General features: G+C 41.2%; 7 protein-coding genes across 16 annotated transcripts; 3 read left to right on the top strand and 4 right to left on the bottom strand.

Moving 5' to 3' along the window:
- Positions 1-251: 251 nt before the first annotated feature.
- On the bottom strand, positions 252-3,218 carry morn2 (MORN repeat containing 2). 4 transcript variants are annotated; one of them, XM_004560828.6, is made up of 7 exons: positions 3,098-3,218; positions 2,752-2,828; positions 2,620-2,652; positions 2,498-2,548; positions 2,218-2,324; positions 1,999-2,135; positions 559-752 (listed from the first exon to the last, which is right to left on the bottom strand). In XM_004560828.6, the coding sequence occupies exons 2-7, from the start codon at positions 2,756-2,758 to the stop codon at positions 650-652; spliced, it is 438 nt and encodes a 145-aa protein (XP_004560885.1). In that variant the 5' UTR covers positions 2,759-2,828; positions 3,098-3,218; the 3' UTR covers positions 559-649. The 4 variants fall into 4 exon arrangements, with proteins under 4 accessions (XP_004560886.1, XP_004560885.1, XP_076732018.1 ...); XM_076875903.1 differs by lacking the exon at positions 3,098-3,218 and adding an exon at positions 2,917-3,057; XM_004560829.6 differs by lacking the exon at positions 3,098-3,218 and having other exon boundaries at positions 252-752; positions 2,290-2,324; positions 2,752-2,891.
- Positions 3,169-14,364, top strand: dhx57 (DEAH (Asp-Glu-Ala-Asp/His) box polypeptide 57). Its single transcript, XM_004560826.5, has 25 exons — positions 3,169-3,274; positions 3,888-3,921; positions 4,027-4,185; positions 4,278-4,556; positions 4,638-4,844; positions 4,975-5,867; positions 5,960-6,141; positions 6,262-6,383; positions 7,499-7,694; positions 7,801-7,925; positions 8,045-8,178; positions 8,267-8,321; positions 8,417-8,628; positions 8,717-8,833; positions 9,192-9,288; positions 9,434-9,607; positions 11,109-11,309; positions 11,418-11,694; positions 11,933-12,028; positions 12,119-12,202; positions 12,422-12,559; positions 12,645-12,719; positions 12,806-12,940; positions 13,030-13,230; positions 13,453-14,364. Exons 3-25 carry the CDS (start codon positions 4,031-4,033, stop codon positions 13,594-13,596), a joined length of 4,299 nt encoding a protein of 1,432 aa, XP_004560883.2. The 5' UTR covers positions 3,169-3,274; positions 3,888-3,921; positions 4,027-4,030; the 3' UTR covers positions 13,597-14,364.
- Positions 14,365-14,458: 94 nt separating this feature from the next.
- smkr1 (small lysine rich protein 1) lies at positions 14,459-15,468 on the top strand. Its single transcript, XM_012921748.5, has 2 exons — positions 14,459-14,594; positions 14,809-15,468. The coding sequence occupies exons 1-2, from the start codon at positions 14,487-14,489 to the stop codon at positions 15,052-15,054; spliced, it is 354 nt and encodes a 117-aa protein (XP_012777202.1). The 5' UTR covers positions 14,459-14,486; the 3' UTR covers positions 15,055-15,468.
- On the bottom strand, positions 15,176-17,772 carry stmp1 (short transmembrane mitochondrial protein 1). The gene is made up of 3 exons (XM_004560833.5): positions 17,614-17,772; positions 16,697-16,750; positions 15,176-15,689 (listed from the first exon to the last, which is right to left on the bottom strand). The coding sequence occupies exons 1-3, from the start codon at positions 17,626-17,628 to the stop codon at positions 15,618-15,620; spliced, it is 141 nt and encodes a 46-aa protein (XP_004560890.1). The 5' UTR covers positions 17,629-17,772; the 3' UTR covers positions 15,176-15,617.
- Positions 17,773-17,845: 73 nt separating this feature from the next.
- On the top strand, positions 17,846-29,084 carry LOC101471206 (dynamin-1-like protein). 3 transcript variants are annotated; one of them, XM_076875898.1, is made up of 19 exons: positions 17,846-18,105; positions 18,996-19,134; positions 19,636-19,682; positions 19,767-19,838; positions 20,983-21,069; positions 21,460-21,622; positions 21,740-21,860; positions 22,196-22,327; positions 23,499-23,705; positions 23,926-24,046; positions 24,219-24,374; positions 24,455-24,544; positions 24,647-24,739; positions 25,276-25,329; positions 25,637-25,717; positions 26,561-26,692; positions 26,791-26,900; positions 27,979-28,138; positions 28,221-29,084. In XM_076875898.1, the coding sequence occupies exons 1-19, from the start codon at positions 18,004-18,006 to the stop codon at positions 28,275-28,277; spliced, it is 2,124 nt and encodes a 707-aa protein (XP_076732013.1). In that variant the 5' UTR covers positions 17,846-18,003; the 3' UTR covers positions 28,278-29,084. The 3 variants fall into 3 exon arrangements, with proteins under 3 accessions (XP_076732013.1, XP_076732012.1, XP_076732014.1); XM_076875897.1 differs by having other exon boundaries at positions 17,847-18,105; positions 18,996-19,137; XM_076875899.1 differs by lacking the exon at positions 25,637-25,717 and having other exon boundaries at positions 17,847-18,105; positions 18,996-19,137.
- Positions 29,085-29,167: 83 nt separating this feature from the next.
- tnnt2e (troponin T2e, cardiac) lies at positions 29,168-43,655 on the bottom strand. Its single transcript, XM_004560834.4, has 14 exons — positions 43,636-43,655; positions 41,302-41,325; positions 40,715-40,738; positions 40,473-40,487; positions 40,012-40,035; positions 39,747-39,777; positions 39,573-39,633; positions 37,894-38,010; positions 37,697-37,774; positions 36,655-36,768; positions 36,410-36,522; positions 36,152-36,242; positions 33,169-33,206; positions 29,168-29,354 (listed from the first exon to the last, which is right to left on the bottom strand). Exons 6-14 carry the CDS (start codon positions 39,773-39,775, stop codon positions 29,315-29,317), a joined length of 681 nt encoding a protein of 226 aa, XP_004560891.3. The 5' UTR covers positions 39,776-39,777; positions 40,012-40,035; positions 40,473-40,487; positions 40,715-40,738; positions 41,302-41,325; positions 43,636-43,655; the 3' UTR covers positions 29,168-29,314.
- Positions 43,656-48,547: 4,892 nt separating this feature from the next.
- On the bottom strand, positions 48,548-113,519 carry cald1a (caldesmon 1a). 5 transcript variants are annotated; one of them, XR_001167768.4, is made up of 17 exons: positions 113,315-113,518; positions 81,080-81,165; positions 72,850-72,987; positions 69,482-69,917; positions 69,354-69,386; positions 69,154-69,264; positions 67,355-67,458; positions 65,042-65,309; positions 62,880-63,017; positions 58,123-58,166; positions 57,833-57,908; positions 56,241-56,381; positions 55,967-56,062; positions 54,442-54,510; positions 54,078-54,129; positions 52,904-52,940; positions 48,548-50,151 (listed from the first exon to the last, which is right to left on the bottom strand). XR_001167768.4 is itself a non-coding variant. In XM_012921750.4 (16 exons), exons 2-16 carry the CDS (start codon positions 81,154-81,156, stop codon positions 50,138-50,140), a joined length of 1,782 nt encoding a protein of 593 aa, XP_012777204.1. In that variant the 5' UTR covers positions 81,157-81,165; positions 113,315-113,519; the 3' UTR covers positions 48,548-50,137. The 5 variants fall into 5 exon arrangements, 4 of the variants coding, with proteins under 4 accessions (XP_012777204.1, XP_012777205.1, XP_012777206.1 ...); XM_012921750.4 differs by lacking the exon at positions 54,078-54,129 and having other exon boundaries at positions 113,315-113,519; XM_012921751.3 differs by lacking the exons at positions 54,078-54,129; positions 113,315-113,518 and adding an exon at positions 81,920-82,060.
- Positions 113,520-121,896: the final 8,377 nt, after the last annotated feature.

Raw genomic sequence — 121,896 nt, 5'->3', positions numbered from 1 at the left:
CCAGAAGTGTTTAGTATTGTATGGACGTTATTACCGTATATATGTGTTTTTTGTTACTCACACTTCCATATCTGCATATTCTAGATCCAGTAAATACTCGACACTGAAGATGTTCAGGGGTATGTGCAATTACACATCCATAGAGGCATTATACGATAGAGTGACAGATTACGATATCAGAGTTGCAGAGTTGCTTATTAAACAGTGTTGAACACTTGTGTTTGTTTGTCGACTCATTTTAATTTGTCGGAGGGGTTATGTGGGGCAGAAAGCCAGTTCACACACAAAGCTGTGTGTACACACACTGAAGGTCAAAATGACCACATACTCACTCTTCCCCAGGCCAATGTTCCAGCAGTTTGGGTACAGCTGTTATGGATGGGGACATGAGCCCCTCTGGGATTGGATGGTGGTGCAGTGATAATAAAATTACCCTGCACTTGTCCTTCACTCTCACAAAGAGTCAAGACACAGTATTGTAGATACTTGACTCACTTATGCCAGCGACTGTCACCCACTAATATATGAAGTGAAAGAAAATGTGCACAAGATCTTGTATGAAAAACAAAATACAGAAGAAGTTTGTTGTCTGATGCAGTTACATTTTAATGTTATAGATATATGTGCCAAAGTGTGGTATTTGTTTTGCCTAAAGATTGTGTTCCAATTTGAGTCCAAGCGCTGCTTTGCCGTGGAACTCCCCCGTCCAGAACAGTCCCTGTGCGCTAATGAAGGCCCCATCTCCCTCCAACCTGAAACACACCAGTAAAAACAGCTAAAATCTTCAATTTCATCTGCTTGAACCAAACGAAGCCAAAGAACCGAAGAAACAACAACTACTGGGTTACACAATATTGTAGCTAAACGCGTACAATAAATAAAAATAAGGAAAGATAAATTTCAGTCTGGTCTGGATACAGTTCATCCAAACAGTTGTTGTTACCATATATTCTTTCAATTTATTATGTCGGGGTCCTGGGGTTTGACCTATGAAGGAAGTTTAACATAGCCAGGTTTCCTTTGTGTTAGCTGGCTTAATCAAACCTAAGAACTCCAGCTGGGAAAAAAACGGGTACTTTCTGCCTCATGCTTGACTATTCTTAAGACTAAAAAAGATTAATTGAGCAGAAACCACTCCAATCACAGAAATTGTCACATGAACAGAATATAAAGAATGTGGAAATATGCAAATAAAGATGTAACTAATCAATGTTCTACTCTGTGTTCAAGAAGCTGCAGCGTAAAATTGATTTAGAGCAGGTTGATTTATGCTTTTTTTTATATCACCAGCTGAGATCATTTAAATTCCTCTTTTGGTTCCTGCTTTGATTTTACTGTTATTCAAGTCTTCCTAGTGTTTCCCTGACTTCCCCACTGTTTTGTCTATGTAGTAGCACCTTCTACTTATTATCATGTTTTAGTGTTAAGTCTTATTATTTCAGTGTTTATAATTTGTCCTTTAGCTATTTCCTGCTTTACTTTGATAGTTGGTTTCCTAATATGTCAGGTTTCACTCTTTCATTCGCGCCTGCTTCTCTGGTTGTGGTTGTCTTTGCTTGATTACTTTCACCTGTGCTTGGTTCCCCACCTGTTTCTCATCTTCAGTCGATCACTTGTGCATATATACTGACCTGTTTTTCAACCTTGTCATTGTCATATCTTTGCGTTGGCTATATTTTGGTTCCCAGGTTGGACTGTATAATCATAAGATTAGAAGAATCCAGTTTGAATTTAGGATTTTTTGTTTGTTCCCACATCCTGCATTTGAATCGTCCCCATACTAAGCAATGTAACTTTAAATCTCATCTGATCGTCAGGTGCTTTAAGAACTGTACTAGGTTTGTCTGGGATTTCTTGTTTGGTCAATTGCATCTCCTGTGCAAACTCCCAAATGACATGTTTGTGTCTTTTAAAATAAAAACTCTCATATAATAGTTGTCTTTAATATTTATCTGATTTTTTTTCCAGAAAATATTTTTAAAAAGGCATTTTTTTTACCTGTTATTATGAAAGTGACCTTTACACATAGAACCATCTGGGAAGGTGTATGTTCCTGTGCCGTTGTACATGTTGTCTTTGAATTCTCCTTCATATTGTGCTCCAGAGGGATACTGCATGGTCCCTCTACCATGCATCTGGGAGAGCGACAGAGAGGGAGATTATGTTTGTTTAACCACATGGTAAAAATAACTGATGTTTGAGGCAGTAATTGCATACTTTGTCCTCATGCCACTCTCCAGTGTATGTGATGCCACTTGCTGAGGTGTGTTTACCAGCACCGCTCCTCACCAGTGCTCCATATGCAGACCTGCTGCACTCTCCCTCTGTGGAGAACAGAGGTTCATACATAATTAGCATAGACTTAAATTTCATCTGAGTAGTCACATTGAGGCATTGTGTATTGCTTTAACCAAGAATTAGGTCTCTTCTTCCCAAGATTTTTACACGTGGAAATGTTTCACGTGTAAAGCTGGATCATCAGCCAGCTATAACTTACCATATCTGTCTCCGTTTGGAAAAATGTAGGAGACTTTTAGAGGTCCACCCCCTGTAAACAAATACACATTTATTCACGCTGTCACAAGAATGCGCAAACTGTGGCGCGAAGAGGATATTTACCATCAGTGTTCAAAGAATCGCTTCCTTTCTTATCTGAAAATGAAAATCACACCGAATCAGAACAGGGTTTGTGTGTGTGTGAGTGTGCGCAGACTAGGTGTTAGAACTCATATCTTCACAATCACACTCTACCAGACATCCGTGACAGCTTCCCCCAGCTGGCAGATGGTTGTCAGAGCCGAGAGCAAATGCTGTGTTCTGGCCAACTTCTTCAATGTGAAAAGTCAGACAGCTGATTAGAAAGTTGTGACTATGACACAAGTTACAACCGCACTGTAACTGTTCACTTTTACTTGCCCTTAAATGGAGCTAATGCTGCCAGTAAGCCGGGGGTCCTGTGTTTTAAAGGCAGCTAGAGGCTAGCCCTTGTTACCATAGTTACGGAATTGGTGCAAAGTAATATCTTTAATGGCTTGTGCGACGCTCTAAATGCGTTTTATTAAACTACCGTTTTTAAATAACAAGAAGAAAGGCTTACCGCCGCTAAAACCTTCGACTTTAACCTTGTCGAGTGACCGAGAGATACTGTTTGCTAACTTTTTATTGTGTTTTTTTTTTCTAAGCGCGAACGTAAACCGGAAAAGAAACGTTGAACTCAAGAGTTTGGGCCAATAGAAGAGATGCAGGCTACCGGTGGTCAGAGCAGCTGGTTCAGGTTTGTTCGCAATTGTTATTAAAGTTTCGTTTTTCAGTTTATTGCGCACTTTACCGATTATAACACGGCTCTATACTTTTTGACATTTTTAAAGCATTTAGATTCACTGACTTGCCTTGCCGGGAGGCTTTTTTCAGTTAGCTTACTGTTACATTAAAAGTGATGAGTGTGCTTGCTAGCTGTTAGCTCGTTAGCTAGCCGACTCCTTATACTTGAAGATGATTAACGTGCAGCACCTTACTTCCACATTATTCCTTATATGTTCTGGTCTTTTGTACTTTGCCTGTAGCCAGCCACCTAGCCGTGGGGTTAATCGGTCATCGCCCTGACTGGGTTGTTAGTCTGCATGTTAAGTTTGATTGCATAATTGTAGCCACCAGCGCTGTGTGTCAGCCACCATCTCATTGCTCGCACTTGAATTGAATTGAAGTGCCAGCCAGCCCACAGCGATGTGTGACTGTGCTCTGCAGAGGGTGGACAGTAGTAGCTGCCTGCTCTTCCCGGGTCCGCAACCAGTAGCTCTCTCTCCCTCATCTAGGTTTTTTTTGGGGGGTATACTCCCAGGGTTGGAAAAATTTATTCAGACCATGCTTTTTAATGTCTCTTTTCGCAGATTGTTTTCTGCTATGATTGGACACTGATTGAGTGTAAGTATATTCTGACAGCAGTGATTTTTTTTTTCTTTTTTAATAGTCAATTTTGTATTTGTACTGGTGTTTATGTAATGAAACTGTTCGTGTGTCCTTTGGTAGAGAAATGAACGCAAGGAGAAGAGGTGGGAAGCCCAACAGAGGAGGTGGAAGATTTAATAAACAAAGAGGAGGAGGAGGAGGAAATCGGAAAGGAGGAACCAGGCTCTGGGATGACGGGGATGATTTCAACCTTGATTTTGGACCCTCTTATTTCAGCAGGTGTTAATTTATATTGAAGAAATATTTAGGTTTGTGTGCTCGGCTTCAGTTGATTTCCTATCATTTTGCCTCGTGTCTCATTCTGTCTGCAGATCAAATAAAGGACGAGGTGGTGGCGCCCATGCTGGTGGCGGGGATGGTGGTCGAGGAGGAAAGAAAGCTAGAGATCGAGACCGAAATGGGAAAAGTAGTAGCAAGGCTCTGCCAAGGTCCTTGACGAGTACCAGGATGCACTCAAAGGTCAGTGAATGCATCAGACCAGAGGTGAGCAGTATGCCGTTGCAGAAGATCTTCATGACTAATGCGAACCAGGAACAACTCAAGGAGTTGCTGAGGATTTTACAGACACAGGACTCTGATGAACTGTATGAGTAAGTACATACGCACTTGTTTGAAAAGAACAATTAGAAAGCTAGGAAATAAACTCATGCAACCCTCTGTTTGTTCCTTAGTGATTCTGGTTCAGATTATTCCGGGCTAGATGAGGAGGAAGAAGAGGAATTTGATGAATTGGATTACCGTGAGGAAGGCCAGTTTTGGGCCACGAATGATGAGCCTGTACAGAAAGCAGAGAGCCCAACATTTGACCTAGAATATGAGGATGAACAGCCCAGCCCTGAACCTGTTATCTCCTTATTTGCCATAGGAAAGCTCTGCAGGTGATTTCAAATTTTGTTTTATTTCCAGAACCTTACCTATGAGCTAAATCAGATGTTCTGAATCGGTGCTTTTGTGTGTAAATATAATTAGCTTCTAACCCATTGCTTTCTCATAATTTCCTCTGTGTAGATATGGTTTTGACAGGGAGCGCAGCAAACAGGCGCTGGAAGCTGGTGGAGGAGAGTTTGGGGCAACTTTGGAACAGCTCCTCCAACAGATTTTCACTGAGCGCTATGGTCAGAAAGCAGTTTCCCCTGATGGACTTGATGAGGTGCCTTTGGATGAGTGTGTAAACCAAAAGCAGGAGGAGGCCTTGGCTCTAGCTGCTATTTATGGCGATCGCTTCAGTGAGCGCATTGCCAATGCTGTATGGACAGTAACCCTGGACCTGTCGTTCCTCTCACGATCTCCTGTTAAGAAAGGAGGAGTGGTAGGTGGAGGAGCTCCAAACATCGGTGACATCTGCAAATTCTACATGAAAGGTCAAGGCTGCCGCTATGGAAACAAATGTTGGTTCAAACATGAATTTCCCAAAAAAGACATGTCTGAGGCTGGTTCCTCGGACCTGAAAGGCCCAGGCCAGCCTGGTGTCAGCAGCTATTCTCCTCCTGAGTATGAGCTGGAAGTTCGTTTCCCCAAAGGGAACCGTTACCCTTTTCAAGCACCAATAGTTGCCTTCAGTACCAATGATGAGTCTCTCTGCGCTGCGGGGAGGCTCCATGTGACTGAGAGATTACTTGGAGAGGCATTGTCTGCAGCAGAAAGCAACCAGCCTGTTGTTTACACCCTGATAACCTTGTGTGAGGATGAAAATACCATGAAAGAACTATTGTCCATACGGCATCACAAATACAGCACCCCACCTCCTGTGATTGCTGTTCCTCCACCCTTTCTTGCCATAGCAAAGAGTAAAACTGTAAGGAGCAAAGCTTCTGAGGAGAGCATGAATGCCATCACCAGCAGTAGTAACCATGCAAACAGCGGGAGTGCTGCTGCATCTAGCAACCCAAGGACCACAGATAGTAAGTCGGATAGAAATGTACATTTTTGCTATATATTTTCTGTCGTTTCTTTATACAATAGAGAGCTGTATTTAATTCTGCTCACTTTTTAGTAAAACGGACAGTGGATGCAGAAGAGCTGGATGAGAAAGACGAGGATGAGAGGGACCACGCAGTTCCAGTTAAGAACGACAGTTACGTCAAGCTAAAGAGGAACATGGTGAAAAAGCACAATACGATGGGCAATCTGCTGCTAGAAAACAGCAAGCTGTGCAAAGAGTTCAGTAGGAAACAGGTGGGTCTTAGGAAAAAAATGTGTATATTTTTTTTGGTTTTTCTTCCTCCAAATCCTTCTCAGTATGATGCATCCTTTGTAATCTGTTTCCGATTTCCTTTGGTTCCTCTGTCAAACCAGTCCTCCAGACGCTACAGTTCTATGCTTGAACAGAGGAAGAATCTTCCAGCTTGGCAAGAGAAAGAGCACATCCTAGATGTACTGGACCAGTGTCAGGTGCTGGTGATCAGTGGCATGACTGGGTAGGTCCCAGAGTTTTACCGTGACTTATAAATTAAAGAAAAAATATATTTTAATGATACTGATCCACCCTTTCAGCCTTTTTTCCCCAACCAATAGCAAGTCAAATGTGATGTATGGATATATGAAGGGTTTTAGCTTGTATGGAATTAAAAACATTTACATCAGATATATTAAAATTGAAAGTTTATAAATGAGATCTACTATGGCTTTCCTTACTTTTTGTCATATCTGCTGTTATATTGTTATAATTATTTGAAGTTTTAAATAATGAGATCAGTGTATCGTCTCGAAAGATGTACCCTTAGGACAGAGAGGAACGCTGGTTTGAGCGCGGAGTCAAGGAGGCCATTTACGTGAAAAGGGAAAAACCATCTCTGAATCGAGGAGGGGGCCTAAGGGTACATCTTTCGCCATCTTACAATGCTGTGATTGCAGCCATTCCCCAACTCTCTGTGAATGGTACTCATGGCCATTGATCAGTGGGTTTTGGTCAGTGGTTGTTGAGAATTTGGTCATGAGAAATGGTCATGAGAATTTGCATAATTATGATTAAGGAACTGACCTCCCAGCCCATTGTTCCTTCAGTGGGCTGGTTTCAGTTATTATGCAAATTTACTGCTTATAAGATTTGGGAAAACCTGCAGTCAGCTGAGACTGAAGAAGTCACTTGGATGAGTGACGAAACGTTTCTCCCACAAAACGCTACGTCCAGATGAACAGAATCAACTTTTGGAGAGATCAGTGTATGTACATAGGTAATCTCAATGAACCAAAAGCTCAGGTTTCACATTGTTCTAAACTCTCATTCTTTTGTAGTCTGGGTTTTGTATGAAAATGGTTAAGGATAAATGGTTCAATTTGATCATCATATAATATAAAAATCATATATAAACTTAGACAGAAACCTGCTGTGGCTGAACAGATGGCCTATACCAAAGTCCAGTGTAAGCTTAATATAAAAGAGGACTCGAGTTTGAAAGAAGTATAAAAATTCACCTTCACAAAAAAGATGCTAAACATACCTGTGATTATTGCCTGTTCCTAAACATGACTGTGTTTCATGTGTTTTTTTTTTTTTTTTGTTTTTTTTTAAATTAATGTGACTTTTCTGCAGGTGTGGTAAGACCACTCAGGTTCCTCAGTTCATTCTAGATGCCTCTTTGAGTGGCCCCGCGGAGCAGGTGGCCAACATCATCTGCACGCAGCCTCGCCGCATTTCTGCCATGTCAGTGGCTCAGAGAGTGGCACAGGAGCGCGCAGAGTGTCTGGGGAACTCTGTGGGCTACCAGATCCGCCTGGAGAGTGTCAGGGTACAGATACAGATATAAAAACATCTACAATACAGCATTCTGGTTGTCTGTTTTTTTTTATATTAATACTATATACTCTTCCAACACTGACTGCTCCTTTTATCAGACTTCAGTCACCAGGCTGCTATACTGCACCACAGGGGTGTTGCTGAGGAGACTGGAGGGTGAGGCAGACCTCAGAGGAGTCACGCATGTCATCGTGGATGAGGTGCACGAGCGAACAGAGGAGAGGTGAGACAGAAATACTTCAGCTTAATGGCACTTGTATTGTAACATGTGGAAAAATGAACCTGGAAAAAAAAATTTTAAGCTGCTTCTTTGTTTCTTGTCTCTTAATTTGTTATTTTCAGTGACTTTCTGCTTCTGGTGCTCAAAGACTTGATGGTGCAAAGGCCTGACTTGAAGATTATCCTCATGAGTGCCACTCTTAATGCAAACCTCTTTTCTGACTATTTCTATAACTGTCCTACTATCCACATACCAGGTAATCTATTAGCAGAACTGACTAATTCTATTCTTACACCTCATTCTATGCATTCCCCTCTTCATTCTAATAATGTGTGTTGCTCCAGGGCGCACCTTTCCTGTTGACCAGTTTTTTCTTGAAGATGCCATTGCTAATACTCGGTAAATACATTTTAAAACATTTAAGTAAACCGTAGACTGTCTTTACAATTTGCGTAGTAACACAACGGTTTGTGTATTGTACTGTTTTTTTCCAGCTATGTCATTGAGGATGGTAGCCCTTACATGCGCTCAGGAAAACAGAATCAGTCAACCACGGGTGCCCGAAGCAGAGGGGACCTGAGTTGCGTGGTAGATGATTTGAGTGAAGATGTCTGGAACTTCATGTCTTTCTGTAATAAAGACTTTGTCAAAGACTCGGTCCCAGACCAACAGCTCAGCCTGCAGGATCTCACCATCAGATACAAAGGTGAAATGAAAATATATTTAGGTTTTAATCAGATAAGCTGCCAGTGCCAATCAGGGCATACATCTAAAATTTTGCGTTGCTGATGCAGATACTAAGAAGTCTGTGCTCAAAACCATCGCCACAATGGACCTGGACAAGATCAATATGGACCTGGTGGAAAGCCTGCTGGAGTGGATAGTAGAAGGAAAGCACAACTACCCACCTGGTAAGAAAACAACACTGACAGCAAAGCAATCTCAGGTGGTAGAGCAGGTCACATGCCAACTGGAAGGTTGGCGGTCCTGCTCCAGTCTGCATGCCGAATATCCTTGGGCAAGACTAACTCTATGTTGCTCTCCGATGAATGCATGTGTGAATGTTAGATATGCTTAGAAAAAGTACTTGTTTGAATGAACAAGTTGTGTAAAGCGCTTTGAGTGTTCATATAACGCTTTTCTGTTCTATCTAAGAGCCAGTCCAGTTAACATTGCCATATACAGGTGGCCAGTAAGTCTCTGATGTACTGATCTGGATTGGGGACAGCTGTGAAGCTGAACACTGGTTATGTTGCTTTGTGTCTGCAGGTGCAGTGCTGGTGTTTTTGCCAGGCCTCGCTGAGATCAAGATGCTCTATGAGCAGCTTCAGTCCAATAGAATGTTCAACAACAGGGGCGCGTCCAGGTCTGTGTGTGTTTTATGGCAACACTTGGTTTGCAATTGTATGTGTATAAAATGAAGCTAAAAGCTGAACCAGTTTTTTTTGTTTGTTTGTGTGAAAACTTTTGACTGAAACACATTAACTGTAACTTTTGGTCATGCCCATCAGGTGCGTGGTGTACCCCCTTCACTCAACATTGTCCAATGAGGAGCAGCAAGCAGTTTTTAGCCGGCCTCCAGATGGTGTCACAAAGATCATCATCTCCACCAACATTGCTGAGACCTCAGTAACCATCGACGACGTGGTTTATGTCATCGACTCCGGAAAAATGAAGGAGAAAAGGTAACCTTCTATTATGCTAGCCCTAAATTCTCATTTTTGACAGCTTCGGGTTGTGAATTCAGTGTTGGGAAGGTTACTTTTAAAATGTATTCCACTACAGATTACAGAATACATGCCCCAAAATGTATTTTGTAACGTATTCTGTTATGTTACTCAATGAGAGTAACGTCTTCTGAATACTTTGGATTACTTAATATATTATTATGCTTTTTTACAACTACATGAATGTGATTTATTACTATTACTGAAGGTTACTCGCCATACCAATACCGACCAGATTTTTAAATCTTAATATAAAATGAGTAACAGTAGGGTGGACATTAGGTCAGGCTGCAGTTTTTGCAGCGATCTCGTATAGTAAACTATTCCGCGCGTATATAAAACAGGTCCGCGGCTCTGAACCGTAGTAAAGGGACCTCTGGCAAATACATCAGGTTCATGTCGGGCTCGTAGCCGAAAACCATCTTTACTTTGTTGTCTGGGTCAACTTTGCTAGCGAGGGACAGAGAGAGGCGTTGAAAGGCTGCTCCAAAGGAACTTATTGTTTCGGAGGAAAACAGAACAGTGTACAGTCGAGTCTTAATAGTTAACTTACAGCTGGGCTCGTCAGGCACTCCTTTTGGCTGCAGTGGTTATTATTATATTTACATGCTTCCAGCTTTCGGCTCGGTGATAACTCGTACTTTTCCACTCTCCTTTTTCTCCGTCCCTCTCGCTCACAGACACATAACGGGTATGGCAGTCCATTTTCCCTGCAGCACGGACTACACTGCCCATGATGCTACATTGTTTAGGGCTATGCCTGTAACACTCTGCCTATTGCATTCATGTTAGAGAATTTAAAAAAATATTTCTTCACGTCATCTTAATGCGTGTTTTGTTTGCATTTCCACCGGTGTGGAATTACCAAAAATAGAGAGGGCATAGCCTAACATATGAAACAGGAAAAAACCACGGTGTAATCCATTTATTTCAACAAAGTAACTGTATTCTCAATACCACCTTTTTAAACGGTAACTGTAACGCAATACAGTTACTCATATTTTGTATTTTAAATACGTAACGGCGGTACATGTCTGTGACGGTTCTCAGTCATCCAGGTCATCGTAGTCTAAGGAGCTTGGAAAGAAAAGCTCATGTGATTAGGTAGAGGATCATCGGGGGTCCCTTGTCCCTCTTTGGGGGGAAACTCCCACTGGGTTTTAAATCTGGGACTCTCCACCCTTGACCCTTAGAACTGAAGAAGCTTCTCGGATGAGAGGTGAAACGTCTTCAAGCAACTCAAAGAAGTCCAGACGCTTTTCTTTCCAAGCTCCTTAGACAACGGCGGTACATGTATTCCGTTACTCCCAACACTGTGTGAATTATACTTCTTGTTTTTTTTAAAAGGCCCATGCAATCATATTAAAATGGTTTTGTGATACATAAAGATGCACTGATATATGCTCAAATCCACAAATCTCTAAGTCTCCCTTGATATATATATATTTTTTTCTTTCAGGTACGATTCATCTAAAAGCATGGAGAGCCTGGAGGACACGTGGATTTCTCAAGCTAACGCGCTGCAGAGAAGGGGTCGAGCAGGTCGTGTGGCCTCGGGGGTCTGCTTCCACCTCTTCACCAGCCACTGCTTTAAACACCAGCTGGCTGAGCAGCAGCTGCCTGAGATCCAGAGAGTGCCACTAGAGCAGCTCTGTCTCCGGTAGAGCCGTCTGTTTTTCCCACATAACTCTGACTATAAAATGCAAATGGCATTTGATTTGGAGAAATTCCAAAACGGTTGTTCACAACACTGACCTTTCTGTAACAGAATCAAGATCCTGGATGTGTTCGCGGAGCAGCCGCTGGAGTCAGTCTTCTCTCGGCTCATCGAGCCCCCGTCAGTGGGAAGCTTGGACGCTGCCAAGCAGCGCCTTCAGGACCTGGGAGCTCTGACCACAGATGAGAAGCTGACCCCGCTGGGCTACCACCTGGCCTGCCTGCCTGTCGACGTGCGCATCGGAAAGCTCATGCTGTTCGGCGCCATCTTCCGCTGCCTTGACCCAGCACTCACCATTGCTGCAAGTCTGGCCTTCAAATCCCCATTTGTAAGAAGGCGCTAGTTTCTGTTGAGAGACGCTATGTGCAGTTCATCTGCAGCATGCCCCTGATTTTAGGCTCATTAACAATTACAAGTATAGTACACAGCGCAGTAATGAGCTGCTTCATCTTTTCTGTTGGTTTTTAACAGATAGGAGGTTACATAATGACATTTATTTGTTTATTATGTATATTTGTAATGCAAGTGTCTAATTTTATGGAAATGAAAATCTGGTCTGCTTCCAGGTGTCTCCATGGGATAAGCGAGAGGAAGCAAATAAAAAGAAAGTGGAGTTTGCAGTGGCTAAAAGTGACCATCTAGCTTTGTTGCAGGCATACAAGGTCCCTACTGCGTTCGCTTATTGTGATAAGATAATTCAAAGATGTTGAAATACATACAGATAATATAAAAACTTTCTTTTTTTTATGCAGGGATGGTGCTCCGCAGCAAGGAATGGCCACCGTGCCAGCTTCCTCTACTGCAGGGAGAACTTCCTGTCATGGCGGGGTTTACAGGTGAGGCAGTGGTGTCCAGAAGCACTTAATCACTTGTCCAGAATCAATAAACTCACTTGCTCTACAGTATAATTCTGATCTTCTCTGTTTGAATATAAATCTAAAGCAGTGCTAAAGCTTATGAAGTTCTTCCAATGTATTCAGATTTAATTTCAAATGGCCCGAGCAGTGTGTTTTATATGAATAATATTTGAAATGGTGAATTGTGACCTTTGGCAGGAGATCGCCAGTCTGAAGAGGCAGTTTGCTGAGCTGTTGTCTGACATTGGCTTCATCAAGGAGGGACTGAAGGCCAGGATTATTGAGCAAATGTCTTACAAGGGTACAGACGGGGTCATGGAAGCTACTGGCCCTGAGGTGACACATACAAATCACTGAATCAGTGATTCAAGGGTTCATCTTGGAGAAAATAATTCAAAAATTCTAATATTTTGCATCTCAGGCAAACCTAAATTCCAGTAACATCCGGCTGATGTCCGCCATGCTGTGTGCTGCCCTCTATCCTAACGTGGTCCAGGTGGGCATAGTCCCCCTCTTTGTCATACAAGTAAAGAACAGAAAGCCAAACAGAAGTATGAAACATTCACACTTGATGTCCTGCAGGTACGAGCTCCTCAAGGGACTTATAAGAAGACGGGCACGGGAGTGATGAAGATGCAACCCAAAGCCAACGAGCTCCGCTTTGTGACCAAGAACGATGGTTACGTCCACGTGCATCCATCATCCGTCAACTACACGGTGAGGTTAGGGGGGGAAAAAAAGATACGCTCCAAACTAAACAACTTGTAGGAGAAATAAGCCTCACCTTTCTGTTCTTTATGCACCAGGTTCGCCACTACGACAGCCCGTACCTGGTTTACCATGAGAAGGTGAAAACGAGTCGCGTTTTCATCAGGGACTGCAGCATGGTGTCTGTTTACCCGCTGGTGCTGTTTGGATGCGGACAGGTCAACGTGGAGCTGCACAGAAGGGAGTTTGTCATCTCCCTGGATGATGGGTGGATCCGATTTGCTGCTGCTTCACACGAGGTCAGAGAATCAGATTTTTTTTTTTTTTTTTTTTTGATCACATGATCAAAGAGTTATAGCTGGCTCAGATCTTAGTATTGCAACGGGCGTACAAGCTGTGTAGAGTTTATATGCTTTAAAGGTTTAACAAGTTTTATGGAGAGTGCAAGCACGACAACTGAACAACTACAACATATAAGTTAACATATATGTTACTACATGTGCTTGTGTGACTATATCCAGGTGGCTGAGCTTTTGAAGGAGCTGCGCTGGGAGCTGGACCTGCTTCTGGAGGATAAAATCAAAAACCCGAGCATGGACCTGTGCAGCTGCCCCCGTGGCTCCAGCATCATACAAATGATCGTCCACCTCATCTCTACAGAGTAGCTCTGCTACTCAAAGCTTCCTTTATTATTTCTTTATTTAAAGGGCTCAGATGCATGGAGCCCCAGTGATAATGTTTTTGTGCTCCTGCATCACTCCCACAAAGTCTTTATTAAAAATTCTTTAAAAAGTCAATATTACTGCATTGATGGTGGATAGTCAGAGGAAGATTAGCTGGGCAAATATTTGACATGAGCTCAGTTTCAGTACACCAGTGTTGCCACCTTACACTTAAAAGTGTTGTTTTCCACTGAGTTGCTGTTGCACTCAAGGTTTTTAAAGCAAATTCTGCCTTTAAAGAAAAAAATGTCTCTATGCAGGTGATTATTAAGATTCCACTCTTATTCCTGCTGGACTAAAGCAGCTAATGCTTCGTTCAGTTTTTGATGTCATACTACCGCTGCATGGTATGTGCACATAAATTGGCACATGATTGGTTGTTAAGTGATGTCACAGAGTTTGTATACAGTGGTTTTTTATTTTGGGTTGTGTCTTGCTCACAACTGAGAAGTTTCTTGGGTCCATATTGGATTTTGTACTATGAGTTTATTTGTAATGCATGACTAAAAGATCCAAGAGCTTCTGCATGGTATACAGTTGGTGTACATTTACTGAATGTATTTAAATGTTAAAGTACAATTTCACAATGTGAATGCAAGGGCTTTTTACACCAGGATGATTTGGTGAGAGCTGCCAAAGAAACTGGAAAGCTACTGTCTTAACATGAATTCCACTGAACGCTGCACTACCATTAAATTATTGCGATGATAACCTGTTGTTCGCTGTTTTTCTTCCTTACTTAATGTAAGCGGTGTGTGCTGTTTGATGCCCAGCTGTGTCTCAGATACAGCAAAAGAATTTAAGCTCCGGTGGAAGGCCAACCCCCTTCATACATGAGCAAGTCCAGTCTGTTTCTACGACAACAGGATGTAAACAGATGGGGTATCACTGTCACCGCTGAAGCCATTCGAGTGCCACTTAAAGTGCCAAGGCGAGAGCTGGTATGAAATGATTGTATTTTATTATCATTTTAGGCACTTTGTCCTAAAAACTTTAAATCTTTTTTGGCAGAGAAAAACCTGATTTCTTGTTTTACAGATGAAAATCTGATCACTTACTGAAGCAAGATTGACATTCGCTATGGTAAAGTAAAAAGTAAAAAAAAAAAAAGACATATTTATAGATGAGTGATTAAACCACGTATTTTCTCCAAAGCCCACCAGGAAATCAAGATCCCACAGTTCCAAGTCAGCCAAGAAGACTATGAGCCCAAAGACACCTAAAAAGAGGTCCTCATGTAGTGCCAAAGTCACCACAACCGAGGTGGACATCCTCAGCCCAGCAGCCATGGAGAATATCTACTACATTGCTCACAATGCAGCAGACTGCCTGGAGTTCAGAGGATTTGGGTGGCCAAATTCAAAGAAGAAAAAGAAGGGGACAAAACGAAAGAAAAACTGAATCATAAATTTTGCCAAAGAGAATTTTAACTGCCTTCCAATGGTGACACCTACTGGATGGATTTGAGATGACAGTTTGAGGCAGTAAATAATTAATTCTAGTAAAACTTACTGCATGAGACTTCACTATATTCACCTTTATTGTATGGTTCAGAATGTTTGTACAACAACAATAAAAACTTTGGCAGTTATTGTGAGGTGTGTGAAGGAAAATCTTTATTAACTTTAACTCTAAAATCTGTGGACATATTGAATAGCTTGAGTGCATAACAAAAATGGTCAACCAGCAGTACCATGAAACTGGAATTAAAATGATCCCATTAGTTTTTTTGTAATATTCTTTAAATCCAGTCTTTGCACTATTTACCTTAGAAAACAGTTTACAAAGAGTATGCTTCTAAAACTAAAGGAAGAACACTGTTCCAGGCACGGCTTATTTTCATATACATGTAACATGGTCAACTCTTATCAAGTGTACAACCATGACATCAAAATAAGCCTTTAAAATAAATAGTTTCTCTGCAGAGGATGTCCATTCTTGCTTGCAACACGGTCCCACTTTGCTCACTCTGGGGGCTTCTTCTTGGCTTCCACATCTTTCTTAAAAGCTTCGATTTTCTTGGCTATGTTGGGCACCTAGAGGAGAAAGATACAAATTACAACTACCAGTAATAAAGTCTGAGAAATGTATAGGTTGTGGTTTGTTAGAGGCACCAAACTAAAACTAATGTAGTGTAAATTAACTGATCTAAAGTACATTTTTCATAAAAAAAAAAAAAAAATACAACATTCAGATTTTTGCTGTAAGCTTCAAACTTAAATATCTATTGTAGCCATCTTACAAAGGTGGGAAATAATAGATACAGCCAGGACTGCAGAAAGTGGCACTGAACATGCAGTTGCAAGAAAATATTTGAACCCTTTGGAACAACAAAGATTACTCAGAAAATGTGTTACGATCATCTCAAGTCATAACTTTTACAGCACCTTGGTCATTTTGATCAATTGAGGTCGTTTAAAATGTACTATAGAAATTGAACTTGACAGATTGTAGATGTAAATAAAGACATTCAAAGTCTGGTTACAGACAATTAAATACGGACCATTTACAACAAGGAATGGTAATGATGGAAATCTTTGAAATATTGCACAACTTGCACTGCACACCAACACACTGAAGGGAACAACATGGTTTAAAGCTGCTTTTAGGGAACAATAAATTTAAAATTGTATCAAGAAAAAGAAAAAAAAAAAAAAAAAAAAAGTGTAGAGACAATAACCCAAATCCCACAAGTAAACCAACCAGAGTCCAGATCATAATCCAACTGAGATGTTCTGGTTGTTCAAAAAAGACATTCAAGAAACACAAAGAATGCAAAAACTTGAAATGTGCACATATACCGTGTTTGTGTTTTAATAGCTCAGTCAGGATGCGTTTCTATACATAGATAAAGGCAACGACCTTACAAAACTGCAGTTTCACACATCAGTCACTGAAGGAATAAAAGGCTCCAGCCAGCATCTATTCACACCAGATACGTTTTGGTTTGGGGTTAGTGGAGCACATGGGTTAAAGTGACATTTTCACTAAATCATTGGAAAAAAAAAAAAAAAATTGTTTGCAAGTCACAAAACACACTTACTTCATAGTTCTGAGCGAGATACATCCCCACAACATTTCCCAAGGTGAAGCCAGCCTGGAAGAAAAACAAAGTTCATTAAAACCCTTTAAACTAGTGTGAAAAAAACAACAACAATTTCACAGGATTCCACAACGTTCTGTGAAAAACTAAGCACACCCCATTCAATAGCCTTGTATTCTGTATTACTTTATCAGTCTGTCACATCGTTGTAGAGGAATTTTAGCCCACTCCTCGTCACAGCGTTGCTTCACTTTATTGAGGTTTGCTGACAATCGTTTGTTCACAGCTCTCTTAAGGTACCATCACCGCATTTTAATCAGGCTAGACTTTAACTGGGCCATTTCATCACATTGAGTAATTCTGTTGTAGATTCGCTACTGTAATCGGGATCATTGCCTTGTTAAATAACACAATTTTGGCCGAGGATGAGATGTCGGAACGATGGCCTCACCCTTCACTATAGACTACTTTAGAGAGGAGTTCACGTACTCAATGACTTCACGCTTCCAGGTACTGTGGCTGCAAAACAAGCCCAGATCATCAGCCCTCCCCTGAGTAATTCCAGTTTCTCTAAGCACTGCACGGTCTGACCTTGGGTGATTTTGCTGGATGATTGTGGCATTGTGAATGCTCTAGAGCAGAAATCTGGCAAACTTCAAAGTTTACACTTCTTGATGATAAATTAATAAAGTGGATTTGACTTGCACTGACAACTACCATGGGATGGATGGATAGATGGATAGATTCTTTGTGGTGGTTGACAGTGACATTTATTCCTAATCATGAAACTCAGTTTCAATTTCAATCCAAACTAGCAGCACTAGCTGCACGGTTAGCATAATGCTAACATTTTTAACTCGGCTAGCTTCGCAACAGACGTCAACTTTTAAGGAAAATAATACAAATATAAAACTTACCAGGAACTGCAGCATGATGAAATACTGAAGACACTAGAGGTAAGCAAACTAACTCAATGGTACAAAAGCATGCAGGCAGGTCAAAGTTAGGAGGGGGGAAGTAGCCGAGTTTCTTGGCGAATGAAGCTAGCTTTTTATCAACAAAACGTCTACGCATGCGCAAGACAACTAATTGTGGCGTCATTTTCAGCGTCTATATGATGTAGTCTTTTCCTTATCCTGAGCCATACGTTTTCGAACATTGGAGAACTACAACTCCCAGCACCCCACAAAATCTCTCAGCCGTCTGGTGGGTGTTGTTGCAATGGTGGTGTCGGAGGGACATTGAATGACTTTGGCTCCATCACGGAAGAAATACGGGTTTATTAGGTTAATTCAGCATTCACGAGCATGGAGGCTCTTATACCCGTCATAAACAAGCTCCAGGATGTGTTCAACACAGTAGGGGCGGATATTATCCAGCTGCCGCAGATTGCAGTAGTGGGGACTCAGGTAAAAGGCTGACTGGGTGCATTTTGCTCAGCAGGCTGTCATGCTAGCCAGATAACCTTGTTTTAATGATATACATGTATGTAGGAGGACTAAGAGAGTAGCATTTACTGCACCGTGATACCGATTCGCATATCAAAATGACGCAAAGGCCGTGTCTGGGAGTTCTGCTAAATTGTCACTTCTTCTTTTTGACAGCTAATAAACAGATACGCAGAGTCTGACCTAACGAGAGCAATTAAGTCTATTTTGATCACCATTAATTATCTCCACATCCTCATCTAGCTTCTGTAGACTAAAACTAGGACATAGCCCGAGGAAGAGGTAGAGGTAGTTTGCTAAAAAAATATTTTAAACCCCTGGTTCCATATGTGTTTGAAATTCGTAAATCTTACCCATCACAAATAACTAAAAAAAGACACCTAAGCTATCAAAGAATGAACTAAAAGTAAACATTCTTACCGATTATAAGCTGCTACTACATACAAGCTTGTGCTAAAAGAGGAAGTTCCAAATAACAAGGTTGTATGTACAGGTAGACTGGATGAACCAAATTTCCTGGTTAAATGCTCCATTTCCTGCTGCCTCACTGACCTGATATTCAAATCTTTTGTTTGCAAGGTGCAGCCAGTCAGGAGATTGGCCTTAAAGAGAGGGGAGCTAAAACTGCTTGTTTCAGACAGTAGATGAACTGAAGAGCTACATTAAGGCCCTGTATAGGCTAAATAAGGATAAATTGTGAATGATATAAAGCTGTAAAGCTACCAAGAATTTAAAAATGGGGTTGGAAAAGGGCATAATAGGTCCCCTTTAAACAATAAAACTGAACTATAACAAGCCAACTCTCTGGTGCTTTAACTCATATCTTTTTTTTGATGCACTTCTGCCTGCAGAGTAGTGGAAAGAGCTCTGTGTTGGAGAGCCTGGTGGGCAGGGACTTGCTGCCCCGTGGGACTGGCATTGTAACCAGGAGACCTCTAATCCTCCAGCTAGTCCACGTGGATCCTGGAGACACAAGGAAACATGATGAAGGTGGTATGTACTATGAACTGTAATAACCCTTTTTGGTCTTTAAACACACACACACACACACACACACACACACACACACACACACACACACACACACACACACACACACACACACAAGGGGGAACGCAAACACATCCTTGTAATCTTTAGTATCCTGTGTGAAAGATTCCCTGCCCCAGTTTTAAAATCCTGTCTCTATCACTGTCTTTCAAACAACTTGCAGATGTCATGGTGTGAAAAGCACTGTACTTCAAGGAGGTGCATTGTACAGGTGTCTTAATGTTTAGTAACCTACATCACCTTCTTAGCTCTACCCCCTCCTCCTCCTCAAAAGCACTACCTGTGATTCCAGCTGCTTTTATTCACCACACCAGTAAATGTCACCAGGCATCAGTCCTCGCATTAACCGCCATCACGCTCAGGCTCCCGCGCAGAGTAGCTTCTTTAATAGCCAGCACCTGTGTCGACCTGCTTTAAGAATGTTTTTATTCTGGTTCACAGGCAGAGACACTGAAGAGTGGGGCAAATTTCTACACACTAAAAATAAGGTATGTGTTATTGTGATACTAAAAAGAATTCAGTCTGCTGAGCCATACTTGTTGTGATATTGTTGTTGTGGTTTTTCTTTACAGATCTACACCGATTTTGATGAAATCAGGCAAGAAATTGAGAATGAAACCGAGCGAATATCTGGGAATAATAAGGTGAGATGAGGGTTGAACATTTTCTAAAGCCCGTGGGGTCATTGAGGATAAAATCATTATAGGATATTTCTTCCTTATTTTGCTTGTCAGAAACCCAACTTTAAACTGTGGGCCACCTACAGTCAAACTAGGAGTTAGAATAGAACAGAATAGAATAAACCTTTGTTATCCCACAGATGAGAAATTTGGGTGTTACACAGCTCTTATAGCAGCGGGAAATATAAAAGGAAGACACAAAGTGATCCTATATACATAAGCAACTGAAGTTTGTATATACAGGTAACAATGTATAGAAAAAAATTGTACGGAGATATGAATAAAATGTACTGTACAAGATAACCAAAAGGATGTTAAACTGTGTTATAGAGTCTGACAGCTGCTGGTAAGAATGACCTGCGGTAGCGCTCCTTCCTACACTGTGGGTGTAAAAAGTCTACTGTTGAACGAGCTGCTCAGTGCTCGTACGGTCTCATGCAGGGGGTGGGAGGTGTTGTCCATGATGGATTATAGCTTAGACAAGATCCTCTACTCCCCAACCTGCTCGATGGACTCCAGCGGACAGTCCAGGACAGAGCTGGCCCTCCTGATCAGTTTGTTGAGTTTCCCCCTGTCCCTCTCTGCCATTCCATCACTCCAGCAGACCACAGGATAAAAGATAGCAGACGCTACCACAGTGTCGTAAAACATCCTTAGGAGTGTCCTGTTCACCCGAAGGATCTCAGCCACCGTAGCAGGTGGAGACGACTTAGACCCTACAATAAGGGTCTAAGTCGTCATTTGTGTTCGTGGACCAGTCCAGTTTGTTATTGAGGTGAACTTCCAGGTATTTGTACTCCTCCACCGTTTCAATGTCCAAACCCTGGATGTTCACTGGTGGCTTCTTGCTGAAGTCAATCTCCAGCTCCTTTGTCTTGCTGGCGTTGATGCAAAGATAGTTAGCAGGCCGTACATACAGTAATAAAAACAGAGAATTAAAATAATCCAGCTGCAGCACAACTTTTAAACTAAATGCTTTGAAAACGGCAAGTGAAAGTGTAACTCTGGTTTAGGTCAGTGACTCTAGAGGGTCAGTGACCCCCCCAGTTCTAAGTTACTAAGCTATTAAATCCACTCTCCACTTTCCTCTTTTCTTGTCCCTCTGCAGGGAATCAGCGATGAACCCATTCATCTGAAGATTTTCTCTCCTCATGTCGTTAACCTCACACTGGTTGATCTGCCAGGAATCACTAAGGTAACATTTGCTCCAGCTCCCCAAGACAAGTCTTTGATCATCGTGCACCCCAAGGGAAATTAATTGTACAACACCTCCTTTCTTAAAAGTTTTATTCATTAAAGAGCACTAAAATGCCTTAAAAAAAGCTTTACCTTATAAGCCTGGTCAGCAATGTTCATTTCTCCATCTGGTCAATGCTTTTGTGTATTTCATATTTGTAGATGGCTGGGAATTAATGTTTTTCAACCGTGTGCTATGAAAGCCTCAGGGTATCCAGGCTTTGATTCTAGCCTCATTAGTTGGTCCCCTCTGGTTGGACGTGTTAATTTGACAAAGTTCCTACTTTGTTGTCTGACTCAAAACAACGGGTGCTGTGTCTTTGCTTGTAATTGGAATTGCTCCTTTCAGGTGCCTGTGGGTGATCAGCCTAAGGACATCGAGATTCAGATAAGAGATTTAATCCTGAAGCACATCTCTAACCCCAACTGCATTATCCTGGCTGTCACGGCGGCTAACACAGACATGGCTACCTCGGAGGCCCTCAAGGTGGCCCGGGAAGTCGACCCAGATGGTAAGAAAAACCAAATGGGAGCCATGTTCTAAAACTAGTAAAATAAGGAGTATTTTAAAGGTGTAATCTAGTGGCAGTGGGTTATGGTGCCCTTTGCGAATGACTGTAATTCATCAGGCAGGAGGACATTGGCTGTGGTGACCAAGCTGGACCTGATGGACGCTGGTACCGACGCTATGGATGTACTGCTGGGCAGAGTGATCCCTGTCAAACTCGGCATAATCGGAGTAGTCAACAGGTCTCACAAACATCACACAAACCGCTACTCATAATGAGTATGATTTCATATCAGAGATGAATAGCTCAGTGGAGATGTCGAGAGAGGAGTGCCACATCAATTTTTAATGCTCCTAGTAAAGGCTAATGTCAGGATCTATTGTTTGTTTTCCTTTATCACTGTCGTGCCATCGAGGGGGAAGATTTAATAAAAACGTTTCAGTCTTTGTGCACATCAATCACCATTAGACTTCTGGGAAAAATACGAGAAAGTACCGTAAAACAGACATTTTCTCGTAAATGTCTGTTTTGTTTTGTTTTTTCCTTTTTCTTTTTTTGGTACGTTTGAACTTTTAGGAGCCAGCTGGACATCAACAATAAAAAGTCTGTGGCTGATGCAATTCGTGATGAACACGCTTTCCTGCAGAAGAAATATCCATCACTTGCCAACAGAAATGGAACCAAGTACCTGGCCAGAACCCTAAACAGGTAAAAGTAACGGCACCCTGATGATTTAGACTTTAATGTCTAAATCACACTGAGACGATGATAGAAAGTTGCATTTTCTTTATCGAGCACCATTCAAAAGCTAGTTGGTGAAGTAGAGCCCAGATGATGTATCTGTTGGCTGATATTGGCCTATTGGAGATGATTCTGTTCTCGGGCCTGTCCTGTATGTGGCCATATGAAAATTAGTTCTAAAAATAAAAACAAGAAGTGTAAATGATGCTTGGGGTAATTTAAAAGTAGCTTTATTACATAGACTGACAGAAGCAGTGGGCTGCTTATATATTACACATGTTACTTCACATGAATGTAGAAAGAAGTAAAGACCAAATTACAAAAGGAAACAGATTAAAATGCAAAGACAGTTAAAGTCATTGCAAATTAAAAATGTGTACCTCCAGCACAAAAGTTCCAGGGCTTCAGGTGATACTTAAAACACCCAGAAGACTCCCAGGCTCCAGGGGGAGAGTGTTCCACAGCGTCAGACCCAAAATGGCAAACACACAGTTCTTAGTGTTACATAAGATGCCTTGCAGACCTAAAATTAAACTACTAATATGCAGACAGAGCCTTGTCAGAATCATTTAGGTTATATTACTGGATAATAGTGATGTATTAATGTGTATATCACTTTAATATTGCAGATGGAGGTTGTTTTTATTTACCTGTGTATTGAAATGTGATTTTCAGATTTATAGAGGGTGAGAGCCTCCTCGTGTCTCTCCCTCTGAGTATGTCCCTGGATATGAGGCGGCATCTGTAGATTCACTACTGATGTACTCTGGAGTTAGACCATTGACTTGAATCCTCAATTAATGGCATCAGAACCAGGGTGATGTTTGGTCATAATGTGTAGAGACAAAAAAATGGTGGTTTGAAGGGCAGCGTTTAAGAGTATATAGTGTTGTTTACTTTGTGTTACTTAGGCTAGATGAGGCTTTTTGTTTGTTAACACCAGCGATTAGTTTGCGTTTGTTTGCAGAATGTGATCATTGTCATATATACTAGAAAATGCCCAAGTAGTGCTTCCTCTGTGAAGATGCTGTCTGCATAGATATGGAGCAGCCCTGGCATTAATTACAGGCATCAGCGCATGTTGCTATTGTCCGTCCTAGAAAAGGTAATGCTCTGCCCTTTGCTGTTGTAATATCAGGCTACTGATGCATCACATTCGAGACTGTCTCCCTGAGCTGAAGACACGGATCAACGTCCTGGCAGCACAGTACCAGTCCCTGCTCAGCAGCTACGGGGAACCTGTGGAGGACCAAAGTGCCACCTTGCTCCAGCTCATCACCAAGTTTGCCACAGAGTACTGCAACACCATCGAGGGCACGGCCAAATACATCGAGACGGCAGAGCTGTGAGTAGTAGTCTCTGTGCCACTCCTCCGACCTGCCACATGGTGACGCTGTTGATGCGGTGCAGGGAGAAATGAGCAAAACAGCTGCATTGGTTTCATCATTTAATATGATCCAAATTGTAAGTTGAGGCACGCACAGCCTCTGCGAGGGAAGAGCTGACAGGAGCGGAGGCCATGGGGTTCACATCACAGCTAATATCCCCCCGCTGCTATTTTTCAGGTGCGGTGGAGCCAGAATTTGTTACATATTCCACGAGACCTTCGGTAGGACGCTGGAGTCTGTGGATCCTCTGGGGGGACTGAGCACCATAGATATCCTAACGGCCATAAGGAACGCCACAGTGAGTCGTCAGCTGTCGCATGATGTCATTAGCATCACTGCAGCTTGTCCTCTCACACCTGCGTTCAGTAGTCTGTTGTAAAACATGATGAAAAACACTTTATCTGTCATACAACTTATCTGTTCAGCACACGTTGCTGACCTGCACTTCCTCCCCTGCCTCCCCGCAATAGGGCCCTCGACCTTCCCTGTTCGTGCCAGAGGTTTCCTTCGAGCTGCTGGTAAAGAAGCAGGTGAAACGCCTGGAGGAACCCAGTCTGCGCTGCGTGGAGCTGGTCCACGAGGAGATGCAGAGGATCATCCAGCACTGCAGCAACTACAGCACACAGGTAGCTAACAGGCCCGGCGTGCACTCAGCTCGCCTTTGCTCGCGTGCAATCATTAACGTTCGTGCCGCTTCACCCCGCAGGAGCTGCAGAGATTCCCTAAGCTGCACGAGGCCATCGTAGAAGTGGTCACCTCCCTCCTGAGAAAGAGACTGCCCATCACCAACGAGATGGTACCGGCGCCTTCACTTCTCTTTGCACGTGTGCATTTATCTCCTGCGGCTGGGTTTTAGCGGCAAGTACAACCACTTTAAGCTGTTTTATTCTCGCCGCAGGTTCACAACTTGGTTGCAATCGAGCTGGCCTATATCAACACCAAACACCCGGACTTTGCAGACGCATGTGGGGTCATGAATAACAACATAGAGGTTCGTACTCACGTGGAAACAATAAACACATTAGATATAGAAAATAAAGTGCATGGAAGCAAAATGATGGAGGCAGTATTTGGAAATTAAGAAGCAACTGATTACACTGAACCCCTGTTGGTGATATTTAATTGCATTTTAGTTCAAGTGATATAGAGCAGGATCGGGTGATCCAGCTCTGTTCAAAACTCACTTATTACCCAAATAATTTCATGCACAGGGTTTTGAATACTGGTCACTTGTGTTTTCAATATGACTCTTTGTGAACTTTGGTAAATATGTTTTTCTAATTTAGTCATTTGAGTTTTTCCTTCATGTCTATTAAATTATTTATATTATAAACAGAATAACTAACAGTGCTACATGATGAAATGTGTTTGAAATGAGCAAAGTGGTTGGTTTAAGACCGAACCCCCCTTTTTTTTTTTTTTTCTCTAATCTTCTTGCCAGTAAATTATTTTCCATATTTTTTTTTTCTTTCTAAGAAGTGTCAAAAACCATCAACTGTTCAGACGTGTGTTTTTGTATGTTTCTAGGAGCAAAGGAGAAACAGGATGAGGGAGATGCCCGCTGCAGTTCCCAGGGATAAGGTAAAAGAGAGCGACTGTGTTGTCAAATATAACCGTAGCTCATGTGTTGTAACATTTGGTCGCAGGCTGCAGAGTCCCAGTATAAAGGAGACTTGTGTGGCGTTAATCACTCGGAGCACTGCTGAATGATGATCCGTGAAGCAAATGCTTCGGATAGTTTCCATCAAGGAATTTTATCCCACATCTCTTCTCTCCTCTTGCCTCAGCTTACGACAGCCAGCCTCCTTTTCTTCTGTCTTTCCACATTTCTTCTCAGTGCTTTCTTTTTCCTTCCTCTCCTCCATTCCTGCTCTCGTATTCATGCTAGTCTGTTGGCAAAGGCCCGGCCGGCCCAACTGCGGTGTCTGGCGAGCCCCCTGCGTCTGGAGCAGAGATGGACGGTGCCAAGGTGGGCACACATGCAGCCTGCTGGCTCTGTGCCTGGCTGGCTGCGGGGCTGCTGGTAGCGATGGATGGATGATGGGCATGGTCTGCTGGCATGCACTCTGATCTTTGTCTGCTAATGGCGTGCTCTTATTTTGCTTTCCCTCAGCCTGTGTGGACTTGCACTGACAACTATTGTGTTCCCTGAAGTCTGTTGAACCCAAAGTTTGTCTAACAGAAAAAAAAAAAGATTTCTTTCTCTTTCCCTTTCTAACCTCTTAATACTGTATGTGCAGTCTTTTGTTTTTAGATTCCAGACATTTTGAGGTAGAGAATAATCCTACCTCTGCGTACCATCTAATTAATCCTCCTTTCTTTTCTTTTTCTTTTTCTGTAAGCTATGCTAACAGTTCATGTTCCTCAGGGAATAAAGCGTGCTGACTTTGGTGACCCCTTGACTTTTCCTCTTACTTAGTTTGTGACGTGGCTGGGTTCCCCCTTCATCTTAATTGTAGCAGTGTTGAAATTGCTTCACTTTTTCCAAGCATCCCCCTTAGGTGTGCTTTGTTTTTAATCTTAATAAGCATGCTAACCTGCTTTGATAGTGTTGCCATTGATGTCTGAAGTTAACATTTGGCATGGCTTTTGTCATGTTTTCTCTCTAACTTGTTCATTAACAGCACAAAGACATAAACTTTAATTTGATTAATCCGGTCTCTTTTTTTTTTAACATGCCTGTTTTGTGTTAGCAGTGCATATGAGTCCTACTTTAACCATCACTTTCTGCAAATGTCATACTGTAATGATATTAAGGGTTCTAGATAGTGGAAAAGCATTTTTATCATTCTTTTTTTTTTTTTTTTCCCAGGCCCCACCTGCAGGGATTCAGGGGGAGCAGGACGGCACAGGAAGCTGGAGGGGCATGCTGAAGAAAGGGGAGGAAGCCCCAGGCTCAGGACCCGGAAGCCCACTTAAAGGAGCGGTCAACCTACTAGATGTGGTAACTTAACACTGGCCTTCCAGCGTGGCTCGTATTAAACATGACAGTCTATTGAGGGATTAAAACACTAGCCTTCCCTTCTTTCTTCCCTTTTGCAGCCTGTGCCTGTTGCCAGGAAGCTGTCGTCACGCGAGCAGCGGGACTGTGAGGTCATCGAGCGCCTCATCAAGTCTTACTTCCTCATCGTCCGCAAGAACATCCAGGACAGGTAGGCCCTCCCACCTGCTCCTCTTTTGTTTATTGCCATCAAATCCTACATAAAGAGACCAAAAACCAACACTAAGATAGATCTGCTAACAGTGTGTGCAGCTGAAGCCTCATTTCTAGTATTCCCCTTGTCTGCTCGAGCGCCATTGTTGTCCAGAAATCAGAATTTAAAATGCATCAGCGAGCCGCTTTGTTGGATCATTTTTATTAGCAACCAGAGGCACTGTACCTTATTTTCACTAAATCTCTCACATATAATATCTCTGCCTCTTTAAATGCTCAGTAGTGCGCCAAATGAGCAGTAATCTGTTTGTGAATAGTCCAGTAAATGGATTTTAAAAAAGTCTTGTCTGAGTAAAATTTATACATTCACTTCTAGAAAACTAATGAGCCTTTTAAAAAAAAAAGAAATTATATACAGACATTGGTGATGGGAAATTGCGGTTCCCCCACTATACTGAGGTGATCCGGTGGTTCTGCTGATTTTGTGCATGCTTTGTCCCTAGGAGGGAAAGGTCGCTACAAATCAGTTGTTCTGAGTGATTACTGTCATCCTGTGATGAAACATTTCTAATCTCTGGGATCAGGCTGTAAACGCACCCCCGTCCACAGGGCACAAGGTGGGGGTCACTGAATGGTTTATGAGGATGAAAATTATGTAAATCATACGCCTTTGCACACCAAACTTGAGCAGCTGTGAGAATTTTAAGAAAGAAGTGTTTTGCTGTGACGTTTTATGTGACGTCTGTATTGGCGGCCTGTTTCTACACATTAATTTCAGTAGACACAGTGGAAATTTGGAAAGCACAGCGACCGACACTACAGGACATGTAAACACCGTCCTTTAAAATGCCTCCCTTTCCTCTTGGGAGCAGAAAGTGCCCTTTAAAGCTCAGGAAGATTAAATCCATCATATTTAGCTCCTGCTTAAACAGCTCAGTCCTCGGACAGGCATGGCCACCTGGCGGTTCAAAGTCGAGCCACCTCCGTCTGGGGAAACGACGCCATCGCCGGGCCATCTTGCCGCCTTGTTCTCAACCATCTGTTCGGTCTGTTTCCTCTTTCTCTCTCTGCGGCAGCGTGCCAAAGGCAGTGATGCACTTCCTGGTCAACCATGTGAAGGACAGCCTCCAGAGCGAGCTCGTTGGCCAGCTGTATAAATCTGGCCTCCTCAACGACCTGCTGACCGAGTCTGAAGACATGGCCCAGCGGCGTAAGGAAGCCGCTGACATGCTACAGGTAACAGGTTCCTACGTTTGAGCAGTGCTCAAGTTTTCTCCAGTGTACAGTCGCTTCAATACTTGTTCACATTTGTCCACAGGCGTTGCAGAGGGCCAGTCAGGTGATAGCAGAGATCAGGGAAACACATCTGTGGTGAAGGAGAGGGGGGGAAAAAAAACGCATCCCAGGCTGTTACCTCCTCGTCACACCCAAAGGACCGATGCTCCACGCATTCATCATGTCTGAACTTGAAGTTTTAGATTTGCTACCATGAAAATATTCTGATCTCTGCTTCGGTGTACAGAGCTACTTGAAAGGAGCGAAACTCGTGTTGTTCACTAAAAAAGTGTAGTGTTGTCTGGAGCATGTGAAAATGCACTGCCTCTGTTTGCTAACGGTAAAATGTCGCCACCCACGACTCCAGGAGGAACTGAGAGTGCCGCTAAAGGCAGTGCACTTTTCGTTTTCGCCAAAGTGTGGTTAACCAGTATGGAGATGGACATTTGTGCGATGCTGAAATCAAAGTTTTTGAATCCATTTTTTGGCAACTCAGCAAAGCATTTAATATTTTGGTTCCAAGTTATAAACTCAAAAAAAGAAAAGTAATGTATTTAAAATATTCAGCTCCTAATTCGCAGCCTTTTCATTTAAGAGTAGCTGTCACATGTCCGAAACCATCAAACCTCCATCTTAATCTTTGCACTATTATAACTGCACTGTACTGTAAAGCAAGTCCATTAACCTGACACTGTATTGCCATCAGAGTCTTTATTTATTACTGTGTTATTTAAATGTGTGGATAATTTCCAGAGCACCGTAGCAGGACGTCATTTAATTAAGTTTACATATCGCTGCCTATGTGTAAAGAAAATTCATGGTGCACTGTGGTTCTGTGTGTGGTTCCCAAAAGAAAAAAAATAAATAAAAAGTGGTATTTTACTGCCAGTTAATTGGTTTGAATTCATATGTGCAAAGAGTGAGGATTAGTGAAAAGAAAAGAGTGCTTCATTTCTGAGATAATTTAACATGAAAACACACAAATGGGCATAAAAGCACAAGTCTGTTTATTGTTTGTAAAGGCTAAGGGCTAAAAGGCACAAAACTGAGATTACTGAAGTGCAGATTGAGAACAAATTCCAACACGGGCACTCGTGGTGAGATGGCTCCTCTGAGAATATATGTCGACGTTTCCATCTATCTCACTCTGCCCTTGGCCTTTCCTCTCCCTTTGGCGCTGTGAAGTCAGACAAAAATATTCAACTGTTCAGCATGTGTGCATAGATGAATATTTTTAAGTTAAACTGCATAGTTTACACCTATTTGAACCTCCGTACGGCATTTTTCCTGCTATGGAAAGCATTAAAATTAAAACAAATAAGCTACTGAAGTTGTAATCATGAATAAATATGAACCAATTTACTGATCTTAAATCAAAAAAATAAGCAGTATTTAATAGAGGTGTGAATAGACACTAGATTTAAAAAAAAAAAAAAAGACTTGATAACGATAAGCCGGATTTGGAGAAAATAAACAATGTTTAACTATTTAATGCTTATCTTCCTTCACCTGCTTGCAGTTATGATTATTTCATAATGTCTTTTAATAGTACCCAGGGAGTAATTCTGTAGTTTGCTGGCATACATGGAAACATTATTTTCAAGAAGCAAAAAGCTAGCTAAAAAGCTAGCTAAAAAGATAGCTAATAGCTATTTTAACCTTTTAGCTAATGATGTAAAAAACACATTTAAAGTACATGTAGCAACATTAATGTATGGATAAAGTGGAATTGTTAGCTGACAATGCAAACTAGCTGGAAACATAGTCCAGTGAAAACGTTTTCAGAGCAGGGGCGGATCTAGAGAAATTTGGTTAGGGTGGCATGGAAATCAAACGGGGTGGCAAAATCAAAGCCATTTCTTTACACATTCAGGCGTTACATTCTGTAATATGTACTATATGTGGTTAAAACTGTGTTTTCCAACCTTTTGCAGCCATGTATTTCACATATTTTGCATCAGACAAATCACACAGCACACCACCGAACAAAAATGTCACAAAAAGCATATTGATAATTTTTCCCCGCGCACCAGGCATAGCGAAATTGGTTTGGTTTGTTTACCTTTTTTGCTTTCTTCTGACCACTACTCATCCTAGGGCCTTTTTCTGGGTGGGAATTTTCTCCAGGACCCAGGCCAGATTGACTACTTTTTTCCTTTTCAAATATTTATCTATTGCTATTACGCGCTGTGTCGTCTCACAGCATGACTATTATGGATTTTCTTCTTTGTTTTCTTCTGTTTTACTGGCAGTTGGCAACTCATTTAATTACAGCAGGTAGTTGTACTGCCCTATAGCGAAGGAGAATGTAATTGTTCTGATCGCTACTCATGCTGGTTGCTTAGAGTATTTATCAGGTGGAACCAGATAATCTTCCACGGCACACCTATGTGCCGAGGCACAGTGGCTGGGAAACAAGGTTAAATTACATCAAATGCAACACATTTACATATGTTACACATTTCATATAAACATTGTAACTTTCTTATTATCTTTAGCCCAAAATATTTACATATTTCAGTAACATAAAGAAATGTGAATTTTAATTTTATGTAGTGTATAGCCTTTATAATAAATAACCATGTAGCCCAATTGTAAGTATAAAATCCAGAAAGCTACACAACAAGAGGTGGATCAGTTAGAAATACAAGTCTAACTTTTTATGTTTCACAATCTTTTTGCTATTTATTTTTTAGTGGGGTGGGCACCTTATGCACATGCCACCACAGTTAATCCGCCCCTGTTTCACAGGACTTTACGCCCTTACTACCTTTACTGTGTTTACAGTTTTTAGAAGGCAAGTAGCATGACTTATTTATTCATTATTCATAACCATTTATTACTTCAATACCATTTATTACTTGCACAGCTGCTCTTATTGTTCTATATTTCTTCATATATTCTTTATATATTTTCTATATTGTGTATTTTGTTACAGTTATTTTATTTTTAACTTTAATTTTTATATTTTATTTTATTCTTTCCTAGTTAAATTTGCCCTTTATTTTAATTTTCATATTTATTTCCTATCCATAGTCTTTTAGTTTAGGTCACGAGTAGTTGTCTAAGCATTTCACTGCATATCGTACTGTGTATGACTGTGTATGTGACAAATAACATTTGCATTTGAATTTAGACAGGTTTCCAGGAGAAAGCTGCTTCTCTTTAAAAAAGAGCATAACAGCACAGCTTAGATTTGCAAAGGTGCATCGGAACAAACCACAAAACCTGTGGAAAAATGTCCTTTGGACAAACAGTGAAGAGTTTTGCCCATAATGCACAGCACAGAAAACGAAAAAGCAGAAAAATAGCACAAACACCTCATACCAGCTGTCAGATGTGAGGCCATTGTGTGAGGCAAGCTAAAGTTTGGCCCAAACTGAGTAACAGAACAGGACAGTGATCCCAAACACAGCAGCAAATCTACCACAGAATGGCTGAAAAATAAAAGAATCATGTCGCAATAGCCCACGCCAAGTCCAGACCTCAACCTGAGTGAAATGCTGTGGCAGGACCTTGAGAGAGCTATGCATAAATGAATGCCTGCAAACCTCCATGAACTGAAGCACACTGTGGGTGGGCAAAAGTTTCTCCAGAACGATGTGAGAGTCTGATAAAGCCAAACAGAAAAAGAAGGACTTCAAGTGGCTGCTACCAAAAGTGTTTCTACAAGCAAATGAATTATGGGATGTGCACAGTTTTTCACAGGACTGTAAAAGCTTTTTTCACATGATCGTACACAAGCATAAACATTAAAGTATAGAAACTTTCAAGTAGGGTTAAAATATTTGCCTTAAGGTATGACCACAACTTTGACAATTTGGATAAATAGTTGAAAATAAATATATGTCATATAAATTACAATATAATCAATATAATCAAAACAAGCTGCGGTTTCATTTTAACCAAATAAAAAGAGTGGAAATGACATTTAAAATATCTCGTGCCATGTTGGTACCTCAGTGTCTGGTACTTGAATGACAGTACATATCCTTGTCTGCATATAGATTGGTTTTGGGTTATGTTTCCTTAGTGTTTATACTAAGTGGGGCCCCATGTGCTATATGAAAATAAGAGGGACAGCAAGAAAGAGCTGTGATAGATGAAAGGAAAGGGCAAATGCCAAAGCATCATTCTATTAGACAGGGACAAAGGACAGAATTTTATGCTGAACACAGCTGGCAAACGATGACTGTGTCCTCACCTTTGATGTGCAGCCGCTGTCTGTTTTGCACCCTTGCCCATAAGATCTGATACAGTCATAAAAATACAGGCTGCTTCGACACACAACTCACACTGTCTGTCCTAATTTTTGACATACTTAAAATCAAAAACTGAAAAATGTAAAAGATGAAAGGGAAAGATGAAAAAGTGTTGTAACAGCATTTAAGAGAATATAAACCAGAAAAGATGATAAAAATAAATAAAGGAAACTGCATACAAGCCTAAAAAAGGTTGCAATACACAAGAACTACAAGAATTTCTATTAATGAGGTGATCCTTTTCATGTCTGTTTCAAACAAAAAGAAGTTTGGCTACGTTTTCACGTGCCTGTGATAATTTGTAGCCCAGCTAAGACATCACGCTCCCAATTAATATTATACAGCATTATGTGAATTTTGGAGGCTTTGAGCGTAAGAGATAAGTAACATGCCCGAGAAAAAATGTATAACCGACCAAATTCTTTCTGAATAATAGAAATCCAATTTTCCCAGTGGGCCAAATGAGCAACTGAGTTGTGTTGTTGGCTTCACCAATAAACTGAACACAGATGTGCTCAGTGTTAATGTCATGTCTTTATTTAAAAAAAAAGAAAAAAAGGGAGAATTAAATCAATTACCCATCCCTGGATTAGATTTCTCCGGGAGTGTTTAATCGAAAGGAAAAGCAAAATCACCTTGATACACAACAACATTTTTAAAGAAATTCTAATGATGCCCTTAGTGCAAATATGAGCCACACCTGAAGGGTGGTTCATAGATGTTACTTACCTCTGGCTGTTCTGAACACGAACCTGGAGCAGAGTGATCTGTAGAGGAAGAAACATGGAGGACATGCTGAGTCCAGGAAAAACAACAGACGCCAGCTGAGCCAGAAAAAGAGGATCTTCTGGTCCTATGGAGTAACTAGCTAACAGCATATTCTCCTTCATAATTTTATGTCCGCATGGCAACCTGTTCTGTGAACAGTCTATATTTAAGACATATTTTAAACAGACTGAAAGCTAATATTCGGATTACTGCTCATGTGTAACTTGGTGAATGTGTAAATCAAATAGTGCTTCCAGACACACAAAAGTAAACAAAGATTTTAGAAAGACTTTATTGCACCACACTGAATATGAAGCTACTTGCCTCTCCCCTATGTAATAAAACCTCAAATACAGCATCAATGGCTGATACTCAGTTGACAGTTCCAAGTAAAAGATTTGGAAAAACCACAGTTGCCATCTGCTTTAAATACACAACATTGCTAAAAATGCTAATGAAAAAGTCCCAACATAATGCAAAAACAAATCTGACATTCACATTCTGTCTTACAAATTTAAAGTGAACCTACTATACCTTTGTTATTTTCTGTCAATTATATAATGTTGGACATTCATTTCCAAAGTTTTAAATAATGAGGTCCATGTATGCACAAGTAAACCTTGTAAGGCTTCAAACTACTTTAAACGCTATATTTCAGACATTGTTTCCTAAACTTGGCTCTCTCTGATGTCACTGAAAGCGGATATGCCTAATACGTCCATCTCAGTCGCACAGCCTAGAGTATGAACACAGCAGCCCCACCCTCTTTTATTTGTGTGATTAGTTGACTCGATGTTTAAACCTTGCTGCCCTTGCTAATCAGCACCAGATTAGCTAGTACTAAACATATTCATGTACAAAGGCAGGTAAAGCCTCAGAGGTGTTACGTACAGTGGCACTGAGAGGCCAAACGGATTGCAACTTAAGAAAACACCAGCAATAAGAAAAACGCTGCAAAAGCACACAAAAAACAAAGGAAATAGGAAAAACGAAAACAGAAATAGGATAAACGAAAACAGAAACAGGAAAAAACAGATTTCCAAAAGCGCAAGGGAAGTGTTTCTGGGGAGACAATAACCCGACGGACCAGTTGCAGGAACCAAAATATGCTAAGAATTGCGCTGGGAGACACTTAAATGAAGTGGAGGATCTATCGGTTTTATGAGGAAAGAAAAAATGAGAGGTAAGTGTGTTAGCCTGCCATTAGCCTAAAAATCCATCATCAGTATTATATCAATCATGATAAAACACGCCTACCACGTTTTGGGTTCCTGCAACTGGTCCGTCGGGTTATTGTCTCCCCAGAAACACTTCCCTTGTGTTTTTTCCTATTTCTTTTTTCGTTTTTCTTGTTTCCGTTGTTGTTTTTCTTGTTTCTGTTTTGGTTTTTCCTATTTCCGTTGTGTTTTGTGCTTTTCTTATTGCTGGTGTTTTCTTAAGTTGCAGTCCGTTTGGCCTCTCAGGGCCACTGTAGAGTTAGGACACCACTGGCATCCCTGACAGCTAGCTTCACCTCCCTTTCTTACTGGACACTAGCATGAAAGTAACCAAGGCTACTGTTGCTAGCACTGCTAACATTAGCTCAGCTGTACAAACTAATCTGACACTGTGTGTATTTGCATCATCATACGTGGTGCGAAGTGCTATGCAATTTAGCAACATTTGAAACCCTATGTGCTGGGGTTTTCTTCCTGTTAAAACCGTGTTTTTCCTTCCCACAGTTACCAAGTTGTCTGACTGTTTGGGTTTTCTTTCTGATATTGTAAGGTTTTACCCTACAATGCAAAGCACCTTCAGGCAACTGCTGTTATGAATATAAATTAAATAGAATTAAACTGAATGAGATCAATAATGAGGCAATTAATGGTTTCATGTAGCTCCTAAAATGTACACAAAATATTTGTTTGGCCAATTTTGATCTTTGTACATTTAACATGTGTGCTTTAAAATGTTTTCTTTAGATTTTCTGTCTTTTAGACTAGTTGACTAGCCTATTTTTTCCACCAGCAAATTAGTCAGAAGGCGGCCTTAAAGAAAGAGAGAACATAAAACAGCTTTTATTTGACAGTGAGTTAAATGTGATGGTGTGCAAAAAGACCCGGTATCATGTAAATAAGAATTATTTTGAATTGTAAATCATAAAAAGCCCACAAATAAAAACATGGAAATCGCCATATCAGGGAACCACGGACTCTTTTCCCCTTGGACGCCTACTACTGTCATAATTCAGGCCTCCTTCTGGAACCGAATGACTTTCTCCCTGTACAGCTTAGTAGGGCTATTATTGGAAAAACCCGGAACCTATTTTACTGATTGTCAAAGCACGTCTTTATAAATATATACTGAGTTGCCAAATCTTGCCATTAAGGATACAGGAGAGGTCATCAGATGTTGTTTTTTTAGGTTAAAGAGTTAATGTGAACCTTGTAATATTAGATTTTTGTTCTGCTAAGGGAATTAGAATCTTAGAAACAAAGGAAATAATTAAAAAAAAAACCCTTTTTCCTTTGTCTTGTGTCTCTGCCTTCTTGTAAGTCAGACCTCAAGTACCGTCTCAACTCTGTACTGTCTCTTAAGGTCCAGGATTAAACGGCCACACGCTAGCTTCACCAGCACACACCACTGTTTTCACCTCCTGTTTATAACTTACTCACTCAGCGGTCAGTCAGCTCTGGTTCAGCCCTTTGAGACTCAGTTTTTGACCCTTTGACACACAGACCAAAAAACCAGAAGGCTCAGACTCGTCTTTAACAGTTACTCACAAATTCTGCTGCTCAGTGATGCAGATCTGGAGCCAGCTGATCATTTAAATAGAATGACTTTGCATTAAGTTTGATTACTGTTAGCTGATATTTTAACAGGTGCAAATAAAAGCTTGTAAATCAAAAACCGGTGTTCACTATGTCATTGCACGGCACGTAATATCCCGAGGCGAAATACTTACATCATATTTCTGTCTCATCAGTGTCTTGGTGAAGTCAAACTTCTCAGCCTCCAGCATCCACAGCCACTGATAGAGCTCATTGGCCTTCTCCCTTTTAATCAAAACCAGGAGGAATATAAAAAGTGAAAACCTAAAGGCCAAAAGGCTCAAACTGTAATGGGAGGTAGATGAGAGTTTATGCACCGCCAAATCACCTGCAGCAGACTTGAAATGTGGATTTAGGTGTTTGAGCAGAACTGTGAACAGTAGTGTCCTTACTTCAGTTTGTCCTCGTTGAGACGCTCGACGTTGAGAGGTTTCTTCCTCTCCGCCAGGATCTTTCTTTTCTTCTCTCTCTCCGTCTGCTTCTTCGCTCCCCGCTTTCCGTCTTGCTGTATGTGAGATTTAATGAACGTGTAAAATAAGGAAGAGACCGCATTTACATAATAAACAGGCAAACTGTGAAGCTGATCATATTTCCTATTGCTTTGAATGCAAATGTGTGCGCGTCTGTGATCACTCACCCTCTGCTGGAAGCCAGAGTACTGCTGAGTCATGTTTGTGAGAGCCTTCTTCTTCTTGGCGTCCTCGTCCTGCTTCCTGCGGGCCTCTTCCTGTTCCTTCCTCTCCTTTTCTTCCTGTGACACGGATTAAAGAACAGAAAAGAGAAAATGAAACCATCTGTCCACTTGTCTTTCCAGCCACTAAAACAGGACTGAAGATAGCATCCTCCAAACGTTCTGACATCCTCTGATGTCATAAAAAAGAATGTAGCGTCCATTGTCGTTCATTCTCAAAAAGTTCAGAATATTGTTTTTATGTGAGCAAGGCTATTCTATTGTGCAATCAAGGTTATTTTGCACATAAGATTAACGTCTATGTGCAAAATACATAAATAATATTTTTACTGCCACTTGGGGGCAGCAGAAACAAGCTGTGAATCCATCACTGACATACCGGTGGTCTCATGTTTTAAGATAAGTTAGAGCACTAAAATAAATTTTCCTACTTAAATTCCAAGCATTCACTTGGAGATGTGTTTGTGACCATAGCAAGTTTAACACTAGTCTAATACTTCTGTACAATTCTGGCTCCTCTTAAGAGAAATATTTGGCTCTACACTTGCTAACAACGCCTTTCTCCTGTGGCTGAAAATGAGGCTTTATAAAGAATCAGTGAGTCAAATATCATCATTTGACCCATTGTTATTATTAAAAATGTTGAGGGCAGGTTTAAAGTAAAAAAAGAAATTGTAAAATGGAAAGCAAATATCCGAGTGCAAAGACTTTGTGTTTATCCCAGTTTATGGAATCTGATTCAAACGTAAATTTTCACTAGCCATTAAAAAGCCAGTGCGTAACATTACATGAAAACAGAGGACAAACAGATCCAGGATGGTTCTTTTTTTTGTTGTTAATTAGGCTTTTGCAGACTGTACTCTAATTCTGTTCAGGAACGTGAGTAAAACCACAGCGTGTCAGCTCCTGGAGGCAGGACACTCTTCGTTTATTGCAAACATTATCACATTCTGAAAAAAGGCAGAGGCAACTGCATCTAGAAACTCACAGCAAGCCGATTCTGCCTCTCCTTCTCATGCTCGGTTCTGATCCTCTGTTGCTCAGCTCTCTCAGCACGACGCTTCTCCTAATCATCCATGCCCACACGCAAACACAACCACACACACGCACACATAAACAGAGTGTAATTGTTTGCTGGGTGGTGTATCACTGTAGCGATCTGGCACGCTTTCCTGGAATACTTACAATCCTGTTAACGAGAGCGATGAGCTCCTCCTCGTCCTTCTTTCTCTGAATGAAGTGGGCCTCGATCAGAGATTGCAGCTCAGTCAGATCCTTCTCCTGACGCTTCCTGTGGATATCCTGCAGTCACGTATAGATGTTTTTAGTTCTCTACTGAGCACGACTCGTATGCATATCATCTCCAGTACTGGCTTCACGCTAAGATCTACATTTTGGCAAGGAAAACAGGCAGACACCCACTAGTACAGTCCTCAAACATGCAGCACACATGAAACTTGATGATTATATACACTAACTGATCCCTTTATTACTGCATGTTAATACAAATCTCTAATCACCCAATAACTTAGCACATGGCAGCAACTCAGTGGTTTCAGGCATATAGGCATGATCGAGAAGTTCAAAGTTAGTGTCAAGTAAGGTGTTTAAAGTGACTTTGGATGTGGCATGGTTGTTATAGTATTTTGGAAATCTGCTGAGATATTCCCACACAAACATCTCTAAGGTTTAGAGAAAATACTCGGAAAATAGAAAACATCCAGTGAGCAGCGATTCTTTGGGTGAAAATGCCAGAGGTCAGAGGACAATGGACACGATCCTTCCTTCAGGAACTCAAATAATCCCTTGTTACAATAAAGGTATGCAAAAAAAGCATCTGTGAACACACAACAAATTTAACCTTGAAGGAAATGACAGCAATACAGCAGCAGAAGACCACACCTGGCGTCATTTAAGAACAGGAACCAGGCTATCATTCACAGAAGTTGAAGAATAGAAGATTGGAAAAAGGTTGCCTGGTCTGATGAGTCTTGATTTCTGCTGTGATGCTCAAATGGTCGAGTCTGAAATTGTTGCATAGGCAACATACCAATATGGATCCATTTTGTCTTGTTGTGCATCAGCGGTTCAGGCTCCCACAGTGTGGGGGCACACTTTAGGCATCTTAATAGCAACTGAGCATCATTTAAACACCACAGCCTACCTGAGTGTTGTTGCTGACTGTGTCCAACCCTCTATAACCACAGTGTACCCATCTTCTGATAACTGCACTATGTCACAAAGTTCATTTGCTAGTTTAGTCATCCTAAACTACTTTCTTGAACATGACAATGAGTTCACTGTATTCAAATAGTCTTCACAGTCACCAGATCTCAATCCATTAGAGCACCTCTGGGATGTGGCAGAACAGGAGATTGATATGATTGGCGAGTAGCCGAGAACTCTGCAGCATCTGTGTGATGCTGTCATGTCGATATGGACCAAAATCTCAGAGGAAGGATTCCAGCATCTTGTTGAATCTATGCCACCAAGATTAAAGGCAGTTTTGAAGGTAAAAGCGGGTCCAACATGGTACTAGTAAGGTCACCTAATAAAGTGGCTGCTGAGTGTATCTTTTTAACTGAAGAGGACCAGTACTTATAACCAAAGCTTTATCAAGAGCTGTGCTTCACACCCACTTGTAGATACATGCAAAAGTCAGATAAGCCTTTGATTATGTCTTTTTAAGTGTGAGTCCACCTACTCATTTTTTAATTAGAAATTAATAATTTTCTATGTTGCCAAAAAAAGAGATGTATTCTAAATTCATATTTAGAAATAGCGCTGCTCTCCCCATCTAACTCCAAGGCAAGCCATGTTGAAAAATGCCACACTGTTTCTTTAAATTGGCTTCAGTCACTCACATCAAAGTCGACTTTTTCTCCCTCAGGTATCTTTGGCACAGTCAGCGGTGGTGCAAACAGCCTGAAATATAACATCTCTGTGTTACAATGAGAGGAACTTTGAACAACCTTATTGCAAGTTGGATAAACTGATTAAAATTCAAATAACAAAAAAAAACCAAAACCCAGCCCTACTTTGGTTTAGGTTTGGATTCATCTGTCATATCTGCAACAGGGAAAATAATAATATATTATGGGTGTATATGTGTGTATCCAGTGTCCTAAAAATCTTTATTTTATTGGATTTTTCCATTATTTTAGCAGTGATGGAGAGCATCTGTGGATTTTTTATTTCCTTTTGTTTGGTTATCAAAGGCGGGTTGAAGACACCAGACATTTTTGGTAAACTAGAGCAGTGATCAAGCTATTTTCACAAGGCCTTATCAGCATGTAAAAGTACCTTCATCCACAGCTGGAGACTCGGCTGCAAAAGGACAAAGGAAAATGTTAGTGCATCAGCAGGTGGAATGCAAATGGATTTCCTTTTATTATTTCCAAACTCCATTTCACTCAGCTCTGATATTTACCCTGTGTCTATTGATATGAAAATCTTTCTTGCATGTCAGGGTCGGAAATGGAGTCTAAATCGTTTCTGTATAACGTGTCAAACTAGAGTTGCTCTAAGTACTCTCGGGGTTGCAAGCCATGAGCCTTAGTTTACCTTGAAACAGTGGAGGCATCTCTTTGATAAATGTGTATCAACCATAAGGGCCAAAATAAAATTGGACGATATTGAGATATTTACGCTGCAAATGAATGCCTCGGTACGGGAGAAAATCAAAACAATTGGATTTTATTACCTGACAAAGATGCGCACAAAAACAACTGATATAGTCTTGTATATGCACCCGTATACATTACCGTCTTCTGCAGGCTCTTGGCGAGGGCAAGGCGAGGAGACAGTAGATGAGGATTGCAGGAAATGGAAAACAACTTATCAGTTAAGACTGCTCGTAGATGGACAAGGCGCTGAACACATTTATTATGTTTATTAAATAATAGAACGCTAAAGTTAAGGAAAATAACAAGAACAGTTGGTGATGAAACCCTCGCAAGAAGGCCGTAATTTCCTATAAAGCTAAAAGGGAAAAAGAGGTCATTACCTTCAGCTGTTGAAACCGGGGGTTCTGAGGGGTGAGAGTAATGAAAATATGATTAGATGCTGTCACTCTTTAATCGATGCAATGCATTTTCCTTCTTAAAACAATCAAGACATGTTTGCCGTGGGATAAACACGACTAAATGAATGTCAAACATGTGTGATCTGAAATGAAAATTGAATTTCAACACCCAGAGCTCTTCTTGCATTGCACGCAGTCGCTTTTGTCTGAGTAGGTGTCTCTATTTTTTTTTCTTTTTTCAAAGATCCTGGCAAATAAATCTGCCAAACTCAGCAGGCAACTCCTTGGGAGCCAAACATATAATTAGCGAGTACTGAACATAGGAACGTTTATAATGATTTAGTTAAGGAGGTAATGATGAAGTGAATGAAGTATCGTTTCAATTTGATGTGGAAACGGGAGAGACGATGTTAAAAATCATTTTTTTTATATTTCAGTGATCTCATCTGATGTTTAGAATGGTGCAAGTTTATGAAATTAATCATAATTTTTCTCCATAAATATTGTTACAATCGAGGAAAAACATTTCTTCACAATGGAGGAGAAAAAAATGTACAAAGAAGAATTACCTTCGACTTCAGGAACAGCTTCTTCTGCAAAGCAAGAACAGTGAAGTAAACTTATTGAAGTAAACTTCTGTTGCTCTTGGGTGAATACAACAACAACACACAAAAAAGGGCATGATACAACAGAAACAACCACAATAATATCCCACAAGTGTGTAAGTAAAGAAACATGCTTTGTTTACAGACAAAAAAAGTCATACAAACCTTTTTCTTTCAGCGTCTCCATGACTGAGTGAACAAAATATGGATTAGTGGATCAATGAGACTCTTGCAGACAGCTTGCGGCTGGGTTTTGGTCACACTCTGAGCACTGTGATGTTGTCTCTTGGGGATGCACTGAGAAGCAGTGCTGGTGTTTGACATTCATTTTGAGCAAAGCCAAAAACTGAACCCGAGAGCGGTTTGCAACAGGCCAGATATCAAAGCAAAGCCTGAGCACATGTTTTATATATGACTGTTACCACACGCTTATCAGCGCTCCTCTCCTTTACAAAAGTAGCCTCTGAATGCTTCAGTGTAAAAGTTCTCCAAAATGAAAAGTTTGATAAGTAGGGTAGCAGCAATTTCTGTTGGGCATGTACTGTCACAGCTCAGGTACCTTTTGATAGAGCCAGGCTAGCTTTTCTGTTTCCTGTAATTGTGGTTAATGGGAGAAGTTTTGTTAGGGTAAAGAAACCAAGTTTACTTGGTTAAGTTTGAGAAAATATTGTGGTTTGGCTAGCCAGTCTGACATGTGCATATTTGTGCTAACCTGAGCTAGCAGATGCTCCCAAACTCATCAAGCTAGCCAATGCAACCAAATTGTAAACTGTACTATACTACACTCCACACTTTATTAGTTCCACTACTACTGGGTTGGACCTTTTTTGCTTTCCCAATTCTCTTAAGCCTCTGTGGCATAGATTCAGCAAGGTGATGGGGACTTTCCTCAGAATAAGGGTGGATTGTCATGTTATTATTGCCAAATTCCAACCCTATCTAATATCACAGCAGACACAGAGACTCATCAGAATAAGTTTTTACAGTCTTCTGTTTTCCAGTTTTGTAAACCCTTACGATTTATAGCCTGCTGCTGTGCAATTTAGAGATGCTCTTCTGCATACCTTGGTTGTAACGATGATTATTTGAGTTACTGTGATCTGACCATTCTCCTCTGACATCAGAAAGGGATTTTTCTCCCAGAGAACTGCTGCTCAATGGATATTTTCCCTTTTTGGGGCCATGGAGATAGCTTTGTGAGAAACTTTCAGCAGATCAGCAGTTTCTGAAATACTCAGAATCAACGACCATGCCATGTTTAAAGATTCTCAGTTTGAACTGCGTCAAACAGGTCATTTTGACCATCTCTGCATGCCGCAATAAGTTGCTGACACATGATTGGCTGCTTAGATATTTACATTAATGAGCAGATGAGTAGGTGTACCTCTTCAAATGACTGGTGAGTGCAGTTCTTAAAATGAGTCCTTTCCAAAAAAACAGATGTTATGCAACTCATAACTAAGACTAAAGGGGTCTGAAGAAGGGCATATCAAAGGTAGAGAGAAGTTTGCCTTTTTTTCTTCTTTTTAATTTTCTTTCACAGCTGAGCTGGGTTTAGGAGACAAAGTACTTGGTTATGTTTAGAAACAGACTGTGGTTTGGCATAAAACACACCCTTTCAATAACATAACCATGATTTAGAGAGGCTTACTGGAAGAAAACCTTCACTCACATTAACATTATTGCCTGGAAATATGTCACGTGACAAGAGACGCTTAAGCATGGACGTAGGGGTAAAATTACTGTACAAATACAATAAATATATGGGAATCCATCTTATCTGGAAAATAGCTGTTTTGGGGATAGGTGATTTAAAAATGCTGCTGCAGCCACTGAGAAATTAATATAATTAAATGTGAAGCTATTGCATAACATACCATCATTTAAAAAGAGTAAGCCTGGTGTATTTTAACAAAGGCCCATGTCGCTACAGGCACGGTGGAGTGAAAGTAGCATATTTAAGTAAACTTTTTCTCTAAAAGTCAAACTGATTAGAAAGAGTCAAATCGGCAACCTGGTTAGTAAACCTGTCAGAAGACTAAAACCCACAGTACACTGTATACATACTGAGATGAACTGTACAGTCCTGAAAATGTCACGGAGACATTTCCAATATAAACTGACGGCTAAACATGAGCTGACACATCGGTGTTGACAGAGAGGTTGTTAACATTCAAAAAGAAAACACACACAGCCAGCTTGCTATGGCTTTTTATCCCAGACAGCAGACACTGTAATGGCAACAGACACACCAGAAACAAGATGAAGCACACGCAAAGCCACTCAAGAAGCCTTTACCTTCCTCTTGCTGCGTCTCTGCCTCTGAGCAGACATAATCAGGTCAGCGTATAGAAGCGAGGAATGACATTTTGGTATATAAAGAGCAAATTCTCACAAAACCTTTACTTACCTTCCTCCCTGAAAATGCAGGAAGCAAAGACGTAAACTTTAAAATCAGCTGATTTTGTGTATTTATAGCTGTGTTTCGAGGGCGTAGTGAAGGTACTCACAGAATCTCCTCGATAACTTCTACTTCTAGCTCTTGATCACACATCTTGGATCACAGTTACCTGCATCGGAGAGCAAAACATCAAAAAGTCGCCACACAAATTTAATTTGATACATTTTTACATAAGAAAAGAAGCAGCTGTTGAGACAACACGAAATCATACCCACACGTATCCATCCGGGTCATTAGGGCGTTCACATTTATTTGTACATTTCACAAATTTTCGTGCTGTGATTGCTCTGATTGTTTTCTTGACATCTCATTGCCTGTAATGTTTTCGCAAGCCCTCGAGATTTTTTCCCCCTCGAACAGATGGATCAGATCTTTCTTCTTTTCTTCTCCTTTCGGTAGTTTTATCATTTGTGCAAACAACTAAACCAAAAATCCACAAAAAAATATTTAAATTAAAAAAAACAACTTGGCTACATGCTGTGAGATTGGAGCAGTTGTAGAATCCGAAACGATTCCACCATGGGCACTGCAGGCAGAGGCCCAGGGCTTTAAACAGCTCCAGGCCTAATCCTCAGCCATTTCCTTTTGGCGCTGATCAAGGCTGCAGTCAGCCGACTAGAGTCTGAAAAGCGCTGAAAATATCAGGCTTGCATGAGTTCTTCGGGGATGCACTGATGTATCTGCAGCCACACATATTGCATTGGCTTTGATACGTACACTCATAAACAGTTTCCCAGGTACTTAAAAGGCTTTGAAGTAGTGCAAGAAATCTCCATCATAACAGGTGCTATTTAGCGTGATGGCAATGCTTAACTTAATATATTTCTTTTAAAAGCAGTTGTATTTGATTTCAGTACAAGCTCGGTTTATTAAGCGGCCATTACCCTCTTTTTGTTTACTTAGAAATCAATTTTCTTGTCATGATCTGTACTACTCAGGCTGAGTGGCTGCTGTTCTGAATTTCGATTTCTAAAGTCTTAGAGGGCAACCTTGATACAGCCATGAGGATGTCATGAAGGTTAAGCTAGACTTGTAACAAAAAGATTGTGTTACAAAATTGTAGCGTGGGGTTTGAAAGAAGTGTGTGTTCACCTAACGCATGAGTGGACTACTGTTTTGAAGGCTGACGCTTGAGATTTCAGATGTAGCCATCTTGGCACATCTGTCATTCACTGTAATATTAAAAAAAATGTATTCAGAATAGAAACAAAAGCCAAAAGCTGGGCAAGGTAGAGGGGTGGATCTGATTCTAGTGATGAAGCCCATTAATTCACTAAGAAAACAGTGAATTAACTGACTTCTATTTGGAACCACAAAAGTTCCCCCTCAATGGCCATTAGAATAAATGCAAGTCTAAGGCACTTCTGCATTGTTTTTACATTTTATACCTGGAAATTATACATGGTTTAAAATCTAAATTCATATTTGAATTGTTTAAAAACTGATCATTAAATTGCCTCTTTTATTGTGTTACACCAAAGTTTTGAAGTATTTAATGTATTATGGCATTTTCATGGAAGCAGTAAGAATGAACATAATTTTTCACAGAACTGTATCCAGCCCCTGAAAACGTTCTTATTCACAACTTTATAGATAATCAGATCATAGGTCAAGACATCTCAAGCTCCTCTCTTTTAATTTTTCATCGTTTCTTTCACAGGAATAGGATATAGTTTTGTAAATACCTCCCTCTGTAAAAACACAACCTTTATTTTGATAAAGAGCACAAACAAATGTATTTCTGATGTCTTTATCTGTTTCTCGTGGAGGTCCTTCATGAAAGTAATCATTGGTGTATCCCTTTGAAATCAGAGAAAGCTACCTAACATTAAGAAAATGAAATCATACATAGAGTAAAATTCACATAGGAACACAGTCGATCCAGCTTCTGTAACAACACCATCAAAATGTCAGAGTCAAGGTCATGCTGCTCAGAGGAAGGGATTCAATAAGGTTCTTTATATGTAACAGTTACATGTCGGAAATATGGTTGCGCAGAGCACCTCCTGGGGCCGTGTTTTTTTTCCACATGCTTATAAATCACCAAACCGTAAACGCCAATGTCAGTGGGTCAGAATAGAAGGACCGAGGGCGAGGGTCTATTTATAAGAATAACAGAGCAAGCTTTTGAACAGGTGCTGAACAGCTCCTCCAGACAATGGGCTTGGCTCACCTCGCGCATACTCACAGTAAATCAATGAGCTGTGACTCAGGCTATTTTTGCCATTGCAGTTTGGTCAGCTGATTGTTTGGGGAAACATTTTCACAATACCTCTGGGTAGACTCTCTTGCTTTTTAAAGTCATATTTGGTAACAGATATTTGTTCTCATGCACACGTTGAATGGATGATGAAATAAAATTAGCTCCACATCCCCAGTTCCACCCTCGCTCCCACTGCCTGGATGCCGTCCTGACCAGCTGCACATTCAATCTCTGCACGCCATATTTACACCTTCTGTATATGGTTACTGCCCCAAATGTATGCTTCTGTTTAAATTCTGCTACATATGTGCTCAAATTCACACATCGCGGCGCCTGTGGAGGCCCCAGTGTGGTTACTTGTGGCACTAAACTCAGCAGCTGACGTCAAAGGGCCAATGCAAAGGAAGAAAAAGTGAGCGAGACCAAGAAAGGTAGAGAAAGCTGAAATGAAAGAAGGCCATCTGGTTGAAGAATAATACTAACTGGAAACCCAGAAAGAATTCACAATGTATGAGAGCTGTCATGGCCGGGTATTAAATGTGTATTTGCTTTAATGAATGCGGTCAGTCCCCGTCTGGCTGAAACTGTGGAACAACAGAGAGTCTGACAGCGGCAAGAATGTTGCGGGTGCTGGTTTCAGCATTAGGCAGCATTAAGTTAAAGCCAAAAGCATGCAACCAACTCCAAAGTCTCAGGAGCGAGCTTAGCACCTTCCACAGCGTGATATACACAGTTTGGATTAGAATACAGAAAAAAAAGAAGAAGTCATCATAAAAATGGCCAAGCCAGTTTGATCCATTACATCTCACTACGTATGAGTAACAGGTAATCGTTTGATCATGCTGATGGGTTTTACGTATCTAACTCAGGAGCGCTTTAATTGCAATTATTGGCCTTTTTGACATCATGCACCCTGAGATGATGGCCATGCTCAACTCTTACCTCCTATATATTCCTTGAAGAAAAAATGGGATTAGCCACAAGTACTGGTCTTATTCTTCAGCTGCCAGACAAAGACAAGTTCAATCATCTGCCTCCCAACCCACAGCGCACACTTAATACAGCCCTGTTTGTCATGTGACCACATATCTTTTCTATGACTGGTCAGGATGGTCAGTTCTATTGTTGGAGGCAGACAGATGAGTTATACCTGGACAGACATGCTGCCTTTGAGTGCTCACCGTAATCCGCTACACATGATGGGAGAAATTGGAAATACTTTTCACTTTAGAGTGATTTTAAAGAGGGCTGTCAGAACGTCATGGTTTTTGTTCCTTTAGAGAAATGACACCACAAAGCTGTGCTCTGCTGGAGTGGAAGTACAATTGCCTTCAAACTTGTACCTTCAATTACACCTCAGCCAAATAATTTCACACAGAAACATGTTTTTGCGATTTTGACCATCGTCAAACTCATTATATTCAACTTTTTCCAAGATTGCCTATTATATATTAATTTTAAGGACAGGATTTCTAGGCATAGCCAGGTGGAGGTGTGTTTCCACTTTGGTGGAGGCCTTATCCAGTGAGCGGCAGTTCTGCTGTAGAAAATGCCTTGAGCAGATACAGGAGATGAGAGGAGAATGACCAGACTTCCCCCAGCTGCTGGGAATTTGGCATAAATAACACAAATCCATGGACCTTTTATTAATACCCTTTCATTGTGAAAGCAAACAGGGTCCAACCTAGTACTAGCAAGGTACTAGATTAGGGGTGGGCAACTCCAGGCCTCGAGGGCCAGTGTCCTGCAGGTTTTAGATGTGTCCTTGATCCAACACAGCTGATTCAAATGGCTAAATTACTTCCTCAACATGTCTTGCAGTTCTCTAGAGACCTGGCAATGAACTAATCATCTGATTCAGGTGTATTGACCCAGGGTGATATCTAAAACCTGCAGGACACCGGCCCTCGAGGCCTGGAGTTGCCCACCCCTTTACCAGATCGATCCTTTTGTAGCGAGTACTAGCAAAGCATGGGTCCATCCAGTGGTGGTGGTGTCATGGTGTGAGGGTATTTTCTTGGGCTGTTTCATGCCAATTTAATTCAATTACATTTTATTTATGTAGTGCCAAATCACAACAGTTGAGGCTGTTTATATTGTAAAGACCCTAAAATAATAGAGATAAAAACCCCAACAATCAGATTACCTCCTGTGAGGAAGTACTTGGCAAGAGTGGGGAGGAAGAAATTATATTATATATGGTTATAACACCAGATATTGTTGCTGACCATATCTGTGCCTTTATGACCAATTTAGTACCAATTCTCTGATGGCTGCTTCCAGCAGGACATTGCACCATGTCACAAAGCTCACATCATCTCAAACTGGTTTCTTGAACATAATAATGAGTTCACTGTACTCAAATGTCCTCCACTGTGTTCAGTTCTCAACCCAGTGGAGCACCTTTAGGATGTGGTGGAACAAGAGATTCAGAATACAAGAAACAAAGGCAGTTGTGAAGGCAAATGGCAGTCCAGCCTGGTACTACTATAGAGAAGCATCTGGTGAGTGTATTAAGTGAAGGTGTGAAAGGAAACTCAACAATGTGGAATACCTCAATGTATTTATTGCTGTTGTTGAGTCAAGGTTACAATGTTCAACACATTCCTCCGCTTGGAAACTGCCTGCTTGTATGACATTTGGAGAGAGACTACAGATAATGTATTCTGCATAGGCTTAGCGCTACACAAGGAACAAGTGTCTGGTTAAACATGGAAATTTAAAAAGTGGACACAAGGCTGTAGAAAACAAAACAAAACACAACATTATGAAACCATTACATTAAAAAAAATACAAAAACGTCACATTTTATCATGCTTAAAAATATTTTGGTCCAGCTCCCCTGCTCTTTTCAGGAGCCATGGAATGTGATTGTCAGATTGTTGAGCAGTAACACCGATCAATTTAATGCCCTGACAAACAGTTCATATTCTTATAAGCTTGTGCTGCGCGAAAACGTGAAAAATCACAAGTCAAAATCATGCTGAGCTGCTAGGAGGCTTTAAAGTACTGTACCTCGGCTGTCCTAAATGCTGTCATTGCAATCATAAGGCCAGAAGTTTTAGATAGTGGTAAATATCCTTGTTACTATGACCTTGCTATATGTTTAGGCACCCTGATTTTACTTTGTATGCCCTCAATATGAAAAGTATTGCTGAGCATAAGAGTGTGCATAGAGGCAAAAAAGAAGTTAAAGGCAGATTAAAAAAACATGTCCTACATCATAAAACTTTAAGGCAGCAAAGGCACCACGTGCAACTGCTTTTAAGAGGAATGTCTGAAGATGTTTTAAAGTGTTCGAAAGCTAGAAAGAACTCAACCCCCCCCCAAAAAAACATTAAAACATAAATTAAAAAAAACAAATGACATGAAAGGACAATAAATGTCAAAGTGGCCTTCTGAATATCCAACACTCCTGTCACCTTCAAAATCAACTGCCTGTTGGTGAATGAATAAAAAAAGCAAAAAATACCTTTTGTTATAAGTATACAGATGTTATATATGATACAGTATGATAGGTCATAGTCAAAACATCACATGTGCTAGCATATATTACTCAGACCATTGCTGCACTATTGGTAAGACAATAAAAGTGAAATAAGCTAAACTCTAGAAGTGCTTATATTTCTATCCTGAACAGGTGAACGTTGAATAATATAGCATTGTGTGAAGCTTTTGCTTTAAATATAAATAAAAAAAGAGAGAGATGGAAAATATTCTGAGGGAGAGAAGTGATATCGCCCATCTCTTTGGAATGTGGAAACTTTTGAACTCATCCACTCAGCACGGAGTACGAGACATAAATCTTAATTCTATTAGTTTTATTGTCTTCCTGGCAGGATTTTATAAAGTAATTAGTGATTTTAAATGTCCAAATTTCACAGCATTTTGTTGTTATCATACTTTATTTTTTTTAATTTTTTAGAAAGCAGAAATTATTGTGCAAAGGCACTATACGTGGTAAGCCTATAACAATATGCTGATGCTGTTTCGGTACAGTGCTCGGACAGTGTCTGTCCTGTCCCTGCGTGCTCTTGGGGGTCCCTCCTGGGGGTGTGGCATTTGGTTCTTAAGGAAAAGTCAAAGAAGATTCTTGGATTGTCGTGGTCCCCAGCTTTAGTGGCTCCTTCAAGACATTAGTGTCCCATACCTATCGAAAGACACAAAAACGAGTACATCAGTGGCCTGACTCCAAGTCCATATTCCCACACAGGTCTGTGTTAAACCAAGCAGTGAGGTGTTTAAATTTGGCTCCACAGAAGTCTGAGTTTATTGGACTTGTTTCGACTTCAAAACAAGGAGTCAAAATAGTTTTGCTAATTTTCCATATGGTACTGTGGAAAAGTCTTGACTCACCACTCGTCTTTATATTTTGATTACAAGGAGCAAGACTTTGGTGAAATATTGTTGGTTTTGAGCAAGAGTTCTTCAAGTTTCCCGAAGGTCTTTTATATTTTTTAAAAGACCACCCCTTGTAACAGAGAAATTAACTTTTTTGTTTGTTAAGCTACCTAACGCTGACCTATGAATCATTTAAGTTAAATGGAATAACAGACAGCTTAGCAAAGAACCAATTTTAAAGAGTAAGTCGTGCCCTTAAGAAACAGGAAACAATCCAAGCAAAGACCTAACGCAGGATCTGAAAGATGGCCTTTCTTTGAATCCATCTACTGATCACTAATATCAGAAATGCTCCCAGTGGAAAGAAGTCATGTCAAGTCATGACACAGAGGTACTTCAAATTACATGAGAACTGGTGTCAAAATCAGTGGCAAGTGAACCTATGGAGCGATGATTACAAATTATATTTTTGGTTCAAGTCGTCATCAAAATATATATGAACAGCAGTGAGTACACACACATCTGTAATGATTTGGGGAATGCATTTCAGCCAGTGGTGTTGGGGTCTTGTCAAAATTGAGGGAATTATGAATGCAGCAAAATACCTTCCATCATGCAACAGAACGAGGAAAGTGTCTGATTGGCAACAGCTTCTTTTTTCACTGTGACAATGATGCCAAACACACTCTCAGTCCACTACAAACATATCAGGATAGAAAAACACACACCAGAAAACTATCAGTCATGGATTGTCCTCCCCAGAGCCCAGATCTCAACATTACTGACACAATGTGGGATTGTCCTGACAGAAAACGATGCAAAAGGCAGTAAACATCCAGAGAAGAGCTTTGAATGTCCCCTCAACAAGCCTGGAGAATTACTCCTTAAGAGATGACAAAAACTAAGAGTACAGATTGTGTTGAAGAATAATGGTGACTTTCACACTCATGAGGATTGTACACAATCTGTTTTTGCCTTATATGCTGTACTTCAATGTTTCAATAAAACACTGCACCTATTTTCCATTTTTCTATCAAACTATAAAGAAATGAGGAGTGGCTTGAGATTTTTGCATAGTATTGTATTTCTAGGAACATGATTGTTATCGTACTAATTTTCAATTCAACTTTTCATTTAACACCATCATCAGGTCAAAACGTTCAGTTTCTCCAGTTAACCACCAAATTATTGCAGATGTTTTTTTCTCTCAGCCCAGCAATCATGCTAACAGGTTTACTGACATGACTGTTTGGCTCAAAGCATTGTTGTTTTTAAGCACTTAGTAAGTACTTATTTTTGTTCCCTGTTTCATAGTTCAATCCAACATCTAAAACAAGCCACATAATAATATTAACAGAGGTCCTAATGCCATTCAAGACCCTTGGTTACTTCTGATTTATTAAAAAAGTCGAATACAAGCAATTCTTTTGAATATTTCTGCATTGTTGAAGGACAGCAGATAAGTTGTGCACCCTGATTCATAAACTGCTACACTCAGTAAGCATTGAATTCTACCTATTTTCAAGTGTCTACATAATTTTGGAAACTCTCCAAGCATGTGGAGAGCGGGTGGGCTGTAAACTTCCACGCTGTCCACTCTGGTGTCAGATGTCTGTACGGTGTGACAGCCAACTCTTAGTAAGAAATAAAAAATAAATAAATAAATAAATAAATAAAAAAAAAGAAGAAACAAATCCTTTCTCATCCTCTGAGTCAGACTGCTATGGTGTGCTAATCTCGAACATACCAGTTATTAATGTGACAAACCGGCTTGGCAGGAATGCTGCTTGTAACGCTGCCCGGATCTAAGCAACAGACGTGGACGTGTGCAAGAGTGGAAAAGCTGAAAGGTCTGAGTGGTGTCAAGAAGGCTGTTGAGAGCATTCATAAAGGTGAAATTGGTTATGTGTGCGCGTGTGTGTGTGCTCTGAACAAACACCGCATTACGCTGACATGTGTGGAATCTCTCAAGGCCAAAAGCTCTCTTCTGCCTGAGGAGGAGGAGGCTGTGCTCGGATCTGATTTTAAAATAGCAAACAATGTATGGGTAAGTGGCATCCTAAAGCAGCAGCCAAACAAAAGGCCAAACCGCAAACCGAAATACTGCACGGCTGCCTGTGGGAGGACCAGTTATGCGCTTTGGAACACACGGTGTTGTGTAAGTCAAAGCGCAGGTGAGGTCATGCCTCTAATCCCGACAAAAATTAAAATGCTTAAGTGCTTAGACATGTGTCCAAACAAACACAAGTGGAAAAGTTTGCTGCTGGGGGAGTCAAGCGAACACGTGAATTTCTGTCGCTCCTCGCTTGTTACAAGAAGCTCCTGCCTGTACACAATGAGATAATCGATGTCCTTGTCCTTTAGTCGATTGTCTAACTTCATTTCCACATTTCCACCTCAACTAAAGAATTAAGTGTGTACCCCTGTGGATTGAGGAAATCCCCCAGTCTTTTCAATTACACAAATGAAGAAAGCAGACAAAGTGGCCCAGCTCAGAATGAGCCAGTGAAGTTGAACTCTTCAGAGCGGCCGCACGCATGCCTGTGCGTGGAAAAACTCACCATTAGCAACTGATTTGGTCTCCCCTCTGCCTGCCACCTGGAAAACACGAAGACAAGAAGTTAATGAGCCAGCGAAGATGCAGAAAGACTTCCACTTGCACCTCGCCCACGGATTCTTGCGCCTATCCCACCCGCTTCTGCTGTCTTCCCTGACGTCACAGCATAGCACACTACCTAATGAAAACTCTAACCACCACTTTTCCTGTACAGGGCCCTTTTTTTACATCAGCACAGACCACCGCCTGGTGTCCTCCAGCCCCACTACTCACTTGCAGACCACAGCCTCTGGCCTGCGCTGTAGCTACTGCGGCAACACAAGGCTGCCAGATAAGAAGGAAAAGAGAGTTTGTAGAAAAATGAGTGGTTATGGTGGATATCCAGCCTTTTTCCCCACTTCTGCTAAGCAGAGTTTAAATTTACACACAGACATTCGATAAAACAGATCATTCCCATCAGCTTTTAGTCAAACGTGTTTGAAAATCAGAGGCGATAACAGTGATTCACAGCGGTCGAGCTGCCGCTGCACACCCCAGTGAGGCATCTCTCCTGTAAAGAATGCTGTAAACAGTTCCTCCATTAGGGCAATAAAAAGTAAAGTGAAGCTGAGCTGGCTCGAGAGCGGTGATTTGTGGCCGTCAGAAGGAGCAGCAGTGATGTGATGCAGCCATTTGTGAAAAGTTTAAAGCCTGCAGTTGGACAACGGGCACACTCTTTGTTTTTTTTGTAAATTTACAATGTAAATTTGATGTAATCTTCTGGATTTTGTTGCGTCGGCTTTAATAACCTATGGATGTTAATGGAGGCAACAGTGTAACCTTTCTTTAAACTGACTAAGTCCACTTTGTGTGTGTTATTTTACAACAATTGAAAAGATTTCTATTTCTTTCTAGTTTTTTTCTTTTCTCTTTTTGCAGAAAGTGGCTCAAAGTGTACTGCTCGTCAAAATAAAAGCCTCTAAAAACACTGCGAGTCAAGGAGGCACAAAAAGTGACATACACGTTAGATCACAAATCTCTAACTTTGGACTGAAACTCAAAAATGTCCAACCACAGCCAAAAAAACAAAACAAAACACATACAAAAAAGTCAGTGCAAAGCAGTGTGGGCTCATTCAGTCATAAGCGCTTTGAAAAAAAAAAAGACACAAAAAAGACATAGAATAGTTTCTCTTTTACCTCTCCAGGCTTATTCCAGATTTAACGGTGAGGTCAACTAGCTATCAGAGTTCTTTAAAAACAAAAAAAACACATAAACGTGATTGTTACTCTCAGTAATGCCACACAGGGTCGAAACATCATGAGATTAATCTAATATTTCTACTTCATCTCTTTAACAAAATGTTCTCTTTGATTGACAACGACAGGAAACTGGAGCAAAAAAATATATATGGAGAGCCATCCAAGACCGCAAACTGTTTTGGCAGAGTCAAAACTCCATTCTGGACTTCTTCCAGTACGTGGAGCACTAATCTGGATCTTTTCCTATACAAATCTCACTTCATGTTAAGCAAGTAAATGGGCTGATATTAATGACATCTACCTTGGCCGGAGAGGCGCCTTTGTTTTCCCATAGACTCCTCTTGTTGGTGACGTCAACAGGCTTCAGGTCCTGTCAGGGGGAGAGTCAGAAAGCAAGCGCATTATCAGTGCATACTCTGCATTTGGAGCTCTGATTGAAAATGTTCATCGTGTGGCAGCAGTGGCGGTGTACCTGAGATGTAGGCAGGATGGAACGAGCGCAGAGAATGACCGATGCGATCAAGCGGAGAGGGGTTTGTGTGGAGGAAAAAGCGCTCACACGATAATCAATAGTCTGAGGCAATCCAAGTAAAACTCGAGAAAGACGTCTTAATGCTGTCACGTTGGACATAAAGTTATGTGCAGTGAAAGTTTCCCCTGCTCTGTTTTAACAATGTTAGCACACAGCATAATGCTCCAGCATGAATATTTGGATAAAGTCACAGCTTTAAATGTTTCTATACACTTGGGAAGGACAGGACAAAAAGCTCAATCATTGTCTGCAAGCAAACACTGCAACGGGTTTAGCATCAAATGCTTGAAAATGATGCCACGTCTACACTGTCCACACGCACTATAGCTGGAAATTACAGCTGCGAGAGCAGCAAGCTCACACACGTCATAATTCATTTTTATTTGAGGCCACCAGGTGGAGTCAGAGAGAGGATACAGCCTGCGTCCAACTGACCTGCTTCACTGCATCGTTTGAAAGTGATCATAAAACATGTCCTACACAGAACATAAGCAGCAGTAAATATGACACAGGCATAAAAAGACAGCGGGACTGGAGCAGGAGAGGGAATGCTGCACATTATTACTAGTCACTCTCACTGTTATGTGGAGGGTCCGCTACATTAAGAGCCGTTCCAAGCCAACTGGTCTAACGTGGGAGCAGCAGCGATGTCGGATAACTGCCCATACACCTGTTTTATTTCACAAGGATGGCCTCAGAGAACCTTCAACAGCACTTCACACTCCCAGCGAAATGGGAGGGTTTAGAGGCCACAGTGGGATTTGGCCTTGGTTGACAGTTAAAGAAAAACCCACCAGCTGTCATTGGATTCTGGGTCAACTTGTTAAATCGTGACTGGTGTACAATTCAGTTCAATTTGATTTATATAACGTGAAGTCATAATAACAGTCATCTCAAGAGTCTGCAATAACAGAGAGAAAACCTCAGCTATCAAAAGACCGCTTATGAGCAAGCACTTGGTGACAGTGGGAAGGAAAAACTCCTTTTTAACAGGATGAAAGCAGGCAGAACCAGGCTCATCGGGGGTGGGTCTCTGACAGAGGCCAGTGGCATCACTCTCTGCCAACCAAGCACCACCCACTTCAAAATAAGAGCCAAGAAAAACAAAATACAAAAGAGAAAAACAAAACAAACTTTGGCAGAAGAATGACTACTTGTGTTTTCCATGACAACTTTATGATATTTAAAAGATGACCCTAACCCTAATGCAGGCCACTACCTTCATGTGCTCTGGTTCTGGATTTTGCTCTGAGCTGAGTGCTAAGTGTACTGTGCTCATACAGCGTTGACCTACCGCTGGCCTTCCTCCTGGTGTCTTGCTGCTCTCTGGGGTTTTATTCAGCCAGTCGTTGATGCGGCCCGCTACGCCTGTCTTTATCACAGCTGCTTCCTGTTTGGACAATGTCAAAGGTCAGCCAAGCCTGGTCATCACTGGCAGCGGGGCAGAGCAGGAAGGACCAGTGAACTGGGCTCTTTCCTGTCTGTCCTTCTCTCGCTCATACACACAGAAAGTTTCAACAACTTTCTAACATCCTGCACCACCTTTACTTTTTTCTTTTTTTTTTTACCTTGAATGTGCTCCCGCCGCTTCCAGGCGAGCTGAACACGTTGCCTTTCTCCCACATGCTCTTGATGTTTCGTATGCTGTCGGTGACCACGGGCAGATCCACAGCTCCGGAGCGAGGGGATCGAGACTCCTTGTTCTCTCTCTGAGGAGACAGAAATCTGGGTTTTAAGCTACGATAAAAGCTCAGGAAAAAAGCATAAATACTAACAACTCAATGCAACGTCTTTGTTATGTTTTGGCTAAGTTGGGGAGTCAAAGTAGAATGTTGTGCTCAGGAGTGGCACTTTTGGATTGATGATAATAATATTTCCAGAATGATAGCCAAAAATAGGCAGTGCAGGCACATTTTAGTCAAGCAAATTAAAACGCTTACGGAATGAAATATTACTTTTTCTGCATAGTTGCTTTTTGACAAATATTGGATATTTGCACTAGAGATGCACAGATCAATCAGTGACTGGTATGTGCAATGTGGGTGGAGCTATGATGATGTTTTGATTGCTTCAACATATCTATTTATGTACAGATAAATTATTGAGCCATAGCACAAACCATTGCTGTGCAATGATGTGTTTTAACTTTGTGATGCTCAGGGTTTGTAAGATTTAGTCAAGTTAAAACTGAGGGTTATCTTCCAATTTACACACAATATAAAAACTTTGTGAGGGTTTGAGCTGTCACTTGAGAAAGCATCGTGCCAAAAACAAAAGAAATCTTGAGAAAAACAATTGCTGATGCTCACAAAGCAAATGCTGGATATAAAAAGTTATCATAGTGTTTCCAAGTGTTGAGGACTGGAGTGAGAAGTATCATCAAGAAATTCAAACAGAGCCACACAGAGCAAGGCTGGCAGAGGTAGGCAGTGAAAGATTTCAAAGACTCTGAAAAGAAAACTAGTGAGAAATGTGTCTAAAGACCCCAGGACAACTGCCAAGACACTAGAGACACAAGAGAATGACTTAACCAAGTTGGGAATTGTGATGTCAAAGAAGACAATCACTAGAACCTCGCACAGGGAATGAACTGTGAGCCTGTAGACCTTCAAACCAGACTGAAGTATCCTAAGGAAAACCTCGAGAATGATTAGGTATACTAGAAGTCCGTCACCTGAGATGAAACTGGAGCTCTTTGGTTATAGAGATTCTGGTTATGTTTGGAGAAAGACGAGAGACGTGCACAACCCAAAGAACACGATCCCCACATTAAAAACACGGTGGTGGGAGTGTTATGCTTTGGGGATGCTTCAGTGTGTCTGGAACTGGGAATCTTATCAAGGTGGAAGGACTGAAGAAACAACAACACAAAACACACATCACTCCTCCAGAAGACTAAAGTGAACATTACTGACTGGGCAGCTTAAGGCCCGGACTTGAATCCCATTCAAAAAATCTGTGTCAGAAGACCATCAAATCTGGAGGAGCTTGAGAGATTCGCCAAAGAAGAATGGGCTGGGATTGCACAGGAGACGTACGTGAAACTTGTTGAAAATGACAAACAACTCCATCCATCATCCATCCATCCATCCATCCATCCATCCATCCATCCATCCATCCATCCATCCATCAGTGTTTTCAAAGCTGATGCAGAGCTAACCTGAGCAGCTGAGGTGTACTGCTCCAGCCTGTTGTCTATCTTGGACACCACAGGACAATGAGACGCCTTCATTGTGCTGCTGGGCAAAAGCAAGAAATTAACATACAGTGCATGAAAAATCTAAATGCCCTGAAAATGATATACACATTACATACAGTTTGGGCTTTACGTCCTACACTACAGACCCTCGGGTCTAGCTCTCGATTGTATTGTTCATATTCAGCAAAAACAGGATTGCTTAAAAAGCGTTGTTAGTAGAGGTCAACATGACTAAAAAAGATGACGCTTACCTTTTCTGTGCTGACTTGTTTAGAAACTCGGCTCTCTCCTCAATCTGTAAAGAAAGGTTAGAAATCTGTGAGTTATAAATATTGCATCAGAATTGCTCCGCTGCATGCAGTACATCTCTACCACACTTCAGATATTTATTACAGCATCCCTGCTGCTGATTCAAGTGCATCAATCCTTTTATTACCGTTAATATGAACTCATTTCTAACTTCAACATGTAGACACGCCTAGTTCTAAACAGTCACTAAGCTTTGATGATTAATAACATAAAGGGGATCTGTTAACCTGTGTGCAGCTTCAGATTTTGTTTTTCTTGACTCCACCAAAGACATAGTTCATAATAATCCTCATTTGTTTTAAACTGAGGCTTGCTGTGACACCTAAGGCCATCTCAGCTCGCTTTCCCTCCACTTCAAGCTGACTTCCCTTTGCCTTACCCGGCAAACAGATAATTTGAACAGAAGGTGGGTGGAGCTGCTATGCTTGCAGCCAGAGCTGTGTGCCTGAGACGATCATATTATAGATATCTGTTCTCACTGACAGCTTACAGATCCAAGAATAAAGCAGTGTGAGCCCTGAGCTTCTGCCATACAGGGGTTACTTCTGCTCAATATTTTAAACTTTGACCATGTTTATGAACATCCATCATCGTAAGAGTATATACCACAGACAAGAAATAGGTCCCCTTCATGCACTTAACTTTATTTCCCGCAATCTCTTTGCAGGGTGTGTTTTTAAATAGTAAATATCTCATTATTATTTTCCTTCATACGTAATATAATTTGGCTTCACTTGAGCAGCACCAAGATACTGTTCCCTCTATGTGCAAAATGCTCTGAAAGACATGCACACACAGTCAGAAACTGACCCCCACCCCACAGCAAACGCTTTGCTCTCTCTGCCTTTAGTCTGTGGGAATCTCTGAGGATTGTTTATGATCAACGGCACAAAAGGCTAAAAGAGAGGGCAGCACATGCGTTCCTTAGATGCACACATACACACACAAAACACAAAACCCTATAATAGGGACAAAAGAAGAAACAGCAGAAAAAAAGGCCCTCTTCCCCTCTCTTTATGAAGAAGGCCATTGCACTCGACTGCTACCGAATGTGGGAGTTCCCAAAAATACTCCCTGACAGGAAATTCCCCATTCTCAGACGCATTTTAAAGAGCTGTAGCCATCCGAATGCAGTTACAGTAATCCTGTTAACCCTAATCGCTTTCCTGCATATCCCTGCTGCCTGTCCTTCATCTCGTCCCTCTGTCCTTTTCTGCCACAGAACACTGAGCTTTATCTACAATACAGAGCGGGGTTATGGTGGTTTACTGCTGATAACATGAAGGCGAGCTCTCGGGACTGAGAGTTCCACTGGGAGCTGATTCCTGATAGTAAGACAGTCTTTTTTTTTTAACGTTTTAGTGTAACAGGAGGCACCAAATGGCAGCTGTCAAACAAAAAGCACCTAATAGCAAAAAGAAATGAGGGGAGTAAAGTGTGTGTCTTCAATGGCATGCATGTCATTTTGATATAGGAAGTAGCCTTTGGACAGGTTCAACAAAAACCAAAGGGGCATGAAATTCACTCTGCACATAAATCAAGCAAGAATATGCTCCAATTCACGTGAGCCAATATAGAGAAAAACAGATCTTTTGTTGTCTGTTGTCTTTATGTAGCAAAAGGTATTTCAGCATGAAATAGATTAGAGTTGCTTTTCATGCTCTATCTTCTTCACAGTTATGGGATTATTACGCCCGTATTTTGTGCTCCTATAATAACAAAAGGTTCAAACTTAAATTTCTGTGGTTTTATGTTCCTTTATAGTCAGGGATAGTGGAGACAGTCCAGGGATTTAGTGCTTATATGGTATATACCCGACCTACTGGGCTTTTGGGTTGTCCATTTTCTTAAATTAACAATGAGTTACTTCGTTTTTTGTGAAATGCATCAGCTACCTCCCAAGCATATGAGCCTTCTGAGTTTAAATTTAGCCCCCATTTAAGTACCAAAAATCGCTGCTTGTTAAAATGACCCCTATATTATAACCTGCTTACAATCCAAAAACATTTTCACATTCATGACAGATCTGCTTGCTCTCAAACTCATCTTAATAAAAACTACACACAAACAAGCCATTTTCAGTTTTGAGCGACAGATAGATGCCGTTTTGTCTTTATTGATATCCTTTTGTACTAACCGCATTAAGGAACTAGCTTTTCAGGTACTTACGAGACAGTGAGTACCTTTTGTTTTAAGCGTGTTTCCTGCTAGCAAAAATTAACTAGCTAGTCAGTACTATTCAGATGCCTTGCAATAGCTGAATAACTGAACCGAAATTCATATCAGATATTACAATCACTAAACATCGAAATATGTGGCATTTAATAAATGCTAAAGACGCTATGTGTCTGCAAATGTTTGTTAAGGCAACATTCATATTAGCTGTATGATTTTAATTTAATTTATGGAGTTTCCAGACCCCTCCTTTTTTGGATTATTTCATCTGTTGCGAAAACACACAAATTAACTCAAAGCAAAACACAGCACCATAACTGTTCATATGTTCCGTGTACGTGAAGAACACAACAGATAGATATGCACTCAAACAAACACAGTCACGAAGAAACACTTGTACGTACAGTGAACATGACGACAAAGTAAAGCTTTGTCTGTGAAGGGAGTGAAGGGGGCATGAGAATTACTGTTTACAAAGTGACCACAATTAAAAGAAGTGCCTGGGTCTAGTACAATCAGAGCTCACACACCATTAGAGCCAAACCTCTAGTCTAGAGTCTCACTGGGATGGGCCAGATGGATATTACAGCTAACTGTCACTAATTAGATTTTCTCCACTGGCTAAAAAATCCCCCTAGATTTTGTGTGCGTGGGAGTTGGCTTTTGGCAAAACTGAAAACATTTATTCACATTTGAGTTGATTAAACGTTCCTTTGCAGTGACAAACATTTATCTTTAGATAAGGCGGTGGGGAGGGTTGGGGGGAAACTTTTCTTCGTGCATTTCTCGAGAAGGGTTTAGATTTAGACAGTTTTAAAAAAACAAGTTACAGTTTGATTATTGCATCTCTCTCTCTGGTTTTATGAAATCCACTCCTTTATCTCAGTTAGATAACACTTGTGCAGATGCCAGTCACCTGGCGGTTAATCTCTCCAAATATTTGAATGTTCAGAGTAGGCTTTGCTGCACTGAAGGATAGATGGTGTTTGCAGGTTTGCAGGAAAGCTTTTACGGAGTTCTGCTGACGACTGCAAAGGAACAAGTGCAAATGCAGTTTAATACAGCACGCAAATGCTATAAAGTTGTTTTAAGCCTTAAACTTATTTAAGTGTTCACCCGCTGTTCACTACACTACATTGTCAAATAGCTTTGGATGCAAATGCTGGTTTGATTGTTAGCTTTGATGCCACTTGCAATGTAGTAAAATATCAGTGGTTGCCCAGTGAATTAATTTTTGACTCAATTCTGACTCAACCTGACTGCAATCACTTTAAGACAAAATGGTGAAGGTTTGCAAATAATTGCCATCTATTTTATAAATGGAGGCAGGCAGCCAGCATGTTGAAATAAATTTGAGCCAGTTTTTACTGATGAGCACAACTCGTCTGTGACATGTCTCTTAGCAATACTTTGCTCGACTGGTTGCTAACTGGTTGTGAATCACATGTAATTGGCAACTTAACCCCACTGAATAACAAACTAATAGCAGACTGATAGGAGACTGACAATGTCTTATTGGCTTTTGATCAGTAAAGTTTCTTAGAAGACGACAGCTGACTAAGTGGTTGTTGACCTGGTCCCTGTCTTTAAAGCAGTCATTTTAAAGGCAGCAGGATCACAAGTTGATTTTTCATGGTCGCAACAATTTAGCCTGATAGTTTTAGATGAAGTGCGTGCTTTTACTCTCTTGTCCAATTCAAAAACACAAGCACAAATATGTATTAATAGTTTGACTGTCTGCTTAACCAAAGCTACAAGTGTTAGCGTGGTCATTATAGTGTGTTCATACATAGTGTGGGGGCCTGTCAGGGATGTAAAGATTAGCTTAGCATTACAACACTTAATTTTCCAAACATTTTTGCACGTTTTATTTGAGTTAAGGATGAAAAATATGCAGTTTGAAACTAATTTACCTTGAATGATTAGAGTTTACATCATCATACTTCATCAAACTATTAAGAGCTTCACTGCATTTCAGCTTATCCTTACAGGTCAACAATAAATCATGTATTCAGCCATTAAGTGCAAATGTTTTAGTCCCATTTTAAGATGCTGATTTTAAAAACAGCTCAGATGGATTTAACCCATTTTTTAAAAAAAACCCTGCAGTATCCAATAAGACGTAAGCATGACTACTGTGAGCAATACATTGCACAAAAATATCAGTTTTTGGAAAAATTACAGAAATTAAAACTCAATTGCAAATTTATGTTTTTTTTTTAAATTTGAAGGTTCAGTTAATAATCCAGCGAAAAAAAATCTGGCAAATATTTCATGGTTCAGGCTTTACTGGAATAAAAGTCAGTCAGGAACTGCATTTTCATACAACAAACAGAGTTCATCTCTGCCTAATCGGCTTGTTAGCCCCCGCTGAAAAAAATCTGCCAGTGACATATGCCTGTTCAGGCCGCCGAATGATCTTTGTATTTTGATTTCTATTGCTGCTTCTATTTCTATCCTAACCCATATGCGCAGTACCAGAATGGAAAACCTGAGGTGAGAAGTCAAAGATAGTTGGACTGACCTTCAGAGAGGATCCTCGTGGGCTGAGACACTTAAACGGTTTGCCCTCTCCATCCATAGTGTCATCCACCTTCTGTCTCTTCTCAGCCGCCTCTGCTCTCCTCCTTTCGATCTCCTCTTTCATCTTCCTCTTCTCCTCCTGAGAAAGAGATGGCAGGCATTTCTGAGTGTCTCTGACAGGGAACGCGTTGGTCAATTTAATTACAGCAGTCCTGCCAGGTAATGCTAGCTTGTGTCTGCTAGCTGCTTGTATCGACTCTAACTAAATGGAAACATACTTATGCTGCCACAGGCTATCACATGATAAAGAAAATGTCACTGGCAGTTGACAATCAAAAATGCAGCCGACCCAGACACTTTCTAACTGATTTACTTATTTTATCAAATGAAGCAGGTCAGTCTCGAATTCAATTACTCTGAGTAAATTCTTATTTACAGCCATCGGCTGCCTCGGGAGAAAAAAGGCATTTTGAAAAGCCTGATACAGCAGACTATCAAGAGTTAAAAAAAAAGAAAGGAAAAAAAGTATGAATCATTTGTACAGTATTCAGAAGAGGGCTGGTGCTTGGCAGTATATCAGCCCTCTCCGGCAGCCTTGTCTTGGTTAATTAGTCTCTCTGTATCTCTGGGCCATCTTTTAATTACAAACCAAAAGGCCTCATTAACATCACACAAGAGGAGAAGAACAGGGGCAGATAGCTAGAGATGGGCCGCCACGTTCGGAGCCAAGAGCAACAAAGAAGACCAGTCAGGGTAATAGCGAGAATGTAGGGGCCTCGGCGCAAGCTGACTGCAAGCGAAAATGAGCGACGCGTTTCGGTACAGCGGGGGAACACGAAGGAAAGCAGAGGTTATCGCGTCTGAGATACGCAAGGACGAGGATGTTGTAAGAAGAGGAGACAGAGGAATGACATATGTGAGTTACAAGCGGGGACCCAAATAGGTTGAGTCATGATAACGGAGACGTATGGCGAGATAACGTCACAGCGGTGCAAGTGTGAGAGAGAGTGATGCATGGGTTTCTGCTCATACAGGTGCAAAGGGATGAATCAACATGGTGCAGAGCATGAGAAAATGTAAAAGACTGCAGTGACGGTTGTTGACTTCATTCTCACTGATGTCTGCATTTGAAATTTGATTGTTGCAACAGCTGTGTGGGCAGGCAATAAAAACCATTCAAGTCCATTCTTCTTTCGATTGTTTTGGGGTTTTTTGGTTTCGATCTTTCGCTGTTGGCCCAGTCAGAGGTTTAAGCACACACGGTGTGTTATTGTTGCAGAATGACTCATTTGTAAGAGATGGGCCGTTCTCGAGACTTGCTATCCCCAACTACAGCCCCTCCTTTTTTTTATTATAACAATAATGGGAACAGACACAACACTGCGTGTGCAGGAGCTTACAAATATCTCAGCAGGTGTTTCATCTGGACTCAACAAGATCCAAATTAGAAAGCAAGCTTCTTTTCTTGGGCTACAAAACTGAATAACTGCAATTTTTCCTGTAACTACGTAAACATATAGTTCAGGGATGTGTAGCTTTTTCATGCTTTTTCAAGTTTAAAGGGACAGCTTCATGGATATATCGGAGACTCCGATAAGCCATTTGCATAGAAATGTGGCTTAATCCAAAGATGAAAGGGCAAAAACAAACAAACAAAAGAACAATATTAAAAAAGGAAAAGATGACTGAAAACCAGAATTGTGTGATAATTCAGTCATAATAGAGAGAAAGAAGAATAGAGAGAAGCGTCTAAGAACAGTTGGTGGTAGCCCAGAGATTGATTTGAATTTTTTTACATTTATCACAGTTCCCAATTATCACAAGAAGAGACTCATAGCAACTTATTGCTCTTATTGATGTATCAAATTTGCTTTGAAGACAACAACTGACTGCAGGTGGTCAGAGAACTGGTCCCCATCTTTGAAACATCCACTTCGAAGGCAACCAGTTCAGAACTTCATTGCACATGCACAATAATTTTGCTGATTCCAGTCTCCCACCGATTGTAAGATGACACTCAGACTTGCGTCCATTGGCCACTTGCCTGAAACTCAGACTTTTATAACATCATGATTTTTTTTTAAACAAAACATTTACATAGAGATGGGATAAAACAGAGTAAAAACAGCTTAAAAGTTAAGTAAAACAAAACAAAACATCCACCTCCTCTTTGGCTTTCCTTTCTGCCTCTTCCTCCTTCCTCTGCCTCTCCTCCTCCTCCAGCACCTTTCTCCTCTCCTCCCTCTTCCTTTTCAGCTCCTCCAGCTCAGCTTCGGCGTCCTGCTGCTTCTGCCTCATCCTCTCAAACTCCCCGCTCTCCGCATCATCGCGACGACGCTTCAGCTCCTCCAGCTTGCGCTCCGCCTCCAGGCGGGCGTCCTCGTCCGGGTCATCACCCGCAGAAGGCTCGGGGGAGCGCACGCTGCCGCGGCTGGGAAGGGCACATAAAAACACGGGTCAGCACACGGGTCGGAACGGAAAGCTGGTTGCCTTTTGATACCGGTATTCAAATGCACACCAGAAGAATATGTTGCCTTCATGGAATTCACACAACAAACAAATGCAATCACGTTTGCAAAGATAAAGTTACAGGCGGTATCAAGTTTCGTTCCAGTGTTTCAACCTGAGAACTCACTGCAGGTGACCTGCGACAGAAAAACACGGCCACTCTGCCAGCTGAACAAAAACAACGTGTTTTTCTTGAAAGTCTGAATGAGATTTGCTTTTCAATTATGTTTCAGAAGCCTCGGGCTACATGTTTATACTTTCACACCAGCCTGTGCAATAAATGATAAATGTCAGCCTCATACATAACTTCCTGTCTGATAAAACTAATTTCCTTTAAAATGCAGTACATAATGTTGTTTATCAACAGACTGTTGTCCTCTCCTCGCACTCGGTCACAATGAGCTTTGGTTATTTGTAGTTTGATCTTTTCAGCTGACCTTTGGGTCTGGTATATTAAGTTACTGCAGTACTTTTCCACAAGTGGACAAGAGTAGAGTCACTGATATATCAGCAAAGGTCTTGAGCTTCTTCATAAAAATCAAACTTGTGCAGAAATAAGTCCAGCAATTTGCTGAAATGTGCAAACACAAATGAAAATACAATATATAAGGCACAATCAGAGTTTGTGGAATTCTAATGAACTTGAAAATCAATATTCGGTATGACCACCTTAATTCTTTAACACAGCCTGAACTCTCTTCTCATTTCTTTAAGTAGTCTTCAGAAATAGTTCTCCAGCCTGTTTGAAGGACACCCAAAGCTCTTTTTTGGATGTTTACTGCCTTTTGTTCCATTTTCTGCTGATTTGATCCACACTGCTTCAGTAATGTTGTGGTCAAGGCTCTGGGGATGCCAATCCATGACTGATGGTGTTCCACTGTGTTTGTGTTTTACTACACTGACAATGTGTTTGCTGATTATTGTCACATTAAACACCGAAGCAGTTGCCAATCACATGTTTCCGGTTAGTATTCCATGCTGGATCTGATGTACTTTCTGAGTTTACAATTCCCTCTATTTTGAAAAGAACACACTTTACATTGAGCTATACCAAGTTTTTGAGACTTAAAATAGTCGTTTAGATTAAAAAAGCTATTTCATGTCTGTTAGACTGTGTTCTTTGCTTTTTTTTTGCAGATTCAACTAAAGATCTGGGAACAAATGTTGCTTGTTAGCAATAAAGTACCTTAAGATAAATTTATTGGTTATGTGTAGACAGAACACTGACTCATCTCTGGAGTTAGGTGTCTTTTTTATGCTTAGGTCAGCATTAAGTAGCATAACAAAAACATTTCTCTGAAAATGGTCGGGTGCAAGGACTGAAAAGTGTGAAAAACAGCCAATGTCCAAAGAAAAAGTCTGAAAGACCTTTATAAATGCCTGAAGAATTGCTGCTCAAATAATACAAGTAAATGAAGAAATGAGAAATGAGTGGCGGCTCAGGACTTATGCACAGCACTGTAGCTAAGTGGTTTTTTATATCTAGCCTTTTTTTGCAAGAAAGATTAGATAAGCGCAGCTGCTATTAGTCACATTCATTGAGTCTGTGTGTTTTATTCATGCATACAGGTTTCATTAACGAATTAGTCACCTGTTGCTTCAGAATAAAGGCATCATTATCTTTTTTAGTAGGACTTAAATAACCATTATCAGATAGGTGACAAAATATTGAACTGAAAATGAGAAAATATTAGCCTAATTTCTGTTTGTCTGCAGTAAAAAACAGAACATTTATCGAGTTAGATGACACAAACTACTGGCAATCTTCACATTTTTGCAACAGTGTAAATACAAATTGCATTCTGGTCTTTATGATTTTTCACAAATTAGAGAGCGTCAAACTGTCACACGAATCTGAGCGATACTGCTGACAGCTCAGGCGCTTGAATAATTCACAGGACTGGGCTATCCCCAGTTTGGCCTCAGGGTGACAATGAGACAGTGTGTGCTTTTGTTGCTGTTGTGTACCTGGTGGTCCTCTCAGGTTTCCTGTGCTGTTTGGGAGGCGCCTCCTCATGCAGCCCTCCGTTGTGCTTCCTCTGATCCTCCCTCTCCTCTCTGGGCTCATTCACCTAAAGCCACCCCCCCCACACACACACAGAAAGCAAGATAGAGTGATACTGAACAACAAAGGTAGGCAGAAAGGTGCATAGAGTGAAGTGTGATTGGATTCAATCATGTGACATCACATGATATCCCATAAGAGAAAGAGAGCACGCCCAAATAAAATAACACAGAACATCACATCACACTACGTCCACTCCAGGATTACTGTTGACAAAGGATTATCTAACATGTGATCACACTGGGAGTGTCTCCAGCTGGGTATTTCCTACATCCATTTGCTGTCCATAATCAGAAACATAATTAAAGTCTTATATGTGATAATTACTATTTCTGTGAAGTACATATCCAGTCAAATTTTGAAGACCATGGGATATATTATGAATGTAATGCAAATTATGAATCTTTACCAAGAAAGCGCTATAAACTTTCTTATTCTTGCACTGACACCATTTCAATATAAAATGCTGACGTCATCAGTTAAATATGCTTTTCCCTATTTTTGTCATAGCTATCTATCTGTCTATGTTGAAGTGGTGAATCCACATTAAAACACAGCCATATGTCCAGGTAACCCCTAATAGGCAAGTTCAAACCCTCTTTTTTCAACCAGAAGGAACTGGCCCCAGTTACACAGGCTGGTTGGCAACTGGTTGGCAACTGGTTGGCAACTGCCAGATACTAGGGAAAATGTACATTCGTCCACCAGTTAACGAGTGGTTATGGGAGGTTGCTTGCTGTCGCTTGATGAAAGTGGTTGTAAAGAACTATATGATGCAGCAGCAAAAACTGAAAGGCAACTGCAGTGGTCACCCGCAGTTTGCATGGAAGACACCAACTTGTTGCACACCCTCGCCAACTTTTGTACTGAAGCAGCGACAAGTGCAGCCTAAACCACAAACAGAAATAAATAAATACTAAACACTGTGCTTTTGAAATGTGTTTTTTTTTTCAGTGTCAAGGCATAATTTTTACTTTTAAGAAGGACAGTCGAACATTTGAATTTCAACTGCAAAAACTGGTGACGGTTTGCAGACAAGCTGGTGTCTTACACTAAAACTACTGGTGAGTGAAGCAATCTGCTGGTAGTGATGGAATACGGCCTAAAGGAGCTTGTTCCAGACATTGGATCAACTAAGGGACAACACTAGTGCCCTGTACAAAAGGGTTTATTGCAATCTTAAACTTTTGACAGATATCGAAAGATGACCTGATGCCTCACTGAGTTGCTGAAGTGGAGCCAGTGTAATGTGATGTGTTGTTGCACTCATGGCTGAGATGGAAGACATGCAGAAAAAAAATGTGACCACTCTGTGGAGCATAGCATTAACCTTTTGAAAAGTCTGACCACACGGCTGTAAACCGCACCTCATCAAACACAGACCTGTCATTACCAGTTTGCAAATGTTGCAAACCATGCTAGACGGCACGAGGTGTCCGGGTAATTTCAGTGTCATAAATCAACACGTCAACAAGATGTCTCATTGAGAGGTTTAACATGTAAACATTTCTGTCTAGTTAGACACTGAAGTTATCCAAAGAAATTTCACGTGCTGTGCATCACACCTCTACTGAAGTTCTTACCGCATGTATGATACCTCATTATCTTCTGATTCAGATACCTCAAAGTCCTCTTCACTGTCATTTCTTAGTAACATAGGCTTGTTCCCCTGTGAATTATCTACATTATCATCCTCTGGTACCTCTTCAGCTTCCCCTGATGCTACTGTATCCTCCCCAGCCTCTGAATTTGACGACTTGGTCTGATTTGAACTTTCACTGACTACCGAATGTCTGTCTTCTTCGGCGAAGTCCTATGAAAAAGGATTATAGCAGTTCTTTGAAAGTAAGCTCAGCGATCAAATCAAAGGTAACAAAAAAGACAACAAATCACTAACCATACCTTGTTTTGAATTTTAGGCTCTTCAGCTGAAGCCTATAGAAACAAGGATCAAATGTGCCAAGGCTGTCGGTTACACCAGCTTAACTTAATGTCTGACATGAAAGAAGAATGGTGACCTGATAACTGACCTGGTCTCTCAAGTAAGACCTTCTTGGTTTGTCCTCCACAACTGCAACTGGCTGCTCCTCCTCTTCATCTACCCCCTCCGCTTCTTCCTCTCCCCCTTCAGGGGCAGCCTGCTCTTCCTCCCTCGGCTCCTCTCGCTCCTTCTCCTCCTCTCTTCTCGAGCTATAGGTTTCCATCTTCTCAGCCTCGTCGTCATTGTCACGGTAACGTCCCCTACGCCAGGAGGAGGGCCTCTCCTCTTCTGCGCTGTTTTTCTCCGTGGCGGTGCTGTCGTTGCCCTCCGTCACAGTGGGGTCCAGCTGTTTCTGTCTCTCCAGCGCCTCCTTCATGCGCCTCTGCCGTCTCTCCTCACGTTTGGCCATGCGGTCCAGTAGGGCTTGGTCCTCGTCATCTCCACCGCCTCCATAAGAGCTGCTCACAGACACCGTCTCTGTGACACTACGAGGAGAGAGAGAGAAAGAGAGAGACGGCACAAATGTCACATTGTGTGTATTCGTGTCAAAGAGGAGGAAGGGGTGAGGTCACAGCAGACGTCAGCCGTTATAAAAATGTGGGCATGGAAAGATAATCCATGACATTATCTTCTGTTACCTCTGAGCTGCCCCTGGTGGAAGGCCGCAACCCCTGTGTAATCATAATTTCCAGAAAGAGGTTGCATTATTACTGACAGCTTTATAGCCAAGAACAGCAGAAAATGTAGACCCATGGCTTTACTGACTGGTCTTCACCACAGCTCTTCAAATAAACTCAGGTGAGGCCTTATAATGAATGGAAATTTTGATTTTAGGTGGGAACTTTTGTATGTGCTCAGATACAGCCATAGCCTACAGTTTACAGCCATGCTAACACCTGCTAAAACTTTGGACTGAATGCTAACTACGATAGCATGCTAACATGCTATCATAGTTAGCATGTTTTTGGATGCCGAGTCAATAGTTGCTGTGGCATAAAATTTAACCCACAATGTGTAACATTACCAAATACATGAGGATTAAGCGTTGCATCAGAGCACAAATGTGTAAAAAAATTTTGTTTAGTTTTGTCTGCGCTAAAGGACCTCCAAACAAACCAAGATAATCTTTTATAAAGCTTTGCTTCAGCGTGACTAAAATACACACTTACTGGCTACTTCATGTGGTACACCTGGTCACCTTCTCACTCGTGCACATATCTAATCAGCCAATCACTGTGTCTCTGTGCTTTTAGGCATGTAGAGAGGATCAAGACCAGGTGCTGTTCAAACTGAGAATCAGAAGGGGGATTTGTCTTTGAACGTGGCATGATTGCTGGTGGCAGAGGGGCTTTTCTGAGTGTTTCAGAAACTGCTGATCTGCAGGGATTTTCCCACAGAGCCATCGCTCGAGTTTACTGAGAATGGTTCGAAGAAGAGAAAATATCCAGGAGGTAGAGCAGGGCGATATGACCAAAAATATTTATCACGATATACATTTGAAAATTTGCGATAACGATATAACTGATGATATAATTGACACTAGACAAAATACTTTACAACTCCACAACTTTATTGGTGCAAACCCCCCCCCCCCCCCCATCAATGTATTTTCTCTTAAACAAGCAGATGTTTTATGTGCATTAAAGTTATATAAAAATTTGGCAGTCCAGATACAAATTCCTTGCTGACAGTTTAACCAAAAGGCATTTCCAGTGGAAATTGGCCAACATATCCTCAGCATAACCATGTATAATATCTACAAAACTTTATAGGTTATGCACACACAATACGGTAATATTATGTTGACGCACAGTACGTATCACTCCGCGAGGCTCCTGCCTACGATAGCCGTAATGCTCCGACAATCCATCAAGCATATTCTATCGCGGTATTTCATTTTTCTATCGTTGCCCAACATTATACCGGTATGATATGACCCAGCCCTACCAGGAAGCCACAGTTTTCTGGGCGAAAACAACTTGTTCATGTCAGAAGAAATGGCCCGACTTCTTCGAGCTGATATGAAGGCAACGCTTTAAAACCAAGGGACACAGAAGAACAACTCTGAATGCCCAACATATCAAACCTCAAATCAAATCAAAAGCAGATGGCCTATAGCTGATGGACCACACCAGGTGTTACTCCTGTGAGGTGAGGGCAGGGAGCTGAGGCTACAATTCATATAGGCTCACCAAAATTGGAAGATCTGTTTTTTTCTGGAAAAATCTTTCCTGATCTGACGAGCCTTTATTTCTGCTGCAATACTCAGACGGGAGGTCAGAATTTGGCATAAACAACACGACAGCATGGAGCCATCCGGCCTTGAATCAACAGGTCAGGCTGATGGTGGTGGTGTAATGGTGTTGGGGATATTTTCCTGGCACACTTCCAGCCTACCCAAGTATTGTTGCTGACCATGTCCATCCCTTTAAGATCAGTGTACCCACATTCTGATTTCTACATGCAGCATGATAATGCACCATATAACACAGCACAAATCATCTCAAACTGACAATGAGGTTATTGTACTCAAATGGCCTCCAGAATCACCAGGCCTCAATCCACAGTCACCAGATCTCCTGTTAGAGATGTGGTAGAATGGGAGATAAGCAGCCAAGAAATCTGCAGTGGACCAAAATCTCTGAGGAATGTTTCCAGCAACTTGTTAAATCTCTGTTATGAGGAATTAATGCAGTTTTGAAGGCACAAGAGAGCCCAACCTGGTACTACCAAGATGTACCTAATAAAGTGTGGAGTAAGTGTATTTATATTTTCTAACTAAAATATTCAGTGACTATCCTTCCACCTTGAGGCATGACTACAGCATGACTCACAATACTGTGACCTAAAAGTCTGCCAAACATTATCCTTGCATCTGCACAATCAACAATGGCTAGCAAGAACTAGGTCCTATCTCAGCATCCTTCTGCACAATCCCCTTGTTGTTTGACCACCCCAGGATGTATCTAAGCGCTTACAGAGAGGAAACATTCATCACCACAAAGCAGTGTCTGTGTGACTAGATGTCAGAGCGACCCACCACTTCCACTGTAGCCAACACAATTTATCTCAAACCTGCACTTATAAATTATCCGCAGTCTTATTGTGTTTGGAGACTTTAGGTTTTAGAGAAGTGATTTTTTTACTCCTCATATACACTCTGGCACCTCTCCTTTTGGGAGTTTTCATGGGCTAGTTCACTTAAATTACTAAAGCTTTCTCAAAAACGTCTGGCGGTAGACTATCTAACCATGCAGCTCCACTCCGACACCCTAAACCCAGAAAATGACATTACGTTGAGAGTTTATTAGTTGGACTTTACTGGTGCTCTCTCGCTTTTGCAGCCGATCCAAAAAAAAAAAGAGGGAGCCAATCAGTCGTCTGCTGGACTACGTACGAGAGCTTGTTTTGCTATACCTGTGGCTGTTGGTCATAACCAGGCTGTCTGACTGGCTGCTGGGCTCCTCGCTCTCCTTGCTCTTCATCCTCTCCTGGCGTGCCCTGCGCCTCCTCTCACGGGCCGCCTCCTCTTCATCATCATCATTCTTTGCCATCCTGCGGGAAGACGAAAGAAGAAAGAGAGAGTGAGAAGACAAAGGCATGCATTATCTATTTTCAACTTTCAACCCCTCATCTCCTTTCTCCCTATCCTCAATTTAGCTTAGCAGTTAGAAACTTCAAAGTGAGCGGTTCTTTAAATTGGACTGTAATCTTCGCAGTGACCAAATCTGGTGGATTTACCCCAAGTCCCCCCCACCCACCCCTTCTCTTCTATCAAGTGGAGCTGTCAGCTGTGTAACCACCAATACTTCTTATCGTGGCTGCAGTTTTCACGAGCTGATAAAAACTCTGTCTGGAGACATGGCTTGGCTAAGGATAAGAGAGCAGTGAAACAGTGTTTCTGGCCAGCAGCTTGTACTAGTCCGGTCAGTGCAGGAACGGAGGAAGCAGGAGAGCTGTGTGTGTGTGTGTGTGTGTGTGTGTGTGTGTGTGTGTGTGTGTGTGTGTGTGTACACTGGCCTATAACCAGTGTAATCTTAAAGGTTCATAATTCTTCCAAAGAATTTAATACAGCATTAAATTTAGCAATCGTATTTTTCCAGAGTTGAATAGAATAGAATAATCCTTTAATTGTCCCACAAGGGGAAATTTGGTTGTAACAGCAGCCAGAAAGACACATAGACAAACAAACAGTACACAGGACAGAAACATACACATTTTTCTTACATATTTACATATGGACAATGGTTACTATATACAGAGTACTGTACAGTTATTAAATAAAATAAAAATAACTACAGATAAGAAGGAAAACCAGGTTGTAGTGCGAATCAGTTGATATACTACAATAAAAACTTCTCTTAGCTGTATTTGGTGCGTGCATAGCTGAAGCACGCATCAATTAAATGATAGACAAGCTCAGCTTTTGCTGAAACGCCCGGGGCTAGATGACAACACTGATACTACTCTTACAGTTATATATATGCAACATATGACGCAATCAAATTAACTGGCCACTGTATATAGTATAAAAGACAAACACAGCTTACAACTAAAGACAAAACGCTACCTGCATTCTTCTTAATAGGCAGCAGGGGACGACTGATCTGCTCTCAAAAAGACTAATGATTTCATAGAAGTCTGGGCAAATGACCCTTGATTGCCTCACTCTCTGACCTCGGTAAACACTCGTCTTATCATCATTCTAAGAGTCATAAAGGATTAAACAAGATGTGCTCAATGGCTTGTAAAATACAGGATGCTAGCAGGTGATAAAGATGATGTAGCTATCGTGATGTCACTTGGTATGAACTAAATTTTCAAAATAGATTTCTCTTTCTTTAACATGACTCGAAATAATACACTCGACAGGAGTGTGTGTGTGGAGTGTGAAACAAAGCCGTTCTGCCATAGACTTCTATAGGCCTGGAAGTCCTTTTGCAACCAGAGCTATCACTACCTGTTGGCTTTCAGATAATTAAGTTTCCGTTAACTTTTACTTATATAGCACCAAATCACAACAACAGTCATTTCTAGTCACTTTATATTATAATATAAAGACCCTAAAATAATACAGAGAAAACCTCAACAATCAAATGACCCCTTATGAGCATCACTTTGGCGACAGTGGGAAGGAAATACTCTTTTTAAACAGAAGAAACCTCAGGCAGAACCAGGGTCAGGGAGGGGCAGCCATCTGCTGTGACCGGTTGGGGCGAGATCACAAATGAAGCTGCTGCATTGCAATTGGTTAATCTGTGCCATTGTTTTAACTGTGGAGAACTTTAGACAGCAGAATAAAAGTTTACTCCTCAAAAGCAAGCTCAAATATCTGTACAAATTATTTCTTGCATTAAATTCATTCAGCACTGCTACATGGGTCGTAACTCCTGCTGCACTTAAGCACACAGCAGATGATGCATGGTCATTGCAGGTCATGTCTAAAACATGGGCAAACATCTGTTTTTTGCATTATACCTCACACAATCATTCAGAGACATGCTGCGAGTTATAAAATTATTTATTTAACGCAAAGGTTTAAGTACAGGGTGCGGCTGCATGCTATCATAAACAAGACTCCACTGTCCAAAAATCTAACTGGCTTGCAAGCTACTGTATATTTATGTTCTTAAATTTGATTGAAAGCAACAAGTTCAGGCCTTTCTCTCGGGTCTGTCCAAAGTCAGTCTGGGGAATGCAGGAAACTCAAGTGAAGTACAATAGACAGTTTTAAGGAAAAGAGACTACACCCAAAAGTAAAATTATATATCATATATCAAACAATGCAATACTACCCAACACTGAAACTATTCCTTTTTTTTAAGGTATCAAATTGTGCAGTGCAGTGTTTCTGGCCACCTGACATCTATGAACTCAGCTCCATGCTTGATCTGTGTTGCCCCGACTGACCTTTACACTTCCACTGCTCACCACATGCCCAGCTACCTAACATCGCAGCGCAGCCTTTGAGGCCGGCCAGCGAAGCATGCCGTTGCATGTTAATTGCAACACGTGTGGTGAGGCGAGCTAAAGCCGCCAGGGTTTATGTGAGGTTTTACAGCTTGTGAACAACACCCCCCCCCTCCCCCACCCACTATGCTGTTCCCCCAACCCCCTCTCCCTCTCATATGAGGCATGTTAGGGTTAGTCATAACAGAACAGATGAATCTGCTAACGCCCAAGTTAGACCTGTGGGACGGTGACATCAGTGACGTCAGGCAATGCTTTACACATGTGCATGTGTGTCTGCTTAGTTTAAACTATTCAGCATCTCCGAGTGTAGAAAATCAGCTTTATCCAGAGGAGGGTCTATCCTGAATTCCAGCCCTGCGGGCCAGTGATATACATTGTACACTGAGAGCGCTAGCACAATATTTACATTTTAGCAAACAAAAAAAATACAAGAAAGAGTTTTTTTTTCTTTTCCATTCATTATTAAGGTCAATTGAGCTCCACTGCAAAAAAAAGTACATTAACCCTTATTTAAAATATCAGAGCAGAGTGATGTTTTTGTGAGACCTAAAAAAAAAAGTAGTGAAACAACAACTGCTGTAATTCCCGAAGGACTGAACCGTCCCAGAAACAGCACCGAATGTCATGAGAAAACGAAAACAGCTAAAAATGGAACAAAGGAGTCCTTGGTGGCGGTGACGACGACAATCTCAGGGTTAAAGATTCCTCAGTAGGAAAAAAAAAGGAAGAAAGAAAGACAGAAAAAACTCCTGAAAGCTGAATTAGCATTCCTGTCAATCACAGCCTTGGCTGGAGACACATACACAACCAAAGCCCTGATTTAATATCCCTTTCCATAGCGAGGCCCCCAAAGTCTATCAGCATACTGACAGAAATACGGTGAGAGGTGGAATGGTGGATAATGGAAGAAAGAAAAAATAGGAGAAGAAGAGAACAGGCAAGTGAAATGGGATAGAGTGAGGATAAAGTGGAGAGGTGGGAAATGAAAAACGGGAAAGGAAGGGGTGTCCACAATAATGGAAAAAGGAGTAATCTGCAGATTTTATCATAGTCGACAACTTTTCCTGTACGAAATGATGTGAAGCCACAGCAATAAATTGCAGGTTACCAGGACACATAGGCGTCTCCACCAGACGCCTATTTCTTGAGTGGCCGAGTACAGCATGTAAATAAAGGAAACCTGCCCATTATTGGTGCTTTACTACGAATGCCGTGGACTTCACCGTGGCAGCTACAGTGAAGCATATGAATAACGTGTGTTTCACACCCTGAGTAGTGTGTTTTCGCTGATTTAAACCGCCTGCATGGAAAGCACACTAAACATCGCCATCAGTGAACCTATTAGGGAGAAGTATGTCCAAATATTTTCTTTACAGCAAAATATCTCAGAAATGTCAGTGAAAACAATTTGGGAAAAGCTCATGAGAAAAGACTTCTTCACCCCTCCTTGGCAAGAGGAGGGACAGAGGGAAGGAAGGGAGAAAAGTGAAGAGGAAGCTCGAAAACAGCGGAGGGAGGGAAAAAGGCTGCTGTGAGCAGATGGGGGAGAGGGGAGTTAAGGAAGGGATGGTTAGGGCGAGGGAGAGAGGGTGGGGGCTTGGCTTGAGCTGTCAGAAATGCTGACCCATTCCCACGCTGGTCTCTCTGGACTGTTTCCCTTCCTACTGCCGGCCCACAGAACCACAACATCCCCCGTCTGTCCCTCCCCCCACCCTGCGCTCTGCTGGGCCAGCTCCAAGAATTCATATTGCTAGCTGTGGTACAGTCCTTCTAGACTGCATTTATTCTTCTACTCGAAGATGAATGAGGTAATATGGCATGCATCTGAAAATAACTAAGAGAGGAAGGGTAGCCTTAACTCCCTTCAATGCTGATGTGGCAAAGCAGCTTAGAAGCTGGCAAAGATTTACGATGCAGGACCGGGTCACGTTGCGAATGGTCCGTTCAACCAGGGCGGGGGACCGTTTGGCATGGCTCATTCACGGAGGATGGGTGTTATTTCCTCAACCCTTCCTAGTCTCTGAGGCAGAGGGCCAGCACAGATGTAAGAATGAGGAGGAAAGGGAGGACGGTGAAAAGACGTGAAAGAAGCGACGGAGAAACGGACCGTGAGCGAGCGAGAAGGAAGTGGAGAATGAGGGGTTGACAATTTAAGTGGAGGAGCGGGATCAAAAGGAAGAAGAAGCGGGGAGAAGATGAGAGGAAAGGCAGAGGTGACAGTTTAAGAGAGGAGGAGAGGGAAACAATCAGGAGAATAATCAGAAAATGAAAGTGGGTTTTTGGAGGGGTGGAAGAAGAAAGACAGTGAGACCCAGAGGAGGAGGAGGGGGAGGAGGATGGGATGCATAAAGAATGAAGGGAGGAGACAGAGGAGGGTGATCGGGAGGTGGGGAATGGCAAAAATCAAAAATAAACACTTCCCAAAAAAGGAAATAAAAGAAGAAATGCTAAGTAAAGGCCTCAGAGAATAAACATTACCTCATAGTTTAAAATTGAAGGAATAGTGAGACTACCTTGCTCTCAGCACACAAGTCATAGTATTTCTTTGAAACAGTGATCACTCAGAGTAGCCTTCACACAGACAGTCACCTATGTTAGATTAAACTGCTGCGTATGATCAAATGCTTTCTAATAGCCAAATCCAGGAGGATTAACTGCTCAAGTACACGAGTTTCATTTGGGAAGGGAGTGGCAGCAACATTTCTGTAGGCTCCATGAGAAAAAAACATTTTTAACCAAGGCAGATACCCTCTGGTCAGTGAATTGACTGGGAAAATTCCACATCTATGTGCGTTCATTGGCTAAGAAGCGGGGGAAAAAAGGCAGAGACATTCCTTGTCTGATTGCTATAGCGCCGACGAACGGCGTGGATTGCAGGGAATTATAGAGCGCGAGAGAGTGTGAGAAACCTTTGAGCAGAAAAACGGGGTGTATGTGTGTGGCTTTGCTTAATAAAACTGAAATCAAAAGCACGATGTGAGCCACAGCGTCAATGACCCTTTTCTTAGAGCTATAACTGACGTTGATGCAAGGCAGAACAAGGGAAGGCTTGGCTGTCATCCCGACAAACACGCACACTTGTATACTTGGTTGTATTTTTAAAAAGTGAATGGAGCTTGTCAAGCCTTCATCGCCCGATGCTGATACGAAACACACCAACACTCGCTGCGTGGAAGCGTCCTAACATTCGTGCACATGCGCTCTCAAGTACAGTGACATGCACAGAGCTGGCGTGAGGAAGCCCACAATCGCAGCATCCCAGCATGTAGGAAACAGCTCATGGAGACCTGGCCAGTAAACACTTATAATAGCCAGGAATTTGGCATTGCTTCAGCCGTTATTATATTGCCCCAAAGTCTCCTTTTTCTCACAGCACACTCAATGATGGTTGAATGGAAGCAAGCCAACGAGACAACATGTGGTTTTGACTAGTCCGACCAAGAGGGGGCATGTAAATATTGATTGTTTCAATATATTGGCAGAAATGGAAACAATTTAGAGATGTAATCTTTTATCAATAACAGGAGCGGCGCGTCGCCTGCCAGCTGAAATTATTGCTGCTCGGGCCAAATAAACAGTCACGGAGAAACTCCCGCCGAGCTGAAAATGTAAATGTTGAGGGCGCTTACGACTCTGGCCCTTTTTCACTCTCGCTCCATTGCTCTTCCAGTCGGCCCACAACTCTTCTCGGTCGCCTTTTTTTTTTTTTTAGTCTACACTTTCTGCCAAATTCCATCTTCTCCATGTAACATAAACATTCCAAAAATGCATAAATAATTCCAGCAGTGGGGGGTTTTAGGCTGTGAAAGCTAACAGAGGCATTGACCTTCACTCAGCTATTTAGGGTACAGCTGGGGAAATAAGGAATATACGTCTTAAAAGGCAAAAGATAAAGGTTTTAGCTTTCTGAGGCGTCTGATGATTCCTACTTCTTGCTACTAGGCAAGGCAAGGCAAGTTTATTTGTATAGCACAAATCAACAACAAGGTGATTCAAAGTGCTTTACAGAGACATTAGAAACAACAACTAGCATGAAAACATTCCAAAAACATGTTATAAAAATACAATGACATGCGTGACTACGTATAACATGATAGATACCACCATATTTATAAATTCTCTGGTTCAGAGCGTGTAGCATTTTGGCTAGCTTGTCTTATTTTATCTGTAAGTAAGCTGGTGTGTTCAGCAAAAGAGCTCACATAAACCTGTTGTACTAACCAAATGACAGACAGATAATGTTGTCGAAGGTTACAAATGCTATGTAGCTTTTAGCAGCTAAAAAAATATATGTTTCCTTAATGTCTAGCTAGAGATAAAAACACATTAATTTTAGCAGAATGCCAGAAAATCCTGCTAATGCTAATCCATTAAGCATTAGCAGGAGTCAGTTTCACAAAGTCAGTTGTCAACTGTTAGGCCATATCAGATAAACTAAAGTAAGAATACTGTATGCTAATGCGCACAGCTTGCTTTGCTTACCCCAAGTGACAGAAAAACAATACAAAGCCATTTTTAATTTACAGGTAATTTATTTCTTTTTTTTAGCACCACAAGTAAATATTAAACATTCCTGTACTGCAGTTTGTTGCATCTATTCTCATACTTGCCAACATTTATGAAGCAGAAATGTAGTCAGGCTTTGTTCACCATCTTTCTTCGTTCTAAGCTTTCTATTCAGGTAGGTTTAGTTAAATGACTGAGCAAAAATAGTCCCGTAAGTTCTCATTCTGAAAATAACTTGGAAATACACTTAACGTATCCAGGCATGCATTTACTAGATGAATGACACACTTCCTAGAACTGGATGAATGACTTGACCCTGAATTTTTATTACCAAGTATACCCACTATCACGGACATTTTCCTTAAAACAAGAAAAGCTACTTTACCTTGAGCAAAGGGCCTTGTTCTTTACTACAGTTAATGCCCTTACACATTCTTTGTGTCATATAGATGACTTATCAGAGAGAACCATCTATGTATTCAGCAGTGGTCAGGACTATGTCAGCTTGTTTTCCATGAGTGATGGAGCAAGTAGCTGTAATAAAATGCTTCTAAGAGGCAAGTGACCTTGGCCAGTATCTGCATCCACATCGACCTCATCTCTAATTGCGAGGGCTGCAGCACAGATGAAGAGACTTTTGTGAAAATACCTCCTTGGCAGACTATGTATCAAATCCTCACAATAAAAACCCCTTTTTACTCTTTTTGATTACTGCACTTGGCCGGTTACCACTCAATCAATTTGCTGAAATGAACTTTAGTTTAATCCGTTTTTTTTTTCCCAGTGAATCAAAGGTGGTTCAGAAGGCTGTGGTATCTGGGAGAGAAAATTGGAAAGAGGGAGGGAGGGCACGATTGAACATTAAAGGTCATCACGTCTCCTATCAGATTTCTTATCAGCTCTTTTTTTCTCCTTCCAGCCTGGTTTAAGGAAGTCGACATTTGCTGATTGATGTTTTGTAAAAGACCTAGCTCCTGAATCCTTGCTCTTTCTGCTTGGTGTGCGCATCAAAGTAAGTGCGTTGTGCACTGAAACTACCAGAGCCTTGAAATAGTAGAGGCTATTCAAACAATCTAAGCAGCTGGTCTGTATGTGTTCTTTAGGCCACTGCAGAGGATAGATTTCTTAAACACCTTTTAAGAAATCTGCAAACACCAACATGTCTCACCTCTCTGCCTCCAGGCGCATTTCTTCCCGCTTCTGTCTCCTCAACTCCCTGCGCCGCTCAAAGTCCATTTCCTCCATGGCTGTGCCCTACACGGAGACATCATAAAAAATAGACATTAATTCACTCAGTCAGCAGCCAGAATTTTTTTTTTAAAGCTATAGTCAACCTCTATATGAATATTTTTACATACTCTAATTACGCCTGTAAATTTATTGTTATATTTGTCATATGTGTCATTCCCACCATGGAATTGATAGATAAGGCAATGCGTGTGACTCTGTGATTACTTCTAACTTTTGTTACTGCTGCTGTTACTATATCAGCCGCAGGTGGTGCCAAATCAACCAAGGCGAAAATTTATAAGAATTAGAACTTTAAACACAATCTCTTTCTGCAAGCAATGACAACAACAAGTGTGAGGCCTTGTCCTTCTGTTTAGTGACACAAATTTGATGGAATCAAAGTTAACAAACTGCAGAACCAGAGAGAAAATGATAGAGAAAGCTGTATAAAGGAGGAAAGGAGAAGCCAAGGCAGGATGTTAACTCCATCCCTTACGAGAAACCCTCACTAAAAATACTCTGGAAGGGTACGTGACAGGCTGTGCTTGTGAGGCCTGAGACCACCCAGGAGCTGCTGAGCTTCCCATCACACATCTCTGTACTAAATCAACAAAAACATCCACTATACACCGGGAGGCATAGCAAACAAATGCTAACCGAGCATTTGATTGAAAAAGGTGAGAATAAAGTGATATCTAAAGACCAAGAATGTGGGGAAAGAGACACCGCTTTAAAATGCTTTTGGAAAGCCAAAAAGAAAGAATCATGCATGTCATACCTTAGTTTAGACTTCAAACAATGTATTTTCCCTTCACACCATACCAGCTCCTCACGATGCCTTCTCCAAGCAAAGACACAGAGGCACAAACTTTCAGTGATAGTCTCCCACAGTCCGGCTTCAGCTGACAGAAAAGGCGAATGTTTCTTCTTCTTTCCCCTCCCTGCTAGTCGTCCCTCCCTCCATCCCTCAGTGACCCCCACCCCTTCCTGAGCCCTCTCTCTATCTCTCCCTATCTCTACAGCTAACTTTTCCTGTGTTGTTTACCGCCATGTCAGAGCTTGGCTGAACTGTTTTCGATTTCCTGTGCCTTCTGTCTGCTTTTTCTTCTGTCCCCACAGCTTACTGCACATCAGGTACACGCGCACACAAGCGTGATAACACTACAGCAACGAGCACATGCATGGGAAATGCACAGGAGCGACATTCTCAAAGAAACCACGAGGACAAGAGGTCCCGCTAATACTCAACCTCCCCACTGCATCTTCTCACCCAGTGTCCTCCCCCCTTTCTGAGCCCGTATAGTAAACACGGCCCTGCCTCTGCACTGTGAGAGCTTTTGCTTTTGTGACGAGAAGGAGATGTTCTAAACACCGCAAGAATTCACCGTCTATGTTTAGATGCACGCTTAGTGTCATTTGTGAAACCGTGGGGAGGCAAGCTGCATTTGGACGTGGGGCTATTCGTACAACTGTAATTAAGACGAAATGAGAGCAATAACTAAAAGCGACAAGGCCTCCAAACATCACCAGTGTAATCACATACTTCCTAGAAGTAGCGACGCCAAGGGAGACAAACTTATTAGTAACACAAGCACGGCTGCGAATGAATTTGGAGTTATAGATGCAAATAACAAATTACTTATTCATTCTTGGTGTTTGGATTAGACAAAAAAATGAGCTATGTATCCTTTTTAAAGACATGTTATTTACTCTTACGCAATGATCTGTAGGTAAATTAAAATTAAGACTTAGTTTTCCAAAAGATAAGCGGATTACGTACCCAAGATTTAATTGAATAACAAACTTGAGATAATAGTGTTTTAAACTGATTTATGATGTGCGGATGGGGCTGCTTTCTGAATGAAGCAGCAGCAACATGGGGGGCTGCGTTGTACACTGACAAAAAGGGCCCACAGCAAGACGTCAGAGAGTAACTGTTGTGTACTGAAAATCACTGAGAGGACCACCCACACTTTGCAAAAGCTAACAGAGGCAGAAGACAAAGACGGCATTCCATAAAATTGAGCAACCTGAAGTCACAAGTTTGCGACATTTTTAGACCTTTTGTATAAGTTCAGACGGCCTGAGCCGGTCCGCCGTAAGACGTCTTCAACCTTTGCTGCATCAGACCATTTAGTCCATCGTTTATCTCCATCTTTCCACCTCCCTTCTGTTTGTCTTTTTCCTTCTCTCCTCCCCCTCTTTTTTCTTTCCCTGTCTGCCCCAACCTTCTACAATGGCTATAATGACACATTTACCAGTTAAATTACTACCTGTCGAGACTGCCAGACCCTGGCAGAGACCCAGTGTCTAAGTGCCAACCTCTTGAAAAACCTTGAAATCCAAGTTGATTTTATCCTGACAGCCACTAGTTTTACACCACGTTGTAATGCCTCTATCGACTCGTGGGGTCTCCAGGTAAAAGCCCCCAAACAATGGACTCCTGTCGGCCAAATGAGGCAAAGAGTAGATCGAGCAAAAGTCTGGGAGCTGGCCTGAAGAATAACAGGCCAGCAGTGCAGCATCTATTTTTGGCTCTGCCAAAATGTTCCTAAGTCTGTTTTAGCATTCTGTGAGAAAAGAAGAGTGCAACTTTTTGGTCAGATTTGTAACTCTGATACTCGGAGCAACTGTCCCCTCATAACCTTTAGACAAGCACATTAATCTCCACATTATGGTTATGGAGCTATGTGAGGAATGCTCCGATTCAGCCTCTGATTTTAGCAGAGGGGACTTGAAAGAGTCTCTAAATTACTCATTCACATGGCAGTTATACTCAGCTCAGCTCCTAACCTTAACCCTATTTTGGTTGCTGAATAAGGGGAATTAATGTGAAGATAAACAAGTAAAAACCAGCTTTGCAAGAGTTATGTGCTTGCCAGCTTCAAGATTTGCAAATGAGGGAACAAAGGTAGCTTGCTATTCCCAAGATTGTTTTTTTTAAAAAGATCATTAGTTAAAAAAATTATGATGTAATCTGTTTTATACACAAATTAAACAGTAGCTATTTTATAATAAAGACAAAGCTAATTCTGTAATTAAGCAAAAATAACTCTCAGATGGTGTATTTCTGTACTTACACTTCCCATTCACAGTGCCTAAAAGAGTAAATTCACACTGTTAAGTATAGCTACATGCAGCTCCAACATATAACTTATAACAGTCAAGTGGACCTCTGTGGAATTCCTATCCTAAATTTTTGTTAGAGTAAAGAAAGGAGATAATATAGCTATGTCATCCATGCTAATTGTGTCTGTGAAGGTTCTCAGTCATCCAGGTCATCGTAGTCAAAGGAGCTTGCAAAGAAAAGCGTCTGGACTTCTTTAAGTTGCTTCAAGCAACTTAAAGAAGTCCAGACGCTTTTCTTTGCAAGCTCCTTTGACCATGCTAATTGTGTTGCTACTGTTAGCTAGCTAACTAGCAATAGCAGAATCTGATCAGATTCTGATCTGATGTTTTGGTGACTTGGTACAAGTGTATTTAATTATCATTTGCACTAGAAGAATTTAGCTTCCTAACTTATAAAGTACACCACTTATAGTGTAAGTGGTGTACTACAAAAAAGTGTACTGATGATATATAGTGAGTTGTTAACATACGACCATGCTCGCTAATATACAAGTTTTGCACATGATCATTTTATTATAGCATACCTGTACAAGCAAATCCATAACTGATAAGCCAGACACACGACAGCAATGCAGTGCATTTAGGCACACACACATGGTCAAGATGACTTGCTGTAGTTCAAACTGAGCATCAGAATGTAGAAGAAAAGTTATTTAAGTAACTTTGAACACAACATGGTTGCTAAAAAATGGGCTAGCCTGATTTTATGAGAAACTACTGAAAGCAGAAGAGCATCTCTGAACACAACACGTGGAAACTGATTTGCCACAGTTTGCTGTATCAGCACAGGAAAAAGGAAACTGAGGTTTACCAAAGTTAAACAATAGAAGATTGGAAAAACCTTTCCTGATTTGATGAGTCTTGACTTCTATGACATTCGAAGACAGGGTCAGCATTTCCATCAAACCATGGATCAGTTATGCCTTATATCAATGGTTCAGGTCGCTGGTGGTATAACAGTGTGGGGGATATTTTCTTGGTACACTTGGGGCCCCTTAGTAACAACTGAGTGATGCGCGGATCGATACAGAAATATCGATTCCTCCGATACCAGTCATTTATGTTCTAGAATCGATACTCATATCAAAATATCGATATTTTAGTAATTTAGTGTAAATTTGTAGGTTATCATTAACAGGAACAGAGTGGAAAGAAACTATATCATTTGGATTGTCTACATTGGAAGGAACTACTTAGTCTTCCGCCTGCCATAGTCATGTGCAAAGTACGTCTGTATAAATGTGTCCAGCCCCTTGGTGTGCACACTCACAACAATGGCTGAGCGTAAATGGAGTCATGTGCAGACGTATTTTACTTCCACAAACGGTTGAGACGTAGTTTGCAATACTTGTGGCAAGAAAGTGAGGTGTTGTGGCAACACTACTAACCTCATCAAGCACTTCAGAGTAAATCATATCACAGAATATGACGAGCTTATGTTGAGGCGAACTGAAGAGGAGGAGTGGACAGGGACAGGTGCTGCTAGGGCGAGACAGACGCCTCTCATAGAGTCCTTTAGTGCTGCAGGCAGGCAACATGTTCAAATAGCGCACAACTTCAGTTTTCTTATTTCTATATGTTAACTGTGCATTATTAAACGATAAGAACAAGTAATCCGATGTCCTGTAATCATTATGACGCTATAATTTGAGATACAGTAACTGAAATACGTTTTTGTACAAAGTATCGGATCAGTATCGTCGATACCACCCTGAATTTTACTTGGTATCGGATCGGAAAGGAAATCAGTGGTATCGCACATCACTAATTGCCACAGGCTACCAGAGTAGTATCGCTGACCATGTCCGCTCCTTTATGACCATCCTGTACCCTGAGTGTACCCATCCTCTGATGTTTGCTTTCAGCAGGGCATGTGACATGTCAGAAAGCTCAAATCATCTCAAACTGCTTTTTTGAACATGACAACGAGTTCACTGTTCTCAAATGGCATCTAGACCTCAATTCAATAAATCATCTGCAACAACTGCGTGATGCTATCATGTCAATAGGCATCTCTGAGGAATATTTCCACTTCCTTCGTAAATCTATGTCACAAAGAATTAAGGCAGTTCTGAAAGTCAAAGGGTGTCCAACCTGGCATTAGAAGTGAAAACTGCCACAAATGCTGTAGCTCTACAACACTGAAGAGGAGAGTTATGAGAAGAGTTACAACAGTCACAACTGTGCAGGTGTTCAGGTAAAGAGAAGTACTGCAGTAAACAGAAATGTAAAAGAAACACTGGCACAACCCCAAGGCTTTCTAGTCTCTGCGTCAGTGGAAGAAAATATTTTGTCCACCTGCCACAGTACTTGGTATGCAGCAGAGTTCATGAGCTACTTTCTTTCTTTCTTTTTAACCAGCCACATGATATTTGATCTTTCACAGAAGTTCTACTGTAGAAGGCCTGATGATACACAAGGTGCATTCAAATGTATACAATACAAAGTCATTTTCAAGTAGTTGACAAGATACTGTATATTACAAACGAAGGACTGTAGAAAGCATCACTTCCTAACTATGAGAAAAGTTTTATAAGAAGCAGGATTTCATGTATTTTGACATCAGCTGTCTCCCATCAATATTGACTTAGCTAGACTCAAATTTTAGGGCTTCTCAAGGATGTAAATACTTTGTCTCTATATTCTGACAAACCTTTATGACATCAGGAGCCTCTCTTATTAAATACTGTCATAGGTCTACCAGACTAGCTTGACGTATGTTATTCACCCCGCCTTTATAGTGGAAATAATTTCCCCCAGGGATCAATAAAGTATTCTGATTCTGATTCTGAAATGACTGAAAGAGTCTCTGCTAATAGTCACTTTAGCTTGATGGTAGACAGTGGATCTCTTTTGCAAAGCTCTATGGATTCAGATTTTTCTTTTCGTTTTTTACCAAAACGCATAACAGATACGTTAGACTTAAAGGCTTGAGAAAGTATGCCAAAGACAGCCTTAGCTGACTTTAAGAGATGAGTACAGAGGACAGACATTGAACTGGTATAAGTTTCAGACTAATCTGTCTGAAAGTATTGGTAACTGTCTCTATAAAAAGTGCTGCTCTTGGTATGTCGACAGTATTAATTCATTCTAACAGAGCTTGCTTTTTCATCAGAAAATTCTCAGGACATGATGGAAATCAGTCTGACAAGCAGGAAATGGACAGCTGGAGTGCCGAGGACACTGATTGACTGATTGGTGATACTAATGAGGGTGGGGCAGACAATTACAAAGGAGGGAAATCTAACAATAGGAGGAAGTAAAGCTGACAGGAATAGACAGGAACCAAAGACTATGACATAAAATCAGAAATAACTTGAAAAATAAACAACAAAAAGCACCAAACCATGACACAAAACTATTCTCAATTCCTATACGAAGGAAAAAAGACAGGTAAAAACATTATCATAGTCTTACTAATAACTTCAATAGGCAAGATTACAGTAGAGTCGAGTTAGTCAAGATACTGGATACTTTGTAATCAATAGCTAGCACAGCAACAGTTGCTTAGTGCTGCATATTCAGCCAAACACCAGTATTTTAGTGTCTGTAAGTATACACTGGTCCACTTGGGTTGGAATGATGCAAATTTAGTCATTAGAGTAAGTGGCCTTACCAGTACTACAATATAATGCACCAAGTATACAAACATCCATCAGAAGGACCTGTAGTGGACTTGAAAAACTCATAACAACTAGTTGTTTGTGGTTATATAACTGTGTTTTTGTATGCCTCTGCAAAGGGCTATCAACCCAAGTTTGAACTTGTGTTTGCGCTGTCCTGACAACCAGAACAAACAAATTTTGTTTTGCTCATGGTTCTTTGTGGTATTTTCAGCTATGGGGGGAGATTACCATAGCACTTATCGAATGCCCTCATACTTGCTTGGCAAGAAGTTGAGATTGAGTTGCTTGAGTTGAGCTGCTATTTTGTAGGACTACTTATTTAACTTCAAAATATAGAAAGAAAATAGCACCAGTAATTCTAAAAAGTATCTTTAATGTATCTGTAAAATCCTAACTCTTCCTGTTTTTCATGGGCTTTGAGTTTTCAGGTTACAGTCTTATTTATTTATTTATTTATTTTTACAGTGAGCCAGTTGAGCATGTTAAAATGTAAATCTTCTGCTGGCTTATAGCTGGCAACATGGACAAATATGAAATATCAAAAAAATTAGTGCTGTTAGCGTTAATCTCGTTAATGCAGTTATGGCGTTAACGTCGTTTTAACGAGATTAACGCTGACAGCACTAATAAAAATATTAATTGTCTTGCAAATAAGGAAATTTCTTCCTTTTTGGAACATAAATTGTCAAAACGGGAAATTTGTTATCAGTGTAGAAACATCAATTTTTTTCAATGCTATTTTTATTAGAAGGAGCAAGAAAGGTGCTAATGCAATTCGGCTGGACACGTGGCTCCCATTTCACACGATTCATATCTTTTTGCCACTAAAGACATTATATTGCACTACAATACATTATTAAAATCAACAATCCAAAAGATGCACTTTTCAAATACATGGAGGCGGTAACTGACACAGTGGGAATCTAACCATTACTCCACTTGAAACTGTAGGTCACGTGCTGTCCTTTGACGGTATAGGAGCAATAAAAGTTGGAGGAGGAAAAAGGGGTAGAGACAGTTCAATCTAAACTAAGATATGATGATAGTGTGTTTTACTGAAGTGGGAAAGATCATTTTATGGTTATTTTATCGCACAGATAAAGCTTCTTCAATAAAGCAAGAAGGAGGAGGGAAATAAAAAAGGAGAACGAGATACTGTTTTCCTGTAGGTAGTGCACACTAACAGCTGTTTTGGCTGAGGCTCTGGGGACAGTTTGAGTTGGGTAAACCTAACGTTTTCTGCAGGGGTAAGGAGTCTCCTGAGAGCAGTCTGACAAGGCTGTTAAAATATGCTCAGCCTGTGTGTAAGGGTGTGTGCATTATGATAAACAGTACTTAAAAAGTAAAATTTACATTTGTGAATGGGCTTGTGTGGGGGGAAATGTCTGCAGATGTGTACAGATGAGGCTTTCTTAGTGCTGACTTCAACTAAAAACCGAATAAACTGTTTAACACTGCAAACATGAGAAACCAAAGCAAGTGCAGTTTGTGTTTATGGTACAATAAATGTGTGTACATGTGCGATATCCATCAACACCTACAGCGCAGTTGTAGAGTTTGGAAAGCTGGCCCGGTGGTTGTGGGTTTCTGCACTATGTGGCTCCTCTCACACGTCCAGGCCAAAGCAACATTAACACGTACAGTCCCAGGATGCAGAGCTGCTGTGGCTGAGCATTCATAAATTCGTGGATGCGTTTTGTCACAACAAGGTCAAGAATTTTTCAATGCTTACATGTTCGTCTCAGTTTTGTCTATAATCTAGTGTATTTTACCAGTTATTTTTTTTAAAGCCTGTAGAGTTTCGTTATGACTAAACTGTTAAAAATTCAATCTAGCTGGAAATTTCTCCTATTGCCGCTTTTTGGGTTTTTGTTTTTTTTTGCTAATACCAAAAAGCAAAAACTAACAAGCCATAATGAAAACTCCTGAACAAAGATGGCCCAGAACAATCAGGAAATTAAGATAAGGAAACATTTTTGAGTCGGAACTATAGATAAAAAAAATTCTGGATATTAGTTAGGGCTGTGCGATATGACGAAAATCTCATATCCGATATATTATATATTACATTATATTATATTGGGGATATATATTGATATATATCCCCAAAATTTTACATTTTCTTTAAATTCTGTGAATCTCGGGCAACTCGACTTGCGTGAAGTGTTTCCAGCTGGGCGTCCTGTACCTGGAGTTGAGTGTTTTGACCGATGCATGAAACTATACATTTTTAGACATAAGTTGTAACGGCCGCCATTTTCTTTGTGAGTATTTATTACACGGCGTGCTGCAGGGAAAAGCCTGTTCTAACAGTTGAGTCTAATGTTTATTTTGAGCACCTGAGCTCTTTTTTGCTTCTTATCCGTAAACTCTCTCCATACTCTTTCACGTGACTCTTGCGTAGGTGGTAGAAGAGGTTTGTCGTGTTTGAGTCTGAGGCGGGGGCCGGTTTCCCGCATAATTTGCATAGTGCAGTTTTCTGATCCATGTCAGACTTTTAATATCCAAACCATGTACATACTACGTTTCGAAATAAGGACCTCAATTTGTTTTGACTGGTCTTTCTGTTTTTCATCATTTCAGTTTATTTTGAAAGATCTCGAAAGGATCTTCAGCTTTATTGTGAAAGGTTTATGTGGAAAATAAACAAGCGAACAGCAGAGCCACACGCTGGGTTTACCATCATTGTTGCTAACGACAACATGTAAAAACAGTCGCTTGTCCATCCATAGTGTGGTTATTTTAAATGTAAGAGAAAGAGAGAACTTTAAGAATTTAATATAGCCACTACAGTGACCATCAAAACGATAAAAAAATATTGCTGTAAACTGTTTAATTTGCGACACCACGAAAACAACAAACGATATAAATCATTATATCGAACAGCCCTAATAACTGCAATGTCATAGCTTGTTAGCTTTTGTTAGCAGCCAATAAAGTTAACATGCTAAGTTCACATTAGCTTATCAGTGAGGAAAGAAAGACACTGTTAAAGAATAAAATTCAATGTGTCTGTGAAGGTTCTCAGTCATCCAGGTCATCTTGCAAAGAAAAGCGTCTGGACTTCACGTTCACCTCTCATCCGAGAAGCTTCTTCAGTTCTAAGGTCAAATGGTGGGGAATCCCAGATTTAAACCTAGTGGGAGTATCCCCCCACAGAGGGACAAAAGGACCCCCTGATGATCCTCGAATCGCCTGAGCCAAGGTGTGAAACTGGGTGTGGGTCCCAATCAGCCAGGGTTTCGGGTGAGCTCATTGTGAAACCTGGCCTAAAATTCAATGACAAAGTTAAATGTCTGAATTCATTCAATTTAATTAAAACACCAGGGAATACTCCTATTCCCCTGCAACTGGTGGCTACCAGACAGTCCCAGAACAGTCACAGGGCCCAAGTGGGCCTTATTCAGTTGACCCTACAGCATAACAAGTTAATAGTTAATATCAAGTGGTTAGTAATCACATGACTGGAAACCTCCAATATAAAAGAAATGCCAAATATATGGCACTATTGGCTCCTTAACCAAAACCTTAATTTATCTCTGTAATGTAGTTTCCAGTTAAGCCTTTTAACTTATCACATATCTCTAAAATACTCACATCAAAAGCATCAATAATTCGTATATGTTTAAAATCTCAAATATTAAACAGCTAGTGTGTGTTGACTCCTGCTTGGAACACAATTCAACAGTGCAGCCAACAAGTGCAGACCGTGTTCAGCTATAATATAAAGAGACAGACGGCTGGTTGGTCGGCTATGAATTAAGTTGAGTACTTGGTTCAGAGTATTCAAGCGTGTCATGCAGCCAAGCTGTTTTTCCTTATTTGTCTGTGTGCGCATCGACATGCCACAGTGTGAATATCAACCACAATAGGCTCTGCTGTCAAAGCTGAGGCCGTCAGCCGCGACTATATATTCAAGGGAACATATTAAGCGGCCAACTGCATCAGAGTGCAGCTCAATCTCAATACCATCTGCTTTCCGCTCACACTCTATCTCCTCCAAAATACATTTTTGAAAGTTTAGCTTCGGTTCGACTGAGGAAAAATTTCACTAAGCGTGAGCCGACGATATTCTAAGGCGAAACTGAGTATCTAAAGCCAGCGCAAAGTGAAATGCAATGTGATAATGTGACGACGTTTTTGAAGATTAGGGCATGAAATAAGAACAGGACCACGAATGCTTTGGATATACCGTCACTGTTGACTTAAGATCTACTGATCAGACAAAATCCTCCCTCAAATCGTGCTACAATCTCCTCTGTGCTGACTTTGGCTGTCAGATGGAAGACAAACCAGCAAGGAAATATTTCGCATCAGCGTAAGGAAGAGACCTGAAGTTTAAAGATGTTAAGTTTCCACTTGGTGAAAAAAAGGAGACTCTTGCATTCCCAGACAATGGTTCACATTCCATAACACTTCTCTGTGCACTGTGAATCATACACACTGAGACAGACCAACTGAAGGTATGTGTTCACACACTTGAAGAAAAGCTCAATGGAATACCTTAAATGCATTATAGGGTTAGCAGGTTAAAGTAAGCATTTATGATGTTAAAACGATCACTGAGTCATGTACATGTTACATAAAGTGCGACTCTAATGAAAGAAAATTATTTTTCAATGATAGCTTGGGATCATTACAAATTAGATCTTATTTCTGCAGCATGAGCATTGCTGCCAGTCATAATGTTATTAATATTATTTGCCTTTGGTAGGGTCTTGGAAGTGTCACCCAATGCAATCTAGTTCAGGGTGAGGGACCAGTTTGCATTGGAAACATCAAGAGACTATGTTAGCTTGTCCAGTTCAAGGTTAGCAGGGCTCCACCCTAGAGTCAGCCCTGAATGAGCTGGCCCTTCTGTGGACCCACAAACCAGGAAGCACTCATAAAGGCCTGCGACATATAATGTCATCAGAATCACAAAAATAGATTATTTTTATTCCAAATCCCTTTAAATCTAAAAAAGTCTTAAATGTAACATTAGACCTTTGCCTCATTTAGTTTGTGCAGATCTATAAATGCAAATAAGCCTCCGTTTCCCACCACTCGCCTACAGCCTGCCCCCACTCTTCCTCTCTATCTGTGATCTCACTCACAAGTCCTCCTGCTACATCAAGGAAAGGATGGTTCTGGTTTACACTGCTGTAGTGTGTGTTTGGCTGAGTAAGAGGGGAAACCCCAGTGGTTAATTTGTAAATCACAACACAGAGAGTGTGCTGTTCTGTTATGTTAGGGGAAAGAAAAAGTAACAGAGCGCATCAATAAATTCAAAGCGCCTGAAGCACTTTAGACAAGTCCTAGCTTTCATAGCTAAAGAAAAATGTCTTTAAAAACAACACTTTTACATAGATTAACACGTGTTTGGAGGTGTTTTCTTTACCTACCATAGTCTTACAAATTGCTTTCACCACAGTTATCGTTATCCTCACTTCAAGCGTCTCTCCATTACTTTGCATGTCAGTTTTGGGAGGGGACACGATGATTATTTGACTGTCCAAACAGCTAATACTGTGCTGTTACTCTCAGGTAACCCTTGCTCCAGTCACCATCTACAAGGTTAGTCTGCAAGTTGATGAATTTGTGTTTGAGTGACTGTGATTTCCACAACAGCTCAGGTGGGAAAGCTTAGTGATTGCAAAGACTGTTTGTTTTACTCATGATATGCCTTTTAACTTAAAATATAATAAGATATTTGACCTTACTTTGAATCTTTTCACTTAAATACCCCCCAACCGGTTGCAGATGGCCGCCCCTCCCTGAGCCTGTTCTACCAGGTTTTTTCCTGTTAAAAGGGAGTTTTTCCTTCCCATTGTCAACAAGTATTTGCTTACAGTTGGTCATCTGATTATTTAAGTTTTCTCTGTGTTACTGTAGGGTCTTTACCCTAGGAATATATATTGTGATACAGTGCTATATAAATAAAAATGTAATTGTAATAAATAAACAGTAAACTGCACACAATATCAAAAACATATTTTTGTGTTTATAACTGATCAGGTCATTGTGTCCATGTCCCCACATAGCAACAAAAATGATGATCCAAACTACAAAAGGCAAGCGCCCCTGCAGTCTCTAGCATTTATCAGCAAAAAATGTTGTGTAACTTCCACCTTACTTTCTCAAACCGCATGTGTTGTGATAAAGCAGAGATAATAAATAAAACAGTTTCAATTATCTCTCAAAATGACAAATCTTTTTTGGACAGGAAGCTGCAGCTTGATACTTTCTGCATTCTTGCGCTGCGTTTTTTAAAAACAAATGATTCTCAATGCAGCATACTTCAGTCCCGTGTTTTATTTTCCACTGTCAGCGGCGATAACACAGCTGAATTCTGCAGGCTGTTATTGGTTATATATTTTGACTGTGACTCACTGTTCTTTTAATATTTTCTCCTCTTCCTCCAGAGCACATGCATGGGAGTTTTGTACTGTTCATCACACTTTAGGCTGCGCAAGATCCAAAGATATTTTGCCCTTGTTTTTTCTTTTTGCTGAGAGACAGCTTAAGACACCGACAAGCTTCACCGGCTAACATTCCCCTGCAGGCTGAGGGTGTGTTTACGTGTCCTTAAACACCATGCCTGAAGCTAAGTCACACTTAATTTGCAATAAAAATAACACCAGAACACGCCATCCATCATCTGAATCTAAGCTTTTTTGACTTTCAGGTTTGATTGCACAGATGTTCCACCTTAAACTGCAAACGGGTCTCTTTTATTCCCATTTATGAGGAGATCTAACTATATCCGGCCTCAAAATCTTACTTGAAGCTCTTAAAAGTTTACCACTGAAAAGAGATGATAAATTCTGATTTGTCAGCTGTTGATCCAATTTACCAAATGAAATCACTGCTCAAATGGAGTCGATGTAGCAGTTGGCTGAAAAAAGGAAAGGCTATAAAACACTGTCTTGCTTTTAAATGTTGGTTTTAAGGGGTACATTTGCATTAAGAGTTGGATTCTTTCTGCCCAAATCATAAATAATCCTGCAACGTCTCTGTGAAGCAGCAGCGGTCGAGAGCCAATATAATTCCGCTTCAGTCTTTGACTTTTTAAAGGCTGTGTCCCTTTTAAAAGTGCACTTTCAGATGCTACACCCACAATCATGCAGAACTGGGAGAAAAAGCATTCCAAAAAGTACAAATCCCACACAAAATAGGGATGTTTGGACGGCATCAAAAGGCTACTGCTCACTGGCAGTGCTCCATATGACCAAATATGGAAGGAAAAAATGCTGCCTTTTCCCGTAACCAAACTGGGAAAAGGGAAAAAAAGGGAAGGTTTTCTTGCATGCTGTGTGCACAGCGAGATAGAGCTCTTACACTCACTCCGCAGTGGCCACAGAGCTGGCTCCTTCCCAAAGCAGCATGACTGATGGTGATGTCGGACCTGCCGTGACATCTCAGCCAACACTGTCGGGCAAGCGCACACAAATACGCAAACACCTGCACGACTCAGGAGTCATGAAAGAAAGGCACACCAATCTTTTGGCTGCGGTGACGTTTCATTTTTAAACACACAAAAAGCTTTCTTCGCTCTCGCATATGAGCTCTATACCATTCTCAGCAATGCACTCTGAATCTGAGCCCCCTGGAAGGGAACATTCCTCTCTGTGAAAAATCCGCCATCTCCAACGCCACAGTTCTCTACTTCAGTTAGAAACAGTTTGTTTATCTGCCCCCAATATACAGAGTGGCTCTGACACTCTCCTGCCACTGCCTAAGAAATGCCTAATAAATCTCAATGCAGGTTTGTCATTTCACAAGAAACTTATCGAAAAATCTGAATTTATTTTTTGTTTTCCTCCTCCTTCCATCAGGAGGGCGAAAACCCCCCTGAAAAGAACAATAAATAATGAGCTTGTGTTTTTCCAAAACTGCTTACTAAGTTACTCAACCTTTGTATCAAACCTGAAGTAACACTCTGACATCTGAAATAAGCTTAATGGCTTACCTTCTAAGGTGTATATGAGAACATGGATATCACTCTCATGATTGTGTGATAAATGACTGATTTAACATCTTTTACAGATTTTAAACAGGGATGCAGCTAGCTTGACTCAGTAGGTCTGCTAGGCCAAATGTAAAAAAATAGCAAAGGAAAGTATTTTTCACAATCTGAAAGGAGTTTCGAAGAGTTTGGAATTTGAGAAATACATTAATTTGGTTTCTGGCCTTATGTTAGATAAGAATATCTCATATCCCTTTGCTAAACATTCAACTAAACCCAGAATGTGACTGTAGGTTAGCCTAAAAATGCTACTATGGCTCTTTTAAAGTGATTAGAGTGATTAGAGAGATTAACATGAAACACTACATGTACTAAGGTTAATTTCCACCATGGAACCCTACGCTAAAAACTTGTCATCGGTTTAACAGTGTCTGTGAAGCTAGATTTAAGAAAACAGTTTATGGTTATAGTTTTTAGAGCATGTTAAGCATGTGTCATTACTTGGTTGGTCACTGCTAATAGCTTTACATTAGTTTATGTTAGCTAACTAAGGACAGAACTACAACTGAGTGGAAAACAAGGACACTAAAACTAAAAAGCAGTAGGTCACTTTTGTGCTGCCCCTGGCTGCAAAAATGGGTTTATGTTAAAAAACCAAGGACATACTGTCCACTTTCACTCTCTGGCTGTTAAGCAGTAAGTGTTTTTTCACTGTTGGCTAGCTTTGCTGAAACAGCCAACTGTTGGCCTTAATGTTAGCATTTGCAGAACATTTTAGAAATGACAACAGTGTGGAGGAAAACTTGTTTGAGCCAGTTGCAATGGTGGTTCACCAGACAGACATGCTGGAGTCAGACACTGTTTGATCTTTGCTCATCGGGTTGAGTGTACAAAGCGCCACAATTAGCTGGCATAGCAGATGTCCGCAAGATGAAGTCAGCAATATTTTATGCAATAAAGTAATCCTCCTTTTCCCAAGCACACCCAAATAGTTCTACATTGGCTAATTGTGCATCTTTAATAAGAAGAATGGCTGCATCCAGATATGTAAGGAGGGCATCCACGGAAAAACTGCTTGCTGTGCATCAGTTTGTTGCTCATGGTTGGTCACCAGTGGATATTTCAGGCTCTAGGTGACTAGGATGCCAACATAATCTTTTTCCCACACTGGTAGTCGCTTCAGTTGCTCAACTTGAGAAATTGAGAAATTTTTAGCACTGGACCTACCTACATCTTGTCAGCAGCTCTACAGCGGACATTCCAGGCTCCAGATACCTGATAACGCTCCAACAGATTCCCTATTCTGTCATGGTTGTTGCTTCATGGTTGTTGCGTCAGTAGCTTGCCTCAAACTTAAAAGTAGTTTAGCTTGTTGCCTGCCCACTTGACATCACAAATGCCGCAGTCACACTAAATGGGACGGCAACCTCCTTGTGACCAGCAAAAATTGGTGATTGCCCGGTAATCGCATTGATTTGTTTCCCTTTTGGTGACCAACTGCAAGTAGTTGCAACACCTGTAGCCTCTGACCATGCAAGCTGCAGTCCAGACTTGAACGGACTAAAATCTCTGTCAAGCACATTGGAAAAAGTTTGCAAAGAATCTAATTTCTAAATGCAGACAGATTGCTAACACTTTGCAATCAAGGTGAGCCATTCTGTGCTAAGTGTAACTTGTCTGAGATATGTCTGTTTGCAATAGGGGACTCAACTCAACTGGTTGCCAACTGGTTGCATTCTGGTTATCTTCCTATTTAAAAGTAAGGTTTCTGAGCGCCTACTACAGAGCCTTTTGTGCAGCTACTTAAGTTGCAATGAGTGACACCTGGGTAGACCTGGCGGGTTATGGTAATCCTAGCATATTTAATTTGAGGTTCCTCCTCTATAAACCCAATCAGTCTTAAGATGGGAATTTTGACAACTCAAAAAACCCAAATGTAAAAGAATTTGGAAAATACACTTTTATGCGGGTTAGGTCACATGAAATTAAATGTTTTATTACCATGATACTTTTGACAATGAATGTTCTTTGCTTTGCTGCCAAGCAATGAAGAGGGGAGTGAAAGGCGATAAATAAGCCAATCTGGCACTTTCCTCCTCTGTTTGCTCAAGATCCAGGCAGCCTTGGTTTTCAGCGCAGCACCCCTCTTATGTAAGCGTCTCCTTGGAAAAAAAAATATACATCAGATATTCTGGTGCAAATATCCAGAATGTCAAATAATCTCAATAAATATGCACCCCTGCACTTGACATGCAACATTAACAGTCTGTTGTGGAATTCCACAAGGACATTATAGTCAAGCCCTCATCTTTTTGTCATTCAGAATCAACTGCAATGTCACAACAAACATGTTGTGAAGAGGCAATACAGTATTAAAAAAAAGACTGTAATAGCATCAGAAAAGACAGGAATAAAATGAATATATATATATGTAATTTCTCCACATCGTTTTCCTGTCAAAACAAAGCAGAGCTCTGAGGAATATAGAAGGACGTCATCATCGAATCATCCAGTACCTCAGGGTGCACTCTGACACTTTCAAGTGTATTAAATGGGAGGTTAAATAAATAATGACAGACAGATGCTCAGTGAAGTCAAAGACAAAGAAGAGGAGCTCAATACAATAAAAAAACAAACCACACAGACAAATAAGATTCCCGGGTACCTATAATAGCCTGACATATTCATTATCATCCCAACATTAGCTATGTGTCAAATGGTATCAGCATTTATAATGGCCAATGAATGAAAATAAAATGTAAATTTAAAAATGTAAGGAGAGATGGGAGAAACACCCTTTAGTCATGTCGTGAGTGTTGACGTTGCATAGTTCCTCCACCAGAGGGCACTCTGGAACTCACATGTTTGGAATACTGCCACAAACACAACAGCCAGTTTATCTGATCACACAGTAGGTAAACGAGTAAATAAATAGCTAGAAATGCTAGAAAAATCTGTTTATGTTTTTTGTATCTGAAAGAAAAACAATATTGGGCGATATCAGGTAAAGCCTGCCAATAAATAAGGCTCTTAAAAGAATGTGAAGAAACAAATGGTGTAACCTAATGCCCAAACAATCTATGTATTGTGTTGAAGAAATTTCAACTTAAGTTGAACTATGGCTTGGCTATACTTTTATCTAATTCTATTTTTGTACCACAAGAAGGTGTAGCTAGATATAACTTTTTTAGAAGCATTTTATGGGGATAGCATTTAAAAAAGCAGTTAAACATCACGCTAAAATAATGCCCCTGGTGGCCAAAGTTTTTGTTAAATACAAATGGTAATTCTAAAAAAAAAAGTGTCTTTAAGGTTCGAGGATACCTCTAGCAGCAATGGAGGAGTTTTTCTTTCACACATGAACATGAGACCTGTCACGAATCCCTTCCTCGCCCTTCTCTCATGTCCATTTGCAGCCTGCTCTCGTTCCTTCAGGACAGCCTGTCTTGACACCTGCCTTCTGTCAGAGTAAATGAGGCCCGGGCAGGAGTCTGTGTCTCCTCAACAGGACATTAATCTGCTACTAGTGAGCTGACCGGGGAGACTTGTGGAACCAGAGTGCTGATGTATTGTGAGTCTAAGCACTGCTACTGCTGACACCACAGCTAGAGAACGGAAGAGAGAATATAAAAGCAGGATAGAATTAAACTGAAAAGATCTCAAGTAAGGATAAATTGGTTTAGTTCCTTTTTCTACAGTAAGCAGCTAAAAGATCACAGTTCCAGTTAACAAAAAAAATTAAGCCTGGCTTAAAGGCCTTTGAGCAGGATACTGAACTTTAATAAGAGTAAAGTCAACCTATATACACACCAAAGCTCAGTGACTGAAAAAGTATAGGTGATTAGCAAGAGCCACAGCACCCCACTGCCTCTGGTACACAGGCAATAACAAGACATGTTGGAAGCATTAAGGGAAGCATAAAAATGTATTTCTCGTTAAATTTGAGAGGTTCCTGATGCGTTTCTCTAAGGCAAAAACTGGAAATAAAATGGATCTGCTAACATTTGTGACATGCTTCTGGCGCGTTGGATGTGTGGCTCTCTCCGTGGCCAGGGAGAAATTACACTTCGGTGAGAGAAGGGGAGAAAATTGGAAAGATGACCAACCCCCCCCAAAAAAAAGAATAAAAAAGAAGGCTGAGTGATTTATGTGGCTGACTCAAACTGTGCCACGAGAGAATGTCTTCCCATCATGCCTTACATGGAAACATGCATGAGGGGAGAGTGAGGCTGAAAGGCATGATGCAATGCCCCTGCACACTGAGAGCCTGTTGAAAACATGACAGCTAAGTGAAAATCCTGCCACGAGTTTGGGCCGTTTTATTTGTTCGAGCAGGCATCACAGCCCTATCAGGAAAACAAAAGGGAAAATGGCTTTAACAGAGGACATATTTATTTAAATCACTCCTAAATATCATAAATCTTTATCTTTCCTGCCTTGTTTTTGCATACAAGTCAGTAAATCATGCGGTGTGATGCCAATTTTTTTGAAGAGTGCTGCAAGGCTTTTCAAGGGTATTGCATGACAAGGTATTTTTCAAAATAAGGGGCTGCATTCCTGGAGAGAGATAGGAGGAGATTAAGGAGTGAGTGGGTGGGTGGGGTGGTGGGAGAGCAAGATGACCTGACTGAGTAGGCCTATTACTCACACTGGATGTGGAGTGATCCCCTGACGCTGCTTTCAGTTCAGCCTTTGTTGGAAGAAAAAAAGAAAAATCTGAAGGCTTCTTTGGGGAAGGTGCATCTACACAAGTCAGTAAAGAAGGTATGATAATAGAGAGTCTCTCAGCAGAGATCGAGGAGGATGTTTTGCTTTAATTCTTTGACTCTGTCTCTGGGTATTCATGCAGACGTGCTCTCAGTGAATTGATGCAGGACCAAACTGCTTAATGGTGGATGCGCTGGGACTCCTCTTCCAGGTGTGGAGATGAGAATATGCCTTTAAGTGGAATACTCAGCAGACGTTTGATAAATGGGCTTCAGTGGCCATGACAATGACAGAGACAGCATTCAGCAGGTTTAAGTTACTCTCCATACAAGTCTGCTGAGTATGCTTGCACCACTAATGTTTTTGGCCACTTGAGAGGAAACTGTAAAAACAACACGTGACTTTTAAGCTACTAAATGCCGCACTGTGAAAGACTTGTATTAATATTTGTCAGTGTGCCTCCGTTTTGGGACCCCCCTAGCCTTCAGTGCACATGCATAGAAGTCTTTTAAGGCAGGGAAAGCAGCAACAAGACCCACAGCACAGAACAGAGCAGGTATCAGTGACAGGTTGCAATCACACAGGCCTAGAAACTATTATACAACCATCTGGTAACCACTGTTTTGCACATGTCTCACTCTGTATATTTTATTTTATTTATTTTATATATTTTATTTATTGTTTACTCTATTTAATATGTAAAATATGTGTACACACACACACACACACACACACACACACACACACACACACACGTAGAAAAATATTTAGTATACACATCCAGAAATGCATATACTATTATATATTGTACATATATTTATTAGTTTCAGATGTAGCCATTCTTGTATTTTGCTTGTTTACATTATTGTATTTTGCACAACTCTGTTGCTTGTGAAGCTCACACACAAGAATTTCACTCACATGTGCTGTACCAATGTACCTGCACATGTGATGTGACAATAAAAGTGATTTGATTTGATTTGATTTGATTTGATTTGAAGGCTGTGCTACTGTCTGTAAACAACTGTCCAAGTTGTAGTGAAACTTGAAAAAGTGCAACACAAATTAAAGTAAAAAGCTGTGGTAAAGGTGGGTTGCAAAGCAGCTTGGAGCAGCTTGCTCTAGTAACTGTAGGCATGCTAAAGATACTTAAAATTGCACGAGATTTGCAGAATAGTATCAGCTAAGCCATCTAATCACATGAGCATAAAATCAGCTGTTATATGCTGATGTATTATGATTGTGGGCTTGGTTTGGCTTCATAGTCAGAGTGTGAATTTTGTGTATTTTAATGTATCTGCCATCCTAGTCAGCGGGAATTTGTAAATTGTATATCATTTTACAGTAATACTTCTATCAAATGCAAGCGTCACAAACTGAACATTTAAAGAGTACACTGGGGAAAAAGTTAGAATAAGAAGGACTTTGATGAAAAGGCCAAATCATAGCTCTTGACAAAGGGCTGCAGAGGTCAGCACAAAACTCAGCCAAATACACCAATCCTAATCCCAGTCCACCTCCACCAACTGTCGCATGTTATGAAGGGAGCTACAAATACAGACCAGTAAATACAGTAATCCTGTAAAGCACATGTGTTTCAGTGGGTTTGCAGTAACATTTTTCAAGATATCAGAGCACTGTTTTTGAAACAGCAGAAGCACATTCTCTAAGTGAGGGAGCTCACCTCGCCATCCAAAAGATACATTCCAGCCTTTTCGTACCTCAAATCCTTTCAGGGCTCTGCAGGGCTGAGGTTCACTAGCTTTACCCGATCTCACTTTCGTGCATGGCTGTGCTGAATGTTGCCTTATTAGTGTGGCAGCCAGCCAGCTAGGATGGGTATGTCTTTGGCTCCTCTAAATCCCCGTCAAGGTTAAAGGCCCAAACGAGGGTCTTAAGGACTAAAACATGATCCATGTAAGTTTGCAAACGCAGACACGTCGAGCTATGCGAGACTAAGACACATCGTCACACAATTCTTAACACAGCTCAAGCATAAGATGAAGTCTGAGCGATGAAGCCGAGGTGACTATAGCATGAAACCGCAGGAGATCTCTGCACGTACTTGAATACTTCCTTCATGAGTGCTTCAAAGGAAACAGCCTCCCTGAGGACAGAGACTCATCTTTGTGAATGTTAAAGATATTAATTTTCTCCTTTTGGACCAGACATTGGCATTTCACATACTTGCATTAAAAATGATCCATAATCTGTATAAAGCATGACTGTTTAGATTCCAAAGTGAGCCCTAGCTCTAATACCCAGAGTACATAACAACAGAGCAGCTTTCTTTAGACTTGAACTCTGCTGTTCAGGAGAGCTACCCCACGTCTGTCTTCTCTCTTTCTGTGGTTATGTGACTTTGGGATCCACTGCCAGAAATTCCAGGAAACTCTAGAGCTTCACGAGACATAACAAAGCTCTCTCTCTTCCTCAGTATTTGTCTCATTACACTATGTTCCTCTGTCTGTCCCAGCAGGCCTGGAAGCTCTGCAGCTCAATCTCCCTGGGACGAAAAGTAATTTAATTCAGTGACTGATTGACTCATATCATACCGCTATAAATGCTGGCTTTCCTTACTATTAATGCCTATGCTAATTCTACACCAAAGACTCTTTGGACCATGGAAGGCAAAATCCTTGTTGAACGCCATTAGCATGATGTGGCATTTACCACTAAATGAAGGATAAAATTCAGCTTCAGAGGTTAATATATGTGCAGTATTTAAGCTTCTTAATTCCTAAATTTATTGGAGTAACACATATCTAAGACAGGCATGAAATTGTAAATAATTGAGCAGTGCTTTTAGGAGGCTTCTCTTGTTGCTCCGTTGAGATTGCTGCAAGCTTTTTGTAGCTCATGGCAAAACTGGAAATGAGATTTGGTTCACAAAGCAGCAGCGCTTGATGGGAATAAATCCAAAACCACATCCAACAACCCCACCACCACCACCATTACCACTAATCTGTCCAAAGGGGTTCACCCATGTCCTCCAGTTGGAAATTTGTGCTATGCATCTGGGTCAACTCTTTTTTTCAAATGGATAGATGCCAGCCTGCCTGAATCCCCTCATACACATGCACCTACAGAAATACCTATGCACTCACCACCCACCTTGTGTTTATGTTCAGAGCTTGAGTGACTGGTATTTCATTTCGGCCTGCCCCGAGCCCTTTTGCACAGTTTGGCTTGGCCGGTGTACCATTACTGGTCATTAAGTCTAACCTGAACTAATAGGGGCCTATTTTCCAAGGTGGTCTCCCAGGTGGCTGTTACAGGAGTGAATGGCACCGCGCAGCTCAAGGCTCAACTTAGGAATCCAGAATCTTGTGAAAAAGCCGTCGTTGGGATGCAAGCCAGACACCGTCATATATGCGATGCAGTCTCTTTGATAACAAGCACCCATTGTTCTGGGGGTGGGGGGTGGGGGGTGGGGGGGTCATCTGGGTGTTTTGTTTCTCATTAAGGCACGTTTAATGAGGCCAGTCATAATAGGAACCCTACCCCATCCTTAACATGCACTATATTACATTTGAACCTTTCTCAACATCTGAACAAATGAACCGTCCATTATCCTTCTGGAACCCTGAACAAAATGGAATCAAACCAATAAAAACAACAAGTCAATGATATCTAGCAGAGCTAAATCTATAGAAAACACCTTACTACTCTGTTTGCAGATATCTTATTTTAACATTAACATTTTCATGTTTTAACCGTGCTCAGCTCCAATGTGACATGTGTCATCATTAATCAGAAGAGAAGGAGACATTAGTCTAGAAGCGGGGGTAATTAATCCGCGCTCACACTCCATTAGATGTCATGCTCAATTTGTGCTGGAGAGCTGTGTACTGTGTAAACAAGCAGAGACGATGGGACCCACAGCTATTACTCCTGAATAGCATGGCACCTCAGGACATGTCCTAGTGCTGTACCCCCAAGAAAGCTAAACTTACTTGCTGCATAGTTCAAGTGGATAATACAGCTCAAATTGTAAGTAAAATGAAATGAATCCTTGCCCGTATTAGATAATTGCGATCATGTGGTGCTTTTATAGGAAATTTGTGAACTCTGATGTCTGATCAGAGGCTAATCGTATGCATATGTATTTAGTCATAAAAAAAGTGACTGGACTTTAGCACTGTAGCCAAACTATAAGCCTCCAACAAGGTTAAGCTGCAGTAGGGCATATAGTATGAATCAGCCCTTACTTTAATAAGTACCATTTGGCTGTCACCTCGGCGGCTGTAGAGCTGCTCTTTTACAGTAAAGCCCCTCCAGTACAGAGCTGGGGTTATTCAATAAAAACCTGACTGAGTGTTTCTCCCAATCACCACTGGCAGAGCTCTGATGAGGTAAAAAGCTCTTCTATGCCAGCCTATGTCCCTGCGGAGCAGTGTCTGATTAAAATGGTTTTCTGAGGCCATATTTTTGTTCTCCTTGTCCCCTTGCCAGACCCGAGTTTGAGTACAGAGAGAAAAACTGACAAATTATCTAATGCTCACTGAAACGAATCCACAAAAACAGATCTAATCTATTTAAAGGCCTCCGATAGGTGGACAGATGGGAGCAATGTTTTTTTGGGGGGGTGAAATTGGTGGTATCCATATCTCAAAGTCACTGGAAAAGAGAATGTTGAGTGTATGCCTGAACATACTGTACATTTGTTACTGGTAGTGATGGAGGAAAGACTTTGCATCAGCCATTCTGTGATTTGATCTTCACCCTTAATCACTTTCACACCCCTCCCCTCCCCACACTTATCTTTTCGACCCCTCTCCACCGAACTCCTCAGCCGAACAGGGCAGTGACATGTGAAGTGGAAAGAAGTGGTAACAGCGGAGTGGCCTACTAGCTTTTGTACTCACCCGTCCTCTCGCCTTGCTTGTAATACATTCCTGAGCAATCCTCGGAGGCCCATATGTAAACGCCTGAGTATGCTTCTGATTAGGAGGCACAAAGAGTACACTCTATAAATGCACTCTTAAACAATTACCACTGCTCCCAACTGCAGCTCCGACACAGGCCTCAGACTGTGCTGCAGCCTATTCAGGTGATAAAGTTGGATGTGGACCATTTACAACAATGTGCCTTGTCTTACTTTGAAAATCAGATTGAAAAAGGTTTGACAAGTATTATGAATGCAAATGCTCAACAAATGCTCAACTATACTTTCAATTATTAAGGACTGGTTTAAAGTTCTGTCACAGAATTTAATGCATAGCCGTTATCCTACAGAAAATTATAATCCTTCAACTTGCTTGCACTTTTTTGATTCACTCTCTGAGCTTCCACCACTGAATGGCCTATAATAAACACAGTGCATACTACCTATCCAGAACCAAGGAGCCCATTTGGTTCTGGATAGGTACAACCAAACCTGAGAGCCAAAGCAGACCACTATCTAATAAACAGATTCGATCTTTCACCACCTTAGCATTTTTATGTGGATACTGGTACGGTAATTTTAAAATCAGATATTATTATAATATTATATTCTTTCAGACATATGAAGCATACATAGATTTCTCTAACATTTGTTGTTATGTATTTACTTGTGACTACTCAGAGCAGCTGGTTGTAGTTCCAACTGCATTGCTAACACTAATGTTGCAGAGTGCCCTCTGGTGGCCAAACTATGTAACGTCACCACTTACCATATTGTTGAAGGGTGTTTCTCCCATCTTTTCATTCCTTTTCAAATATTTATTTATCAGGCATCATAAATGCTGATACGACAGATCGGCAAATAGCTGATAGCAATCGGCTAATAAATTAGTCGGGCTCTAGAAAAGACATTAAGTTAGGTTTTCAGAAATGAAATGTTAAATTAATGATGATGCTGTCGAAGTTGTATATTTGTAACTTTTGGCAACACATACAATAATTAACTAAAGTTTTGTTTCCAATACATCTACTAAGAACTTTTGAAGGGATGGGTGAAATTCCAGAGAAATTAATTTATCCTTCAAGTCCTTAGGGGGTAGCACTTTCTGAAAGTTCAGGAAGTTTAAGGGTGGGGCTTGCAGTACAGTCAGTCTCTGCATTAGCCACTAACTTTAAGTTGAGAGAGATCCCAAAGATCCCATTATGAATGAAGTTATTTCACAAAACTATATGTAAGGACAGTATTTGCTTTTTAAGATCTCAGTGGGCTTGCTTAATTTTATTCTGTCTTTTGGCTACGCTGAACATGTAGCATAAATCACCCTTCCACTATAATGAATGAAACTAGCTTAATCGAGCGTAAGAGCATTTTTGCCACAGAGATCTGCTCTGCCCAATTTAAAATACACAGCCTTTTGCCATGTTTAGCCAAAGCACAAGAAAAGATTAATTCCACTTTGCAAACAGTGCTTTAAACTGCAATCTAAACACAGACAACCAATGTTCTTTAGGGACCTTTTAGTTCTGTGGAAAAATTACATGGGACTAAATGTCTGGATATTTTGGCTGAAAATGGTTTTGTAGTGTTGCCTTTGAGGCTTGTTTTCACTGAGTCAGAGTAGTCAAAAGAAAGCAAAAGTTAGAACTGGAACTTTTACAGGCATTTTAAATATGATAACTTCCTCTATTTGTCTGTTATTTGGCTTACTCCATAAACTGATTTATCTCGACTCTAGGAGGAATCAAGAGTTTAATCAAGCAAATGACTGGCAGATTTCTTGTTAAAAATAATTGCTGGTTGCATCCCTAAATACCTCAGCAAGTGTGAGACCCTCTCCTGAGATTGTACATCAATGAATTTTTAAACGCTTAGAACTTGGTTGGAAAAATAACACAACTATGAAGCTCATCCAAAAGCTGAAACTGAATTACAGTAGAAGTCTGACTCATGTGAATATCCATGTAAGGACACAGTGATTGTTTTATATGTATGAGCTAACTCCTCTACCATCATTACAACATGCAAGCTTGATCTCGCTCTTGCCAGTTCTCACTCCCAGGATGGCAGACGTCCAGCACGGCCTCTCCAAGCTGTCCTTTAAATTCGCCTTTCGGCACGTTTAGCGTTTCTACAGCCACAAGCATAAATCCAGCAGGCCTATAACTGACCTGCACAATGCTCTGTCTGTCTGTCTGTCCCACCCCCCGTGTACAATTCATAGGCCGGTTAACCTTGCTAACCGTGTAAATATATGACCTCACTAGTCATATGTTCACACTGAATGGTATTTTTCACACACTCCTCTGGGATTTACATCACCTTATTACCTCCACGTTCCCTTAATTCCACATTAACAAAAAATATGGGACTTTTAAAGTGCGATTTAACAGGCTCTTGATTAGCCCTGTTTGTTTAGTTTTGTGGACTCTTTCGGGAGGAAGACGAAAAGCTGAGAGGAGCAGGGAGGAGGAGGGGAGGTGAAGAGAGGACATAGGAATGGAAAGTTGGCAAAGAGATGAAGCTGGGTAAATGAAAGTTTTATCAATCATTTATTCTTGAGATAAATTTAAAGAAAAATAAAAGCTTAGGAAGGATATATTGGTGCTGAAGGAAAAGTAACGTAACTGCTATGAGAGAGGGGCACACAAGGTGGCTTCTCTGCCACAGGGACACACTGTGCATCTCTGGAGTCCCAGCGGGAGGACGGTGAAGGAAAACACAAGGCCAATCAGCTAACAAGCTAACATAGACATTTCCTGTGCTTGTTTTATCAGAGGAGAAGAAGCCCAAAGGCTAAATGTCCCCTCTCAACAAGGTTGTACACTTCTCAGAATAACCTGCTTTGGGAAACCAAGAGGAGAACATGCAACTTTTTAGCATGACATCAGAAATGCTGCTTAGGATTGCTGACCTCACTCTCACACTATCAATCATCGACAAAAAAAAAAACAATGAAATGCAGACCACGTGGGGAAAAGAGAAGATTTTTTACCTTTTAAGATATAAAGCAAGGCTGCCTCATGAATTTAATCATCTCCCACTCAAAAATCTAAAGATTTAGTAAGAGCTAAAGGATCATAATATTCCTTTTTTGTGTTTTTTTCTATAGCTATGAAACTTCTGGCAGAGCTTGGCATCTGGCAACTAGCAGATGGTGAACCAATATGCCAATTACCAACACTGACATGCCGTGCTGCCTATTATTCAATCTGGCCTTGAGTGATCACACTTTCAAGTCAGAAAACGATACGAGTGAGAGGTTGATCTAACAAACCCTCTCCATCCGAGTGTGACTAAAGCTCAGAGGAATTCAAACCCAGGTCTTTTGTGCCCACATGACTGCTTCAGACGGGGCGACTGAAAGTTAGTTGAGAGTGAGTCTGAAAAGGAAAGGAAGCAAAAGACAGCTCGATCCTAAAGTGTGTTAAAGAACTGCAGCTTGGAAATAGCTATGAAATTGTGGTTTGGTTAAATAGGACTGAATATAGTGGCAAATCTCTTATAGGCCAAGGAAAAAAGAAGAGGAGCAGAAGAAATCTCCATCACCCAAGAGACAACCAGAGCCTAATTGTAGAGTGAACAAATGCCAGAACATCCAAGAACACTTTGCTCCCACTGCACAACTGTTCCATGTCAGTTTGGCTGCAAAGCGAAGAACAACAAACAGCATATGAGCCTAAATTACACACGGAAATGTGTCATGGCATAAGAGATTTTCCTCCTAACATGGAAAATAACAGGAATTTATATATCGCAAACATCTTCCAAGCTCTTAAAGCATAAATAAACATCTTCTAAGGTTTCCTTCACAAGCAGTTAACCATCCCTACCAGTTTTTACCTACCACTTGCTGACCGCCATTACCCAGTGAAATAGTTAAGAATTCTTCCCCAACCCGACATCTGCCCGTCTGTCCAAGCTCACCAATATTATACAACTTAGTATGCGGTTCTGGATGCAGCACATCTAAATTACATGCTATCAAATTCAAAAGGCAAAAGGAGGGGGGGGGGGAACAGCACAGAGTACACTGTAGGGCTCGAGTCCAGGACCAAGAGTCCCCTGAGTGTTAGCTACACGTCAATCACAATCACTTCAAAATGAGGTGAACCCCATCCTACTCCTGCTGTTGTCCAGAAGACAAACTTAAAACCTTCACTGACGTTTTTTCCCCCAAAGCAAGTGGTGCTCACACTAATGACAAGGACAACACTGATAAAACAGGAAGTGCTCATTTCGCTTGCGGTTCCCCAGCATAGCGGGGCTGCCTTTCTATCTCATGCCATATTCTTACAACAAACAAATCTGCATGAAATTAAGCCAGCGGGCAAAAACACTCGAGCACAGGAAACATGCTTGACATAGTTTCACTGGTCCGTTATGAGAAGAAACCAGAAAATAGCTCTGGCACCTGCTGTGCAGAAACAATGTATGTTTGGACTGACGTGTCTTCATGTTTGGAAAGTGTACCACATGGGGAGTTTGGGTAAAAATAAAAGAAAAAGAGAAAAGAATCGTCTGATCATTTGTGTTTGAAATTTGCCTCTGTCAGTTTTCCACTCTATTCAAATTTCAGTTGAGACACTTGGTTGAATGCCTTGGCTCAGCAGTGCTAAGAAACTACTGCCTTGCAAGGGAAACTCTGGATTCTTGCTTTGGAATATGATGCTGTGGTGGATTATGAGTATCTAGCATTAGACTTCAACAAAGCAGCCACATATATTACATTCATGTAAACAAATAATTAGCATTTCTTGATTTTAGTGAGAATAAGGCACAATAATCAGCAAACGTCTTGAGTTAAATCAGCAAGAAAAGAAAAATGGGATGAAAAATGAGATGGAGAGAGTGAGCGGGAGCCAGGATACAGTAACTAGAAGCCTTTCACCGCACTGTGCAGCTCAGAGCCAGACTCCGGAAATGCATGGCAGTGTTCCCTACATCCTGCCTGCCCAGCCCTAACCCTGGCCCTCGCCCACACTGCCAAACCCATGTTATCACTCTGTGCAATTACCTCCACATTCTTCTGCACCCATATCATATCGTTCCAATTATAAATCCATACAGAGCACCACATTTCCAGTGTATGGCTTGCAGTCTGATGTGTGCTCTGTTTAAATATGTGTGTGACAGTGTGAACATGCATGCAAAAACCTTACTTTGGCAGTTGTCAGGAAGCACTTTAAAAACAAAGTGGCTCAACTAATCAAACAAAAAATTTTAAAAGCATGATTCGGCGACACGTATATAAACAGAGACGCATAGAGACAAACAAAAAAAAAACCCTAAACATTTGATCTTAACAGTGAGGAGTTGGGGGCTGTATGTTATGATGTGTTGGAAATAGTATGATGTGGGCTGTGTGGGCTCATTGCAAATTAACACATCTGAGTGGTTTGAGTGATCATCTTCATCCAGTAATTAAACCTTTCTAACTTGATAAGAATACTCTCTACTGTGATGACAACAAGCCAATCACAAGGCACAAAGGAGCTTTATTAAAAACAACACAAGCTTTGTTTAATGAGTATAAAAATGGCCTTCAAAGCCAGCGGAGGTATCACAATCTTAAACCTATGTCAGAGATTGTAAGGCTGTAAGTAATTTATGCATAATAAAAAAAGACAGTAGATGTAATTATGTAAACATTTAAATAGATACACATTGTTCGATCAGATCGATAGTTTAACAAGCTTTTTAGCAAGCTAGAAATTGCGGATAAATATTTACATAGTAGGATAAAAGCAAAGGCAGCATAAAACATGGACATAGCCTCAAGGTCAGAAAAATTACGCTGATATGGAAGTGCCTTAAAACGGCATTTTATCTCCAGGTCACCAGATGGCGATATCTGTGGTTGCAAAAAACCCTCTGGTCCTATAAAAGTCTAACCAAATAAAATATCTGTCTTAATCTCTGTAAACAGTTTTCTGTTGAGTTCTATGAGCTGAGTCTCTCATTTTGAATCATACTGAATAAAAAAAAGATCGGCTTCTTCCTGTTAAAAGGAAGTTTTTTCTTTCCACTGTTGCCAAGTGCTTGCTCATAGGGCATTGTCAGGGTTTTTTCTGTATTAATGTAGGGTTTTTACCTTAAGTATAAAATGCCTAGAGATGTCTGTTTCTGTGATTTAGTGCTATACAAAGTGAATTAAATTAAATTAAACTGAATTGAAGTAACAGGCAAATAATGATACAACTGACTATATAAGTAAATAGTTGCACAGTTTGTCAGGGTCTGTTCTGTATGTCTGCTTCTTGGGTCCAACACACCAGTAATCATGACACAACAAAAAGTAACAGATAAATAGTACAAATATATAACTAAAAGTAATAGACACAGGTTGAACAGTTACCAAAAAGGAAAGGATGAATTGTTAAATGGTTAGCTAAAAGAAATATATAGTTACATAGTTTCTAAGAAGTAGTATTTGAAATAAATAAATAGCTATAAGGAATGGATAAGTAATGGATAAATAGAGATACAGTTACCTAAAAGAAATTGTTAATTACAAAAGTAATGGCTAGACTGTGGTATGGTGATCAAAGGTGTTAACTGTATTCCACAGATGAAAAATTTAAATGGACACAAAGGGAACATTAAATGAATGGCTGCTACAGATACCATGAGATGGCTGTGGGGTGCATAAGGTTGGAACTACTGTATTAGAAGTGTGTTATTCATTGCATTCCTGAGGCTATTCCAGTCATCTGTCATCAGGTTGCTCCTGCACCTTATAAGGAGCAGGAGGGCATTCTCCACTTGTTTTCCAAACACTGCGCAACTTATCGGATACAGTTTCATGGACAATTACTGTGCTGTCTGTTTCCTGAAAGTATTTAAAATGGAAAAAAACCCCAAAACCTTACAGATCAACCTTTTGCAGTTCCCTCCACCCTCTTACACTTACCATGCTTCTATTTCACAGATACTACTACGTAATAAAGCTGAGATCAAAAGACTTTATGCCCAAACTGAAGTACAATGAGAGCCGAAGAGAGGTTTTTTTTGCCTCCGGCGTGGTAGGATTGCAGAGAATGTCATACCTTGAGAAGAGAATTCATTTTTGAGTAAGAAGGCCTGCCCTCTGAAAGACTGCCCTGTGGCTTTGTCTGCAGGAGATGCTGGACGTCTTTAAGACTCAAGCATTAATTTAAAAAAAAGAAATTTAAAATCTTATGTTCAGATTTGATCTTTTGAAGGGCATTTGTTGAGCTGGCATCTATACAAAGTTAGGATAACTGCCCTTATCCTAGCTCTGCACACTTTACGAATGCCTTTCTAAACTAAGGGTGAAAACCACAACCTTCCTTTAGTGTCTGGAGGATGCTGTTGACAGAGAGTCAACATCAACAGGCCAAAAAGTAGAGCAACTTTTTCTTCAAACCAAAAAAAAAAAAAAAAAACTTCCACCAGGCTGCACTGAGTGGCTACTTTGGCGATGAGAAACTTGCCCACCCCTCTTTCTTCCTACTGCCCCTTCATACTTTGTTCGCTAAAGAATCAGAAGGCGTGAGCGCGCATTGCAAGAGCGTGCATACGGTATGCTTTTCTTTATGCATCCCCACAATAAAAACACATTTTTAAAAAAGCTCTCTGGGCCTGCAGCTGGAAATCATGACGTCACCATGCCTTTAGTGAACCAGCAGCGTGAAACGCGCACAAAAGAGGGAGCGGCTCCCAGCCAAGAAATTCCGAAAAGTAAAATCAGCAGCCCATGCGCACAGCAGACATCCAAGTATGATAATCTGGCATCGTAACGCGGCCTATTGCATCATTGTTTTTGTTTGTTTTTTACGTCATCTTTAACTTTCCACCCACAAAAGGTCTGATATCGTCTGTAAAAGTTTAAAGTTGTTGTCTTTTTGCGCTTACCTGTGGATCACGACGGGACAAAGTAGAGCTCTAGAGTCGAGTGAGAGGAGTGGAGAGGAGAGGAGGGAGCCTAGTCTGCAGTCGGGTCCTCCACTACACTCAATGATAAAACCAAACTCAAAGCCCGCTCAAGCCCCTCCCACATTTTTAAGACATACAGTACACATCTACCCTTGGCTGCATTGTACGCTTCGGTCTGTTCTTGTAACGCCGAGACCGAGTCCAAAGTGAAAAACTCAGCTCTCCTAAGAGCTCGTGCAAAACTCCCAACATCTAGAGTGACTCTGGGCAGAAAATGCACACTTTTGGGGGGAGAAAGCCTTCTGGGATAAATAAAGTGTCAACAGAGATCGCATGAGATGTTTATCTTGGACAAAAAAAGGGGCTCACGGTGCAGACCAGCAGGCCCCAAAGACTGCATAATGTGTTGGCAACTGAGTTACAGAGTTCCTTTAACTGCTCACCATTATGTGAGCCATCATAACATGACAAATAACCACAGTTATCAAATTATATAACTGCTCAAGACATTCATTTATGCAGTGACTCTGAAAAGGCATGTGTGCTAAGTAAAATGAATATCTCATTAGCTAATGTTGCCAAGCTATTGACATGCATATGAGTCTTAGTGGGAATCCAATTTTCCTTTGATACTTACTCACTCTAGCAAGAATTATTTTTTTTACAGATATAAAAATGTCCCTGTCCATTAGAATGAAGTTTTTTCCTACCAGTTTAAGCAAACTCTTGGCTATAATTTAGCAAGATTTTGTCATTTGCACTGATAATGAGTTCTCTATACTGTCTATATGTATATACACTCATCAGACAGTTTATTAGGTACACTTTAATAGTAACAGGTTGGACCTCTTTTGCCTTCAGTTTCAGAAAGATGCTAGAAATATTCCTCACATATTTTGGTCCATATTGACGCAACAGTTTTACACAGTTCCTGCAGATTTCTCATTCTAAGACATCCCAAAGGTACTCTAACAAGCTGAGAACTGGTGACTTTGGAGGCCATTTCAATATAGTGAATTCATTGTCATGTTCAAGAAACCACTTTGGCATGATTTGATCTTAGTGAAACGGTACGCTATCCTGCTGGAAGCAGCCATCAGAAAGTGTGTGCACTGTGGTCATAAAGAGACATGGTCAGCAACAATATTCAGATGCGCTGCTATGTTGGTACTAAGGGGCCAAGAAAATATCCCCCACATCATTCAACCCCAACTAACCTGAACTGTTGATACAAGGCAGGGTGGAGCCCTGCTTTCTTGTTCTTTATGGTGAACTAGTGGCACCTGATGTGGTCCTCTGTTTCTGAAGCCCATTGTTTTTAGTGCATGATGCTCTTCTGCAAACCTTCACTGTAATGAGTGGTTATTTGACTTCTCTGGCATTTCCACCCAGAGAACTGCACCTCACTGGATATTTTATCTTTTTGGAACCAATCCCAGTGGAAGAACAGTTTCTGAAACACTCAGACCTCTGGCACTAACAACAACTTGAATCACCTTTCTTCCCAATTCTGATACTCACTTTGAATCTTAGCTGCTTGAGATGGTCTTGACCATGTTTACATACCTAAATGACCTAAGCTACTGTATTATATAATGAGCAGATGTATAGGTGTACCTAATAAAGTGAAAGCTAAATGTGTATATTCAGCAGGGTGTGTTCAAATGATGGAGGATATATGATCAGGTCTCTTCTGTGAAATGCTCAGACAGAAAAATACAGAAACAGATTCACAAGTAGGCTACGTTCAGTATGTCAGCATCTCTTAGATTGCAAGCATGCTAATTCTTGGGTAAAATCTACAGTACACAGAGGTCAATTGAACAGAATCAACTTTTTGGGATCACCGTGGAAGAGGTTTTTATAACATAATCTCTTAATTTTGTGTGGAAACCACAAAATTCCCAGAAAGAGAACAACAAAAAACAAACAAACCCCAAAACACTTGACCTTTATCTTCAATAGAAACTACAGCTCTTACATTACTCTCTGTGTCAGCCCTTACACGAGATGATTAACGGATCAAGAGAATTGCAGAAGTGAAGTTTCTCGTTTGATTCCCTCCACCAAAAGCACCACAGCTATTTCTGACCACGTGTCTGTCAGCAATTTCAGGATACAGAGAGTTAGGAGATGACAAACACAATAGCAGCAGTGTTCTACTTTCTACTGTGAAACAGCAGCACGCAGACACTGCTCGGCTTTGTCCCCCCCCCTCCCTTAAAACAATGATGCTCAGAACAAAGAGTGAACTTAAGAGCATTAGGCAACTGGTGCAGAAATGAGCACCATATGCGCCGGTGCTCTTTTGCATGTGCTCTTTAAAGATAAAGTGAAATAAATACGCTCTGCTGATTGTGTACACGTGCAAACGCAGTTGTGAGTAAGTGTGCGTGTGTGCTGACATAACGAGGAGAGAGAGGAGGGTTAGAAGGCCATTCCGCTCAACAAATCTGAAAATGTGTTTATGTTAATTTCTTTGAAAAATGATGTATTTAAAGATAAACCTGTCATTCTTCATCTTGCGTGTTTCTTTTTTCGACTTTTATTCCTCATCCAGTTTGCAAACAACAGCTGCCTCAGAAACCTCCACTACCCTGAGTTGAATCACGTCACGGCATAATTTGATTGCCAAAAATGATGCTGTGGTTTGGGCACGTTTATAGTTAGCGCAATGCCCACATACTCAGGGCCTGTGATGCCTTTGCTATATTTACATTATGAGCTCACCTGTTTACCTCAGCCACACACTTTAGTTTGAGCTGTGCCTCCTCAGTGGAGGTAGACAGAATGATCTTTAGTATTGATACCAACGCTGGTACTGGTATCAGACTGAAAGCAGCGCGATAAGATTCAGACTTTGTTTCTATACTCTAAGTTCAGTATGTAGCCCAATGATTTGTGTTGAATGAATAACTTCTTGGAAATGAAAAAAAATATACCTCACACACTTTGAAAAAACGTTTTTGTGTTGACTGTCACGTCTTTTTGATTTGTAGCCTGTAGCACATTTAAACAACAGAAGCGCTTTAGAGACAGGCACAGCTCTTCAAAAAAAACCAAGTTATATAAAAAGCTGAAATGTGTATTTTACTGTGTTAGTGCTCATCAATGTGTTCAGAATTTGCAAATTGATGACAATTCATTTCATAAGTCATGACACACAAATCTCTGCTCGATATGCTGCCTTTATAGGTTAAAAGTATCGGTATTGCAATACTGTCCCTGTATTCACTTGTATCAGATCAAACCCAAAATTTGCAGTAATACCTGTGCACTATTCCTCAGGACCTTTTGGCTTTGTGCGTCCTAACTGAGTTTCCCTACTACGACCTAATGAAATCATCGCTCAATAAGTCTTGTGTATGCCAGAAGAGGCAGCACTGAGCATGTAGAGACAAACCTGGGAAGAAAACATTGCGACTCTAGGCTGTTTTGCTTTCTGCAAGCCGTTTGCAGCTGCTGTCAAGGATTCATAGATCTTTGGCGCCTCAGGCCAGAGAGGTTCACGTTGCCAAAAATCTGACATGTATACCTTCAAAATGTTACATCAGCTAAAACACCTCAGAAGCAATTATAAAGGTTCTAACACTGCATTGCTTTCAACAAACCCCTGACATTTCCCCCATTTCATCATATTGTTTTAAATTAGATGAAAGAGTGCGTTGCCATCTTGTGTGAAACTGACGTTCCAGAGGTGAAGGTAGAAGTCGTGGAAAAGCGCAATTGTTAATGATGTCATCACGCTGTTTGAGAAGAAAGTAATACCATTAGTGTCAGACATCAACTTCATATGGATTAATTCATACAGCAGCCCTTGCTCCGACTATGTATGTATGATGGATGATTGGTATCTGAGATGTCTTGGAGGCTCAGCTGGTCGATGTGCATATCAAATACCTGCAGTATCTTGAGTAAAACCCAGCACTTTTATCAATCCAATCATTTTCCTGTTCCTTCTTGTGTCTCTGCTGTGTAATATCAAAGACAAAAATACCAACAAAAGACGGACCCCTGCAGAAGCAAACAGCTGGATTATTTCCCTTGTGCGTGGCTCTTATTTGCATTAATACTACCTTTGGACTGCAATATTCTGAGGATAAACAGAAAGGTTTTCATAAGATTGAAATAAGGTACTTATCTATTGGGACATTTTTCTCCAATAGATTCTTATTTTAAGAAGGTACAGAAAGTCAAATATTTCGACACACCTTGTAGTATACTGCAATATACATACATACATACATACATACATACATACATGTTATCTGATATCTTGATTTCTTTTTTTTTTTTTTTTTTCTTTTTTTAAATGACATCAGAAACAGCAGTATGCGACATTACGTGATGGCAGAGCTTCAGTTCATCCTTTGTCATTTTTTTTTTTTTTTTTTTTAATAAATAGGACAGGGGGAATGAGTGAGAGAGAGAGGGGGAGAGAAAGAAAGAAAACCCAAGGGGAGAAGAGACGGTGAGAAGGGGGGGGAAGAGAGACAAAAAAAAAAAAAAACTCCTGGGTCACCTGTATGGAGAAAAAACAAACAAACAAACAAACAAACAAACAAACAGAGGAGACAGCAAACAACAAAGAGCAACATAATAATAGAGAAAACAAAGCACCATCACAATAAACTAGCTAGTCATAGATATCAGTATTTACTAAGTAATAAACGATATTGTGCAGCACGCAAGATAGACAGCGCACAGTGTGCTTTGAGGCAGCAGCCAAGAAAGCTTTAGTCCGCGTCTGTGAATACCCATGTGTGCATACCTGTGTGGATCAGCATGCTTGCATTCCAAAGGTTTCTCCATGTAATGATCTGCTAGGGAGTGTGGGGGGGCCACAGCCCCATCCTCCAGGGTGTGAAGCGGGTATGGAGGAGATCAAAACTCCAGACATCCAGAGGCCCCCAGAACACAAGAGACCATGGAAGACCAACAGAGGGGCAGCCGCGCCACTGTTCCAGTAAGAGCTGAGGAGAGTCCCAGATGAGGGCTCACTCAGCAGCCGCGGAGCAGAAGCCAGGGGGGGTTGCAGTGACGCGCCCGTGAGCTCCGCCGGCCCCCAGCTGCGCCTGAGTGACCGAGCCCTAGGCCGAGAGGCCGGGGGCACCCCACCTCCAAAGGGGCCCGAGCGAGCCCCAGGCCCCAGGCCCCGACAAGCGGCCGCCAAGGAGTGAGCCGGTGTGTACCCGGACGCCCACCCCCAGACACAAAGAACCACCAACACACCGACACCTGAGGGAGTCCGCCACCGGCAGGGGAAGTGGTGGTGGGTGGAGATAGGCCTCCAAACCTTGGGGGGCCTGAGGTGTCCCCAGAGAGGTGGCGTCTGATACCCAACCTGACATATAGACACAGACATACAGGCACACACAGACACAAACATCCATTCCCACCCTCATGCTCTCATATGCACTCACTCCACACTCAACCAACGTGGAGACAGACATAAAGAGACGCTGTACACACAATCACACTCCCCAAGCGTACTCTACAAACCGGGTCTAGGTACCCTTGCCCCTGGAGGGGGGAATTGCACCCAGACCCAGGTGGTGTTACCCTTTTCCCTGCGGTGGGGAGAGGCAGACCACCCCGACTCCGCAGCAGCAGGGAGGCCCCACACCCCAGACCGCAGTCGGACGGCCAACTCCTCCTACTAGCCCCCCCGCTCCAGCAGGCCGCAGAGAATGGGGGTGGGAGAAGACTCCAAACCTCCCTCCACCCGCTCATTGTAGTGTTGATGCATATGTGTTCTAAGGTGCAATTAAAACCCAGGAGGGCATGGAGCTACCTGCCAAGGAGCAGCAGGTAAGCGCATGGTCCCTCCTGCTAGCCCTCAATGACTAAGTGTATTTAAAATTGAGAGGTGGGCAACGACGTCAGGGGTGAGGTATACACCCTGATGGTGATTTGGACTCCGTGATTGTGCCCACCCCCAAGATCCTATATGTATGTGTAATGAGAGTGTGAATAATGTGAATGTCTAAGTTGTGGGATAAAATTGAGGCAGAGGCAGCCAGAAGGGGACAGGGGGGGGGGTAGCCTCCTCTGCACCCTGGTGACATACCCCCACTCCAAGGCCCTGCATGTGTGGGTGGTTGTGGAGGAGCGGGAAGAGGGAGGCAGCTGGAGATGGGGAGGGAAGGAAGGGAGGGGCAGGTAACCCCTCCCTGGGGCCAGCTCCCCCGCTGACCCCAGTAGGCACTCCCACCCTCCGCGACCCGCCAGGGAAGGGGGGCCCAGGCCCATCAGACCGGGGCCCAGTGCAGTAGCGCCCCCCGGCTCCACAGAGCCCTGGACAGTCCACCCAACCCCACCACAGAGAAAACTGCACCCACCCCACCAACCACACATCTTCCAGACTACATAAGACGGTAAACGCCCAGGCTGAGATCTTCCTCCACCTCTCCTGTATCTCCCCCTCCTGCAGAGAGTTCCTGAGAGAAGAAAGCTCCTGCCAGATGTGACCATCCCCCCCACCAGTTGAAGAGCCCCCCAGGCGGCTCGATGCACCGGCGGCACCCTGCTCCAGGGCCGGGCCCCCATGCACCCACCCGCCCACAACCCCGGCAACACACCAACCAGGACCCGAGCCCCCGAGGCCCGGCCCGGGCCCCCGCCCAGAGACGGAGCACCCCCAGAACCTCACGCCCATCCCGGACCCACCCAGGGGCAGCCAGGTTGCCAGGTCAGTAACCCACGTCCGTCAGCACAGACCCTCCCCTAGCCCCGCTGCACGCAGCCGCGAGGAAACAGTCACCTGAGAGCCAACAGAGCCCTCAACCGGACGTGACCGCTACCCCGGGTTGAGCCCCCCAAGGAAGATGCCTCCGGGGAACCCCCCGACGCCCTAAGCCTGTCCCTACCCCCTCACCAATCACAACAGTGAAGGCGGGACCAAACTATGACCCCCCACCCCCACTAGGTGATGGAGCTGATAAAAGGGGCCCAGAGCAATTGATCTGATGTGGTGGCAGAGGCTGTGTCAAGACTAATGTAATCTAATAGATAATTTCTATATTGGTTAGAATTAAGATTATTTTTATTTTTCCAGTTCATGAGGACTGTTTTCTTGGCTATGCATAGGGCAGTGAAGATCATATGGGCTATATTCTTTTCTGAAGTGACATTATCTAAGCTGCCCAACAAACACACTAAGGGGGAAGTTGGAATGTTGATATCTTGATTTCTAAGAGTAAATTCATAAACCAGTTGATCCGATATATTATTAATGTGCCATTTGGCATAAAATCTAAAGTACACCAAATATCACTACTACATAATTGTCAGATAATATTCATATATGTCACAATCCTTCATCAAGAACAAAAAATATCTAATGCGTGTCAAAGAGAAACCAGATTTCACAATGAGCCATAAAAGTTTTTGAGATATTTCTTTTTTTTTTTTCATTTTTATTTCAGAATGGCTTTGCTTAACTAATAATGTGCGAAACATTAGACTGCAGTGGAGTATATATATGGATCCCTGCTCGGTCAGGTCTACGGGTGTAACCACTTGACCACACACCACTACCACAAGCCTTGCCCTGACCCGACTGTTCTAACAAAAGTCTAACAAAAGCAAAGACAGAAATCCAGTGTGTCTCTTCTTTGCAAAATGTTGTCTCTTATCAAAAGTCTGACTCAGTGCATTTATGTGAAGCTTAAGTAGTTACATGTAATAATTTGTTCTTGTTGATTTTGTAACAGTAAAGTAGCCCTCAGCCAGTATATTTGAAACATAAGGATCCACACATTATAGAGCGATATATGTGCATTGTGAAAATATATAAAATAAAATGTGCAAAAAGATATCAACCCACTGTGGAAGAGCTTTTTCAAACACTCCAGGTGCCAAGAAATCAAATCTTTAAATAACAATAAAAGGAACCCCCCCCCTCCAAAACAAAACATGTTCTCACACTTGAACTGTCAAAGCTGATTACCTTTTCTAGTCCATCTGGTTCCTGCTTTCATCAGGCCTTACGCAATGCCAAAATCTCCCATGACCAAAAATCTACCACCATCATCAACCAGATTTCAAAAAAAGGAATTTTTGCCACCTTATCTATGGCTACACTGTAAAAAAAATTGTAATATAAAAGTATTTTACTGTATATTTTACAGTTTTGTACTGTTCTTCCAGAATATCATTAAATTCACATAAATAGACTGATTTTACATTCCAAATGTAAATTAACGTAAAATCACTGTAAATGTAATAAAACACAATTTTCTTGTTTTTTAAATGTATTTGTCTGTACATATGCATATTTAGATTGCCAAAATACATTCACAAATGTATCATAATTTCACAAATATTTGTCCGTTATTTGAAAGATTGAACTGTTAAATTCAAATGTAATGCTATGGAAAAATATATAAAATGATTCTTATGAACTTTTTTTTTACATCAAATAATAATAATTATTATTGTTATTTAGGGCGATCTTGGCTCAAGAGTTAGCAGTTCGCCTTATAATCAGAAGGTTGCCAGTTCGAGCCCCGGCTCGGACACTTGTTGTGTCCTTGGGCAAGACACTTCACCTACCTTAC

The sequence above is a fragment of the Maylandia zebra genome, linkage group LG17, assembly GCF_041146795.1.
Source record: "Maylandia zebra isolate NMK-2024a linkage group LG17, Mzebra_GT3a, whole genome shotgun sequence".
Classification (NCBI taxonomy): Eukaryota; Metazoa; Chordata; class Actinopteri; order Cichliformes; family Cichlidae; genus Maylandia; species Maylandia zebra.
The sequence above is the reverse complement of the archived record's forward strand: the minus strand, read 5'-3'. Positions and strand labels throughout refer to the sequence as shown.

Excerpts from the sequence above, each read along its gene's own strand:
- stmp1 (XM_004560833.5), bottom strand. Across the intron at positions 15,690-16,696 it reads ATCTCGCTCAGAACTATGAA|GTGCCCAACATAGCCAAGAA; the intron begins GTAAGTGTGTTT and ends TTTCTCCTCTAG.
- smkr1 (XM_012921748.5), top strand. The coding sequence starts at position 14,487 with ATGAGCAAGTCCAGTCTGTTTCTACGACAACAGGATGTAAACAGATGG. Across the intron at positions 14,595-14,808 it reads AAGTGCCAAGGCGAGAGCTG|CCCACCAGGAAATCAAGATC; the intron begins GTATGAAATGAT and ends TTTTCTCCAAAG.
- cald1a (XM_012921750.4), bottom strand. The coding sequence starts at position 81,156 with ATGGAGGAAATGGACTTTGAGCGGCGCAGGGAGTTGAGGAGACAGAAG. Across the intron at positions 56,382-57,832 it reads AGTACACCTCAGCTGCTCAG|AGAGAGAACAAGGAGTCTCG; the intron begins GTTAGCTCTGCA and ends CTGTCTCCTCAG. Across the intron at positions 56,063-56,240 it reads GCGGCGGGAGCACATTCAAG|GAAGCAGCTGTGATAAAGAC; the intron begins GTAAAAAAAAAA and ends TTGTCCAAACAG.
- LOC101471206 (XM_076875897.1), top strand. The coding sequence starts at position 18,004 with ATGGAGGCTCTTATACCCGTCATAAACAAGCTCCAGGATGTGTTCAAC. Across the intron at positions 21,861-22,195 it reads ATAATCGGAGTAGTCAACAG|GAGCCAGCTGGACATCAACA; the intron begins GTCTCACAAACA and ends TTGAACTTTTAG. Across the intron at positions 22,328-23,498 it reads CTGGCCAGAACCCTAAACAG|GCTACTGATGCATCACATTC; the intron begins GTAAAAGTAACG and ends TTGTAATATCAG.
- morn2 (XM_004560828.6), bottom strand. Across the intron at positions 2,325-2,497 it reads TCCAAACGGAGACAGATATG|AGGGAGAGTGCAGCAGGTCT; the intron begins GTAAGTTATAGC and ends TGTTCTCCACAG. Across the intron at positions 753-1,998 it reads GGTCACTTTCATAATAACAG|GTTGGAGGGAGATGGGGCCT; the intron begins GTAAAAAAAATG and ends GGTGTGTTTCAG.
- dhx57 (XM_004560826.5), top strand. The coding sequence starts at position 4,031 with ATGAACGCAAGGAGAAGAGGTGGGAAGCCCAACAGAGGAGGTGGAAGA. Across the intron at positions 12,720-12,805 it reads TCTATCCTAACGTGGTCCAG|GTACGAGCTCCTCAAGGGAC; the intron begins GTGGGCATAGTC and ends GATGTCCTGCAG. Across the intron at positions 13,231-13,452 it reads TTGCTGCTGCTTCACACGAG|GTGGCTGAGCTTTTGAAGGA; the intron begins GTCAGAGAATCA and ends GACTATATCCAG.
- tnnt2e (XM_004560834.4), bottom strand. The coding sequence starts at position 39,775 with ATGACAGATGAATCCAAACCTAAACCAAA. Across the intron at positions 39,634-39,746 it reads GAATCCAAACCTAAACCAAA|GCTGTTTGCACCACCGCTGA; the intron begins GTAGGGCTGGGT and ends GTTATATTTCAG. Across the intron at positions 38,011-39,572 it reads GAGAAAAAGTCGACTTTGAT|GATATCCACAGGAAGCGTCA; the intron begins GTGAGTGACTGA and ends ACGTGACTGCAG.